Raw genomic sequence first — 144,179 nt, forward strand, 5'->3', positions numbered from 1 at the left:
ACAGCAGAAACTGGGGCCTCCTGAGCGATGGGCTCCACCTCTTCACTGGAGTTGGAGCTGGTGCGTTGGAGACGATATCCACCTGCCATCTTTTCTGCAGAAAATAAAGCGGATTCAGGGATGTAACCCCCCTACCTGGCGCGCCAGCTGTCGAAGGATGAACTCCACAAGCGGGGATCCGGAGGGACCCCCTTTGAGATTCGGCCAGGGGGATGATTCTGAATCTACCTCGTACGTGAATTAAATGAGAGTAAATGAGATGCAGGCGGGATGGATGATCGAATGCTAGAGGGAATAAATGCTCAGGGGATTTTAGACAGGTTCGAGCCGCACGGAGTGTAATACCCTACTCCTGTGTGTATGCTATAAATGCTCTAAGAATGCCTTTCTAAGGATCTCTTGTGTTACAAGGATTTTTGTCTAAGTCTAGAGCTTCATTAGTTTGTCTAGGTCTGTTGAGCTTCTTGAACTTATCTTGATCTTCTCTAGCTCATAAGACTTGATCCTGAAGAACTTGTTAGCCTTGGTCCTGTAAGTCTTCTCCTTGTCGTCGGGACGCACCCCCACCTTTTATACCGTCGGGGGGGGGGGGCTTGGCATGCCCAGAAAGCAGGGCACGAGTCCCAAGGTGCCATAAATGGAAAGCAACCATCATGGGCTACAGCTTGATGTTATGGGGGGTTGAAAATGCACCCCCGTTCGGTGCTGTCGTCATCATGCTGCTTTTCAACGGATGCAGCAGGGAGGGCCCACCGGGCAGCCACCGAGCAACCCTGCGTGCCCGCCCAGTCAAAGCGAGCCTGACACAGCAGAGCGGCAGGCGATATGCCTCGAGCCCTGCGACGATATCCCGAGGCGCGCCGGAAGACGTGCAATGGGACCCGCCGCATTAAATGTCCCCACGCCTCCCTGCTAGGCAGTGGCAGGGACTGATAGCAGGCGTGGGGGGAGTAGTTGGAAGTGACAGGCCACACTCCCTCTTAAATGCAGCATCGGGCCTCTCACCAATTGACACCTATTCATGGCCCCGGGCGCCCTCTCCCGGAATTGTGTCTGATCGGATCCTCGGGGAACTCGGGTACTCAGGGACCACTATTCATAGCTCGGAATGCCTTTTCTCGGAACTGTATCTGCTCGGGTCCTCGGGGAACTCGGGTACTCAGGGACCACTGTTCGTGGCCCCGAGCACCCTCTCCCGGAACTTGGTCTTCTCGGACCTCTGGGAGATAATCCCCGAGGGAGGGTGCCACGTGGCACTATGCTGTCTTGGCCTCGGGACTCGGGGACCCCCGGTTCTCATGTCACCGACGGTATCATTTCTATTACGTTTTACAACAACAGATAATTTGAATTACTAGCCAGCGCGCATGCATGAGAACGGAGATGCACATAATTCATGAAGCCAGCTTGAGCGCTCGTTGGTCATCGCAGTCATCCGTGGATTCCATGACATCGGCTTTGAGCCTCAGATATGTCACCCACCCACCAAAGTTGTTTCCATCTCACGCGTCCGTTGATGAGCTTGTGCGCCCAACCTACAACAGCAAACCTGCTCGGCAGATAACATATCTCTTCGGCTGGGTACAAATATGTATCTATCGATGATTAATGTGCAAAATTTTTGGTGCAAATAGATTTCACCGTGCAAACCTGCATGCACGCACTCTAGACCATGCGATCTGCAATCGACCATGCCCCGTGAGCCCACCATCCTACCATGACATTTTTGTAGAAAACCCCCTGTGGGAATTGAATTCATCGGGAATTGGTCCCATCCTTCCCTAACCGCAGCCGCAACCTTGTATCCATTCCTATAGGAAACGTGCCCTTAGGGAGACTGTAGCATTTACTTTAGGGTATGTATATGATTTTGGTGATTAATGATAACATAGTCAATGGGACTAACATTTTTGTCAAGTATATGCTTTAGTAGGTCTTATGGATGCAATATATGAAGAAGCCACATAAGCTGGGACAAAGTTTGATTGCATTAGAGAAGTCCCACAAAATTTGACTACACCGAAAGGTCCAGCACAGAGCCATTTGCACACGCCAGAATGTTTTAGCCAATGGAAACAGTACAGCAGGATGGTACGGCGTATGAAAGTGATGAACGCCGGAGTTTTCTAACAGAAGAAGGAGAAGAAGGTGTACACGCCGGATAGTTCGATGACCTGAGTTGTACACGCCAGATGATGCGCTGGAGGATTTCTTGCAGAGAAGGTTGCAGAGGCTGGAAGATTGAAGTTCTACTCGCCAGATAGTTCGGCGAATGAAGAGAGTGCACGCCGGAATGTTTTTGCTCAAAAGAGATGATCAAACAACACACCGGATAGTCCAGTGCTATGGATTGAATACAACGGACAATACACCAGAGTATTTTGTGCAGAGAAGATGTCAGTGGCTCGAATTGGCTCAAGTACACACGCCGGATGGTCTGACGATGGAGATGAAGATCACACCGGATAGTCTGGTGTTCATAGAAGCTTTGAGTGGAGTTCCAACGGCTAGTTTTGGAACATGTACACGCCGGATGGTCCGGTTAGTACTATGCTATCTACACCGGATCATCCAGCGTATACAGTGAATTTGAGCCATTGGGTTTATAAATATCCCTCCACTTGGTCATTTGAGTGTGTTGGAGTCCAGAGAAAGCTAATACACACTTAAGAAGACATTCAAGCCACCAAAGTGCTTAAAGTGATCATCCAAGGCGATTAAGTACAAGATTAGTGAGTGATTAGTGCTTTTAGGCCTAGAGAGAATAGTTGCTAGGTGTTCCTACCTAGAGAGTGGATCAAGGAGTGATTCTACCTTGTAACTAGTAGTACATCGGCACCTTGGAGTCTTATTGACTCGCCGGCACCTTGAGCCATGGTTGCTTAAGCTTGTTGACCCTTCGACTTGGTGTGGAGCGGTGGCAAGACGCTTGTACGGGGACGTGGAGGCCCTTACCTTGGTGGGTCAACCTCTGAAGTGAAGATGGCGACAAGTGACCAGGAGATATGCTAGTGGTGAGACCTTGCCTTTGTGGCTTGATGGCTCATCCTGGTCTATGTCTTGTCTTTGTGAGTTGGTGGCTCAAGAACCATGACTGGAAGAGTCTTGATGACCAGGAGCATATCCTTGGTGGAGCTCCAACATGGACCTGGGGTGGCATTCATGTCATCGATACCACGGAATAAAAATCCTTGTGCCGAGTTTGCTCTCTCTACCTTATTTATATTTCCGCATTTACATACTTGCAATTTAGCTTCCTGGATAGGTTGCGAGCTCTTTTGTTGGTTAGAGTAGATACACTAGATAAACTTAGAGCACATTTAGATAGAAATTGATATAGGTTTATCTTGTGAAGTTTTTGGAGCTAATTAGTTTTAAGTCTCCTAATTCATCTCCCTCTTAGGACGTCACTGATCCCTAGAGTTGGTATCAGAGCTAGGGCTCGCATCTAGCTCTACAATTGGTGTTAGAGCCTCATACCTTTCACAAGGTTTCGCCAATTCAAGTGGCATTTGAGCCTTAGTCTCATTGAGATCATTTTGGCTTCACCGCCTAGTGAGTTGTGACGTCTGGGGTTGGGATGGATACCCATAGTGCTCCACTTTTCAATGGATGATGATCAAGATGAAGAGAGCAATGAAGAGGATGATCAAAGCACATAAAGTGATTAAGAAATTGATCCCAAGATTGCCAAGCTCTTTTCAAAATTAGAGAAGAATATGAAGAGGATCAATGCCAAGATTGACCATCCAATCTCCATCGAAGGCTTGGTCAACACAATTGATTATATCAAGAAGGAAAAGAAGACCAACAACAAGAGGGAGACAAGGGGAAGAGCCAAAACATTCGCAAGCATAGGAAGATGAGTGAGTAAAAATGAAGAGTCAAGCTCAAGAGATGAAAGTCTCACCATCCACTCCAAAAAAAGCTCTTCCTCAAGGTCATCATCACACAAGTCATCATGCAAGTCATCTCACAAGTGCCTTATGGTCAAAGATATGGATAACGATGTAAGTGATGATGAATCTGGTGAGAATTCCCCCTCTCATAAAGAATTTTTTGAATTGATCTATGAGCAACGAAAGGCCTTAAAGAAACAATCAAAAGAGCTTAAGAAATTCAATGCACTTAATGACGTTAATGCTACATTTTTTTCTAATTATGAACAATTATTGAGCAAATTCAATTTACTAAACAAGGAGTATGAAGAGCTTAAGGCTAAATTTGAGCACATTGAATCTAAAACTAAGGTCCCTTTAAAGCAATCTACATCTCTATATAATTTCAATCCTAAGATAGATACTTCCACTTCTTATGATGATTTGATTGATTTATTTAGCTCACCCCTTTGTAATGAGATTTGTGTTGAGAATGTTGTTGTAGAACCACCTAACAACCTCATTGTACAAGAGAATGATGAGCACAAGCAAGAAGTGGATAAGCTCAAGAAGGACTTGGTATGATTAAAGGGAAAAGAATATGTCCAACCTCCTCAAGATAACCGTGCTATCTTGGCGAATAAGCTTGCGGAGGGATCAACCGTGACATGCTTCAAATGCCATCAAGATGGTCATAAGTCCTTCCAATACAAGCAAGTCAAGAAGGAGACCAAGAAGAATAAGAAGGTGATGAATCTCTCCAACAAGACCTCCGACCTCTACACCAAGTCCAACTACAAGATCAAGATCAAGAGCAACCACTACAAGCTCAAGAAGAAAGACAATGGCAAGGTGGTTGCACACATGGTTGGAAGAAAGGATTGGAGGTGAAACCAACCTATTTGGGTGCCCAAGGAAATCATCATCAGCATGAAGGGGCCCCAATCGGTTTGGGTTCTAAAGAAGACTTGAAGCCCGAGGCGGCTATGGGGATTTGGAGACTTGGCTCACAAGATGGAGTGAAAACTCAAGCAAAAAAACCAAGTGTACATGATTGGGCGTGTTGATGAAGATCATGATCATCATATACCCAAATCCCCATCCAAAGGTAAAAGAGGTAATGGTAGCTAGATTTTTTTTATGCATTTTGCTTTGCATCTAGCACCTTGCCTTGTTGTCACACCCGGTTTAAAGACCAAAACCAGATGTAAACTATATGTATGCCAGGATCAGTTATTCATACATATAGCGACTTCATTAGTGTAACAGACACAGTGTTTCTTATTACAACGCTAGAATATTACAAAATGACCACCCACGGGTCTAAAGAAAAGAACACCACAGCGGAAAAAGGGAACGACGCAGCTCCAAACCAACAGGCAGCCGACCGAGAGGTCCCACAAGCCTAGAACTCGGCATCAACCTCGGGGAAGTCATCCTCAGGAAAATCTTCAAATGCGTCACCTTCTGAAACAGCAAGCGTGAGTATTTCCAATACTCAACAAGTGGGGGAAAACAAATGAATCTAATATGGTGGCTTGAGACAAGGTTTTCCTAATCTAGGGTTTCATTTGCATAAAAGCTGGTTTTTAGCCCTGAACTACGGAAACAAATTTTTATTTTAACCGAGAAAAGATGTACCAAAGGTTTTCTTTAACCTCCGGGAATTCAACCCAATTCCCAGACCAAGAAAAACACCCACCCCGACTAATCATGCGAGGGTCCAGGCTGCTCATAACCGTGAGCACGGCTGAATATTCAGTTTGACACTCTGCAGAGTTTGTGCACTTTACCCACGAGTCGTGATCTTCTCTGTTGCCGGCACCTGATGGTACCTTACACACTTCCGGGGTGTGCGCCAAGAGATCACTACGAGGCTTTTCCAGAGAGTCTCCCAGAATGCACTTGCCCACTGAGGTTTCACCGCCGTACATAAGTGGAGTAACCCTCCACCCCAGAGGCCCCCTCTTGTGCCGGGTAGAATCGGGAAGTAACCCTTCCTTATCTACACATCCGATTGGCTCATACAACCCTGGGAGAACATCTAGTTACTAGGCCAAGCCGTACCATATTGGTCTCGTGGTTGCCTTGTTTGCCATGGGTGTTCGCTCCACGAACCGGTCCTTAAAATGGTCTGGGCAAGACCTCCAATAACCCCATAAGGGTATACTACCCAACAACCAAACAACCAACCATGTCGGGAAAAGTACCCCTTTCTTGCCTAGAACCCCAATTATCTCCATTGTTAACTCCCTTAACAACATTAATTTTCCATGATATTCTTCCTATATCAATTTTTAGTTCATAACTCAAGATTCATCATCCTACACGCTACATGTTCATCTAAAGCATGGCTAAGCAAAAACATGATGATCTTGTATGGATAAAGCATCTATATCCAACACTAGTATTTGCTATACTACCCATTTTTGTAAAGCATCATGCATATTTTGAGAAAGACTACTTGATGTAAAAGCTGGGTTTGCAACATGGTCAAGACACTTGCCTTCGTCAAAGTGTTGCACAGGTCCTTCAAAATCTTCTTCTTGAAAATTACCGAACTCCTGGACTGAATCGTCTACACGAGCGCACAATCTAACATGAGAACAGTACACCAAACATTCCTAAAACTAGAGAAAAACCCTATAAACAGATTCTACACGTCGCTACGAGAATATGAGCGCAAAGATCGCCTAAATCGGAGCTACGAGAAAAAAGTTATGAGCTTTTGAAGTTCCAGGGGTGTTTCCGCAAAATTTCCTTATTATCAGAGAAAAATCCGAATTATTTTTATACTGGAAAACAGGATTTATGACGTCATAAACAATATTGGTTTATTCTTCTATTAGAAAGGAAATGGAACAGGTTAATGAGACCATGGACCAGGGCCGGTCGGCCGGTCCATGAGTCCACGGTGGACCGAAGTTCAAAAGGCGAAGAGGTTTTAATCCTGGCCGTAGAAGGGAGATCGACGGCCGAGGATGGTCCGGGCTCGGTCCGAAGGCGCGAGCGGCGGCCGACGGCGGCGGGGTGATCGGAGCGCGACCGGAGTTGGCCGAAACGGGCTCCGGCTGCCGGGTTGCTCCGATGAGCGGCGGAAGGGAGAGAGGGGAGCCCGGTGAACTCACCTCGAGCTAAAGGGGTGGCTGGAGGGGCGGCGGGGTGACCGGGCGACGACGAGGGCGGCGACAGCGGTCGGTGCGGCGGCGGGGAGGGCTCTCCGGTGGCTAAACGGTGATGCAGACCCACGGGATCGGCTCCGGAGGCACCTGCGGAGCCCAAGGAGCGATTAGCTCGGCTGGAGACAGTGCGAACGAGAAGAACGACGGCGGCGGTGCATCTCACCGGAGCCGAAGAAGAAAAGGGCGGCAACGGCGTTCCGAGCGGAAAAGCGTGGTGTGAGCGAGTGTGTGGTGTGCGGATTCTTGCCGGGAAGGTAGAGGGTGGCTTAAATAGGGGAGATGGTGGCCGGAGTGGCCGGAATTTGAAGGGGAGAGGAGCGGCGGTCATGGCCTTGATGGTCGGCAGTTTCCACTCGGAGTTGAGCACTAAAACGGCTTCAAATGGAGGGGAAAGGAAGGGGGAGGGGCAAGTGCACGCGACGGAGGTGATTCGGGGCGGGGAGATGAACGGGGAGGCCGTAAATGAAACCGGTGGCGGCGGCGGCGTTTAAGCAGGGAGGCGGGCGGATGGAGGAAGAAGAAGGAGAGCCGTCAGCTGAGGTTCGGCGCGCGGCTCCGGCTCGGCTCAGCGGGTCCACACGGCAGAGGGGGGTCGGCGGAAGAAGGCCGGCTGGGGGGGCGGCTGCAGGCCGGCTCGGCCGATGGGCCGGCGCGGGGGAAGGGAAGACAGCCCACGAGAGGAGGAGAAGGGGAGGGAAAATGGGCCGAGGGAGAAAGAATCGGCCCGAGGGCATTTTTCCTTTTAGAATTTCTTTTTCCAAATGAATTTCATCAAATTTTCCAATGGGGTTTTAAAGCGGCGAAACCTAGCAAAATTTTGCAAACTTTTTTTTTTCCACCCAATAAAACCTTATTGCATCTACAATGGCATGAATGCAACAAACAATAAACCTAGGCCAAGTTAAATTTTAGAAATTAATTTCCTATTGAGCTAAGTTGCAACACCTGAGTTAATTCTAAGAAGGTTTTAAATTATTGCAAAAATTTGAATTTTGGGTGTTACAAACCTACCCCCCTTAGGATGAATCTCGCCCTCGAGATTCGGGTTGATCTTCAAATAACTGCGGGAATTCTGCCTTCAGATCGTCTTCTCGCTCCCAGGTTGCCTCATCTTCCGAGTGATGACTCCATTGAACTTTGCACATTCTAATAGCCTTTCTTCTCGTTGTTCGCTCTGGAGTATCCAGAATTCTGATAGGATATTCTGCATAGGTCAGGTCTTCCTTTGGGTCCACTTCTTCCAGGGACAACTGTTCTTCTGGCATCCTTAAACATTTCTTTAATTGAGACACATGAAATACATCATGCACGTCAGCCAGTGCAGATGGCAGTTCCAACTGATAGGCTACCTCTCCACGTCTAGCGATTATCCTGAATGGTCCAATGTACCTAGGTGCCAATTTTCCTTTGACCTTGAACCTGCGGAGACCTCTGATAGGCGAGACTTTCAAATACACCATATCCCCCACTTCAAAGGTCAATCCTCTCTGTCGATTATCCGCATAACTCTTTTGTCGGGACTGTGCGGCCTTCAAGTTTTCCCATATGGCCTGAACCTGTTCTTCTGCTCTTCTAAGAATTTCTGGCCCAAACACTTGGCTTTCTCCAGTTTTGTTCCAATACAGCGGAGTTCTGCACCTTCTACCATACAAAGCTTCATATGGAGACATTTTGAGGCTGGCTTGGTAGCTGTTATTGTAAGAAAACTCTGCATATGGTAAGCTTTTATCCCAACTCTGCTTGTACTTCAAGGCGCAGGCTCTTAACATATCTTCCAACACTTGGTTGGTCCTCTCTGTCTGTCCATCAGTTTGGGGGTGATATGCGGAACTGAAGTTCAGTTTAGTGTCCAAAGATTAGTGTAGTTTCTGCCAGAAGCGAGAGGTAAATTGGGTACCTCTGTCCGACACAATCTTTTTGGGTACCCCATGTAGACACACAATTCTTGACATATACAACTCGGCAAGTTTCGCACTTGAATATGTTGTCTTGACTGGGATAAAATGCGCAACCTTCGTTAAGCGATCCACCACTACCCAGATAGAATCGTAGCCTGCTTGAGTGCGGGGTAACCCGACGATGAAATCCATGCCAATTTCTTCCCACTTCCACTCTGGAACTTTCAAGGGTTGCAATAATCCTGGTGGCCTTTGATGTTCTGCCTTTACTCTCTGACAGGTGTCGCACAAAGCCACATATTCTGCAACATCTCTCTTCATACCATACCACCAATAATACTCTTTCAGATCCTGATACATCTTAGTGCTCCCGGGGTGAATGGAATGTGCAGAATCGTGTGCTTCTCGCAAAATTAAATCCTTCAAAACTCTCTGGTTGTGTACACAAATCCTTTTCCCAAACCATACTGTTCCTTGATTATCTTCCGAGAAACCCGGTGCCTTATCTGTTTTTATGAGTTCTTTGATCTCCTTTATTTTCTCATCTTCCCATTGTCCTTTTCGGATGTTTTGTTCCAATTGTGACTTCATTTCTATTACTGTTGCATCCATGTCGGCAATAAAACCTAAATTTAATCTCTCAAATTCCTTGCATAATTCCGGTTGACTTCCTCGCAACATAGTCATATTGCAATATCCCTTCCTACTCAGGGCATCTGCCACAACGTTTGCTTTCGCAGGGTGGTAATGTATTCCACATCATAATCCTTGATTAGTTCCAACCATCTACGTTGCCGCAAATTAAGATCCGGTTGCGTGAAAATATATTTTAGGCTTTTATGATCCGTATATATTTCACATCGGTTGCCAATGAGATAGTGCCTCCAAATCTTTAGGGCGTGAACCACTGCGGCTAATTCCAAATCGTGTGTTGGATAATTTTCCTCATGTTTTCTTAACTGCCTAGATGCATATGCTACCACATGACCTTCCTGCATAAGCACACATCCCAACCCTTGTCGAGATGCATCACAATACACCGAGAACGACGTCTGGGTGTCTGGCATGATAAGAACTGGCGCGGTGGTCAACTTTTTCTTCAATTCGTTGAAACTGGCTTCTCGAGCGGCTGTCCATTTGAATTCTGCTCCTTTTCCTAGTAGTTCTGTCATTGGTTTCGCTATCTTGGAAAAACCTTCTATAAATCGGCGGTAATACCCTGCTAAACCCAAGAAACTGCGGATTTCCGAAACATTCTGCGGGGTTTTCCAGTTTAGTACATCCCTTACTTTGGACGGATCTACGGACACACCTCCCGATGAAATAATATGACCAAGGAAGGGTACTTCCGTCAACCAGAACTCACACTTACTCAATTTGGCATAAAGTTGGTTCTCCCTGAGTTTCTGTAATACCATCCATAAGTGTTCCTTGTGTTCTTCCTTGTCCTTGGAGAAGACCAGGATATCATCAATAAACATTACGACGAACTTGTCCAGAAACTCCATGAAGACTTTATTCATTAGGTACATGAAGTATGCTGGCGCATTTGTCAAGCCAAAAGACATTACCGTGAACTCATAAAGGCCATATCGGGTGACGAACGCGGTCTTTGGAATATCCGAAGCGCGAATCTTCAACTGGTGGTATCCGGACCGAAGATCAATCTTGGAGAAAATACACGCCCCTTTCAACTGATCAAACAGACCATCAATGTGAGGCAGTGGGTATTTATTCTTGATAGTTACTTCATTGAGAGCCCGATAGTCAATACACATCCTTTGCGTTCCATCTTTCTTGGGTACAAAGATGACCGGAGCTCCCCAGGGTGAAGAACTAGGGCGGATAAACCCTTTGTCTAACAGCTCTTGGATTTGCTCCTTGAGCTCTGTCAACTGATTGGCATCCATTCTATATGGTCTCTTATATATAGGTGCAGTTCCTGGCACTAATTCAATCACAAATTCTATTTCACGATCTGGCGGCATACCTGGAAGATCATCGGGAAATACGTCCGGGAATTCGTTCACCACATTGATCTCTTCGATAGGAATACCCTTCATTTGATTTACTGAGCCTTCCTCTGTCGAGGGTATAGCTGCAACAAACTCGACCTGCGTGCCTTCTTGTTTAGTCAGTCGAACTGCTCTTCTGGCGCAATCTATGATTCCCTTATATTTCGCCAGCCAGTCCATTCCCAGTATGACATCAATCCCATTGGATTCCAGAACTATAAGGTTGGCTAAGAAATCTACCCCCTTATACAAAGGCTTAGCTTTGAGCATATATACTTTGCCCTCATCTCTCCTCCAGGAGAGCTAATAATCATTTGCTGCTTCATATTTACAATTGGCAAATTATACTTTGCAACATATCTTGCAGTGATGAATGAATGTGATGCTCCTGAATCAAATAAAACTGATGCTGGGTTTGAGTTGACAAGGAACATACCAAGCACCACATCTTGCGCCCCTTGGACTTCTTCAGTAGTGACATGGTTGATTCGCCCACGCGCGTAATTCTGTTGAGCCCGGTTGGTTGGAGCAGGTGCCGGGTTCCCATTTCGGCCCGGAGCTTGATGTTGTCCCTGCTTTGGAGCATTCCCATTGCCATACTGCACGGGAGAGTTGCTGGGTTTCTTCCTTGGGCATTTATTGGCATAGTGCCCTACTTCACCACAGACGAAACATGCCTTTCCGGTGGAAGGTGCCTGATCACCAAACTTCTGTTGAGGCGTCGGGGGTTGGGTCTGACGAGGGGCTTGGAAATTTGAGCGCTGAGCTTGCATTTGTAGCTTGTTCTGGTTCTGGTGCTGGTTCTGTTGGCGGAACATGGGTCCTTGTTGAGGTGGGTTATAGTGGGGTCGGAAGCGACTGCTTGAGCCTTGGCCTTGAGAAGACATCTTTCTCTTATGCTCCATCTGGCGGCGTTTGTGTTCCACCACCAGGGCTTTATTTACCATAGCCTGGAAGCTTGCGAAATCTTGGGGAAGCAATGCATATTGGATACCATCATTCAGGCCCTCTAGGAAGTGTTCCAGCTTTTTCTCATCTGTATCGACATCCTCGGGGGCATACCTTGATAGTTGTGTGAACTTTGCCACATACTCACTTACAGACATAGCTCCCTGCTTAAGCTCATGAAATTCCTTCTTTTTGAGTTTCATTTCCCCAGCTGGTATATGGTGAGTGCGGAAACTGGTCTGAAACTCCGCCCATGTGATGGTTTGTGCGTCTTCATGGGCATTGACGTATGCGTCCCACCAATTAGCCGCGGGCCCGGAAAGTTGGTGTGAAGCAAACAAGACCTTTTCCCTGTCGTTGCACTAAGCTATTAGGAGCTTCTTCTCCGTGGCGTTCAACCAGTCATCGGCATCCTTTGGTTCCATAGCCTGTGAGAATACTGGGGGCTTGGTTCTCATAAACTCTCCCAACTTATTCTGCGGCGGAGGAGGAGGGGCTTGCATGCGCATGGGGGCCTGCTGCATATTTGCCATAGTTTGAGCTAGTCCTTGAAGGATTTGCGTTTGCATGGCCATCATTTGCTCCATGTTGAATTGAGGTGGTGGAGGAGGAGGAGGCAGTTGCTGGTTGTTGTTGACTTCGTTGTTGACGGCGCGGGGGTTTCTCCTGGTGTTCACCATCTGCTGGTTGCCAAGGTATGAGCGGGGAATGGAGGAAAAAGCCAAGACAACAAGATATGACTGAGACAGGAAGAACAAGAGCAAAAAGACTCCCAACTATTTATTATATTATAAGATAACTGATGTAATGTGGAGAAAGAGCATCCACCTTACATCGACAATCACAAAAAGATCCAACTCATAACATGATCACAAAACAGACACGACGACACCAGGACTAGACAACACAAACGGTCTAGACGACTTATTAAATTGGCTTTAGGTACTCTCCTAAGCATGCGACCCGGCAGATGGTTTGGCAGTTGACTGGTCGTCGTCCTCCGAAGACTCCTCACTGGAAGGATCACTGCGGCGCGGCCTCTTGGGAGAGGGCGAGCGAACGGACTGGTCCTCTGAGTCGGAAGAGCTGGACATCCCATTGAGGCTCTTCTGCAGCTCCCTGATCTGTGCTTCGGCATCACGAAGGCGCTTGCGGGTGTCCTGAAGTTCGTCCAAGGCTTCATCCAAGTCCTCGTGCAATGTGGTGGCCAGCAGCACCTGCTCTCGAGCCACACCGCTGTGCTCGTGGGTGGTCGCCTTCACCTTGATGTCCCGGCTTCCACGCTCTCTACGAGGGAAGTAGTCGTAGGAGGTCCCCCTCAGAGCACTCCTGTGGCGCTCACAGACACGAGCCAGTGCCTGCCTTGCTGCGTCTCGGATCCCCGCCTCGAAGCTTGCATGGACGGCTATGGCTTTGTGGATGCCCACAATCTCATAATTGTCATCGCCTTCCGGAGAACCGTAGAGGCACACCTCCACTGTCCACTCCTCACGTCCTGGACAAATCTGGCGAAGACCATGGTAGACAGGCGCCTTGGTGTACCCTAGACGCTGCAGCATTTCCACCAATATCATTGGTGCCTTCCCTGCTTCGAATCCCTTGGAATGGTACAGCTTCTTGCTTCCGTTCTTAGGGATGGTGACTCCACGGCTAGGTCCAGCAGAGGCGTTGGGTGCAAAGGTGGCCGGGGCACGGGGAGGAACATAGCCGCTGGTGGTCTTGCGGGCAGTCTGCTTGACACGAGCCATCTACAGTTTGGAAACAAGAGAGAATCAGAAAACATTTTCAATAAAGCAGTAAAATGAAGCTCAAGGGTAAATGAAGATTTTGCAAATATAATTTTTTTTATAAATTAACCCTTATTACGCGACCATTTCTAGCTAGGCTTGCGACCTACGGTCAACACGGCTCTGATACCACTTCTGTCACACCCGGTTTAAAGACCAAAACCAGATGTAAACTATATGTATGCCAGGATCAGTTATTCATACATATAGCGACTTCATTAGTGTAACAGACACAGTGTTTCTTATTACAACGCTAGAACATTACAAAATGACCACCCACGGGTCTAAAGAAAAGAACACCACAGCGGAAAAAGGGAACGGCGCAGCTCCAAACCAACAGGCAGCCGACCGAGAGGTCCCACAAGCCTAGAACTCGCCATCAAGCTCGGGGAAGTCATCCTCAGGAAAATCTTCAAATGCGTCACCTTCTGAAACAGCAAGCGTGAGTATTTCCAATACTCAACAAGTGGGGGAAAACAAATGAATCTAATATGGTGGCTTGAGACAAGGTTTTCCTAATCTAGGGTTTCATTTGCATAAAAGCTGGTTTTTAGCCCTGAACTACGGAAACAAATTTTTATTTTAACCGAGAAAAGATGTACCAAAGGTTTTCTTTAACCTCCGGGAATTCAACCCAATTCCCAGACCAAGAAAAACACCCACCCCGACTAATCATGCGAGGGTCCAGGCTGCTCATAACCGTGAGCACGGCTGAATATTCAGTTTGACACTCTGCAGAGTTTGTGCACTTTACCCACGAGTCGTGATCTTCTCTGTTGCCGGCACCTGATGGTACCTTACACACTTCCGGGGTGTGCGCCAAGAGATCACTACGAGGCTTTTCCAAAGAGTCTCCCAGAATGCACTTGCCCACTGAGGTTTCACCGCCGTACATAAGTGGAGTAACCCTCCACCCCAGAGGCCCCCTCTTGTGCCGGGTAGAATCGGGAAGTAACCCTTCCTTATCTACACTTCCGATTGGCTCATACAACCCTGGGAGAACATCTAGTTACTAGGCCAAGCCGTACCATATTGGTCTCGTGGTTGCCTTGTTTGCCATGGGTGTTCGCTCCACGAACCGGTCCTTAAAATGGTCTGGGCAAGACCTCCAATAACCCCATAAGGGTATACTACCCAACAACCAAACAACCAACCATGTCGGGAAAAGTACCCCTTTCTTGCCGAGAACCCCAATTATCTCCGTTGTTAACTCCCTTAACAACATTAATTTTCCATGATATTCTTCCTATATCAATTTTTAGTTCATAACTCAAGATTCATCATCCTACACGCTACATGTTCATCTAAAGCATGGCTAAGCAAAAACATGATGATCTTGTATGGATAAAGCATCTATATCCAACACTAGTATTTGCTATACTACCCATTTTTGTAAAGCATCATGCATATTTTGAGAAAGACTACTTGATGTAAAAGCTGGGTTTGCAACATGGTCAAGACACTTGCCTTCGTCAAAGTGTTGCACAGGTCCTTCAAAATCTTCTTCTTGAAAATTGCCGAACTCCTAGACTGAATCGTCTACACAAGCACACAATCTAACATAAGAACAGTACACCAAACATTCCTAAAACTAGAGAAAAACCCTATAAACAGATTCTACACGTCGCTACGAGAATATGAGCGCAAAGATCGCCTAAATCAAAGCTACGAGCAAAAAGTTATGAGCTTTTGAAGTTCCAGGGGTGTTTCTACAAAATTTCCTTATTATCAGAGAAAAATCCGAATTATTTTTATACTGGAAAACAGGATTTATGACGTCATAAACAATATTGGTTTATTCTTCTATTAGAAAGGAAATGGAACAGGTTCATGAGACCATGGACCAGGGCCGGTCAGCCGGTCCATGAGTCCACGGTGGACCGAAGTTCAAAAGGCGAAGAGGTTTTAATCCTGGCCGTAGAAGGGAGATCGACGGCCGAGGATGGTCCGGGCTCGGTCCGAAGGCGCGAGCGGCGGCCGACGGCGGCGGGGTGATCGGAGCGCGACCGGAGTTGGCCGAAACGGGCTCCGGCGGCCGGGTTGCTCCGATGAGCGGTGGAAGGGAGAGAGGGGAGCCCGGTGAACTCACCTCAAGCTAAAGGGGTGGCCGGAGGGGCGGCGGGGTGACCGGGCGACGACGAGGGCGGCGACAGCGGTCGGTGCGGCGGCGGGGAGGGCTCTCCGGTGGCTAAACGGTGATGCAGACCCACGGGATCGGCTCCGGAGGCACCTGCGGAGCCCAAGGAGCGATTAGCTCGGCTGGAGACAGTGCGAACGAGAAGAACGACGGCGGCGGTGCATCTCACCGGAGCCGAAGAAGAAAAGGGCGGCGACGGCGTTCCGAGCGGAAAAGCGTGGTGTGAGCGAGTGTGTGGTGTGTGGATTCTTGCCGGGAAGGTAGAGGGTGGCTTAAATAGGGGAGATGGTGGCCGGAGTGGCCGGAATTTGAAGGGGAGAGGAGCGGCGGTCATGGCCTTGATGGCCGGCGGTTTCCACTCGGAGTTGAGCACTAAAACGGCTTTAAATGGAGGGGAAAGGAAGGGGGAGGGGCAAGTGCACGCGACGGAGGTGATTCGGGGCGGGGAGATGAACGGGGAGGCCGTAAATGAAACCGGTGGCGGCGGCGGCGTTTAAGCAGGGAGGCGGGCGGATGGAGGAAGAAGAAGGAGAGCCGTCGGCTGAGGTTTGGCGCGCGGCTCCGGCTCGGCTCAGCGGGTCCACACGGCAGAGGGGGGTCGGCGGAAGAAGGCCGGCTGGGGGGGCGGCTGCAGGCCGGCTCGGCCGATGGGCCGGCGCGGGGGAAGGGAAGACAGCCCACGAGAGGAGGAGAAGGGGAGGGAAAATGGGCCGAGGGAGAAAGAATCGGCCCGAGGGCATTTTTCCTTTTAGAATTTCTTTTTCCAAATGAATTTCATCAAATTTTTCAATGGGGTTTTAAAGCGGCGAAACCTAGCGAAATTTTGCAAACTTTTTTTTTCCACCCAATAAAACCTTATTGCATCTACAACGGCATGAATGCAACAAACAATAAACCTAGGCCAAGTTAAATTTTAGAAATTAATTTCCTATTGAGCTAAGTTGCAACACCTGAGTTAATTCTAAGAAGGTTTTAAATTATTGCAAAAATTTGAATTTTGGGTGTTACACTTGTCTAGGATTGCATGTGCATATTTCAATTTATTACAATACCTAGTGTAAGTTTTTATATGGTAGGTTACTTGTGTTTCTCTCTATCCCATGAGCAACCTACATGGTTTATTAGTTGTAGGTCATTTACATGGCATATTTCTTGAATTGATATATTTTATGTGCCATGAGTCCAATCTATAAGATAAATCCCTATTGTTATCAATAACAAGTGCCTATATCCCACAAGTATTCAACACTTGTATGCACACATTTAGGGAGAGTATATCCTATATGTTATGATTTTGAGACTAACATGTGTGTCAAGTGATATCTTTTGTAGTTCCATAGAGTAATCGACAAGTCCCCAGAGGTATGCAATACTTAAAGGCTTTAATTAGTACCTTTGTCAAATCTTTTGTTCATTTAAACTACTTCCATGCATAATATGGCTTAAACTTCCTATCTTGATATATTGTCTAGTTGTGCATATGTTTCTTTCTCATCATATGTATGCATACATATAGGGGAGTTTAGACTATATTATGTGAGTTTCATGAATTGTGATCCATGTGCTTTCATCTCAATTGATATCCACATATCTTTTAAATTGAATCTCTACAAGTGGTATCACTTTATTGGATCATAGTTTATGAAGCTCTCTCTCATGTGCTCTAATATTTTTTCGTAGAGTTTAACATGTGTTTATAGTCTTTTTGGGAGATTGTTGACAAAAGGAGAGAATTGTGATGACCAAAGCAAGTGCAAGATACATGAAGGTTGACAAAGGGGAGAAGTTCTTGCATAGGTCGATCAAGGGAGATAGTGGTGTTGAAGAAAGGGGGAGCCATAACAAAGGGGGATTAAGTGGTAAGAACATGCATCTAAGCAACGTGGTAAGATTTTGTGCTCTTTACAATTGGTATCATTTATTACTTGCCATTTGTTTTGGTTGTGTTGTCATCAATTACCAAAAAAGGGAAGATTGTAGGAAACATGCCCTTAGGGAGATTGTAGCATTTACGTTAGGGCATGGATGTGATTTTGGTGATTAATAACAACATATTCAATGAGACTAATATATCTGTCAAGTATATACTTTAGTAGGTCTCATGGATGCAATACACGAAAAAGCCACCGAAGTCGGGACAAGGTTTGATTGTATTGGAGAAGTCCCACAGAAGTTGACTACACCGGAAGGTCTAGCGCAGAGGCATTTGCACACACCGGAATGTTTCAGCCAATGGAAACAGTACATGTCGGATGGTCCGATGTATGAAAGTGATAAACGCCAGAGTGTTCTGACATAAGAAGGAGAAGAAGGTGTACACGTCGGAGAGCCCGGCGATCTGAGTTGTACACGTCGGATGATGCACCAGAGGATTTCTTGCAGAGAAGGTTGCAGAGGCCGGAAGATTGAAGTTATACTCGCAGGATAGTCCAGCGAATGAAGAGAGTGCACACCGGAGTATTTTTGCTCAGAAGAGAAGATCAAACAACACACTGGATAGTCTGGTGCTATGGATTGAATACACCGACAATACGCGGGAATATTTTGTGTAGAGAAGATGTCAATGGCTCGAATTGGCTCAAGTACACATGCTGGATGGTCCGACGATGGAGATGAAAATCACACCGGATAGTCCGGTGTTCACAGAAGCTTTGAGTGGAGTTCCAACAGCTAGTTTTGGAAGATGTATATGCTGGATGGTCTGGTAAGTACTATGTTGTCTACACCGGATCATCCGGTGTATACAGTGAATTTGAGCCGTTAGAGCAATGGCTGGTCCGTGGGGTTGAGGCTATAAATACCCCTCCACTTGGTCATTTGAGTGTGCTGGAGTCCAGAAGAAACTCATACGCACTTGAGAAGATATCCAAGCCACCAAAATGCTTAAAGTGATCATCTAAGGCGATTAAGCACAAGATTAGTGAGTGATTAGTGCTTATATGCCTAGAGAAAAGAGTTGCTAAGTGTTTCTGCCTAGAGAGTGGATCAATGTCACGGCCCAGAGTTTCTAAACATGTAATTAAGTGCTAATGGGCATCATTAGCATCATTTTTTTTGTTTTGAGCAGTATAGACATGCAATGTGGATTAAACCGAATTTGGTTAAACCAGGTTTAACTGGTGCGTTGTAAAGCATCTCCCAAAACTTCTATGGAACATAGGGCTGGTGATAATTTTAGAAATTAGTAGATGCCAGGAGAAGAATATAAATGAATTTTCCCAAATTTTTGGGAAATATTTAGAAGGCATAAAAATTATCACAAGTTGGAAAAGATAGCATCTTTGAACAATTTTTATTCAAAATTGGCTCAAGAATTCTGGGTCAAACAAGTTAAAATGGGTTCCTTATGAATTTTAGTTTCACACAAAATTTGTTTTACCAATTTTGGACCTTGGGAAGGCATTCAAATGGATGGCTAACGTAGTGGGGATATTTTTGCCGGCCGGTTACTGTTCATCGGGCCCGCTTGTCATCCCCCCATCCGGTTTCTCTGCTCTCTCTGCCGTCCCCTCTCACAGAGCAAGCGGCGGCCGCCCTTGTTGACTTCGGTGGCCAGGCCACGTCGCCGGAAAACCAGGACACGGCACCGTGTCCTTATCCTCCCCTCCCTGCCCTCTGCTTTCCTCTCTCTCTCTCTGCTCCTCCTCTCGCGCGGCCGGCAAGCAGAGCGTAGAGCACACACACACGCACTGGCCGCCGGCCAAATCACCGCGCCACCGACAGCCTCCACCGAGCCCAGGCCAGGAGAAGCCCAGAGGAGGGTCACCGAAGCTCTTCCCCACCGTTTCCCCTCCTTTCCCGGCGTTTACCGCGCGGATTGAGCTCGGCCGAGTCTTCTCCCTCAACGCCGGCAGCCTCCTCTCCGCCCCTCTTCATCGCCCCACTATTCTGCAGCCTCACCGGCCCAACCCGCTGCATGGTGAGCTTCCCCATGCTCCTGTACACCTTATGCGCGCGCCGTCTTCCCTCCGTCCTGTCGCCGGCGCGGTGGTCCGCGATGGTCGAACCGCCGCCGCCTCCCCACGCATGCTGCCAGCCGTGCCGCCGTCGAGCTCATCGGCCGGGAAGCACGCTGTTAGGTCCACGCGCTCACGTAGAACGTGTAGGTGTGCTCGGCCGGGCTTATTACGCCGCCGACGGTCTAAACCGAGCCGCCGCCATGCCCGTTCCGCTGTGCGCCGTCGCTCGCCGCGCTCCGGCCATCACCGGCATCAACGTGTGCCCCCACTAAGTCCACGTGCTTCCCCTGGTGGTGTTGCTGCCCTTCCCGGCTACCGGCATGGCGCCGCTCGCCGCCGGCGGGCACGACCTGAGCCGCCGACCATCTCAGCGCCTTTGGCGCCTAGCTGTTTTGACCCGGGGTTAAACAGCCAGCCCCACTGGTCAGTCCCTGGGTTAGCCGGCCCGGGGTAGAAAAAGGTTTTAGGAATTTTAATATTCGGTAAATGGAATTTTGAATTGTTTTCCAATGTATAAATTCGGCTGAAACATTGTAAATTGCGTAGAAAATTGTAGGTAGCTCCAAAAATTGTGAAACCAATTTTGTTGGCTTTGTTATGGCATGCTCTACCCATTAAAAATACCAGTGGGCATGAAATGTGTGCTGTAATTTATTGAGTAATTGAAACATGTTTAGGCTTTGATAATTCATAATTAAATCTTGGTAGCTCCAAAATTGATGAATCCAATTTTGCTAATCTTGCTAAATTGTGCCCTGTTCAGTAAAAATATGCACCCTTCTGTTAAGCATAATTAACTCTCCAGTTTGGTTTAAGCTTTGGTTTATGCTTTAAAGTATTTCGGGAGATGTTTAAATGGTTAACGCTAATTGCAATTAGGAAATATTTGATGTTTTAAGCGCAGGGCATGATGCATGTCACCTCCGTTGTTACATGGCTTTCATACTCATCATTGCACGCGATTATTCTTATAGAGAACGTCGATTCGACGACCGAGGCGAGCGAGGCTATTCCCGGAGGTTCTAACGGTGGTGATCGTGGTTCAGGTAGCTGTGAGCAGCAGCTAGGGCAGCAAGGCAAGCATCGTCCATATTGCACCGTGTCTACTTGAAAATCTAATATGTTATCTACGCTTATGTATACATTGCATGTGTCGGGTACCGAGTTGGGTAGAACCTATGCCGATGCATTCTCCCATTTCGGTCACGTGTCATGTGTTATTCCTTGGAGCCTAGTGGTGTCGTCACGGTCTAATTATAGTTCGCTATGCTTAGTGGTACTTAGGCTTTCCGGTAGAAGTCGACAACGGCGTCCACTGTTGTCGCGAGCCTAGAACTTATTACTTGTTCACACTTGTGGTTGTGTTGATAATGAGTCGGTTTGGTGAGTGGTGAGTTGAGACGAGGTGTGGGCGGTGTTAGGGGTGTCATCTGCTCACGAGGAGTCCTCAGGTAGTTCGGGGAGGGAACCCGGACACCATAGACCGCTTGCACCGGTTAAGCACCGACCGTCGTTGTAGTCGGCTTTAGCACTTACCTTACTCACCACATGCTGATATAATGGTAGGCGAGCTGATTACCTTCGCAGATGTGGTCATGTGGGCCTCGTCATAGACGGTGTGAGTCCGGTTTGAGTCCGGGCTTTTAGCGGTATTAGTTTGCTCGGGGAGTAGTTCTAATACCGCCGCGTCGAGCTATGGTTGATCCACATGGTTGGGCCTGGTTGGGAAAGGTTGTCACGGGTACCCCCTTGTGTGCATCTTAGCGGGTGGCACAAGCCGTATGGTCCCTGTGTCGTGTGGGTCCAGGAGTATCCCCCTGCAGGGTGTATAATCAGCTCAAACTGCCGCGCTCTCAGTCATGAGCATTGCTATCGCTTATCTCCACTGAGCGACCATGTTTTGGTCGTAGAGTTTCGATGTGGGTTGTGGCATGGTTGGTTTGGGTGGTTTGGTCGGTATGTGGTCGGTGGTTTGGTGGTAATGGTTTACTTTTATACACTTGTTGTTTATATATCTGTTCCGATCATTTGGTTGGCAGTGTTTAAGTGGGTGGTTGGTTAAGTAAGTTGCTTACATCTAGAGTCTAGGTTGCTTACCGCTTAATGAACTTAAACATGTCTTAAATCCTTGCTACAGCTTTAAATGCATGATCCTTGGAGTCAAGAATATATATACTCATACTGTGTAAGACTTGCTAGTACCTTCGTACTAAGGGTACTGCCCTTAAGTTTCAGGTTCACAGGTTGGCGAGGAAGAGGCAGTGTTCAGCTACTTTGTGCCTGCCGATCAGGGTGGCGGGCAGGAGTAGCACCTTCTACTCTGAACTCCGGCGCTTTTGGTATGGAGCCTAAGGGCATACGGCTCCATACTCTTTTGTTGTATAGGTTTATCTTCCGCTGCGTAGTTGTTATTGTTCCTCTTTTGTTGTAAATTGTAGAAGCAGTTGCATGTTTAAGTATTGTAATACAGCTTAATTACTTGCTCTCTATTAAACTGTGTTGTGATATTTGAGTTGGAAGGCATGTGTTCCGATCCTGGGCACAAAACACGTGCCGGGACTACCGGAATGGTATTCTGGTTAATCATCGAGGTTGTGATTATGAGCAATGATCCTCCTGATGATTAATTAGAATACTATTTGGACGGTTCCTCACAATCAAGGACTGATCCTAACTTGTACCTAGTGGTACGCCAGAACCTTGGAGTCTTAGTGACTCGCCGGCACTTTGAGCCGAAGTTGCTCAAGCTTGTTGACCCTTCGACTTGGTGTGGAGCGGCGGCAAGACACTTGTACGGCGATGCGGAGACCCTTGCCTTGGTGGCTCAAACTCTAAAGTGAAGGCGACGACAAGTGATCATGAGAGAGGCTAGCGGTGAGACCTTGCATTTGTGGCTTGGTGGCTCATCCGGGTTGAGGCTTTGTCTTTCTGATTTTGTGGCTCAAGAGTCGTAACTGGAAGAGTCTTGGCAACCGGGAGCATATCCTTGGTGGAACTCCAATGTGGACTAGGTGTGGCATTCATGCCATCGATACCACGGGATAAAATCCTTGTGCCGAGTTGCTCTCTCTAACTTACTTACGTTTCCACATTTACATACTTGCAATTTGCCTTCCTAGATAGGTTGTGAGCCCTTTTGATCGGTAGAGTAGACACACTAGATAAACCTAGAGCACATTTAGATAGAAATTGATATAGGTTTATCTTGTGAAGTTTTTAGGGCTAATTAATTTTAAGTATCCAAATTCACCCCCTCTCTTAGGACATCATCGATCCCTAAAATTCCCCATTTCGTGTGCCACCAATTAGGGTTTGAGCTTTGCCCCCGCCTCAGTGGCTCCTCCGTCCGCCACCTCCGTAGCTCCCCTGTCGGCCCCGGCGCCCTTCCTCCGTGGCTCCCTCATCAGGCCTGGCTCCCCCTCGGCCCCCTCCTCTACGGCTCCCTCGTCGGCCCTGTCTCCCCCCTCGTCCCCCTCCTCCGTGGTCCCCTATCGGCCCCAGTTCCCCCGTCGGCCCCAGCTTTTTCCCCCAATGGGACTGTTGTTTGTTTGCTGCATCCAAGTATGTTAAGTGGACAGGGAAAATGGTTGAGTATCTCTTTGAGGATATCTTCATCGTGACCAGGCTCGATCCTGATGGGAAGAAGTTTGACAAAGGTATTTTTCTCTTGCTGTTCCACGAAAAGAACTTTGAGCCCCACGCTGTGGTTTATTGCTTGAAAATGTCCATCTATTTTGCACATTGTTGTTAGCGAAGGGTTAGTGAAGTTTTGAACTTGAGCATTTTCCAGTTCACTCTACATTGCCTAGACCTTTTAGTGCAGATAACATAGTTTTTCAGAATTGTGCTTAATGTTACTGCAAATATGGATTGAGCTAACGTTGTTGTTTTTGTATCCACGTACAGTTGCTCGCATCGAAGCTAAAAGCGAGCAGTTTGATATGTACATGCAGCTAGATGTTGCTACTGAGGTCTATCCAGTGCGTACTGGTGAGCAGCACAGGGCTCAAACAGCAGAAAGAAGGCTACACTACTGAAGCATGTGAGGAACCGTCTAAATAGTATTCTAATTAATCATCAGGAGGATCATTATTCATAATCACAACCTCGACGATTAACCAGAATACCATTCCGGTAGTCCCGGCACGTGTTTTGTGCCCAGGATCGGAACACATGCCTTCCAACTCAAATATCACAACACAGTTTAATAGAGAGCAAATAATTAAACTGGATTACCATTATTAAACAAGCAACTGCTTCCACAATTTACAACAAAAGAGGAACAACAACAACTATGCAGCGGAAGAAAAACCTATACAACAAAAGAGTATGGAGCCGTATGCCCTTAGGCTCCATACCCAAAAGCGCCAGAGTTCGGAGTAGAAGGTGCTACTCCTGCCCGCCACCCTGATCGGCAGGCACAAAGTAGCCGAACACTGCCTCTTCTTCGCCAACCTGCGAACCTAAAAGCAACTTAAGGGCAGCACCCCTTAGTACGAAGGTACTAGCAAGTCTTACACAGTATGAGTATATATATTCTCGACTCCAAGGATCATGCATTTAAAGCTGTAGCAAGGATTAAGACATGTTTAAGTTCATTAAGCGGTAAGCAACCTAGACTCTAAGTGTAAGCAACTGACTTAACCAACCACCGACTCAAACCCTGCCAACCAACTGATCAAAACAGATATATATAACAACAAGTGTATAAAAGCAAACCATTCCCACCAAACCACCAACCACATACCGACCAAACCACCCCAATCCAACCATGCCACAACCCACATCGAAACTCTACAACCAAAATATGGTCGCTCGGTGGAGATAAGCGATAGCGATGCTCATAACCGAGAGCGCGGCAGTTCGAACTGATTATACACCCTGCAGGGGGATACTCCTGGACCCACACGACACAGGGACCATACGGCTTGTGCCACCCGCTAAGATGCGCACAAGGGGTACCCGTGACAACCTTTCCCAACCAGGCCCAACCATGTGGATCAACCATAGCTCGGCGAGGCAGTATTAGAACTACTCCCCGAGCAAACTAATACCGCTAAAAGCCCGGACTCAAACCGGACTCACACCGTCTATGACGAGGCCCACATGACCACGTCTGCGAAGGTAATCAGCTCGCCTACCATTATATCAGCATGTGGTGAGTAAGGTATGTGCTAAAGCCGACTACACCGATGATCGGTGCTTAATCGGTGCAAGCGGTCTACGGTGTCCGGGTTCCCTCCCCGAACTGCCTGAGGACTCCTCGTGAGCAGATAACACCCCTAACACCGCCCACACCTCGTCTCAACTCACCACTCACCAAACCGACTCATCATCAACACAACCATAAGTGTGAACAAGTAATAAGTCCTAGGCTCGCGACAACGGTGGACGCCGTCGTCGACTTCTACCGGAAAGCCTAAGTACCACTAAGCATAGCGAACTAAAATTAGACCTCGATGACACCACTAGGCTCCTAGGAACAACACATGACATGTGACCGAAATGGGATAATGCATCGGCATAGGTTCTACCCAATTCAGTACCCGACACATGCAATGTATACATAAGCGTAGATAACATATTAAATTTTCAAGTAGACACGGTGCAATATGAACGAGGCTTGCCTTGCTGCCCTGGATCAGAAAGGTGGGACGCCTCACGATCGCCCACGGCCTCCGGGATCGACGGATCGGCGTTCACTATAGAAAGCAACGCGTGCAATGTAATGAGCATGTATGAAATGCGACCATGTAAGAAAAATATGCTCCACAATACATGACAACATTATTCCAAGATCGTACTGTCCAAACCAGAATTTTCCAAGTGGTCTCAAAAAGTTTGGAGTCCCTACGAATTAACTACGAATTTTACAAGCTATCAGCTATCAGGAAAGCCTGATAAACCGTGCTCGGGGTGCCCGGGATGAACAGTACTCGCGGGTACCCGGGATAAACAGTACCCGGGGGGCGCTCGAGGTGAACAGTACCCGGGGGTGCTCGGGGGTGAACGGTACCCGGGGTGCTCGGGGTGAACAGTACAGTGGTACTCGGGGGTGCTCGGGAGTGCTCGGGGTGAACTGTGCCCGGGGTGCTCGGGAGTGCTCGGGGTGAACAGTGCTCGCGCTCGGGTGAACAGTATCCGGGGTGCTCGGGAGTGCTCGGGGTGAACTGTGCTCGTGCTCGGGTGAACAGTACCCCCGGTGCTCGGTGAACAGTACCAGGCGCTCGGGTGAACAGTGCTCGACGCTACAGTAAGATCAGCCTCACGCAGCTCCAGAACAGCAGCCATTACGAAGGGAAAAACTGGGCTAAACTAACCTGGGAGTCTCTCTAAATCAAAAGTAAAAATACCTAGAAGGGTGTACAGGGTCTAGACTTTGCTCAACCGCCTAGCAACATGATTCCTAACTCAAATCCACATAAATCCTCATTTGTTCCCAGACTGCAGAACTTTAAGAACTTTGCAACCCTAGTTCCAGATTCAAGATCTATCCAACCAAAAATAAGCATACTTGCCATGGGAGCCTAGCAGACTCACCCAAGGTCCTTTGCTGAGGTTGGTGACCGCCAGTTGAAGGAGGAAACGACGGAAAATGGCTTGGAGAAGAGAGAAAAAACTGCTGCTTCCTTGCTTCTCCCAAAGAACACCAAACAAGTTCAGAACCAGCTCGAATTCTTTCGGGGAAACTGAAAATGAATTGGATGGACGAGTAGTCCTTGAGCTGGTGGTCACGTGAGTACCACATACGTACCTTGATCTTGCTCCCAGAGGTAGGGATCTAAAAGGGGAAAAAGGGAGCCTAAGAGAGAGAGTGAGAGACAGCCAACTCCAACTTGCTTCTTCAAAAAGCCTTATCTGGTGGAGTGGGTGAGTAGTACGTATGGGCAAGCTTTTTAGGGGGAGAGAGAGTGTTGTTGCCCACCTATAGAGAGATATTTTCCACCCAAGTGGGCCCCATTTACCTAGAGGAAAGTCCAGACTTGCTTCTAGCTCTTTTATTTCTCTTAGTTTTTCCTTCTCCCACCTCATTCTTTATCTTATTCGAGTTGGGTCAATGCCACGCATGAAGAGCTTGAAAACTTTAAGAGAAACCAAGTCTGGGTCCTTGTGGAGCCACCCCCTAATGTTCACACTATAGGCACCAGCAAAATCCGCATAGCTACCCCTTAATGTTTAGACATGAATCCTTTTGTAAGATATGAATGTTCAAACATGAATCCTTTTGTAAGACATTTCTGTCTTACAAAAGGATTCATGTCTAAACATTCATGTTTGTCTGAACAAACATGCAAAAGGATCAACTTGTTTCATACTTTCTTGCAAAATTACCTAGCATATGTTCCCGTGGATAGGTTGGAACATCTCAACCCTATATCTATTCCAGTGCGCATGGTAATCCCTACAATAAGACACACTTATTGCAATCAACAACCTAATGCCAATTATACAAATGATACACTATGCTCATGATGGAATTATGCTCATGACGTTAACTGCACTTACACACGATGGAATTATGTGCTTTGGTTGAGTGCTGCACCCATAATCTTTGATTGGGAAACAATTTGGCGTCGGTGCAAACAATGTCAGTGCGGACAGCGTTAACATGGACATTGTGGGTTTTCAGGTTCATCGCCGGATTTTGTTGATGACGTAGTGCGTGCGCAGAACAAAGAGGCGTAGCCGGTCGATGCCGTCAATGAAGCGGCACAATCGAGGCTGTCTCTAGAATTCGTCGTTGACGTTGTGCCGGCGCAGAACAGAGTGGCGCAGCCGCGTCCTAGGTCACCCGATGAGGCCATTGCCATCGAGCCGGCCGCCGTCCAAACCATCGCTGTCAAGCCCGTTGATATCCAGTCCGTCATCGTTGAGCCCATTGCTGTAGAGCTGGTTGCCGTCCAGTCCGTCGTCGACCAATTTGTCGCTGTCCACTCCGTCTTCGTCAAGGCCATCGACGGACAGTCGCATTCGAGGCTGTCAATGGATGTCCACATTCGAGGATGTCGCCGGGGCTCCACCCCCACCATCGCACCGCGCCGCCTCCAAGTTTCATTGGCCGCACGAAATTATGCCCGCAAATGTCGATTTTGGGTCCGGGCTACAAGCGGGCAAACGGAGGACCAAATCGGGAAACACTGAAAAGGGACCAAATCGCGGATGAGTGAAAAGGTGCAACACTGAAAAGGGACCAAATGGCTAACGAATGAAAAGGTGCGGGGGGGTTTGCAAATCCGGCGAGCTGGGATGATGGAGTCACGGGGAGCCGTTGGATGCAGATCAAATGGCTGACAGCATGAGTTTGCACATTTGCACCGTGAGCTCGGTTTGTACCAAAAATTTCGCCTGATTAATGAATCAACAATAATATTTGTAGAAGCTAGGGTACCTTCGAGATCAGGGCACAATCAAGCACAGTAGAAGACACGCAATTTAGACAGGTTCGGGCCCTATGAAAGAGTAATACCCTACGTCCTATGTGGATTCCTTGAGTATCGAATATAAAGGTTGTTGTCTATACTTGCAATGATTAGGAGTTGACCTAAAGCTATGGTACTACTTTGGCGATACTTTGGTGATGATCAGGGCGTAGATTGGGTTTTGTCGAGTCATCTTCTGATCTCTTCTCTCTTCTCCTCTGGAGGTCACCGTACCCCTTCTTTTATAGTGGTTGGGTGACTGTCATTACCGCCTCGGATGCTGCCTACGTACTTGGCTTGGTCAAACTCAATTTGGACTCCGCGTGACAGGAAACCCGAGAGTAACTTGCCGAGATAACCTAACCGACCAAGATTCTCGAACATACCATGCCTACCGATTGGGGCCTGAAGTAGTCGGAATCGCATATGTAAGCATGGTATATACCCTAGATTTTGTATATTGATTTATCAGTAAATACCCAATATCTGGACATTCGATGGTATCGATCTTTGTTTCCTATCTGTGCTCCATTGCTCCAACAAAGATATCCTTTCGGTTGGATCAGAATGAGGCTAATAGAATCCAACTGTTGCAGATGGTAACTTTACTTAAGGATCCATCAAATTACATCATGCTTCTATTACAAGAAAATTATAAGTCATTAAAAAGCATACAATACTTGCTTGCCATAATCGATCATTAAAAACTGTGCATAAGAGAATGGGAAACCACATGCACCATACAACAATTTAGCAATTGCCAGAACGATGGTAAGTAACACCAACTATGAAGTATTTATGAATTGTTACGTTCAAGCCCCGTCAGAGCATTCCGTTATAGCTGCAAGTAGTCTTGGCATTGGGGGCATGCCAACCTCTTGTAGACCCTCAAGAATCTGAACTGCTTCACCCATTGTTGGCCTATTATGCTCATTATCTTGGATGCACCAACATGCAACTTTGCAAACCCTTTCAGCCTCTTCCAAATTGAAGTTACCATGTAATTGTGGATCCATCAAAGTCTGCACATCTCCCTCATGAAGCTTTCTGATGGCTCGCATAGGGAAGTATTCAACATGACAACTACTGCCACTGTTTATTTCAGGTGAATTCCTTCTTCCTGATATGATTTCTAACAGCACCATACCAAAGCTATAAACATCAACTTTTGGTGTAATAGCAACTCCGCTAAGCCACTCCGGGGCAAGATACCCAACAGTTCCTCTGAATGTAGTCAGAACCCGGCTAAATTCCCTTCCTACGACCGCTGCCATCCCAAAGTCTGCAATTTTAGGAACAAATGATGCATCGAGAAGTATGTTTTGTGGCTTAATATCACAGTGTATGATACATTTGTGACAACTCTGATGCAAGTAGGACAGTCCTCTAGCAACTCCTATGGCTATCTGACACCTGGTGTCCCAATTTAGGACGATAGCACTGCTCTCAAATAGATGGGCATCAAGAGACCCATTCAGCATGTGTTCATACACAAGTAGCCTCTTATCACCTTCGCAGCAGAAACCAATCAATTTGACTAGGTTGATATGTTGGATCAATCCAAGTGAGCTCACCTCAGCTCTAAATTGCTTCTCTCCCTGGCGGGCTCCTTCAAGCCTTTTCACTGCTATAGTAGTCAAGTCACTTAACAATCCCTTGAATACAGAACCAAAACCACCAGCTCCTAGGTGTTCTGAGAAATTTTTAGTAGCACGACCCAAATCAGTATATCTAAAGGCTATAATTCCACCGCTACCTTGAGTGTCGTGTAATGATGCACCATGCCACTTGAATTTGTTCCTCCAAATCATTAACAACAGAATGAGCATTAGCAATCCAAAACTAATAATGCTTGAAGCAGTAACAACTCCAATGGTTGGTTTTCTTTTGTCTTTTCTCAAACTTGGCGAATCTTTGGCGGCAAGGCGAAGGTAAAGTACATCTTCAGAATTGATTTCAATGCCATCATTCAGATTTACACTAAGCAACTCCCCATGCCAGACAGAGCACCCGCTACTATTATAGGTATAAGCAGTGCAGGAGCAGGAATTGAGACAAGCTTCTGCGCATTTGCTCTGAGTGGTAGCATCGTCTATGCTTTGGGGTTCATAGGGGAGTGTAACACGAGCTATGGGGTGGAACACGTCTGTTGAATTTATCGTGTTTTTCTTGCTAGTGCACTCTAATGGAGTATTTCTGACACACCCTCCTGTTCGATCATCAAGCTCCCAATCCTGAGGTGACTTCTGAGAGAAGCCCTCCATACAGTCACAAAATGGATGTGAATTGCCACTGCAGATCGTGAAAGGTCCACAGGTAGCATACGGAGTGCAGGGATCAAGCGGGTTGGCAAATATACTTTGCCAAGACTGTCCGGCTTGCGACCAAACATTTATCATGATCTGACCAGAGATGTCTAATGACATGAATGTGGAAGATGATTCATTCAACAAAGTATACGCATAGTACTCCTCTTCATTGTTATTAACATAAACGGGGTTAATCAAACCTGTGGTCCGTGGATCCATGTCTAGTATCATATTGATTAGCGGTATGATTTTCAGTACTGATTTTTGGGATGACCAAAACCAATACACTACCGAGGGGTTGCGGCGCTTGAGGACCAGCCCGCTGGCATCTAGTTCAATGCTATATGAGCCGAGACCCGGATTAATGAGGCTCTTCTTTGAGATGACCTGACGAATCAAGCCGGTGACCTTGTTCCGGCCAAACTTGGCGCCTGGAAGCACAATATCCGTTGGGTAGTCAAAGCTCTGCCATAACGTTGCATTAGACGGGCTCTCTACGAGGGCAAGGTTTCCGCTGTTCAAGAGAACGGCACTGGTGTTTAAACTGCTGGGATCTGTCCTATTGACAATGTGAGTGGATGACCATATGATGTATTCAGTGGCATTGTTTAGAGAGACAACAAGGTTGCCATCTCCTGATATTTTGAGCTGTGTTTGCTTGAGGTCGGGGGCAGTGATTGGATTCTCCCTGTTAGCAACCCATACAGGAGTACAGACCGGCATCCTGTTGAACCAGATGCCAAGGAACCAGCTGGGGGAGGTGGTGTTTATTTCAGACTTACTGATGCTTGGCTGGAAGAAACCGAGCGCGAACTTGCCGTTCCTCGAGACGAGCTTGTCGCCGGCAGCGAGCGCCTGGCCTGCCGTGAGAGTATCATCTGCGGCGGAAGATGATGGGGCGTGCAGGGACGAGAAGAGAATAAGAGGCCCCAGTAGTAATATGTAGAGAGGAGGCATGGCGTGGGGAAGAGACCAATGAGCATGCTAGCTGCTCTGCTATTCGGAGGAAGGAATATGAAGGCTTAACGTACGGGAATAGATAGGAGCAGAAACTCCAGCCATGGAATGCATGTGGTCGATGCAACTTGCGGTACTGCATGTTGACGGACGGGGAAGACCGGCAACTAGGGGTGGAAATGGATGGCAGGAAATCCGAATTATCCGATTCCGTATCCGTTAAAATGCGAATATGGATATCCGTATTCGTATTCGTTTCTGAAATGGATACTAAAATGGATATATCCGAATTCGTTTTCGAGATTCGGATTCAAATGTGGATATCCGAATTCGAGATATATCCGATTCGTATCCGTATCCGCCAACTAGGGAACTAAATTTTGCTAAAGTTTTAGAAATTTCAGATATGAACGAAATTCCAACCCAATCAAATTGGAACAATTTCAGTCAAATTTCATCAAATTTTAGTTAAATTTGATCAAAAATTTAAATTTTCAACATGAATTTTGAACAAAATTTGTAAAATTCCGGCCCAATCAAAGTAGAACAAATTTCATTCGAATTTTATCAAATTTCAGTCAAATTTTTTCAAAAAATTAAATTTCCAACCTGAATTTCGAAGATCGAGTAGATATCCGAATGCGGATTCGTATTCGAACTATCCGATTCGTATTCGTATTCGAAGATATCCGGATCCGTATTCGTATTCGGATTAAAATGTGGTAAATCGTACTATCCAAATTCGATTCCATGCGTATCCGATCCGTTTCCATCCCTACCGGCAACAACGCAGCGGGTCAAGTCAAACGATTCCTTCGTTGATTACGATGGCACTATAGCTAGTAGCCACCGGGTCTGCCCACTTGTATTAGTAGTGGCACGATCATGGGCCACGCACATGCTCTGCCGGAGCTGCGCTTCTGTAAGGTTACACGCAAAAATTCAAAAATAGGCAGCATACTCGATCGTATTTACCGAAATAGATAATATGTTGTCGTATTTATAAATTTAGCATGCGTATTCGGTACCTTATTTACCGAAAATAATGAACAGTGACATATTTGGCACATCAAATACCGAATATAACACTATTCACTATTTTCGGCATCCGAGATACCAAATATCAACTGTATTCGATACCTCATTTGCCGAATATGATAAACAGTGTCATGTTCGGGGACTGGACTTCCGAATACAAACAGCCCCGTCAAACCATGAACAGTACCACGTTTATTAAATTTCGTCTTCTCTCTGCTTCAAAACGGTGGTCTTCTGTTACTCCAAAAAATTTAAAACTTTTTGTACGTGTTCCATAATCCATGTGCAACCCATTTTAATTGGATTCACTCAAAAATCCTTTGTATATTTTAAACTAAAATTTTCCAAAAAAAAGCTACTTTTATAACTTCTAACAATTGTTAGTGCCTCAAATAAATTCTCAAAAATCTGAAAAAATTCACTAATATTATTCTTATATGATGGAATAATTTTTAAAATTATTTCTAGCCCTAGGTTATATGATGAAAAAGTGAGTTCCTTTCATGTGATATTCTTCTTTTAATTCAATTTGAATTTAAAAAAATTCAACTATCTCATTATTTTTATCCCGTTGACATGCTAACCTGTTAACTATATTTCTGAAGAATGGTAGGCGAGCTTGCACGTTTCTTGAACGGTGCAAGCAGTAGTTGCTTAAAGTATGATTATATTTAAGCAGTAGTTCTTCAGAAATGTAGTTAACAGGTTAGCATGTTAACGGGATAAAAATAATGAGATAGTTAGATTCTGTTTAAATTCAAATTGAATTAAAATAAGAATATCACATGAAATGATAAAAATGCATACAAATGGAGCATTACAAAGGAACTCACTTTTTCATCATATAACCTAGGGCCAAAAATAATTTTAGAAATTATTCCATCACATAAGAGGAATATTAGTGAATTTTTCCAGATTTTTGGGAATTTATTTGATGCACTAACAATGGTTAGAAGTTATAAAATTAGCTTTTTTGGAGAATTTTAGTTTAAAATATACAAAGTATTTTTGGGTGAATCCAATTAAAATGGGTTGCACATGGATTATAGAACACGTACAAAAAATTTTAAAATTTTTGGAGTAACAGAAGACCACCGTTTTGAAGCAGAGAGAAGATAAAATTTAATAAACGCGGTACTGTTCATGGAAGAAAGAGTTGACCGGGCTGTTTGTATTCGGAAGTCCAGTTGCCGAATATGACACTGGTATTCGGTAACTTAGGTGCCGAAAATGATGAATAGTATCATATTCGGTATTTAATGTGCCGAATATGTCACTGTTTACTATTTTCGGTAAATGAGGTACCGAATACGCATGTTAAATTTATAAATACGACAACATGTTGTCTATTTCGGTAAATACGGTCGAGTATATTGTCTATTTTTGAATTTTTGCCCAACCATGGTCCATGCCCCCCTGCCCATTTTTCATGTCCTTGTCAGCTAATTAGCCCTTCTGTAATGCATTATTTTCTTGATGTTTATTTGACCCCTTCTATATATATCGTGGCTCAAGCTCCACCACTGCTCTCTATAACAAGGCGGTATTATTATGAAAGCCTTTGGTATTTGCAGAAAGGTATAATTTAATCAAGTGGATGGCAAGGTAGAGAGAAATATCCATCCACCCATCCATTTCATAATAAAAGGAAATAACCCTCCTACCACGATTGCTAAAAAAATAGGCTACGAATTCTTAAAAAAAACAAAATATCTAACCCTTAACCCTTCTCCTCACATAATCTTGTAGTGGCATCTGGCCGGACGGATGCAACAGCCTACACCCGCTCATGTAGGCAGATCCACTTGTCAGTGTCACAAAATCATTTTCATATGAGCGATCAATCACAATCTCAGCTCTTGCATCTGCTCATGCGATATCAGATTCAATCAACCAAATATAAACTCAGTTCAACCTGTCCAAACAGATACAACCAATCAAACACTCTTCTCTTCAACACTCTTACATCGCTCAGCATGCTTCCCGTCAGCCTGCATATACTGTCCATACGAGCAATAGGATATGGGAGCAACCAATCACACCCTTAATCTCCCTCTTGTTGCAATCCTCACCAATAGCCCCTCCATACGTATTGCTTACCGATCCTAAGTCAGGTACCCCAACTGCTAAAAAAGTTAGATGCAAGAGATCGATCTGTTAACCTCACGATCCCCGCGTAGATGTATATACAACTAGGTTGCTCCTGGTTGCCGTCGCTCAGTAAGAGGGTGATTGGTTGCTCGCATCTAGGGATCCTGACTCCGCGGATGCGTATAATCTCAGATAGAAGCGTATTTGGTTGCCCGCATGCACTGTTCCAGCCTGGCCCGGTGGATGCAAATGTGCAGCAGCCTGACTAGACGGATGTAGGCTATTGCATCCGCTTATGCAAGCAGGCCCACTTGTCAGGGTCACAAAATCACCTTCATGCGAGCAACGAATTAGAATCTCAGCTCTTGCATTCACTCATGCGACCTCGGATTCAATCAACTAAACAGAAACTCAGCTCTACCTATCCAGACAGATACAACCAACCAATACTCTTCTCTTCAACACTCTTGCATATACTCAGTCTGCTTCCCCTCAGCCTGCGTATATGGTTCATACGAGCAACAGGACATGCAATCAACCAATCACACCCTAAGGTGCCGGAGACGGTGCTGGAGGATGTGCTAGGGAAGATGCATGAGGCACCCAACCACGAAGATCACCCGATAATAAGGGCAACGCAGTTGGTGGACGCGGACGCATCTGTCTGGTTTCACAACGCGACTTGGCATGGCTCTCCATGCAGAGGGCAGATTAAGGCATTCTTCGATGCCATGGGCAGGTTGTGGCATGAACATGCCCTCGCCAGCAAGGTTGTGGAGTCCTTTGGCGATGGTCACCCGGAACCGACTCCTCTGGGAAGGAAAGTTACAGCCCGGTGGCAAAGTCTCAGGGAGGGATCGAGCCGGTCGGGGGTTCGAGCCCCCGGCCTCGCACGACCTGCCTCTAATGCAGGCCTTGGAAATGGATTCCATTGTTAAAAAAAATAGAAGAAATAGTATTATGTGATGGGTGAACAGTAATCTGCAATAAACAACTGTTACCCGATTAATGTTCGTGAAATACTATGATGCATTACTGTACATTAGTATTGTAGCAGTACTGTATCAATAAATCTGACGTTCCATTCCCAATCCAATGATGGAAAAGCAAGCAAAATCATAGGCATTGTTCACCTATGACTTTGGTTCCTCAAGTCACTCATGGCGGTAGGCAAGAGAGCACGGCACAGCACATGGTCTTGACATCCGTTATGCGCGCAGCTGGTGAGCCATGGCATGGTGTTCGCTCCGGTGGGGCACACGCACGACTCCGTGATGTCTGACATGGACAAGGTCAGCAGCAGCAACCCGCACGAGCCGGCACGTTCACGAGCGCCGACAGTAGCAGGATACCTAGCGAGTCTGAGATCAAGATGGCAACACACAAGGGAAAGTGCTTCGTAGCACCCCTAAGAAGCTCAAGACGGACCTGGATGGGATTAGCGATTAGTCATATACTTCCTCCAATCATAAATACTTAATATTTAAGATAAAAATATGATCTCTAATACATAGCTTTGACAAAGATTTTCTATTAGAATACATTTACAAGATCCAAAAAAAATTTATGACACCATGAAAATATTTATCACGACTAATTTATACAAATGTTTTTTATATTTCCAAACTAAATATTTTAAAAACTATTGATAATCAAAATTTCAAGAGTTTGATCTTATATTGTTCTAAACTTCATATATTTATGACCGAAAGATGTACTAAAAGTGCAGCTATCGGTGGATTAACACCGCGAGCAGGGATCTTGAGGGACCCTCTTTGAGATTCGGCCGGGGGGCTAGTCCTGGAACTACCTCAAATGTGGGGTTAATGCGTGTGGGACTTTAGGTGGGAGGAATCATCGTTGGCTTATAGTGACGAATGCTTAAGGGTTTATACAGGTTCGGGCCGTACGGAGGCGTAATACCCTACTCGTGTGTGTCTGGTATATTATCAATGCTCTTCGAATATCTTTCTATCACTTGCCTTCTATTTTTTTCTCCTCTACGAAGTGCTCCCTCCTTTTATCCACCAGGGGGAGGCCCTTCAGGGAGTGCCCAGAACGAGGGCACAAGTTCCCGTAAACAATAAATGGAAAGCAACCATCATGGGTCTACAGATGATGTTACAGAGGGTTGAAAATGCATCTCTCGAATGGTCCCATTGGTCTTCATGTCCCAGCCTGAGCAGGCGCAGCGGCGCCCACCGGCCAGCCTCTGAGTACCCCCTCATGCCGGTCCGGTCAGAGTAGGTCTGACATGGTCTGATACAACAGGACGATGGACGATAAGCCTCAAGCCCATCGAAAATATCTTCAAGCCATCTTTCTTCATGGGCCCCGCGAGGGGACATACGATGGAACCCGCCGCATTAATTGTGCCCACACCCTCCTGCCAGGCGGCAGCAGGGACTGGCATAATTAGCACGGCAGACGTGGGGAAGAGTGGTCGGATGTGACCGGTCACGCTCCCCATTAAATGCGGCATCGGGCCTACCACTGAACAGCACCTCATCGTGGAGTCCCTACGGGGTCCACCGTCATGGGGCCTCTCTGGTCCTCGGGGAACTCTGGGTGCTCGGGGACTAACTGTTCTTGGCCCCGAGCACCCCCTCCCGGACCTGGTTCTTCTCGGGTCCTCAGGGCGCTCTGGGTACTCGGGAGCCAACTGCTCTTGGCCCCGAGCACCCCCTCCCGGACCTTGTTTACCTGGGGCCCTTGGGGAGATGACCCCCGAGGGGAGGTGCCACGTGGCACTGCGCTGTCCTGGCCTCAGAACTCGAGGACCCCCGGATCCCACAACACCGACAGCAGGTGGGACCTTATTTCTTCAAGGCCGATCACAGCATTGGTGCCACGTGGCTTTCTGATGCCCGGTGCTGAAATCTTTCCGGGCCTTGCAATTTTTAGGCCCAAGCTTTTGGTACAGCCCAAGGAGGAGCTGAAAGGGCGCGTGCCTTTTCGAATTTTGTGGAAGGCGCTGATGATGTGGGGGACACCCCCGGTTTCCGCGCGGATCATGGACGACGTGCCATGCTTATTGCGCCTAGGAATAAGGCGTTGGAACTCCCAACGATAAAAAAGGGGGAGAGGCAACGGGCTGTTACCCTCTTTAATTGCCATCCTTGCTGTTACCATTCTTGAGCACTGGGAGCCTCCTCATCAGCCTTAGCCTTCAGTGCACCCTGATCCAGCCACCTCCAGCGCACGCTCCACCTCTGAAAATGCCAAGGACAAGAGGTAGCCGCCAGGAAGCGTTGAACATCGGTGGCATTCTGCCGAAATCCCGCCTCATGAACGAGGAGGGCATGGAGAAGGTGCAGAAACTCATGGTCCCGCTGGCTAGCGGGGAGCATCAGTGGTGACGCCGACCACCCATCCGCCCACCCCTCGTAGGCCCGGGCAGATCGCCATCTTTGCCTCCTTCATCATCGCCGGCCTGGTGCCACCGTTTTTCGCGTTCTTCATGCACGTGCTGGACACTTACGACGTCCAGCTGGCCCACCTGAGCCCGAATTCGGTGGTGATCCTAGCGATCTTTGCCCACCTCTGCGAGATGTTCGTATGGGTGCCGCTGTCTGTGGCGCTCTTCCCGCATTTTCTTCAGCCTCCGAGCAGCCGGGAAGAAGAAGGGGTCGGACGACGTGGAGGTCGTGAGATGCTACAATTTTCGCCTGCGGGAGGGATTCGACGATGCCTACATCCCACAGGTGTTGCGCAGCAAGTGGGACGACTAGCACCGGGACTGGGTCTACATCGACGTCAGCCCCCATGACCGCCTTTTGCTACCCCGATCACCGGCGGAGCCCAACAAACGGATCTGGGAGTCCACCCCCGCGGAGGATGCTCGCCTGCACCCGGTTCTGAACCGCATCGAAGACCAACGCCAGGCGGGGCTTACCTCACTAATGGTGGTCACTGACTCCCTGCGCCACAGGCTGGCCCCCCTGAGGGAACGCGTCCGACCCGCCTGGATGTACACCGAGCCTCGTGATGTGACGAGGACGTGCGTAGGTGAGGGCAGGAATCTCGACGAGGGGGCTCTGACGGTGCAGCTAAAGGTGGTGACCGGCGTCGACGACCTTGCCCGGGCGGTCCTGCCACGCGAAGACCTGGCGCTTTGCTCAGACCCGTGCCGGATGGCTCTGCAAGAGTCGATGCCGGCTTTTGACACCCAGGGGCTGACTGACCGCATGGGGTGCCGAGACCCCGGGACTCTGCACATTCCAGAGGCGGATGACAATGGAGGGCGGGGCGCTGCCGTAGTCGACGGCAGACCGCCAAGCCGGGGCCACAAGGGGAAGCGTCCCCGGTCATATATCCCCCAACCGTCCTCGTCCTCTTCACCACCATCACCTCCTCCATCCCCGGGTTGAGAACTCCGGCCGATGGCTGGCGGCGCGACAGCCGACGGCCGAACTGGCCAGTCCTCGGGAGCGGGTTCTGGGGCAGATGCTGAGACCATCCCACAACGGCTCGGGGGCCAGAGCCCACCCCCGAAGAGAAGAAGGCCGGAGCCCAGGCCGCGGGCCTCAGAATTCCAGATCCCGCAGTCCCGATGGCGGTACCATGGGTCAAAAACCACGTAAGCCCCTTTTTCTTCCTCGAGCTTGTTTTGCCCGTATCTTGGCTGGGGGTTAACCTGCTTTCGTTCCAGGCTGCCCAGGGACTCTCCAGGAGGCCAGACGTCTCCAGAGCAATCGAGGCCTCCCCCTGTCCCTGAGTCGAGAGCCCAGGCTGGTCCCGCCTTGAGCCCTCTGACTGGGGAGGAGCAACCGGCTTCAGGGGAGGCCTTTGCGACATGGGTGGCATTGGCACGGCCGCCGTCGGGGTCCCTGAACGCCTTTGCTGAAAGGGCTCGCAGGGGACATAGCTCTCGGCCATCCCCTGGCCAGGCCCCGAAATCTCTCCCCGAGGTGCTGGGGAGTGCCCGGGAGGTCATCGGGCGGCTCGAGGTGGCCATCGCAGTGGAGAGGGTCGAGCTCGAAGAGGAGCGTGCTGCCCTCATCGACGAAAGGAGCTGGCAGGAGGAGGCCTGCAAACTCCTGGAGACCCGCGTGGCCACGGCTCGCACGGCCTACGATAGGTCTATGCAGGAGCTAGCAGTGGAGCGGGAGGTCCATGAGGAGGCCATCGCCGCACAGGAGGAGGCCGACCGCTTGGGGTGGCTCGCGATGGAGCGCGACTAGGAGTCGAAGAGGCGCACCAGCAAGCTGGCCGCTCGCGAGGGGCAGCTTGCCCTGTGTGAGCAGGAAGTTGCCTTGCGGGAGGAGGTGATCGATGAGAGGGAGGAAACCGTGCGGTTCGCTCAGGCGGACATCTGTCGCCAAGCCAATGATCTCGAGCGCGGTCGCACCGACATTCTCCATCGAGAGGAGCAGGTTGCATTGCGTGAGATGGACATCGATCTGGCGTCGTTAGCGCTTGCCGCCTGGGAGGAGAACGTCGCCAACCAAGAGGCAAGTTTAACTGCCCGAGAGTAGGCCATCGAGGCCCAGACCAAGCAACTAGAGCGGGCCCACACTGAGGTGGCTGCCCAACTCCAGGAGGCACAGGCTAGGAAGGATGTCCTTGCCAATACTGCCAGCGGCCAAGGTCTTGAAGCTCGGCTGAAGAAAGCCGAGGAGGATCTTTATGCCGCCTACGAAGAGTGGATGAACGTTAAGGCGATGATGCAGGATATCCTTCGGGAGGCGTGGGACTCCGTGGAGGTGGCCGGGCTCGGGTCTGTGCCTGTGGGTTCCTAAGGGTTGGATACGCTAGGCCATCTCGCCCTTGGGTTCTCGGAGATCGCCCGGCGCCTCGAGGCTCTCCCGGCCGCTGTCCAAGAGCTGGCAACCCGGGAGGGGCGTGCGCTGGCCCAGGGTGTGGCTGAGCATGTTCTCGCCTGCTATCGCAGCCGAGACCCCTCCTTCCCGTTGGAGCCAGCCCAACAGGGGGTGATCGAAGCGGAGTTTTTTGTGCGGGAGCCGGGCTTGGGTAGCGATGGCGGCGACGACGCATGACCTCCTCTGCAGCCTGTAATAAGTTAGGGGTTTTCTTTTCTTTTTCAAAGTTGTAATTATGGAAGTGATTCCCTGCTGAATGGCTCCTTTCAGTATAATAGAAACCATCCTTGGAATCGTAATCTGCTTTGCACTTCTTCTTCCTTGATTTTGTTTGTACTAACGTCCTGGGAGGTGCTGACCAGGCTGAGCACTGGCAGTTCAGCCCCGAGAGCAAGGTTGCCCCGGCCACCCATGCTCGAGCAGCAGGACCACCCGATGCCACGGAGACTATTGAATGTTTCAGCCAAGTCTTAAAGTAGGGTGGCCAGTTCTCGAGATTTGACCATGATGTCTTCAACGTAGGCTTCGACGTTCCGACTAACCTACGTGTTAAGGGTAATGCAAACGGCCCGCTGGAATGAAGATCCAGCGTTGCGCAGGCCAAAAGGCATCGACATATAGCAATAAGTCCCCACCGGGGAAGTAAAAGATGTTTTTTCTTCATCTTGCCTGGCCATGCGAATTTGGTGATAGCCCGAATTTGCATCAAGAAAGCTCAAAAGATCGCACCCCGCAGTGGAATCGACAATTTGGTCTATGCGAGATAAAGGAAAATGATCTTTTGGGCAAGCCTTATTAAGGTCAATGTAGTCGACGCACATCCTCAGCCTACCATTGGCCTTGGGGATGATAACGGGGTTTGCTAGACACTCCGGGTGGAGGACTTCTCGGATGAAGCCGCGTCAAGGATCTTGTTGACTTGTTCCCGAATGAACTCCTGGTGCTCAGGTACCTGTCGGCGCGCCTTCTGCCTCACCGGCCGTGCGTCTGGGCGCACAGCAAGGTGGTGCTCGATCACCTCCCTAGCTACCATATAAACACGTCAGCGTTAGCTCGGAGGAAGGAGACAAGCGCGCTTTCCTATTTAGCGTCCAGGTCACCACTGATTCTAGTGACCTTGGACGAGTCTTCGCCCACCGTGACCTCCTTCGCAGGGATGGAGGCGTCGGCGACGAGTCTTGATTTGGAGGAGGGTCCTGGACACCCCGGGTGTCCTTCGACCTCGACCCGAGCGGAGACCAAGGCCGAGTACAGCTGCTCGGCGTAGGAGACGGCGCTGCCAGTGTCGGCGGGCACGAAGATGGGGCTGGCCGGGCCAGCATCTTCACGGTGCGGTAGGCGTAGTGTGTCACCACCATAAACCTGGCGAGCATCGAGTGCCCGAGGATCGTATTGTAGGGGAGGGGGACCTCCACAACGTCGAAGATGATGTTCTCCGTCCAGAAGTTGTCCTGACTCCCAAAGGTGATGGGTAGCTCAACCTGCCCGAGGGGGAGGGTGTGCCCCGGCGTCACCCCATAAAAAGGGAGGGACAGGTTTAGATGCTTCGGAGGCACTTACAGCTTCTTGAACGCCTCTTAGGACAGGAGGTTCAGGCCTGCACCCCCGTTGATCAGCACCCGACTGACCTTCACATTGCAGAAGGTGGGGGACACCACCAGAGGTAGTCGCCCCACCCCCGCAGTACTCACGGGATGGTCCGCTCGACTGAAGGTGATCGGGGTCTCCGACCACTTGAGGGGCCTAGTGGCCACCGCGCTCAGGGTTGCCAAGCACACCTCACGCCGCATTGTTTTGACACAGCGGTGAGAGGAGGGTGTGTACGCGTCCCCATCAATGAAGGCGACGGTGTGCTCGGGCTCTTGAAACCCGAGCTCTTAAGTTTCGGGACACCTTTGTCGTCGCCACCCTTGCGGCGCTCATCGCGCTCCTTCTGGCGTCGCTCTGCGAGACCTTTTACCGACCGGCACTCGGTTAGGTCGTGCCAGTCGGTTTGGTGGATTTTGCACCACTTTCCTGCCTCTGGCCTCGTGGGAACGGGCTTTTTCTTGACAGCCGCTCGGTGTGCTGGCCTGCGTGCGGCTTCTTCCGCCGGCAGGACAGGGGCAACGTCGCGCTTCTTCCTCTTTTTCTTTTCCCACTTATTGGAGCGGGAAGTACCTGCTCTGTCAACTGCGTGTTGCTCGGGGTGCGGAACACGCCACGCCCGAGCCTCCACCGCCTTGACGCACTTGTCGGCCAGCGCGAAAAGCTCTGCGGTGGTCTCGTCCTCGTGCGTGCCTAGCTTCTCGAGTATCCACTCGTCACGGATGCCCTGCCAGAAGGCGACGATGATAGCGTGGGGGTGATCCGCGGGATGGTGTTGCGGACCTGGCTGAAGCGTCATATGAACCGCCTCAGCATCTCTCCCTCCTGCTGCTTGACGGCGTGGAGGTCGCACTCCAGGCCGGGGCCCACGAAAGTGCCCTGAAAGTTCGCCACAAACTGGTGGCACAGATCATCCCAGGAGCAAATAGAGCCTGGGGGTAAGTTCATAAGCCAAGAGCGGGCAGAGCCCCTCAGGGCCACGTGAAAGTAGTTTGCCATCACCTTTTTGTTCCCGCCCGCCACTTGGACAGCGGTAGTGTAGATCTGGAGGAACTCGACAGGGTCGACGGAACCGTCGTACTTCTCCGGTAGTTCGGGCCGGAACTTTGTGGGCCAGTTGACCCAGCAGAACTCGCCGGTGAACGCTCGGCAGCCCGTGCCGCACACCTCGGTGCCAGTTGTGCCCCTAGGGGGTGAACGCCGACGCGCCGGGGAACCCCGGCGGTTGTAGGTCGGCATAGAGGAAGCTTGGTCCTCCGCCACCTCAGCCTCGCGACGGGACTCCCGACGGCGCTCGAGGGTGACACGCGCATCCTCAATGGCCCTCCGCTCGTCGAGGTGCAAACAGAGGTCTTGAGCTCCCGTCGTGATCATGGGGGCGGCACTTCGTTTGGAGCCCCCCCGGCCGGTTCTGCCGCCACCCGAAGATGCTCCGGCTCTTGTTGTGCCGCAGAGGGAGGTGGTAGGGGAACTCTGGGCAAGTACTTGTCGGTGAGCCGTGCCCACCAAGTCTGCTACCTCCTGTAGCCAACGGCCTTCTGGTGTCTCTCCTGCTGCCTGAACAGGCGGGTGCCTAAGGAGTGCTTGCGCCGCAAGCAAGGCACTCCCAGGGCTGGCGTCACCAAAGTTGATCTTACGCCGTAACGGCGCTCGGCGTTGTCTGGATGCCGATAGCGCGGCAGGGGCGATTATTGGTTGCTGCTAGTTTGGCGGCCCGCCCGCGGTGGTCGGGGCCATACTGGGCCCAGCGCTGTTGTCCCCGATGTAGGGAGGCGCCGTACGAGCTGGGTGCTGACGCTGCTGAGGACCAGCAGGAGTTGGGGCTCTCTGGGCCATGTTCTCCATTTCCTCGTTCGAGTCTGAGTCAACACGCTAAAGACAATGTCCGCCTGCCATCTTTCCTGCAAAAAACGAGGTGGATTCAGGGATGCAACTCCCCTACCTGACGCGCCAGCTGTCGGTGGATTAACACCGCGAGCAGGGATCCTGAGGGACCCCCTTTGAGATTCTATCGAGGGGCTAGTCCTGGAACTACCTCGTACGTGGGGTTAATGTGTGTGGGACTTAAGGCGGGAGGAATCGTCGTTGGCTAATAGTGACGAATGCTCAAGGGTTTATACAGGTTTGGACCGCACGGAGGCATAATACCGTACTCCTGTGTGTCTGATATATTATCAATGCTCTTCGAATGCCTTTCTATCACTTGCCTTCTATCTCTTTTTTTCTCCTCTACGAAGTGCTCCCCCCTTTTATCCACTAGGGGGGAGGCCCTTCAGGGAGTGCCCAAAACGAGGGCACAAGTTCCCGTAAACAATAAATGGAAAGGAACCATCATGGGCCTACAGTTGATGTTACAAAGGGTTGAAAATGCATCCTTCGGACGGTCCCATCGGTCTTCATGTCCCAGCCTGAGCAGGCGCAACGGCGCCCACCAGCCAGCCTCTAAGTACCCTCTCATGCCTGTCCAGTCAGAGTAGGTCTGACACGGTCTAATGCAATAGAATGATGGGCGATAAGCCTCAAGCCCATCGAAGATATCTTCAAGCCGTCTTTCTTCATGGCCCCGCGAGGGGACATGCGATAGAACCCGCCGCATTAATTGTGCACACGCCCTCCTGCCAGGCGGCAGCAGGGACTGGCGTAATCAGCACGGTAGGCGTGGGGGAGAGTGGTCGGATGTGACCGGCCACGCTCCTCATTAAATACGGCATCGGGCCTCCCACCGAACGACACCACATCGTGGAGTCCCTGCGGGGTCTACCGTCATAGGGCTTCTCGGGTCCTCGGGGAACTCTGGGTGCTCGGGGACCAACTGTTCTTGGCCCCGAGCACCCACTCCTGGACCTGGTTCTTCTCGGGTCCTCAAGGCGCTCTGGGTACTCAGGAGCCAACTGCTCTTGGCCCCGAGCACCTCCTCCCGGACCTTGTTTCCCTGAGGCCCTCGGGGAGATGACCCCCGAGGAGAGGTGCCTCGTGTCACTGCGCTGTCCTGGTCTCGGAACTCGGGGACCCCTGGATCTCACAACACCGACAGCAGCCCTCGGGCCCATCGGCAGGCAATGGTCCAGAGACTGCGGGTCGGGCCCTATTTCTTCGAGGCCGATCACTTTGTGAGCCACAGCTGGCCGACGCGTGTGTCGAGAAACGTGATGCGGTGCATCCATGATGGATTGATGGGCATGGGGTTTTTGGAATTTAGATGAATCGGTTTGTACTCGTGGAAGGACTTGGGTTGGATTGCTACGTGGTTGTTCGAACTTTGTACTAGTTCAGTGCAAGATTAATGGAGGAAGAAGAAAGAACAAAGGCAGGGACTGGAGGAGAAAGAAGACAGGAATATAAAGGACTATGCACGCCTCCGTAACGGCTTGACTGGTCAACAATGGCAAATAAGGATAAGATTTAGGATAAGATTTGCAAAGACGATGGTATATATGGGATTAGTCATTTTGCGATGTTAAATCCGGGATTAGAGCTATCTGTAATGGCGTAGAAATAATTGTTCCTTAAATCAAAGTAACTATGTATCATATATATATGATGCAAAATAAAAAAGAACATGACCGGATAAGGGAATCCCACTGCAATGGAATAGCTGTGAGCACAACTTTAATAGAGGTCCACCAAAAACAACAATGAACTCCCTCTCACACATAAACAACAATAAATGAATAAATAATCAGTCAGCTAATTAGTCAGCTGACACGGCCCTTTTTCACTACACTGTTTTACAGAATCCAACGTTTGTGTGTGAGAGACGATGAGTGAGGAGGTGTGGTCGCCGACGTCCCCACCTAGCAGCGACCTGCAGCCCACACTTTTAAAAAACTCTTATATAGTCCGCTATATCACTGTAGGTTTCTTACGAGCAAATAGCGATAGAGTATTACTATCAATTTGTATTAAAGACCGGCATAAAATTTAATTAAAAAAAAACTGACAGTAATAATTGATTATTACTGTCGATTTTAGCCTTAAACCGACAGGGATAGTATCACTGCTGGTCTTTTTTGAACCGCAGTGAAACTTGACTAATTATTGTCGGTTATAGCTACAAATCGATAGTGATAGTACGTTAAGTATCACTGTTAGTTTGTGTTATGAATTGGTAGTGAAAATAGATGGTAATTATCTTAAAAAATTTATAATTTTTTCATACGAAGTTAGATAGTAATAAATTTTATATAAAAATTATAACTCTCGACAAAATCTATAATTTTATAATTAATTATTTTTTTTATTTAAAGTCATGTAGATACACAAACCAGCGTGAACTTCTGATCTTTGTGTGTACGCGCACGAACGAGCACGAGTACGGCTGACCACGAGCACGAACACAGCTGAACGAGCACGAGCTGAGTACGAGCACGAGCTGAACGTACACACGACTGGCGTGGTCAGCTGTGCTTGTGTGTACTGCTCATGTGTTACAAGAGTGGTAAAAAAGTCCCAAAAAATTTATCTGGGAGCACAATAATAAATCTAAAATTTTTAAATATTTTTATGAGTAAATTAAAATTTACTATAACAACTCATTTTAATTAATTTGATCAGAAAACCTAAACCAATATTTAATTAAAATTCTCAAAAAACGCATTTTTATAACTTCTAGCAATTTTTAATACCTCAAATAAATTCTCCAAAATCAAGGAAAATATACTAATATTCTTCTTATGTGATGTACTAATTTATAAATAAGTATTGATGGATTTGTAAAATTTACTCACAAATAAACATCTAAAGACTGTTGAAGGAAACTACACATTCGATCACAAACTAAATTGTTGGATCTACTGTAAAACTAGTAGGAATAACTAAAAAAAGCCACACAGAATGCCACAAAGTTGAAAACTGCAAATTCAAAGATTTTTATCGTGAGTTTGGTTACTCGGATTGACAAAACGTCTACGCAGCACTAACTTTCAAATGTAGCACTATGTCTCCAAAAATTTTCAGACAAATTGGAGAAGGTTAATTTTCGACCAAAAACTTCAAAGGTCCTATCGAGAGTCTTTCGAGCCTTTTTTTGAGCCAAAAAAGGTACAAGTCTAAATACATGTATTTTTTTCGGATGCGCCTCTTCATTAGCTTCGAAAGTAGAGATCGAATGTCGAAATCGGACTCTGTATGTAAAAGTTATGACTGTTTTACTGAACACTGCACAGATTGGATACAAACTTTTTTATACAGAGTCGGGTGGAGACAAATTTTATATGAACATTGTAGAACTCGACGAGATCTATAACTTTATAGTTGACAACTTTTTCATGTAAGATCATTTAGATGTCTAAATAGCTGTTCAAATGTTCGATGAGAAGAGATCAAAAGGATTGATTTTGCTATTATACTCAAGAAAGAATGAGATGTGAGATGGTTAAAGGGGTTACGGGCGCGGAGCTTCTGAGGTCGTGAGTTCGAGTCCTGGAACCGCACACGTGTGAAAATCGCTTAACTTGTGAATGGTCGGGTCCGGTCAAGTGAGCAGTGACTGGTTGGTGGTCGTGAATTTTTTTTTTTTTTTGCTTTTTTGCCCCAAAAATGTTGAATCGGGGACCGACTATCACTACCGGCTGAAATCTTTAGCCAGTAGTTATAACCCCTTTCACTGCCGGTCCCCGAGCGAGCAATGATGGTCGGGGACTATCACTACTCATTGTCCACTACCGACTCCAAAACCGGTAGTGAAGGCCACTTTAGAGCCGACAGTGAAACCACTTTCTATAGTAGTGGTAGCAGCACCTGAAGCGAACGGACCGGATCGAATCCAACGTTCCACAAGCCACGACCCCACTCCCTGGTCATCCTACTCACTCGATGACCAACGACGCAGGGTCAGGAGGCCCGTGTTAAGCAAGCGACCCAGCCAGCCCCGCGTCAATGGTGTTGTTAAAAATACGGGCGTAGCCAGCAAACAACGCCTCCAACTGACTCGCCAACAACATCGCCATCGCTGTTCACTCGCCATATCACGCGAGAGGCTCGCTAAAGGTAGCGGGCACTCTTGCCTCGCCATCCTGACCTCCAAGTCGGACGCAGGCCGAGGAGCTCGGCCGCGTGTCGCTTGGCTCCTATGCACCTTGGTGAGAGGAGAGAGACGAGACGAGACGAGATGAGAGAGGACAGAACAAATGCTTCAAAACTTCACTCCTCCATTCTTTTATAAATTCAATAGATGAACTTTTAGGCTCCTAAAATCACACTGATTTTTGTGCTCATAGCATAAATAACAGAGAACCCATTTTAACTAGTTCCAACTAAAAATCTCTTACAAATTTTAAACTAAAATTCCCCAAATTTGACTACTTTTGTACTTTGCTTGAATTTTTGGGCATAATTTTTAATTCCCAAAAATCAGAGACAATTCATTAATATTCATCTAAACTAATGTATTTATTTCTAAAATTATTGACAACTCTAAGTTACATAGGGAATTTTAGTGTTTAGTGTGTACTGCTACTGCTTGCACTTTAGTCGTTCAATGAAATGCCAGGTAGGGTTGATGCGGCTTAGAATTGTTTCAGTTACTTGTTTAATCTCAATTTTAAGATTTTAAGTTATATATTCTTGAATTTTCTAGGAACTATGGATCATTATGTTAGCATATTGATTAATGGAAACAATGGCAATGCTTGGAATGGAATATAGCCGTTGCAATATAGCCGTTGGAATTTTAACCATTGTAATTATAGTTGTTGCAAAAAAAAAATAGCCGTGGCAAATAATAGTTGTTACAAATAAATTGGATATGAATTTTTATATGCTTGTAATGCTCCATTTATATGCATTTTTATCATTTCATGTGATATTCTTCTTTCACTACGACAAAAAATTCTATCATTGTCGGCTCTAAAGTGTCTTCACTACTGGTTTTAGAAGCGGCAGTGGGCAACGGGCAGTGATAGTCAAAGACTATCGCTGCCGGCCCAGACACTGGGAGTGAAGGGGTTATCACTACCGGCTGAAGACTTCAGCCGACAGTGATAGTCGGTTATCACTATCGGCTAAAGACTTCAGCCGACAGTGATACAGTCTGCCCCCGATTGATTTTTTGGGCCAGAAAAACTAAAAATAAATAAATAAATTTTGCACCCGAGGAACCCCACGCCCGTGCAAGTCACAAGTCATGAGATTTTTTGCGTGAAATACGCGCGCGTACGGTTTGTGATACACGAACCTGAGACCTCTCAACTCACGCGATACGTCCTAACCATCCCACCACAGAAGTACTTGTGATAACAATAGTATATGCAATCCTTGTGATCTCTTCTGTTTGAAACTTCAAATGATTATTTGGATGTCTTAATAACTTCAAATGAAAAAAAAAATTCACTACAAAGTTGTAGATCTCGTCGAGGGCTACAATTTTTATATAAATTTTGTCCCCATCCGACTTCGTATGGAAAAATTATGAATTTTTGAAGATAAGCTATCATCCATTATCACTACCGGCTCGTGTTCCGCACCGATAGTGATACCCCCTTCACTGCTGGTTTATAACATGAGCCGGCAGTGATACCTGACCAGACACTATTCACCCGACCAGTCACTGCTCACCCATTATCACTGTCGGTGCTTCTTATGAGCCAACAGTGATACCCATTATCACTGCCGACTCATAATACGAGCTGGCAGTGATACTTGACGAACTATCACTGCCGGTTCATAGCTAGAGCCGACAGTGATACCTGAGGTATCACTGCCGGCTAGTGCCTTCACTCAGCAGTAAAGCATCACTGTCGGCTTAAGTCCGGTTTATAAGCCACATTCGTTGACTCTTCACACACGGCTTTTGAACTGGCAGTGATGCCTCATCACTGTTGGCCCATTAACAACCGGCAGTGATGGGCCAGTATATAAGCCTGGTTTTGTAGTAGTGTTTTAATTCAATTTGAATTCAAACAAAAATTCAAACATATACAAAATTCATCCAAATGCCCATGAATAAAATATAGGTGAGTTGAATTTAGTTACAAATTCAAACATATACAATATTTTGTTAGTTATAGGATATTAATAAAATATAGGTGAGTGAAATTTTGGGAGCGAGATTTAGAGAGTCGGTTGTAGCGCGTAGAGAAATTGAGATTCTTTTGGAGAGGCTCTTTGTATGAAAATATAGGGAGCGAAATTTAAAGAGTCGATTGAAGATGCTCTAAATCTATGTTTTGAAAAGGTTTTATTGCTGTTATGGAGCAGTTTCAATATCAAGTTTTAGTGATTATGTTTCCGTGGACATTCTCAAATAAACAGGAAGACTGAATAGACTATGCTGTATATAATTGAAATCCTACAGTAAAATGATGTCAAAAGTAGTCATCATGTCAATACTACAAGCTATCACTGTTTAGGAGCGGTTTCAATATCAAGTTTTAATGATTATGTTTCCGCGGACATTCTCAAATAAACTGGAAGATTGAGTAGACTATGCTTCATACGATTGAAATTCTATAGTAAAGATGTTAAAAGTAGTCATCATGTGAATACTAAAGGGCTATAAAGTCTCAAATATTATTAACTGAAAAAGGAAAAAAAAACATTCACAATACATACTTTTTGTTGATCTAGGTTAATGAGATTGGAATTTCATAATTCAACATACACTAGCGGGAAACATTAGTGCACCAGAACAGGTGACTAAGTATGAGCAGAGAACTATTGTCGAATATCCAAATATTGGGTATTCTTGGTAAATACATATACCAAATACAGGGTATATATACGGAGTATCCAGGTACTATTTCGACTACTTCAAACCCCTAACAAAGGGTATGGTACGTTCGAGAATCCCTGAAGGTTAGGAAATTCTGGGCAGGTACGACCAAGCCGAGCATGACCAGGGTTTTCCATCCTCGGAGTCCAATTTCTACACGATCAAGAATATTTCAAGGAGTCCAAAGTCAAAGACATAGGCGGCAATGACAGCTGTCCTACTACTACTCCCTCTGATTATAAATACATATCGTTTTGGAAAAGATTCAGTCAAACTTTTAAAACTTTGACTAACAATAACTTTCAAAATATTTAGTTTGAAAACCTTAAAATCGTATGTGTAGATTTATCTTGAAAAAATCTTTCATAATATTACAAATTCGATGGATTTATAAATATATTATAATAGAAAATAGTGATCATAACTATGTATTAGAGACCGTATCTTATCCAAAATAATATGTATTTATAACCGGAGGGAGTATAAAAGAAGGGGTATGGACCCCAGGGATGACAAAAGGAGAACCCAACTGTCCCGAGATCCAAACCAATCCAATCAAGGAATAGCTTGACAAACCCCCAGTACCATCCTGACCATCGCCAAGATCTCGCCGAGTAGCACTCTAGCTTTAGGTCAACCCCCAATCCTTGTAATTAGGATAGACACCAGCAATTGTACTCAATACTACCAAAATATATCCATACCATACAGGACATAGGGTATTACTCCTCCAGGAGACCCGAACCTGTCTAAATCGTGTTTCCATCGTTGTGCATGATTGTGCCCTGATCCTGAAGGTACCACCGGATTTTACAAGTATTATTGTCGATTTACTAATCATCAACAATTGGCACGCTAGGTAGGGGACTTCAGCTATTTTTTCAGGAAAAAACATGTCTCCCATGCGCGGAAGTTGCGTTTTCTCAGACAAGTGCTTCTACAACAACTTTGGACCTAGGATAACCAGATCTAAATCTTCGTCAGTCGGACTTCCCACAATGATCACCTTTGGTAGCCCGGTTTTCAAGCTAGGCGACCAAGGTAATTTGGTCTATGCGGGCATCTCCGAGTCCAAATCCATGGACCTTTGCCATGAGGTCGGAGTACTCGAATTCAACCCCGACAATCCTATGGTTGTGACCTGCTACACCACCTTAGAATTGAGCAGCGAGATGGACCGCAAAGTTCACATGGCATCTCACGACGACAATGGAGCGGAGAAAAGCACTGGCTCATTCGAAGACCCAGACGGTCAAAATCCTCTCGCTCATCAATTGCCACCTAGTCTAGCTGCACTTCCACGGGCCGATCTAAATGTGGTGGTGGGTCAGGGTGTCGACAATGGTCAAGTCAGAAATCAGAACGAGCAACATGACATTCAAGCAGCTTCTCCCATACTATCTCCCCGATCAACTTGACCAAGGACCCCAATCCAGCTGAGATGACTCGATCTCGATGGGGTGCTGTTGCCAACCCCTGATCAGAATGTCCAAGGCACCAGTTTGCTACTAGACCATTCTCCGGCTGATTTATCGGCAAACTCCCCACTTGTGCATTGGATCCAAAGTGTCACAAGGCTAGTAGTTACTGCACAATAGCAACAAGCCACCTTAGGTTCTCCTTCTGCTCGGTCACCTCAGCAGAGGTTTAGAAGACAAAGCCGATAGCGGTCCCCACGTAGACACCATTGGCTTGAGTCCAAAAATGGATCGTCGATCGATCAACGCCGTGATTCTTGAAATCCATCTGGTCGACCGACATACTCGATGGTAGAGAGCTCCTCCCATCAAAACCGAAGGCCTCGTTATTCTCCAAGTCAACACGAGGACCTAAGGGAGTCCCTTAGAGAGCATGATCTCCGAGAGGTCATCAACGGCCAAAGACAAGACCATGAAAGGGAAGAACACCGACCCCGCTCACCTTACGAAAATAGGTCACCCGTACGCGGTCGCCATTACAGGTCCCCAAGGAACAATTCACCAAATTGTGATCATCGACATAGAACTCCGACTCCAAGAGATAGGTCACTAAGTCCTCATCACTATTCTCATGACAACACTGGAGTCATCGCTGGATGCCACGCCTTTACGTCCAACCTCCGAGTAGTTCAGTGGCCTAAGAGGTTTTGACCCAGCACAATAGAGAAGTAAAGGTAGCAGTACAAATCCATCTGAGATCCTGCAGATCTATACAACAGTCATCCAGGTAGCTGGAGGAGGGAAAAAGGTGATGGCCAATTACTTGCCAACCGGCTTGCAGGGGTTAGCCAGGTCTTGGTTAATGAATCGGCCTTCGAACTCCATACGATCGTGGCCACATCTGTGCTCCATGTTCATTGCCAACTTCTTGGGCATTTAAAAGTGACCTAGGAAAGAAGACAATTTGCATCAGCTGGAACAAGGAGAACACAACACCAGAGGTATCCGATACATCTGTGATCCTCGCTTTCTTCCCTGGTGTGCAAGACCAGAGGATCATTGAAGAGATGGCAATTTGACCACCAAGGACAACCAAGGAATTGTTCACCATGGCCGACAGGTTTATGGCTGCTGCTGAAGCTCGCAATTGGAGGGAAAAGCACAAACGAGGCACCAAACCACCCACCAGGATGCACAAATCACCTAGGCAAGCTAGCAAGAAGAAGAAAGACCGTGGAAACAAAAAGAAGACCACCGACTTAGAAATCCTAGCGGTCGATCAGACTAAGACCCGTGACGACCAGGATGACAAGGGTCGAACTCGGGGTGACAAGACATGGTGTCCAATCCACAAGTCCAGTTAGCAAGATTTTGAAGATTGCAAAGTGCTGAAGAAGCAAGTCAAAAAACAACTCAAGAAGTCTAAATCTACCGATAAGGGTTCAATGTTGAAATCCATGCAGGATGATGACATGGATTTTCAGGGATCCGACTAGGCTTTGGCTCACATTGTTGGGCGCTTTGCCTCGTATGACTCTAGAAGACAGTACAAGGTGATCAAGTGAGAAGTCCCAAGTCGGTATCACATTCTGGTAGGTATCCGTTAGTAATCGAGCCCACCATCTGAAACATAAAGGTCAGCGTGAACCTGCTCTTCACAAAGACCTTGGATGCTATACACATACTAAGGAGTGAGCTCTGACTAGGAGCCCAACCTTTCAACGATATAACTCCAGGATCATCATCTCGACCACTGGGATAGATTGAGTTGTTTGTTACATTTGGTGCATCAAACAACTTCCGTATTGAAAAGATCCTCTTCGATGTGGCGGATTTCAAAACCACGTACAATGTGATCCTAAGCCACCCTACTTTGGCTAAATTCATGGCTGCAACACATTATGCTTACCATACCATCAAGACCAAGCCCCAAGGGAGTCTTGACTACTCAGGGAGACTAGCGAGTAGCTATTTAAGTGCGACAAGAAGAGCTTTGACATGGTCCAGCAATTTTAGAGACTGCTCGCTTGTGATCCAGAGCCGAGTCAAAAGCACTCGAGGCCGAAAGGAGTCACAAAGCCTAATAATAATGTCAAGGTTGTCCCCCTTGATCCAGCGGACCCATCCAATACAGTCAGGGTAGGTTCTACCCTCGACCTCAAATAGGAACTTGAGCTCATCACTTCCCTCCAAGAAAGCAATATGTTTTCACATGGCAGCTGTTCGACATGCCTGGAGTCCCCAGGGAGGTGATCTATAGTCAAATATGTGCCCACGAACTCATTACCAAACCTATGCCCGCACCCATTACCCGCAACAGGTAATAAATGACACTCATGCCGGCCACCCACGAGCATCTTTTACCCGCAGGTGTGCCCATATTCCCGCCAGCTTGTAAACATGCAGTGCACATGTGCACATAATCTCATCAATTTAATCTTGCATCTTAACATTCAAAGATAACCAAAAAGCATCTCACCATTTAAGCATCTCAACGTTCAAAGATACTCGCATAGTTCACTTTACACATACATGATGTGTCCAAAATGCATAGAAAATTTCTCTAGGTTTCATTAGAAATCCACATATCTTTTGTGCTATTTTTACCTTAATTATTATCTTTTTATTGTGCAAATGGTATTCGTTGAGCAAAACACAGGAAATGTGCATAAATATGGGAAAAGTGGATATGGGCGCGCAAGATACGAGATTTGAAACAATTTCACAATTGACGCAATGCGTGGATCGACTCTAGGAAGTTTCGACCATACTGGTTCCGGCGGCAACCATACCAAGTGGCGGCACCAACCCTAGCGCTACCACAACATCTTCTATAAAAGGGGAAGTCGCCATTTTGTGAAGGGAGGCGACCGAGGGAGTTGAGATGACAACTAGGGCAAAGATCCACGCATTTCCACATCCACATCTGGATCTACCAACCCTAGCGAGTCTCCGAGGGATCATTAGTGTAATCGAGTCGAGGTTGAGAGATCGAGATACATTGTAACCTAATCTCTTGATCCATTTGCATCTTGTACCACAATTCATCTTTGTTGTTCAAGAGCAGTCTTTTGTAACTTAATCTCTTGATACATTGTAACCTAATCTCTTCCCTCTTCCTCCCTTCCTCTCCCTGTGTCACGATCATTGCTTTCATCGCACCATGTATCCCTGACAGGCTATGGTCACACTACCATGGCATGACGAAGTCCTTCATCACGGCTTTGTTGTGCAAACTAGCTTCATTGAAACACCGTAGACGCGACTAAAGCATGGATTAAAAGATAATACCGTGTAACAGTTCTGTAAAAGGTAAAAATGATTATTTGAGAATCTGAGACAACGATATATTTTGATTCATTTCAAAAATCTGCAGTACTATTGCAATTGAAGATCACAACAACAGTAACAACTTTGTTCTTGACGTAGTAATACAAACAACATTAACTAATAAAATCTCAACTTGGAAACTTACTCGAGGGCCTGATCTTCCACTAAATTCCCATATGAAGATTGAAAGCCGAAGGAGGATAGAGACACAAGCTCAAGCAACAAATATACTACAGGCTACAACATACAATAGTAGAATTAAAAAGGTCAGACCTAGGCTTTCTATGTAAGGAAATACTCACTCCAAGTCATAAAAAAGTGTTGTTTTAGGTTACATGTAGTCAACACGTTTAATGTTTTGATTGAACTTTTGAAAATGGTATAGCAAAATGTGTTTTGAAAAGTAGCGTCAAAATATTATGACTTGCTGTATTGGTGATGTGTCTATATCCAAAACAACACTTCTTTTGTGACCATATCAATATCAATGTAGTATAATTGTCCGGAAAAAAATTGATACCAAGTCCAAGCTTGCAAGAAAGCAAAAGATTCTCTATGCTATGCTGTGGCCGATAAGTTTTGTTCATCGTACAAGAGAGGAGCAAGAGGATGGTAACCTCAAAAACAATTATGTAAACTAGCATGTTTCACAGTTCCACTTCACCTACTCGACTGGAAATTCAATGTCACTTAAATCCTTTTGGGTTACAACTGTATGTACCCTGCCAATTAACTGCGCCCCTGGAGAGAGTACGATAGTAAGGTAGAGGCCAGTGTAGGGATGGAAACGGATCGGATACGCATGGAATCGAATTCGGATAGTACGATTTACCACATTTTAATCCGAATACGAATACGGATTCGGATATCTTCGAATACGAATACGAATCCGCATTCGGATATCTACTCGATCTTCGAAATTCAGGTTGGAAATTTAAATTTTTGAAAACATTTGACTGAAATTTGATAAAATTCGAATGAAATTTGTTCTACTTTGATTGGGCCGGAATTTTACAAATTTTGTTCAAAATTCATGTTGGAAATTTAAATTTTTGATCAAATTTAACTGAAATTTGATGAAATTTGACTGAAATTGTTCCAATTTGATTGAGTTGGAATTTCGTTTATATCTGAAATTTCTAAAACTTTAGCAAAATTTGGTTCCCTGGTTGGCGGATACGGATACGAATCGGATATCTCGAATTCGGATATCCACATTTGAATCCGAATCTCGAAAACGAATTCGGATATATCCATTTTAGTATCCATTTCAGAAACGAATACGGATACGGATATCCATATTCGCATTTTAACGGATACGGAATCGGATAATTCGGATTTACTGCCATCCATTTTCACCCCTAGGCCAGTGGAACCCCCTGGCCGCCGCCGGCAAAGCTCCCTTGGGAACCTCCAGCTCGCCATCGCCGTCCTCTCTGTCCAAATCTAGACCAGGTACTCCACTTCTCTTCTCCCTTGATCTACTCCGATACTCTCTGCTCCTCTGTATTCTCTCTCCTATGCTGCCTGGTCTTTCTGCTCAGCTTTTCACTGATCTGATCTGCCAGCGCATTATTAGTCCCTTCTGTCTTTCTACTCTGTTCTTCTTAGTTCTCTTAAGTCTACCTGCTCTGCTCCGTTCTTTTTTTATACTATCTGAGTTTTGTTCAAATGCCAATGCAGCTCTCTCTCGAGATTTTTTTTTTCTTATTGCCAAAGTAATAACTTGTTAGAGCATGTCTAATTTGCTATTTTGTGTTCATATCCAATTGTATCTCTATCAGATCAAATGAACCATCGCCTGGTCCACTGTTAAACCAGTTGAAGCATCGACTGAAGGTAAGAAGCAATTTGCCCAAGTAAATCTCATCTTGTACAACACACATATGCTTGTCTGAATAAAATAGTTTTTTTCTTAGAAAGAGTAAAGCATACTCTTCTTAAACCTTGTAACACTGGTGTGTTTCCTTCTTAGAACCACAAGAGTGGAAGAACCAGTTAGCATCCCCAAAAATCATCAAAAAGCAATGGCGAGCTTAATGCAACTATGGAATGACTGGCAAATTCAGCTGCTGGTTGTCCTCAGCTTCATGTTGCAAATCTTCCTCTTCTTCTCCGGTAGCCTCAGACGATGTAGCAATAGTGGATTTCTTAGGGTTATCATTTGGTTGGCTTATCTGGGAGCAGATATGTAATACCGAATTTTTGAGAGAGAAAAAAAAAGAGTTTTGACCAAAAAGTTGATTTTTGATCCGTTACTCGTATGGACGATCGGAGACCGTGGTTGCGTTCATCTCGTCGAGACGAACCCATTTTGCTATTCATATGTCCGTTCCGGGCACTTTGTGACCCGTAGCAAGCCTAATAAATTTAGACCGTTCATTGTTTAAAAATAAAAAAAAATAAAAGGATAAGTACCGGATGGATCGGCCCTCAACCCGATCCATCCAGACTCTTCTCGCGTACGCCGCTCGCGTTCTCTCTCTCTCTCCCCCCGTCGCAACGTCGTGCTGTCTCTGCCGGCTCACCGCGCCTCTGCGCCGCGTGCCTGCGCCGTCGCGCGCCTGCGAGCCGGGCATCGCTGCCGTTCGCCACGCCGGCCGCTCGCCGCTCGCTGGTGCCGTGCGACGCCGTCGCCGCTGTTGTGTGCGCCGCTACCGCTCGCCGCTGTGCGCCGCTGCGCTGCTGCTGCTCGCCGGCGCCACCGCCTGCCGTGCAAGCCGGCGCCGTGCCTCTGTGCTAGCCGCGGTGCGAGGAAGCAAGCAGCCGGCCGGGAGAGAAGCCAGGAAGAAGAAGCCAGGAAAGAGAAAAGAAGAAAGGAGAAAAGAAAAGAGAAGAAAAAGGGAAAAGTTGGAAATTTCGTAATTTTGTCGGATTCGTCGTCAATCCTTCGAAGGTGATTCCTCAGTAATTCTTAGATGTTTGTGGTTGGATTGAATCAAATCAATCAATTCCTGTCGTATCATTTCATGAGATCAATAGTCTGATTCGTTCGATAATCATTATTGATTCAAAGATACGACATCTGAGTCGAAGTATTCTTTTCGTTCATCGGAGCGAAGTCTAATTAGTGAGAACTTTGGTTCGACTATGAATTAGAAATAGTATATCATTTCTTGTGATACAGTTTTCTGTTTAGTTTTCCGAAATATAGGCGTACCGATGGCGTGGACGTTATTCTTTTTCGATAATTGGTTTAGGTGCTTTTGGCTATTTGGAGTCGGGTCCGGCGAGGTTTAGCCGTAAGTTGTGGCTTATTCTTCGCTCTTTGTCTGAGCTAGAGGGGGGGTCTTACTCGGCGTCTAGCAATCTAGTTGGTAAATATCTTTGAAACCTTCGCTTGTCGAACGCTGGGTTTTGGCATATTAGCGTGTGTCCTCTTCTACTTCGTCGTTGTGGCATTGTTGTACTAATGGTGTGTTTGTTCAGGTGGTGCGATCTCACGTCACGACTAGTGCTCGGCTTCATCGTCGGTAAAGGCAAGTGATTGTAGCGAATGGCTACGCTTTAACCTCTTATTTGGTTACCTACATTCTTTAATTGCAAGGCATTCATCTAATCTGAATAACTGATTATGAGCTGGTTACTATGTTGTTTACGTTTCCTGAAGTTTACTCGATGATTGATTTATGAAGTGCAGTAAGCACGATATGCCATTCTGCAGTTGTTTATTATTGTTTTATGCAATGTTTTTTTTGAAGTCTCAAGCATATTCCGGGAGTTATGTTAGTTATGCTTGAAGCACGTCATACATATACATCTCATGCATTGGAAGTTTATCGTCGTCTTCTGGCCGCGACCGTACCGATACAGCACCGTATGTCACCCTAGGAGGGGTACGGTGCACACCCTTACGTTACCCGAGGAGGGGTAAGGGTGAGGGAGCATGTCATGTGCATGGTTATGTCTTCTTATGAAATTCAATGGGTTATTCGCATCAAATCTTATTTCCTTTAGTTAGCTTGTATATAGATATATATGCGGCTCTGAAGGCTTATACCAACCGAATGTTAAAATGATTAATGTTATCGTTGGACTTGCTTAGTCATAATTGTTTCTCCTAGTGTTGGCGGTCTGTTTCATTACTAGTTTCTATTTAGAATTGTTAGCACATTCATCTGTGGCTAAATAGCTTTTTGTTAAAGTACCTTTCTCTTGCTGAGATTTTCGAATCTCACCCGTGCTTTCTTTCCAGGTTCCTTTTGAGGTGTCAATCGCTTGCGGGATGGGTAGCTACACGTCGCCTACATGTTCACCTTCTCTCTTGGGCTAAACTTGATATCCTGTTAGATATTGTCTTTTGCCCTGTAATGTATATAGTGAGTTTGATGGTGGTTCAGTTGTTTGGTCGAGGCTTGTACCTCGTTTGCTAGGATCTTTATTTTGCTACTGTGATATTCTATATCTGTTTTGTCTGATTTGTTGTTGCCTGTTATACCTCCACTTTCAGGGGAGGTGCTGCTGAAATTTTCCCTCAGCTCTCGGCAGATTTTGTAGGTTGGCCTAAGTGACCTTCCGGGCTTGTTTTGGTCCCCGGGGTGTTACAAGATATGGATGCAGTCTATGTCCTCGGCCAACTCTCCCGGCATGAAGATTTTGCTACTCAATGCAATGGAAATGACATGTTTGGAGGAGCCCATCCGCTCGCGTTCTTTTGGACGCCTTTCCTCCTCGTCCATCTTGGCGGGCAAGACACTGTCACCGCCTTCTCTATCGATGATAACAGATTGTGGCTGTGGCATTTGCTGAACCTTGTGATCCAAGTTGTTCTAGCTCTATATGTCTTCTGGAAGTCAAAAGAAAGGAACCATCTTTTAGTACCAGCCGTCTTTATGTTCATTGCTGGGATTATCAAGTATGGGGAGAGGACATTGGCACTGAAGTCTGCAAGTCCAAAGGGTCTCAGAAGCTCCACAAACAACGAAACTAGCAAATTGCCTGAGCTGAACTTTGGAGATGTTAGCTATTCTGGCATTTCAGTTGTGCTCTTCATACAGCGCCAGGTGTTCGAGATGTCTTTGCTGGACGAACAGTCTCCCAGATGAAACGCAATAGTCGACAGCCATTTACGCTGGTAGGTTATGGATGGTATATACAGGATGTAGGGAAAATGAAGATGTTAGAGATTGAGCTTGGCATGATGTACGATGACGTTTACACAAAGGTAATGTTGCTTCGGACATGGACGAGGAACATACTTCGGCTCTTAGCACAAATCTCCATGGTGGTTGCATTCGTGTTCTTCATTGTAAGCGATCATAGAAGATATGGTAGAGCTGACATTGTGATGACCTATGCATTATTCATTGGAGGGTTTTGTCTAGAAGTATGTTCAATTTTGATGATGATGATCTCACCATGGACATGGGCATTCTTGAAAGCTCCAAGGTGCCATAGGCTCACCAGCGTGTCCTGGCAAATTCTCTCGTTTGTCAGGCCAAATGTCATGGGTCAGACCCATATGGGCTAGTTCGGCCGGCCCAGCAGAGAGACGGCGACAGCCAGGGCTAAGGTTGCTGCCGACCTGCACCGTGCGTGGAAGGCGCGGGCGCCCTAGGGCTCACCGCCACTGGCACGTCATCGTCAAGATCGAGTCATCATCAAGTCATTTTCAAATTAGAAAATAAATATCTTTTAAATAGGAATAGTTTATCTATAGATAAGGAATAGTTTAGATTTAAATTAGGAAAGAGATGTAGTTTGCTTGTGAGTCAAGTTGAGTCATTTCTATATAATGAGAGGTATTGTATCCTTTGGAATTACTAGTATTGTACTCGTGCGTTACAACGGTTTCAAAATATTTGTCCAACTACCATGATATGGTATGTTTGTTGCAACACGTTTGATACTGTTGCAACAATATGAAGCAAGAAGGAAAATATGACCTCATCTACATGCTCTATTTTCGTTGGATAACAATAACATGAAACAAAGAGGAAAATTATGATGTGGACAACAGTACAATGCACCACTGACCATCGAGAACGCCCAAGGTGCAGATAAAAAATACAGACTTTATCAAGTAACTAAAAGAATATAAACTATATCAAGTAACCTAAATATGACTGTTGTACTTGTGCAAGACACAGAAAAGTTCAAGTGGCTATACAAAGACAGTATACCATAGTGCTAGTAACTACAAAATAAAGACATGTACCATTGGCAGTTCTTTTGTATCTCGCTTCTTAGTTGTTCCATAAGATGATTACCAAAATCTTTGTAAAGAGACTCCAACTAAAACTATCCAAGTTATAGACACGATTTAAGCAATATAATACATACAAAAAATTACACCACACATCCTTTATAACTTGTCCACGTGTACTTAGATAAAACAAAATCAACGATACTGCAATAGATCAAGACATCATAACTCTTTCTTCATGTACAAGATGAAGGTATTCCTTGACACCCTGCTGCTTGTCCACGCTCCATTCCTATAACACCTCAAGAGAGTTTCCTGAATCGCAGCTGTTAATATCAGGTGCTACCTCCACAATATCTTCCATCTCATTCTCTTTAGACTTGCAATTCATCTGAAATAACAAGTATTAGTGGCAATGGACAAATCTAGATTCTACTACGTTTACAATGACTAAATAATGTGTTTTGAATATATGTTGGAAGATTTACCGCTTCTTCCATTTCGGACAGTATCGGCAAGAGAATGCCATCAGACATCTTGTTGCTTTCCATATCTGCATGAGAATGAAATGCTATATCCGCATTTCTTTTCTGCCTCTCACTTCCAATGGGGGCCTACGCAGCAATTTCAAACGTTTGAGCTGATATTTGAATGTTACTATTTGTCAAAACAAGGTCACATGTTAGTGTTCCAAATTTGGAGTTGTAAACTGAAAGAAAATTGTTAGAGCACCGATGTGCAAAAGGTCGGAAAAAAAGGACAAAATTCATAGCATTTTGAAATTCTGCATATGCCCATTCAAGACTCACACAATATAAGAGCAGTCAGCACAAAATAGAAGATCCAATGAATAAATCAGAACGTGACATGCTATTAGTAAAATCTGGATTTAACATATGTAGTTTCTATGTGCAAATTTAAAGTTATAGGTGTCCTCTCACATGACACAGATTGAATATTTGAATTGCCATAAGAAGTATCTACCATAAGAAGCAGCAGCATCTACCATAAGAAGCAGCAGCATCTATCAAAGATGGGTGGTGAGTGATCTCTAGTTGGAAGCAAGGAGGTTGAGGTTGCTGAGGAAGGCAGGAAGCCTTGGTCAGCAGGAGGTCATCTCCTCTTGTTCGTCCAACTGTGATTTTGACCACAGGTGAAGCCACCTTCCTCTGCTGCTAAAGAGGAGCCATCACCTTATTCGAATCTGTAATACTGAATTTTGAAAACAAAAAGAGAGAAGATGTTGACCAAAATTTGACTTTTCAATCCGTTGCTCGAATGGCCGATCGGAGACCGTGGTTGCGTTCCTCTCGTCGAGACGAACCCATTTTGCTATCCATATGTCCGTTCCGGGCACTTTGAGACCCGCAGTGAGCCCAATAAATCTAGACCGTTCGTTGTTTTGAAAAAAAAATAAAAAAAAAGATAAGTACTGGATGGATCGGTCTGAGGACCGATCCATCCAGACTCTTCATGCCGTGTGTGCCGTCTCTCTCTCTCGCGCTCTTCTCTCTCTCGCGACTCCCTCTCTCTCTCTCCTGCTGCACGCCGCCTCAGCTGCCGCCGAGCCCCTGCGCACGTCGAGCGCCGGCCGCCGCACCCCTGCTGCGCCGCACAGCGCTGCTGCGCGTCGCCGTGCTGCTGCTGCCACTGCATCGCGCCGTGCACGCCGCCGCCGGTCGCCGCTGCGCCGCGCCCGCCGGCCGCCGCCGCTGCAGGCTGCCGCTCTCCACTCCCCCTCTGTGTTTTGCCGTGGTAGCCCAGCCGGCCGAAGCAAGCGACGCGGAAGAAGAAAGCCAGGAAGAAAAAGAAAAGAAAAAAAAAAAGAAAAGAAGAAAAAGGGAAAAAAGTTGGAAATTTTCGAAATTTCGTCGGATTCATCGTGACTCTTTCGAAGGCGAATTCTCTGTAATTTTCTGGACGTTTGTGGTTGGATTAAATCAAATCAATTAATTCGTGTCGTATCATTTCATGTGATCAATAGTCTGATTCGCTTCGATAATCGTTGTTAATTCGAAGATACGACATCCGAGTCGAAGTATTCAATTCATCGAAGTGAAGTCTAAGTAATGAGAATTTTAGTTCGACTCTGAATTGGAAATAGGGTATCATTTCATGTGATACAGTTCTCTGTTCAGTTGTCTAGAATATCGGCGTAGACGCGACGTTTTCCGACGTAGGGTTGACGCTTCATATTTTATGTGCTTTAAATGTGTTTTAGTGCTAATAGCATACCTGTATAGGTGGTACCACTTCTGGGCGTCCGTGATCGATTTTGCTTCGTCGCTTTTGGTAAAAGGCAAGTAACGTGGGGGTGTGATTTCATGCTATGTTTATATTCATGTCTTACTTCTTTTGCAAATAAAATTGAAGTATATAGTTTTCTTTTCTGATCCATTTAAATCATGGATGTCGTTGCATTCTATTATTTAAATCAATACTTTTCTTATTGATTTGGATTGTACCTTTATCTTCGTGAATCTGTTTGTCATCATAAATCAGTTGTGGTTTTATCATGAGCCATTCAAAAAGGAATAAAGAATTGACGTCAATTCACATGCATACATATGCATTTATGCACTTCATATGGTGATAAAGACCGATCACTGCCATCGTGCGTGATTCGTACCGGTACATGGAGTTGCATGAGATGTTGGCATCGTCCAGCTCTCAAATGGAGTTGCATCATGGCATTCATACATTTCTTTTTATGAAATCTGGAGAATACAGTATTCTGGGGGTTGAATGCCATATTTTGTGGGAGAACGGGTTGGAGTTTGTCGTTGTTTCCTCGACAAATATTCTGAAATGATAATCTCTTTAAAACCATGTGTTTTGCTTGTTGATGTGAGAAGAATGTTTGTTCCCAAATACTTTTAAACTGAGTGAGATGTTCTTTTACAGGTATGTTTAGCTGCTGACGTGCATGATGGGGATGATTTTGGGTAGCTGCACACACTACCTCATCACCATGTTGATAGCTCAGCCGGTGTTTAGAAGTTGTGCTTGTGATGGTATGTCGTTTGTTTTGTTTTTGTTGTGGTAGACGCTGGTAGCGTCTTGACGATTTTTATATATATGCTGGTTATATCTCTTTTTGGCTGCCTGTGATCTTTTCTTTGATCAGTTATACCTCTCTATAGAAGAAATGCTGCCAAAATTTCCTATTCTCATATCATTAGGCTTAGTTGTAAAGTAGGGTGTTACAGAATCACTCGCCGATCCATCGGAATTACTGTTCATGACTATAGCCCAAATGATTGCGCACATAAAGAATCACAGCATAGTGCAGAAATAAGAATTAAGTACAAGTTTCTTGCACCATAGGTACTTTGTTAGAACGACCAGGATGGAGCCCATAAGATTAGTTTCATGCAATGTTGTGCCCACCCGATAAGTAAAACACTTTGCGAGAAAATCTTTTTGTGTATCTTAACCAGTTCAATTATTCTTTTTTTTTATTTTCAAAGAGTTCAAAGATGGGTTTGAGTAAATAGATCAAGTGGATGTCCAACACCTTTATGATGGAGTCTGTAGAGGTATAAATATATCTCTTTTTGGAGAATTGAGTTGTTGCGATAAGAAGGGGTGACAATTCCTTGAGGAACGACCAAAGGAAGTTTCCTTCTTGAGTGGCAACATTTAGCTTATTCTTGATTTGCTTCTTACCACAGAGGATACAAGTATGATTTTGGACACGATGGCAAGAAGACAAGGGGCATGCTAGTTTTTTTGCTCACCTAGTAATAGTGAGATTTGAATCAGGTAGTACTACTTTTAGCTTGTGGTAGGGCAATTCACCGTTGCCTCATTCGGGTATGAAGAAATGGAAAGATATATTATGTGGATCACTGCCAAATGAAGGAAAAGGTATGTTGGTGACACATGATTCAGTCATCAGTTTAGTTGGTGCGACAAACATAGGAGTAAAACTATCCAGCAGCACACAGAAATTTGAAATAAACATGCAGAAAAGACTTGTCATACCGGGTAAATTTCTTCTATTTTAACTAGTAAGATTTCATATAGTTAAAGCTGATCGTAATCAGAACAAATTTCTCATAGTTTAATTACTGAAATATACATGAAACAGAAATTTGAGCTGGACAGAGTGGAATTTGTTAGCACAGCAAGAGTACGAAGATCCAGACACCCACAACTCAGCATCGGCATACGCCACATCCCTGGCTGCGAGCTTCCCAGACCCGGGCTGTGCTTTGGCAGACCCGAGCAGGTGGCCGCGGTAGGAGATGACGGTGGAGACCGCGCGGTAGCGGAGCGGGAGGACAAGGCTGGGGTTCCGAATGTGGAGGCAAAGCGCGAGGCCAAGGTCGAGCGCGGGGAGCGGCGACGGGTTGACACGGAAGTGTGCGACGCGGAGGTCGACGACGCAGGTGGCAGGGGCAGACGAGTAGAGAAGGAAGGCGAGGCCCCGAGAAGAGCGAGGAGGAGGAGCGGGAGGGTCCGGGTGGAGCAACGGCGGAAGCAGGGGCGCGGCGCAGGCGCAGGCGGAGGCAAAGGAGCACGAGGTTGGGACGAGGACGAGCGTGGGGGGAGACGGTGGCGGCGGGGCATAGGAGGCGGCGGGGTAGGCGTAGTAGGGCTGCTGTGCAGGCTGGGGCGGCGTGAGGAGCGGGTGGGCAAGGTGCACGTGAGCCAAGAGCAAGGGCAGAACGTTAACGACTAGCGAAACATGGGGGTGGTCCCACATGTTGGCGTCGGAAGAAGGGCAGAACGCAGGGGGTGCAGGAAGGCTTTAGGAACCACTATATATTTTTTAAGTAGTAGAGATAAAACAAAAAGGAACTTAGAAACATCAAAGTCCAAGAGAAATATAGAACACATAATTCAGATAAAAATTCATGTTACTTAAGCAATGTAGTTCAGTTATTTCATGAAGTTCTAGAGTCCTTTTTGAAAAGCACGTATTCCAGAATTTGAGGGAAGGCTGCAACATTCATATTCTTGTCAAGAGGAACTTATATCAACTAGATATAAATTAATGTACCTACTCTTCTTTTCACCAAAATAACCATCTTTACACAAGCAAAGGCATAATTTCCTCTTGAGTTGTACTAATTTTGAGGTGGTAGAAACTAATCTTGTGAATCTGAAACAAATTTTCTAGAACAATGGGAATAATGCTAAAGGAAGTAACGTGCTGTAGCACATACCTGAGATCTGCACAAAATAGCACGTAAGAACCAATGCAGAGACCCATCGTGCACTTTATGGTATAACCTAAGTTAATTATCTATGAGCCTAACCTCCACCCTGCTGCAATTTGTGTCTCGCAATACCTTACAGATCATCTCCAGTATTCCCTGCAGCGAGAGGAAGAGTATATAAACTCAGCACCTTCCTTCTGTGAAACACTACAGAACTTCTTTTGAACAAACTACAGAACAGGGGAGGATAAAATTGCAAAGACCAAAACAAAAGGTTAGAAATGTAGGATATGAAATGAAACGGTCATGAATTTAAAATGTACCTGACAGAGAGAACAGTAGTGTTGTCAAAAAGTTCATAGGACATCATCACGAGGATTACCTCTAGCATGAACATCGTCAAGTTGGTTTGCAATATGCAGCCATACTGCAGCAGTCCATCAGATAGGAATTTAACATTTAGAATGAAAATTTCCACTGTACGGTCCTGTGCTAATCAAATTCAGAAATAAGACCTTGGCACCTTGCAGCAGTTTAACAGAAATAATCTGGTTCAAAGAATATACAAATTCACCATCACCATGAATCTATTTGTTTTGCTTCACTAAAATAATATTCATTTTTAAACATTATCCTATTGGACCAACGCATAATTTAGCTACTTACATGGTTATAGCCAATATAAGTTGGATCATTAGTATACATAATTGCTTCATTGTGTTTCCAAAATTAGATCCCTTCGAAATTTGGCTTCCGCTACTTACTCATGATTAATTAACTAAAAGGACACAAAAAATATTTAGTGACTAAATGCCAAATCCCCTAACAGAGTAACAGGGATGCTCAAACACTTAACAAACGCCGAAGTGGTATCAGAGGAAGTGTGCAAGATACCTGTGAGGCTGCAATAGCTAGTCACACAGGCATGCCTGAACATCTAATTTGATCTTGATTACTGCATCTTGGATACATGGTAGCAGGGACTTTGCGTGACCCATCTGAAAAAAAATAATATATTCTTCACAAATCAGACCTGCACAAATCCTTCTCGCACGAGAGAGATCGAGTGGCAAACGGCTGAACACCTAACCTGCATGTTGGTGCCGATGCCTGGCCGCAAGCCGCCACCGCCGTCGCCAAGACCTTTGAGATTCACTTGTCACCACTGGCAAGACCTTCAAAGATCCATCACCACCGCCAAGCCACGAGCCGCCGCCGTGGCCACCAAACCCTTCTGCGAGTTTTCGCCGCTGGCGCCTAACCCTTATGCAAGCAGCTGCTGCCAGAGCTCGCAAGGAGGTCTCTCCAATCTGTAGCCTTGCCCGTGGTGGGCCTGCTCAGCGCCCCTGATGCAGCTATCAGGTATCCGCGGACAAATCAAATCCCACCACTCTCCCTGCCGTGGACCGGTGGCGGAAGCGGTGGCGCCTGCGGCTATCGGAGCCCACCAAGTCCCTGAGCTGGAACCCTAAAGGAAACAGCGAAAGGTCAGACCTCTGCCTTCGCCTCCACTGGGGCGCGGCGGATGTGTCCAAGAGGATAAGGGTGGGGAGGGGAGACTTTCCTGGCGTGGTTTGGAGGAGCGCGCGGACTGGTTGAGGGCATGGGCGAGGGAGGTGAGCGTCATGTCGGCGGCAGCGGCGCCATGAACATGGGAGGCAGGGAGGGGCTGGGCCGGGCCAGGCTGTCGCGATCACGAGGCTCGAGCCAAGATGCGTTTTGAGATATATATGAGCCATCCAATGGTGTAAGGATATGTAGGCGTGAGATTCATGGGACTCAGGGTGGATGCAAAACTCATTAGAAACTTTTTAAGTGGTAGAGATAGAGAAGAAAGAAAAGAGATTCCATCTCTTATTTCTCTCCCTCTCCACCCGTGGGTACAACCTCACACCACCAACACCACCACACATCACCTCCTCTCCCTCCTCCTTGCAGCCAGCCACCCTGGGACGCAAGAAGGCCATCCAATCTTGCCCTACAACCTCCTTCGACTACGATCTCTGCTGCCCTCCCTCTACAAATAAGTGTCCACTACATCTGGTATCAGAGATCATGAGTTCTGGTGGTGCTGGTGACCAGGACTTCGCCAAGCTCATGAAGGAGTTGCATGTGGAGACACGGAACGACATCCGAGCATTGACCGACTTGATCAAGGACCTACAAATTCGCATGGAGCACCAGGAGGAGCGCATGAAGGACGTTGACCACGGCAAGGCCAAGGCTGACAACACGTTAGTGAACCACGAGGCAACCGCTCGACAGGAGACCGAGACCGCACACAAGGAGACAGCCAGGCACGTTGCCTGTGTGGCTGTGGCGGCCTCCCTAGGGGTGCCCGACGACATCTCCTCCGTTGGCGTGATTGACACCGTCCTAACAGGTTCCCACATGCCCATCACTATGCCTCCGCACGGGATGCTTATCCCAACTTCTTCCTCTACACCAGCGCACGGCGGGCAACAACTGCGTTACGACAGCTTCATGGTCCATAAGTACCATAAGTTGTCGTTCCCCACCTTCGACGACAAGGAAGATCCGCTTCCATGGCTCAATAGGTGTGAGCACTTCTTCGTCAGGTAACACACGCCAGACGTGGAAACGGTTTGGCTGGCTTCCTTTCACATGACAGGCATTGCACATCAACATCCATGTCCCTCTCACCTGGGAGTCCTTCTCTCACCTCGTCAACATCCACTTTGGCCCTCCAACATGCCATAATCCGTTGGGAAAACTTGCTGCCCTATGGATCCGTGGATGAGTACACGGAGAAGTTCCTTGCTCTTATTGCTCGAGCAGGAAAACTTGATGAGATTCAACAGGTAAACTTCTATATTGCAGGATTGACAGAGCCCCTCAAGACAGACGTGGAACTCCAGGAGCCTAAGGACATAGAGGAGGCCATGAGTTTGGCGCGCGCCTATGAGAGGTGTGCCAATGTTGTGGCTGAGGTCGGACAGCATGTGGCTACATCAAAGCTTGCTGCCCGTCCGTCTGCTTCACGCTCTACAACCTCGAGAGCCAAGGCCGGGGGAACAATGATGACTGTAGGTGCCCTTGGCGCTTGATGCACCTCAAGTTAGAGGCGCCAACCCTAGGGTCTTCAAGAAGCTCACGTCCAAGGAGATGGTAGAATGCCGCCGTCTCAACCCGTGCTTCAACTGCGATGAGTAGTTCTCCAAGGGGCACAAGTGCAAGCACTTGTTCCTCCTAGAACTCATTGATAGCGACACAGACGCAGAGGACGATGGTGAGGTGTCCCTCATGACGATGAGGGGCGATCAGGAGGATCGTCTCCCCTATGGCTGCACCATGCGGCTCTTGGCAGCCTTGCACAAGGGTGGACTCCGCGTTCTTGATAGGGTACACCAGGCGCCTGACGTCTCGGCGTTTCACTCTTCGTGGCTACATCGGCAATGTATCCTATGAGTTCACCCTGTGCATCAACCACACAATCTGCAACCTCACTAATGCTCTGGTGTTGGGCGAGTTGCGCTCCATGGTGTGGCTTCGGGACAACTCTTTCTCACCACGTCAGGAGGATAGGACTAGCTGGAGCATGGATGCCCAGCGCAAGGACACGCTGGAATTCGAAGGTGGAGGAGATGTCATTGGTCAGGCCCATATGGGCCAGTTTGGCCAGCCCAATAGAGAGGCGGCGATAGCCCTAGGGCTGCCGCTGACCTCCATCGTGTGTGAAAGGCACAGGCACCCTAGGGCTGGTCGCCGCCGGCACGTCATCGTCGAGATCAAGTTGTCATCAAGTCATTTTCATATTAGAAAATAAATATCTCTAAAATATGAATAGTTTATCTATAGATAATAAATAGTTTGGATTTAAATTAAGAAAGAGATCGTAGTTTGCTTGTGAGTCAAGTTGAGTCATCTCTATATAATGAGAGGTATTGTATACTTTGGAATTAAGAAAGAAAAAAGATTGCATCTCTTATCTTTCTCCCTCTCTACCCACAGGTACTGTTCACTGACGTAAACAGTACCTCACACCACCAGCACCGTCGCACGCCACCTCCTCTCCCTCCTCCTTGCAGCCAGCTACCCTGGGACTCAAGAAGGCTATCTAACCTTGCAGATCTTCTTCGACTACGATCTCCGCTGCCCTCCTCCTACAATAAGCGCCCACTGCACCAAAGAAGAGGTCATTCTAGTCGAACTCTATGGGGGCAATACAACCTTTTGAACTCACGCATGGATGACTGATCAAGGCCCAAAGCAATTGCGAAGGCGATGAATGCAATCGGGATCGAAAGGCTCTGGAGCAACTTCCGACACAGCAAGCATATCAAGGCCGACATGGAGATGATCATGGCATTTGTCGAACAGCACCATTACCCAATCGAGTTATTCGTGACCATCAGAGGGGTGACAGAGCATCTGCGCAGGCCGAATCTCAGTCCAGCATTGCAATCTATACTGACCATGCCCTTTGAGTATGCCATTATTCAGTTACATGTATTCACAGACTTGTTCTTTAGCTTACATTCATATGATCTAGACTCTGGCCCTCCAATCAGCGCAGATGAGGTGTCATCACTTAGGATTGCATGTGAAAAGTTGTCTAACTACATACTCTACCTCCTCGTCGCAAATCCATCCATGTTGCCCATCGCCGGTGATGCTGAAGATGCACTATCAGAATTCTCCAGGGAGATCAAGGTCAGCCCCTGCAACAGCAAGAAAGATATCCTGGATGAACTAGGTAAGCCAGGAAATGATCCACTCGTGATACATCTGCTGAATTACGCAGAATCCAATCTGTCATTCCAGGAAACTTTGGTCTCGATCAGGAATGTGTGGATGAGGCTGCTCTTCTACGCCGCTGGCAAATCACGAGCCGAAGTGCACGCAGACCAGCTGGGAAAAGGAGGCGACCTCTATGCACCATCAGGTCGCCAGAAGGAGCAGATGATCGAGGGATCTCGTTATTTAGCCTTTGATTTTCGGAAAATATGAGTCATTGATCGACATATTCAGGGGTTGTTGCATGTATTTGCGAGTGCAATTCTGAATGTTCTTGAAGACGATGTCTGATACTCTTGCCTAATCTGGTGTATGCTTTTGAAATATCTTTGGTTTTTTTTGCATATGTAAAATCTGTAAGAGGTTCGCTTTGTCTTTCTTTTATCCGTCGGAGTAAAACTCATTCAACTGAGCTCGTTCTGTGATGATCAATAGTAGTATTAATTAGAACCATATATGGTTTCTTCAGAGCAATTATACCCGTAATAATTGTATCTTAGGTTACAAAAATAATGATGAAATCATTAAAAACTTGGGCTGCAATGATATACCACCGATGATTTCATAACAATTCCCCCCACAGATCAATAGTGATGAACTCAATTTATATAACAATAAACGATTGATTTCATCTCTCAGTATATTACCCTGTCTTTGCTAGATTACACTGCAGCCCAATTGAACGAACAATAGCCAGCCAGCTTATCATAACCTAGAGCTTCACAGCGATTTATTATAGTACATTTGCTTTATCATCTAGGAGAGCTGACATGTACTAATACTAGATTTATTGGCCATGCCACTGCCAGTGTGGGCAATTGAGCATCCAGACTTCAGTCAGATTTACAATCTAGACTGTGTCCCTCCAGCGACAACAATCGTTTCAGCTGTAATAAATGACGCATCGTCAGATGCCAGGAATGCGGCTGCCGCAGCCATGTCCTCCACAGAACCCAATCTCTTAAGCGTAGTCCTCTCAATAAGCTCTTTCCTCTGCAGAATAATTCAGGTTAGGTACATGCATTTGCATGGAAGGTACACTATTTTGGACTAAGTCGTGGGAAATGAATAAATGTGAGCGCTTTTTGGCGGCAATATAATTATGAAATAGGCTTACTTAGACAAGAATCAATAATGAGAACCATGCCCAGTTGCCCACAAGGAGGGTAACAGTAAAAGGCATTGAGCAAACAATGCATGAATTAAGAAGCCACCCTTATTCTCTTAAAACAAAACAACATGATAGCTACCTACCACACAAAAGATTATTAAAGGAATGTAACAGTTGGCTTTTCGAAGTTATACAAGATGAATTAGCTAAATGAATAAGGTATGTAACAGAATTTGTCTCGAGCAAGACACCAATCTATCTAACAGAATTTATGTCAAGCATGACACCAATCTATCTGTGACGTTAACATATAAATATGCTGAATGGTTAACAGCTAAATCAATTATCACAGTAAACATTTGGTTCCCAAGTTATTTCTTAGACGAGAAATAAACAACTAACCATCCCAAAAGTAATCTGGCACTTGCAGGCCTTTCAATGCCAGTTAAGATGATATTCTAGGTAAACTCAGAGCATGGATAGGTGAATTGCTAACCTTTTACCAATCTAAATCAATGTTCCAACTGCAAAAGGTTCCTGTGAATTCAAGTACCATGTTTCTATGGGAACCTCAGCAAGAATCTTCAGGTTGATAACGCAATAATCAGACTAACAACAGCTATATGGATAATTGGCATCCAATTCAAATATTCCCTTGTAAACCATCCTTTTTAGCATGTCATTTCTAACTTTAGAGACATTGAAATGAAACAGCATGGTTAATTTTACAGATTGCATCCAAAGGTTAGCAATCGGTTAATATTTATTAACTCCTCTGTTACTACCAAGAGTACTACGGAAATTAGAAAAAGGAAAGTGCAATAACAAATTTTGAAATCAGATAAGACTCTGCAGCCTTCACGCGGAACATTAAAACATCCAAAAGTTGGTTTCATGAATTTTAAATCGAGATTGTATCTATTTTTCCCATCCGTCTGAAAAACAATGATCCACATACACATTCAAAATACGTCGTGGAAAATTCTATCTATTCCTACCTGGAGGGTGCTCAAATAGTAAGTCTCATGCACACTACTTGTGCAAAAGCATGAGGCCATACTGGTCATATCACAAAGTAGAAAATATGTAAGAAGATGGTAAGCAGTCAGATTCGTTTATCACAAAGCAGCTTTAAAAGGTTCGGATAATGACAAAATCTTGATACACTGCCAAGTGTTTCCCTTTCATTAATGATGCACGATCAAAATGTTTCCTTTTCAAAATATATAGACAAACTATACAGAAAAAAGATACAGAAATCAAATCACTTACAATGGTTTCATTAGTTGTGAGGAAACTAGCAAACCGTGTAGGAACAAAACCAGGGGCTATACAGTTAACACGAGTATTTGGTCCCATCTCAGCAGCAAGAGCCTACAAAAGGTGAACATCAATAGCTTAGTAATACAGTATGAGGATAAACTAGTCTGTCAGGTTAAAAGGAATATACATACATATATATCAATGGCAGTCTTAAGAGAATATAAACAGATATTTGTTTACTTCTTGTCCAATTACTGCATTTCCGTTTAAAGGAAGTTGCAGCATCAAACCGAACTTCACTCCTGATAACAACTAGCATCCAGTTTCCAACATAACTACACAACACCAGGGGACACTTCTGTGCACAAACTGAATGAAATTTCTGGTCCTTTTAAGATGAAGTTTTAGACTTTTCCACACTTGCTAAGGAAAAGTGCAAGATGACCACAGAACGTTATTATTTTGTTCCTATTGATACTTCATTAATTCAATTTTTTTCCCAAATCACCCATCTTTAATACTAGTAACCAACGAACGCAGAGAGCGAGTTTTGTTGCTAATGCCATACAAGTGAAAAATGACAAAGGACAAACATATACCTTTGTGAGACCAAAAAGGGCAGTCTTTGTAACACCATACATCGACAATGCTTGTTCCGGATTGTAACCAGCGATTGAAGAAATAATTATCACAGATGACCCCTTCCATAGGTGGGGAGCAGCATCCTGAAAAGAAATTGATATAACAGGTGAATAATGTCAAAGTTTATTTGTAGGATATGTAAATGAGGAAGAATTTGCTCACCTGAAGAAGAAGAATAGAAGCCTTGACGTTAATATCCCACAGTTTATCAAGAACAGACTCTTTCATTTCAAGTATGCCATCTACAGAAGGATTTGCAGCGGCATTCGAGACAAGTATATCAATGTGTCCAAAGTTCTGCAATAATACAATCAATTATTTAATATTACAAGAATTATCACAATACTACCTGATCCTCACATGTAGTATAGTAAGTAAGACACAAATAGAAACTAACAGTGTGCAACTTGCTGAATGAAATAAGAAAATTGAGACATGAAAAGTTATACATTAGATGCACCCAAATATGACTGATGTCTCCTGCACGTGGAAGTATTGACGTAATTTCAGGGAGTCTTTCAACCTCAATGTTACAAGACAAACATAAATCAGATGATGGAACGCGGAGATCTAGGACGTAGAAGATGCATCTATCTTTTGGCTTGAAAATTTCACCAGATAAATATATGGTATAAAAACTATACTACACTACTGGTCATTGCCTTGGAAAGTCATTGCCTCACCAACTAGCTAATAAATAGTGCTACCCTTATCATAGCACCTCTAGTAGATATTGGTATTCCTAAACCTGTTACTACGTGCTAATTGTTTTACTGAAGGTTGACTGGTTGAGTCACCATCATGTAAAGATTTTGCTGCAAGAACCTTTTCTACCAACTAACCATTTCATGACTATACTATCCTGCACTGCATGCCAGGAAAATGACAAGACTACCCAACGTCCCAACAAGTTTTTGTACAATCAGATGAAGATCCAACATCAACCACTCAACTCCTGGAAATCAAACAGTAACTTAACTGATGAATCGACACTACTCTATGTTCATAGCCGAGTTCCTTGTGTTCACATTTTATAAAAAAAGGACAAAATTGACGCATAGGGTGGGGGGTTGAACCCTCTACTGACAATCAGACATCGTCATTTCAGTTAGATCAGTATATAACAGCCTGCTGGCATGACTGCAAAACATCATTTTGTGATTGGACAGATGCAAACAGGCCAGGCCTTTGGTCAAAAGAATGTCATTGATCTGATACAAAAAAAGGTTCGATGATGTACTACTAGCCAATCATTACAGCTTTTCTTTGCTAAAACAATTAGCACGTAGTATGTACAGAAGTCATAGTTGAAACCAAGACGCCAGGCAGTTAAGCTCGGTTGAGCAAACAACAACTAATTGATACTGTAAAACAACTAAACCAGTGTTCACAACAGTTCCTGATGCCAGCTTAATTGTAGGCTCCAATTAAAAATGATCCACAAGGTTCCATAGAACGTTGACAGCAAAGAGGAGAGACCAGATGAGATCCCTCTGCAACAAGACGAATCTGACAATGTAACCCATCCGAACCCCCCTAATTGTCACCTTGACGGCCGTGTCGATGAGGTGCTTGCGCTGCTGGGCGTCGGAGACGTGGCAGATGGCCCCGACCGCGGTGATCCCCTTGGCCCTGAGCCTCTCCACCGCCTCGTCCACGTTCTTCTGCAGCACCCCCGGCCCAAGAAAACCCCAATCAGAAGCAGTCAAGGGGCATACCAACAAGGGACGGCCAGCAAGGAGGGGCAAACGAAACGAGACCTGCTTGCGGGAGGAGATGACGACGGCGGCGCCCTCCAGGCCGAGGCGCTCGGCGATGGCGAGGCCGATCCCCTGCGTGGACGCCGTCACGACGGCCACCTTCCCCTCCAGCCGCCGGCACTTCACCTCCATCGCCGGCCGAGCTTCGAGATCTCCTTTGCTGGTAGTTGTCCGGCGGAAGCGTGCGTTGTTTAGGTGGAATTTTGTTTGGGATTTGGATTTGTAGAGAAGGGAGGCCCCGTCGATGGAAGCGAGGCAGATGCGACGAGCGTAGCGCATTGGACTACCGGAGCATGGGCCTCGCTGATAATTAAAGAGCTTTTTAAAAAATAAATAATATTATTTTATTGAAAACTTATAAAAATAATACTTAAAATCCGATATATTTGCTGTTCCAAAAAATTCATAATTAAGTTGTAGGTGACTATTCTGTCCCAAAATTGCGGGTACACTTCCGCCAATTGCAAATTTAAATTGTTTTAGCCCTCTCAACGCTTTTCTAAACCTAAGTAATCTTAGGACTTCCAAGCATTTTTTCTCAATTCTACTTTCGTTACCCTCGCTATATAAATGCTACCACTTACAGATAAATAATGCATCCTTTTACAAATAAAGAGTAATAAGTTCATTCAATCTGCTTTTTTTATCACTATGCTTAAGTCTAAAATATTCTAGATTTGCAATAAGAAGAGTACACATCTTAAAACTCCATGAATTTACATATAGCCACCCTTAACACCAACAATTAATATGACTTGATACTTTAGAACTAATTTAAAAAAAATATTAGCTCTACAACATTCATCTAAGTCTTATCTACTTTACTAATACCTAGACATTTCAAAAATATCTAGCTCTAAATATTTCCATAATTCACCATGGATCATGGCTACATAACTCGTTCCGAAACAACCATACGAAATACCTTCACTCATGCATGCTCACCAATTTTCAAGATTTGCAATTGTCGATAGTATTAAACCCCGAACTCTACAACAATTCGATCTGCATGCTCTATCTATACATACGTGTGTTTTATCCTCATAAACCCGAACTAGGGTGTTCTTTTTTTTGACAATGCAGTTTTGGGTTAACTTCGATGCCATGTGTCATAAAAATGCAATTGTAATTTACTATGAGGGCTGTGTTTTAAATGATTTTGAGGGCTTCTTGTTGTAAAGTGGACTCTTTCTTAGTTCAAGTTGATAGCAGAGTGCAAACAGTACTACATAAATGATTTAATTAGACATTCTATTACTTATGGTTAAGAAAACAGTTTTGTAATAACTTACTACTAACGGATCAACTTCCGAACCATTCCTTTTTATAGCCAAAGATGAACCAAAAGACTAGTTCCAACGGATTCCCTTCAGGGTCATATTGTGAAGGAATTTTCGTTCCCTTCAGCGCTCCAACAGTTGCCCTTCACGATTCTTGTCACGACGGGATTCCTAGGTCATTCTCTTCAGGACGGGATTCTCTCTCGTTTCCCTTCGCAATTCCCCTCGAAGGGAAGCTGTTGGAGATGAGAAAAAATAAAGAGAATCGGAAAGGGAACGAAATGAAGGGAATATGGTTGGAGATAGTATTAGGAGCAAGACTTGCAAAGAAGTGAAAGATGCCATTAAGATGACATCGATGGCTACTCAGGCACTTAGCATCTGTCAACCTGAGTAGAGGATTTGATCTGATCTTCTGACATATAATGATAAGTCAATTTGTAAAGATTTGATGTTGACGATCCAAGACTTTTAATAAAAATTATTGTGATGTTTTGAAGGTTTTGCTTGATGAATTTGGATATGGGACTAGATCTATTGAAAAGTTAAAGAAATAAGCTTTAGTCAGATGCCTCTATCGGACTTTGGATGAAATAATTATGGCTTTCGAAAGGTGGTGCTGTCAGCTTGTCCTAAACTGGCTATAGTCGTGTTGATGTATGGAAGTAAAGATAAGGTCGGTCATGTAGTGGAAGTAGTTATACATATTGAAGTAGTCATAGTCGTGGTAATACAACACCATATCATGATCACCATAAAATAAGAGAAGTACTTGTATGCTGATGTTCATCATCACAATAAGCCTGTCGTCATGTAAACCTGAAAAAATCATACACACAAAAATATACCTGTTGCATGGATTATTTGAATTGCCTAGTTGTGGTTGCATCTACGATGAACATGGTCTCATCCTCCTCTTCTTGGCAACAAATTGCCCTCGGTTTGAAATGATGTTTATAAAATGACAAGTTGATCTTCTTTTTTAGGTATGTGGAGCGATTTTAGTGTACTTCGATAACCAACAATGTTTAGATAGGAAGAAATATATACTCGATACACCATATACTCTTCTTTATCATTATATTTACCTATAACATATAAAGTATTTCTAGTTAACCATGGCAATATAGAATGGGCAAAAATTGTCTCCTCTAAATTAGTGAGGTCACACATAACATCAAATTCAATATAACCCAAAGTATTTAAAGAAGTCAAAAAATTTAGCTCATTTTTTCACTAGAAATGTGAAGAACATGTCTATTTACAAGTATGTGGTTTCTAAAATAAAAGTAATATGATCATGTTCATTTTGTGGTATAGATATAAGCCAAGCATTATAACACAACTCTTCTTTATCACAAAGAATAGCAACTAAATCATCTTGTGACAAAGGTAAATCATCAATATGTTCCACTAATTGTTGATCTATGGTAGCATTCCTAGCGGACAATTTCAGCACATCAAAATAATTCTCACCTTGTGTGAATGTAGCATATTTTTTATTACCTTTATTCTTTTTCTCAGCTGATATTAGTGTGTTATAATCTGTATGTTCTTAGAGCATGCATGGGGCAACAACTTTCTTCTCTTCCTCCCTGCTCTTCTTGTCATCTTTGTTCGCATTTTCCTACAAAACCATCTATACACATAGATGCATGAGAGTAAGGAACAAATCTTTCTCTCATAAGTATTTCATGTCTTTTCTAGTTCGAGGTAGCGCATCAGTTGCACATAAATTCTTTGACCAAATTTATGCACAATTAGTTAAGACACTAACGGCATTCCTAATTTTCTGGTTTTCACACATATGGCATTATGCAAAAATGTTATCTATCACTATTTCCCAATCGATGTACTCATCAACACCAAATCCAGCATAAGGTGGGGATGAAAGGATATTTTGACCAATGGGAGAAGATGCAATAATGGTGGTGTGGTTCTCATGCAACTCCTTCATCCCATGACTATGAGTGGAGTAACAAGTCCTTGTTAGTAGCAAACAAGAAAATACACAAGTGCATATTCCCCTATCATCTAATAGGATGTTGTCGGAGGGTGAACTCCTCAAGCGGGGATCCGGAGGGACCCCTTTGAGATTCGGCCGGGGGATAATTCTGAGTCCTCCTCGTACATGAAATAAATGGGAGTAAATGAGATGCAGGTGGAATGGATGATCGGATGCAGGAGGAAATAAATGCTTCGGGGATTTTAGACAGGTTCGGGCCGCACGGAGCATAATACCCTACTCCTGTGTGTATGCTATAAATGCTCTGAGAATATCTCTCTGAGGATCTGCTGAGTTACAAGAATGTTTGTCTAAGTCTATAGCTTCGTGCTCCTTGCTCTTCGTCGGCTGATCTTCTGAGCTCGTTCGGTGTGTTCCGTTCGATCCCCGTCCTTCTTCTCTGGGGAGCCCGCCCCTCTTTTATATCCTGTCAGGTAGCGTGCCCAGAAAGGATAGCGTGAGTTCCAAGGTGCCATAAATGGAAAGCAACCATCATGGACTGCTGCGTGAGGTGACGGGGAGGGTTGAAAACGCGCCCCCATCCGATTTTCATTGTCATCATTCCGCTTTTCAGCGGGTGCAGGGGGGAGGGCCCGTCGGGCAGCCACCGAGCAGCCCTGCGTGCCTGCCTGGTCAAAGCGAGCCTGACACAGCAGGGCGGCAGGCGTTGCGTCTCGAGCCCTGCGATGTTATCCCGAGGCGCGCCGGATGACGCGTGATGGGACCCACGCATTAAATGTCTCCACGCCTCCCTGCCAGACCGTGGCAGGGACTGACAGCAGGTCTGGGGGGAGTGGTTCGAAGTGACAGGCCACACGCCCTCTTAAATGCAGCATCGGGCCTCTCACCAATTGACACCTCACCACCGGGCCCTTGTGGGGACCACCGGTGAAGGACTTCTCAGGCCCTCGGGGAACTATGAGTGCTCGGGGACTATTGTTCACAGCCCCGAGCACTCTCTCCCGGATATGCCCTCTCTTGGTCCTCGGGGAACTCGGGTGCTCGGGGACCATTGTTCACGACCCCGAGCACCCTCTTCCGGAACCTGACTGTTCGGGTCCTCGGGGAACTCGGGTGCTCGGGGACCACTGTTCATGGCCCCGAGCACCCTCTCCTGGAACTGACTTCTCTTGTCATCGGGGAACTCAGGTGCTCGGGGACCACAGCTCATGGCCCCGAGCACCCTCTCCCGGAACTTAGCCTTCTCGGGTCATCGGGGAACTCGGGTACTCGGGAATAGCTGTTCATAGCTCCGAGCACCCTCTCCCGGGACTGACTTCTCTTGTCATCGGGGAACTCGGGTGCTCGGGGACCACGGCTCATGGCCCCGAGCACCCTCACTCGGAACTTGATCTTCTCGGACCTCGTTGAGATAATCCCCGAGGGGAGGGCACCATGTGGCACTCTGCTGTCCTGGCCTCAGGACTCGGGGACCTCTGGTTCCCATGTCACCGACAGCAGCCCCCGGGCCCATTGGTAGGCGATGGCCCAGAGACTGCGGATGGGGCCCTCATTTTCATCGAGGCCGATCCCAGCACCGATGCCACGTGGCCTGTTCTCGGGTGCTGGTCTTTCTGGCCTAGGCTTTTGGTACGGCCCAGGCGGGGAACCGAAAGGACGCGTGTCCTTCCGACTTCCGAGGCGCGTGACAACAAGGTGGGAGGCGCGTGTGGCAACCGCGCGGATCGAGGATAGTGCGCCTAGCAACCGCACGGATCGAGGGAAATCTGCCTGGCACTCGCGCCGATCGAGGGAATGCGCCTCGCCGAATGCGCTGTGGAAAGCGCCGTTTGAAATCCCCAGGACATAAAAAGGAGAGAGGAGCGAACCGTTGCCCCTTACGCCATTCTTGCGATCATCGCCTCTGTCTTCTTCTTCCTTGCGCTCAGGAGCTCTCGCCCTTCTTTCGGCCTGCAGCGCACTCTCTCCCTCATCCCTTCCAGCGCACTCCCCACCCCCAAAAGATGCCGAGGGCAGGAAGCAGCCGTCGAGACAAGTCGGGCTCCGACAGTGTGCTGCCAGAGTCGCACATCGTGAATGAGGAGGGGGCGGAGAAAGTCTGCACGCTAATGGTGCCCGTTGGCCAGCGGGAGGTGTCGGTGGTGATGCCGGCGAGCTTTCTGCCCCCCACGCGCCGGCCGAAGTGGATTGTCATCTTTGTCTCCTTCATCGCCGCCGGGGCTGGTGCTGCCCTTCTCCACCTTCTTCCTTCAAGTGCTCGACACCTTCGGCATCCAGCTCGTCCACCTGAGTCCAAACTCGGTGGTAATTCTGGCCATCTTCGCGCACTTCTGCGAGATGTTCGTGGGAGTGCAGCCATCGGTGGCCCTGTTCTGACACTTCTTCATCCTGCGAGCGGCCGGGAAGAAGAAGGGGTCCTCCGACGCGGACGTCGCCGGCTGCTGCAATTTCCGGCTGCGGGATGGGCTCGGCGAACTCTACATTCCGCAAGTGCTGTGGAGCAAATGGGATGACTGGCATCGAGACTGGGTCTACGTCGACGTCAGCACCCATGACCACCTCACGCTGCCCGAGACGCTGGCGGAACCCCACAGGCCGACCTGGGAGTCGGCCCTCGCGGAGGATGAGCGCATGCGTCCAGTGCTGAACCGCATCGACGATCTGCGTTGGGCGGGGCTGACTTCAGTGATAGTGGTGGGCGACTACCTGCGCCGCCGACTGGCACCCTTGCTGGAGCGGGCCCGCTTCACCTGGATGTACACAGACTTGGGCGACATCACGAGGACCCACATCGGCGCGGAAGGGGACCTGGAGGAGGGGGCACTGGTGACCTTGCTGAAGGTGGTGACCAGCGTCGAGGACCTCACCCAGGCGATCTTGTCCCGAGAGGAGCTGGCGCTCTGGGCGAACCCGGGGCGGGTGGCACTGCAAGCGACCTTGCCGGAGTTTGATGCCCAGGGCCTAGTGGAGCGTCTAGGGTGCCGAATCCCTGGGACTATACAAATTCCCGGGGTGGATGAAGAGACGGGCAGCGGGCAGCAAACCGGCAGCAGGCAGCAGATCGGCCGCAGTGACGCCACGGGCGGCAGCCAACAGGCCGGCGGCAGGGACGCCGCAGGCAGCAGCCAGCAGGCCGACGGCAGGGACACCGCAGGCAGCGGGCTAGCGGCCCAAGGGGACAAAGGGAAGCATCCCCGGGCATACGTGCCTCAGCCTTCTTCCTCGTCATCACCGTCACCTCCACGACAACGGTCGGCGACGGGCGGCCAGTCTTCAGGAGCGGAGTCCGGGACGGAGGCCAGGTCGAGGGTGCGGGAGCCCGAAGAGTAGGAATGCGGAGCTCGGACCGAAGCCGCAGGGCCCCAGCTTCAAAATCCCCGAGTCCCGGTGGCAGTACCGCGGGCCGAAGTCCACGTAAGCTCCTTCTCTGTCTCGAGCATGTCTACCCGGAAGTTGGTTTAGGCACTAACCTTTTTTATTTTTAGGCCGCCCAAGGACCCAGCAGGAGGCCAAAAGCAACCATAGGAGCCAAGGCCAGCTCCCGCTCGTGGGCCGAGCGCGCCCGCTCCAGAGCCGAGCGCGCTAGCAGGCCCGGAGCCGAGGGTGCAGACCGGCCCTGAGCTGAGGGCAGCGGCCGCTCTTGAGCAGCCAGTGTCGACCAAGCCCGCCCCAAGCACTACGAGGGCGGAGCTAGTGGCCACGGTGGAGGTGGTCACCGTGAAGCCAGCGACAGCATGGTAGCCGTTAGGGACCCCAAGCGCCTCTGCAGAGAGGGCTCGCAGGGGACCCAGCCCACGGCCACCGTTTAGCCAGGCCCCGGAGCCCCTCCCGGAGGTGCTCGGAAGCGCCCGGGAGGTTATCGAGCGGCTTGAAGTGGCCGTGGCGGCGGAGCAGGCTGAGCTTGACAAGGAGCGTGCCGCCCTCGTTGAAGAGAGGGGGCGGCTGTAAGAGGTCGCATGCTTTTGGAGGCCCATATCGCCTCGGCCCGTACAACCCACGAGAAGTCAATGCGCTCGGTGGCCGAGGAGCAGGAGGCGTTGGAGGAGACGCGCAACGAGGCTGTCGCCGCGCAGGAGAAGGCTAGCCGCATGGAGCGATAGGCGACCGAGCGCGACCAGGCATCCCGAAGGCGGCCGCGGAGCTGCTCGCTCGGGAGCAGCTGCTTCTGTCTCGGGAGGAGGCGGTCGGTAAGCGCGAGAAGGCTGTGCAGTCTGCCCAGGCAGACTTAGCCCGCCAGAAAGATGAGCTCGAGCGTGGCCGGCGCTGAAGTCCTTCCTCGGGAGGAGGAGGTCGCGATACGTGAGACCGACGTCGAGATAACGGCGACGGCTCTGGATGCTCGAGAGGAGCAGATTGCGCGACACGAGACGGAGGCTGCCTTGGCATCGTCGGCCCTCACTGCCCGGGAGGAGCTGGCCGCCCGAGAGCAGGCCGTCGTGGCCTGGGCCAAGCAGCTGAAGCGGGCTCAAGCCGAGGCCCCGGTCACCAGGGGCGTCCCTGCCAGCGCAGCCGACGGTACCAGCCTCGAGGACCGGTTGTAGATCGCAAAGGACAAGCTCGAGACCGTCATTGCTGAGTGGACCAACGTGAAGCTGATGATGCGAGACATCCTTCATCAGGCGCAGAAGTCCGTGATGGCAGCCGGGCTCGGGCACGTGAATGTGGGCGAGCAGGGGCTGGACAAGGAGATGATCGGCCACATCGCCCTCGGCTTTGAAGAGATCGTCCGGTGCCTCAAGGCTCTTCCGAAGGTTGTGCAGGAGCTGGCGTCCCAGGAGGGGCGTGCTCTGGCCCAAGTAGTGGCCGAGCACGTTCTCGCCTGCTACCGCAGCCGAGACCCTGCCTTCTCGCTGGAGCCGGTCCGGCAGGGAGTGGTCGAGGCTGAGGAAGCTGCCGCCCGGGAAGCCGTTCAGGACGTTGCCGCTGAGGTGGCGGCGTGCTTTGTGCGGGAGCCAGCACCGGAACCGAGCAACAGCGGCAGTAGCGACGCGTCCTCGCCCCCGTCGGAGCCTGCAGATTAACTTAGATTTTTTTGTTTTTCGAATGTTGTAAATATGGGAGTGATCCCCTCCAGAATGGTTCCTTTGGAATATAATAGAAGCCTTTCTTTGGGATTGAAACTTCATCGTGTTTGTCTTGATATTGTTTGCTTCTTGCTTGATGTCCCGAGAGGTACTAGCCAGACTGAGCCCGGCCTTCTTCCCCCGAGAGTGAAGTTGCCCTGACCACTCATCGTACGAGTAGTGGGACCACCCGAGCGTCCTGCCCCTGAGCCCTCATGAGTCCGCAGCTGCTAAGTCAAGAGACACAGACACGAACTTCCTTGCTCGGGAGATAAGTCCATCCAGCACGGAGCACGCCATGACCAGTGAACACTTTTCCACTCTGCGACCTCTCAAACAAGCAGATCGACACGTGCGGGAGGAAATGCGACCAAGAGTCCCCACGGTTTGGTGGTGTCCAGGGTAGGACTGACTAGACCGAGCACCGACAGCTCATCCCTGGGGTCTAGGCGGTCCCGACCACTCTTTGCTCAAGCAGTAGGATTACCCGAGAACCCCAGAGACTCGGTAGTGCCCAGGGTACTACCAAGTCGGCCGAACACCACGGCCACCATAAAATATCTCGGTCAGCCATTGCCGCCTGTACGGTACATCGACTACTGTCTGTTTCTGTCATTTCGGAAAAAGCGAGGACCATCTCGCCGAACAGATTAGAATGCGAGGGTCCCGAGGATAACTCGGGAACAATAGTTTATTGCGTATGTACAAAAGGAAAATCATATAACTCTAGTTACTCACCGGACAGCTGTCAGCCTTCCGGCCGACCGATCCAGGAGGCGGGTAGATGCCTCGAGCTCGGGGCACCTGGGAACGTTGGTTCCCTCGTATGGAGTGCCCGAGCACTAGAAAGCAGATGATATGACCAGGGGCTAGGCGGTCCCGACCACTCATGCCTGAGTGGTAGGATTACCCGAGGATCTTGGAGGTTCGAGCAGCGCCCTGGGCACTGAGGCCCTTGCGGTCAGGCTGCTTTGTTCTTGATCATTGATTTGTAAGATTAAGAAAATAGGAAAAGACTCTTTGTTTGGTGCACTCTGTTAGTGCGGTACTTTTCATAGACTGCTCTCGTTTTTGACCTGAGATCTCTCGAATACCCGGACCGGTGACGTGTAAGAGACATAACCAAGAAGTCCAATGGTTAGGTGGCGCCCGGGGTAGGTGTCACACCCGGTTTTAACGGCCAAAACCAGATGCGGCTTATGTGTGCCCAGGATGTTCAACACACATAAGGATGTCACAGGTGAAGTAACAAAAGCAATACTTTTATTAAATAACGTTAAACTCTTACAGCAATTGACATATATTGTCTTCTATGAAGATATCTGTAGCGGAACAGAAGCACTGGTGCCCAACAACACCACAGGCAACCGACCGGGAGACACGCGCCTAGAATGTTGCAACCTCATCTTGATAGTCTTGAACATCTTCATTCACTGAGCAGCAGCATACATGTCGCATGGTGTAGGGAAAATAGCAAGTGTGAGCACATGACGCGCTCAGCAAGTGTGAGCACATGATATGCAGGCTTATATCAAGAATAGGCTAACACATGGTATATTTGCGTAAATGCGGGTAATGAAAACATATTTGGACTCAAAAGCATTAATCAATTATTAAGTGAAAATAACCCATACAATCCAACACGCAGCATACAAGGCTCCTCACCTTGCATACCATAACCGTCTAGTACTCCCTGTACTATAACCAAAACCACAATCATCTAGTACTCCATGTACCAGAATCATAACCACAACCATCTAGTACTCCATGTACCAGAACCATAACCACACCACAACCAAACTCATAACCACAATCCACTAATCATTTGAGGATCCAAGTCTCTCAAAACCGTGAGCACGGCTGTTATAACAGTTTTTACACTCTACAAAGGTTGTCCAGCTTTTCCCACAAGTCGTGATTTCCATGTTGCCGTGTTAGCTAGACACTTAACACATGCTAGTGGTGTGTCACCCGGAAAGTCACTTCAAAGCCGTTACAAAGTTTTATCCAGCATGTGCATGCCCGCTAGGTTTCACTGCCGTCAAAGTGGCATTCACACCACCCAGAAGCCCCTTTTTGCGCCTTGTAGCTCCAGGAAGTTTTCACCCTTCCCTTCCACTACACATCTCATACCACTAACCAAATGGTTATGGCCTTTGCCGTCCCCACACATCCACTCTTCCGTTTGGCACGCACAAAAACTAGAATCCACTAATTAATAGGCTAGGCCTGTCCCATACCAGGTCTCGTGGTTGGTACGATATTTCTTGGGTTGTCGCTCCATGAATAGGTCCTTACTTAGGTCACTTGAGCAAACACTAAACCAACATCATAACTTCATCATCATCGACACAACTTTGCTCAAGGCCTAAGGTTCCATGTTGCTAGACCATTAACAAATTAACCACCAATATTGCATATGTTCATTAGTCAAGATTATGACACTTCCCAATATCCCAAAAGCATGGCTAAGCAATCTACCCAACAAAAATACCTAACCATAAACCATCTAGGTTCCAAGGGATGATAAGGGAAAATCTAGGGAAAATCCTAACATAGGTGACTACCCATCATGTTGACACTGCATGCAATTTTGTAAAACAAAACATTTAGAAACATAGGTTCAAAATGATCAAGAACACTTGCCTTTTACCCAATGCTGCTCAGTGTTGTCGAAATCTTGGTCTTGAAGTCCCTCGAACTGCTCCGGAACGTTATCGACTAATCGCGAGAACTACCGACAAACAACACAAAGGAAAACACTAAAAATAACATACCAAACATCATTAAAAACACTTTAAAAACACTATGGTTGGATAGGGATGATTTTAGAAACATTTAGACACAAGAATCGCCTAAATCGGAGTTAAGATGAAAAGAGAACGGGCTTTCAGAAGATGGATTAGACTAAAAGAAAATACTGATTTTTCAGAACTATCTTCCTATGGGAAAGGTTTTATCGCATAATCACTGTGTCAGACTTGACAACATCATTGCGCAAGATTCAAGAAGTGTAGGGCAGACTAGACTTCACTGACTAGGCTAAGGAGAATGATGTGGCGCTGACTTGGCATGCTATGCAAATACCATCTTGGATTAAAGAAGAGATATGCTAAGGTATAGTATCTACCACCTATGATGGATCAAAAAGGCTGAAGGTTGCACTTCTAGGTTTAGGATACTATTGGTCACTCTATGTAGCGGTGGTGGTTCGGGTTTCATCGAAGATGGCAATCGAGCATGTGGCCACAAACATCAATGTCGGCTTCAGTGGTGTTTCAACGAAATAAGGGAAGCATAGCGTAGGACGCGGAAAGACTAACTCAGCGGTATGATTGATTTTGGAAGGGGTCATCCAAGGTAGCGGCAAAACAGCGATAACTGCTTCTAGGTTTGGTGGTGACCGCGAACAAATGCAGGAACAAAGACGCTCGTGTTTCCAGAGATTGGCTATGAATTTTGAGGAACCGTTTGAACAAGGATGTTCATATAACCCAGGAACACAATGCTATGGCATGAGTTTTGGTAGATCATCAACTGAGAGGAAGAACAATCAGCATAGATGAAACGGGTGATGGCTGCGATATGCTGTGGTTGGCAATGGTGTCTTGGTCGTGTCGCTGCACAAACGGGGATGGGCTCCTAGGGTAACGTAGAAGACTCCATGGGACACACCGTTACGTGGTTGGTGCATCCATACGGCTTTCGGATTGATGGGGAACGCGAATGCAAATCCGGTGCGCGCGCAGAACGCGTCCAGAAACCGGACAGCAAGTATGTCAACATTGATTGCGGTAGTTTGGCTAATCTGCTGGCCAAACCGGTTGGTGAGGGTGTGGGGAACATCATGGGACATGCACCGGTGAAAGGGCTTAGTGATTTGACCTCTGGTCGGTCGGGAACATCGATGCCAATCGGCTACAGCGCGGCTGTCTCACGGCTATCCGCGACGGTGATGATCGTGGCGGCGTAGATCGGGCTTTGGCCGGGGCTAGGGCTTGGCTAGGGACTTAGTATGATGATAAAATAATAGTAAGGGAGGATAAGAAGAGGTCCTCACATTGCTTTGATGGTCGAGGAAGGAGGATTCGCGGAGAAGACGACGTAGCGCATCACGAGCGGCGGCGGCTCCGGCGACATACGGACAGGGCAGCAGTGACTTCTAGGGTTTGGTGGTGTGGAATAGGAGTAGGCGAGGGCGTGCAACTCATATTTATAGGGCTAGGGCCGGCTGGTTGAGGTGGAGTCCAAACCGAACACGAATCGGATTCGAGTTCGAGTCGGTTACGATTTCCTTTTTCGTAGCTCTGTATTCCGAGGATGATATCTCCATCGTCCGGATACTAAATTGGACGTTTCTTGATTCTAAATTGTAGTACTCGAAAATATCTACAACTTTGGTAGTCATTGGAACTTCTGAAAACGTCATCCTGATTTCCAAAAATGCACCACAAGATAAACTGTTTGAACTCGGACTTCTCTGCACAGCACTGATTTCGGGGGCCATAACTTCTAGCTCCATTATCCAAAAGGTGACTTCCATAGGTTCAAATCGAAGCTCTCTACGATACCTACAACTTTGGTGTTGTCAAGATTTGCATTTGAGGCCATTTTGGAACTCCAAAACGTTATAAGAAGATGAGGTTGTCTAGGACTCCGCGAAAATTTACAGATTTCGTGGATCCTTTGTTGGGCCATTTAGAAGACTTGGCTAAGGGTTTGGATTCGAGCAATATTGAGCCCATAGACACTTTAGGTATATTTAGGATTTAGAAAAGAAAACTTTTGCAGAGAAATTGAATAGGGTTTGAATTTGAATTGAGCTTGGAGTGAATTTAGAGGAACGAAAAAGATGAGGTTGAACAAGAATAGGAGTAGATAAGGAATTTGAATTTGGATTTGGGTAGAATTTGAGAAAGAAGTGAGATTGAATTTAAACAAGGATTTGGATAAGATTTGAATTGAGCTGGAGAAGGATCAGGTATGATCGAGGATTGAATAGATGATGAATTCAAAGATTTTGAATTCCAACCATTAAGATCCTTAACTTATTCACTACTGAGTTTTGTAACAACCTTTTCAAAATCTTTTTCACTCAAAACACCAAAGAGAATGAAAAGAAAAAGAACTCTAATGCATTTACCTGGCTCCTAACAAAACTCAGCATGCAATGCACACAAAATAATAACCTATATTGATTGATTGATTAAGAAAATTGGTTTTAAACCTATACTACTGTTGAAGCTATTAAATAATCTTGGAAAATTTTAGAAATTTTAGAAATCTAAAAATTAGGGTGTCACAGTAGGACTGGCCAGACTGAGCACCGACAGCCTGCCCCTGGGGTCTAGGCGTTCCCGACCACTCTTTGCTCAAGCGGTAGGATTACCCGAGAACCCCAGAGGCTTAGTGGTGCTCGAGGCACTGCCATGCAGCCAGACACCACAGCCTACCACAACAGACTTAAGTCAGCAGCTACTGCCTGCGCGCATACTGACCGAGATTCGTTTTTATCAACGGGAAAAATGAGAGAGCGTGTTTTCTCGTACAATTGAGCATCTCACCAAATAGATTAAACATATGGATTCCAGAGAGAAAACTTGAAATAAGAGTGTATATTGACAATTTTGTATAGAAGTGGTAACTTACATGGTTGGTGGCAGCCCCCGGCCAACTTGGGCGGGGGGACCCCTGGCCTGGTTAGCCCGAGCACAAACATGTCCACCTAGGGGTAAAATTTACGCAGATGCTCGATGTTCCACGCGTTCGGGAGTGGCTGCCCGTCTTCTGCGGCCAGCCGAAACGAGCCTTGTCGCGGGACACCGATCACGATGAAGGGGCCTTCCCACATAGGGGACAGTTTATTCCTTCCTTTGCGCGTTTGAGCGCATCGGAGAACTAGATCCCGAACCTCGAGTGACCGGGCCCGGATGTGACGCTGATGATAACATCGTAGGCTCTGCTGGTATCTGGCTGCTCGGACGGTGCCTCGTCGCCGACGCTCCTCCAAGTGGTCGACGTTGTCGCGTCTTCGCTGTTCCTGTTTGCCTTCGGAGTAGGCATTCACCTGAGGGGACCCAAGAGTGAGCTCGGAGGGGAGGACCGCCTCAGCGCCGTACATGAGGAAGAAAGGAGTCTCCCCGGTGGTACGGCTTGGCATGGTCCGGTTGGCCCATAACACAGCAAGCAGCTCATCAATCCACCCTTTCCCGTGCTTTGCGAGCACGTTGTAGGTTCGAGTTTTGAGCCCCTTCAATATCTCAGCATTTGCACGCTCGACCTGCCCATTGCTCTGAGGATGAGCAACAGAGGCGAAGCAGAGCTTGATGCCGAGGTCCTCGCAGTAGTCCCTGAACAGGGCACTTGTGATCTGGGTGCCATTGTCGGTGATGATTCTGTTTGGGACGCCGAAGCGACTTGTGATACCGCGGATGAATTGAAGCGCCGTATTCTTGGTAACCTTGATAACTGGGACTGCCACCGGCCACTTGGTGAACTTGTCGATGGCGACGTAGAGGTACTCATAGCCCCTGATTACTCGGGGGAATGGACCCAGGATGTCCAGCCCCCAGACCGCGAAGGGCCATGACAGGGGGATGGTATGGAGAGCCTGAGCTAGCTGGTGAATCTACTTTGCGTTGAACTAGCACGCCCTGCAGCACCGAACCAACTCGGAAGCATCCTGGAGAGCTGTAGGCCAGTAGAAGCCTTGCCGGAAGGCCTTCCCGACCAGCGTGCGAAACGATGCATGGCCACCGCACTTGCCCTCGTGGATCTCAGTGAGGAGCTCACGGCCTTCTGCCCGGGTGATGCATTTCAGGAGGACACCATCCGTGCCGCGCCGGTAGAGATCCCCATCTACTATGGCATAGCATTTGGACTGCCGTGCAATCCTCTCCGCAGAGGCATCATCCCCGGGAAGGATATTTTCTTTCAAGTAGCCTTGGTTCTCGTCGATCCACAAGGCATCTTGAGAACCACCGACAAGCGCGCACTCACCGGACGGCGGTACCCTGATGGGACTTCCCACTGAGTGCCTCTCCAGCCTCCTGACTTCCGCCACGTATGCCACCATCTGAGGATCCGTGCACTGGTATTCTTTGGATAACTGGTTGACCACCAGTTGGGAGTCTCCCTTGACCTGCAGGCGATGAATCCCGAGGCCCACTGCTACTCGGAGACCTGCGATGAGGCCCTCATACTCCGCCATGTTGTTGGTTGCTCAGAAGTGCAGCTGCACGATGTACTGGAGTACTTCACCCGTCGGGGAGGTAAGAACCACTCCAGCCCCCACGCCTTTCAGTGTGGGGGAGCCGTCAAAGTGCATGACCCAGTACCCGGGCCCATCTTGCTCGGGGTAGGCAGAAATCTCTTCATGGTCGATCTCGCGGACCGGCGTCCACTCCGTCACAAAGTCAGGTAGGGCCTACCTTTTGATCGCCTGGCGGCTGACGAAGTGCAGATCGAACTCCGCCAGCTCCACTGGCCACTTGACGATACGCCCACTGCCTTCTCGGTTCTGGAGGATTGGCCCCAGTGGATATGTAGTTACCACCGAGACCTTGTGCGCCTGGAAGTAGTGGCGCAGCTTCCGGGAAGCGACGAGCACGGCATAAAGCATCTTCTGGGCTTAGGGATACCTTGTCTTGGTGTCTCGGAGGACTTCATTGATGAAGTACACCGGTCGCTGTACACGGCGGGCCCGGACTGAGGCCTCGCCTGAGGGCTTATCACATCCCCCGAGCTCAGCGCAGTGGTTGGGGCCTGCCAGGCTCTCGGGCTCAACTCCCTGGTCAGGAGGAGCCGTGGTCTCGGTCTCGACTCCCTGCTCGGGAGGAGCCCTGAGAACTGAAGGCTGCTCGGGGGCGGCCGGGAGCTGGGACCCGGCACCTCGACTCCCTGCTCGGGGGCGGCCGGATGAAGCCGGCATCAAGGAGCTTGCTGACTTGCTCCCGGATGAATTCCTAGCGCTCGAACGCCTGCCGCTGGACCTTCTGCCTCACCGACCGTGCGTTGGGGCACACAACAAGGTGGTGCTCGATCACCTCCTTAGGGATCTCGGGCATATCGGACGGTTGCCAAGCAAACACATCGACGTTAGCCCAGAGGAAGGTGATGAGTGCACTTTCCTATTTGCCGCCCAGGTCACCACCGATCCGGACGACCTGGGAGGAGTTTTCGCCCACCATGACCTCCTTCGTGGGAACGGAGGCGTCGGTGGCAAGTCAGGGTTTGGATGAAGAGGCTCCCGGGCCCCCTGGGTGACCTTCAACTTTGGCCCGAGTAGAGACCAAGGCCGAGTAGAGCTACTCGGCGCAGGAGACGACGCTGCCGGTCTCGGCGGGCATGGAGATGGGGCCTGCAAGGCCTGACATCTTAACCGTGAGGTAGGGATAGTGCGTGACCACCATGAACCGAGCGTCGGGCACCCGAGTATGGCGTTGTAGGGGAGAGGGACTTCTGCGACATCGAAGATGACGTTCTCCATCCGGAAATTGTCCCAGCTCTCGAATGTCACGGGCAGCTCGACCTGCCCGAGGGGCAAAGTGTGCCCCGGTGTCACCCCGTAGAAGGGGAGTGACGGCTTTAGGCGCCTGGAAGGCACCTGCAGCTTCTGGAAGGCCTCTTGGGAGAGGAGGTTTAGGCCTGCACCCATCGATCAGCACCCTGCTAACCTTTACATTGCAGATGATAGGGGACATTACCAAAGGTAGTTGCCCCACGCCTGCAGTACTCGCGGGGTGGTCCGCCAGACTGAACGTGATCCGGGTGTCCGACCACTTCAGGGGCCTTGCGGCCGCTGTGCTCGGGGTGGCCGAGCATACCTCGCGCTGCATGATTTTAACACAGTGATGGGAGGAGGGCATGTATGCGCCTCCGTCGATGAATTCGATGGCGTGCTCGGGCTCCAGGAACCCGAGCTCTTGGTTCTCAGGGGTGGCTCTATCGTCGCCGCCCCTGCGGTGCTCTTCGCGCTCCTTCTGGCGCCGCTCGATGAGGCCTATGACCGACCAGCACTCTGTGAGATCGTGCTAGTCAGTCTGGTGGATCTTGCACCACTTTCCCAGCTCGGGCTTTGCGGGAGCGGGAGCCCTTGGAGGAGCAGGAGCCCTTGTGGGAGCCGGAGCCCTCGCGGGAGTAGGACTTCTGTCGGCGGCCGTCCGGCGTGCCAGCCTGCGGTTAGGGTCCTCTATCGGCCTACGGGCAGGGCCCTCTGCCGGTACAATCGGGGCAGCATCGCGCCTTCTTCTCTTTTTTTTTCCTGCCTATCGAAGTGGGAAGAACCTGGTTGGTCGGCAGCGGGTTGCTCAGGGCCCAGGACATGCCACGCCCGAGCCTACGCCGCCTTCGCGCACTTGTCGGCCAACGCAAAGACCTCCGCGGTGGTTTCGACCTCATGCGTACCTAGATTTTCGAGCATCCGCTCATCGCGGACGCCCTGCCAGAATGCGACGATGATGGCATGGGGGGTTATCCGCGGGATGGTGTTGCAGACCTGGCTAAAGCGCTGTATGAAGCGCCGCAGCGTCTCCCCCTCCTGTTGCTTCATGGCGTGGAGGTTGCACTCCAAGCTGGGGCGCGTGAAGGTGCCCTGGAAGTTGGCCACGAACTGGTGGCAGAGATCATCCCAGGAATTAATGGACCCTGGGGGTAAGTTCATAAGCCATGAACGGGTAGAGCCCCTCAAGGCTACATGGAAGTAATTGGCCATCACTTTTTCACTGCCGCCCACCGCTTGGACAGCGGTGGTGTAGATCTGGAGGAACTCGATGGGGTCGATGGACCCGTCGTACTTCTCCGGTAGTTATGGCCTGAACTTCGTGGGCAAGTTGACCCGACGGAGCTCGTTGGTGAATGCGCGGCAGCCTGTGCCGTATCCCGCGGTGCGAGCAGCGCCCTTGGGGGGCGAACGCCGGCGGGCCGGGGAACCCCGACGGTCATGGGCCTGCTCAAGGGTGACACGCGCATCTTCGACGGCCCTCCGTTCATTGAGGTGTAAGCGAAGGTCCTAAAATCCGGTTGTGGCCAGGGGAGCGGCACTCCGCCTGAAGATGGACCACCTGAAGATGGACCGGCCTTGGTTGCGCCGTGGTGGGAGGTGGCACGGGAGCTTTCGGCCAGCACCTGCCGGTGAGCTGTGCCCACGAGGGCGGCCACCTCCTGAAGCCAACGGCCTTCTGGGGTTTCCCCTGCTGCCTGGACAGGCGGGTGCCTAAGGAGTGCTTGTGCCGCAAGCAACGCACTCCCAGGACTGGCGTCGCCGAAGGTGAGCCTGCGCCGAAACGGCACCCGGAGCTGTCCGGACGTAGATCTCGCGGCAGGAGTGTCTGCCGCTTGCTGAGGGTTAGGCGGCCCACCTGCGACGACGGCGGCGGCAGCCCTGCTGGGCCCAGCGCCATTTTCCCCATGGGAGGGGAGCGCCGTACGGGCGGACCATGGCTGCTGCTACTGAGGAGCAGCAGAAACTGGGGCCTCCTAACCGATGGGCTCCACTTCTTCGCTGGAGCTGGAGCTGGAGCCGGAGCTGGAGCCGGTGCATTGGAGACGATGTCCACCTGCCATCTTTTCTGCAGAAAACAAAGCGGATTCAGGGATGCAACCCCCTACCTGGCGCGAACTCCTCAAGCAGGGATCCGGAGGGACCCCCTCTGAGATTCGGCCGGGGGGTGATTCTGAGTCCGCCTCGTACGTGAAATAAATGGGAGTAAATGAGATGCAGGTGGAATGGATGATCGGATGCAGGAGGAAATAAATGCTCCGGGGATTTTAGACAGGTTCGGGCCGCACGGAGCGTAATACCCTACTCCTGTGTGTATGCTATAAATGCTATGAGAATATCTCTCTAAGGATCTGCTGAGTTACAAGAATGTTTGTCTAAGTCTAGAGCTTCGTGCTCCTTGCTCTTCGTCGGCTTGTCTTCTGAGCTCGTTTGGTGTGTTCCGTCCGATCCCCGTCCTTCTTCTCCGGGGAGCCCGCCCCTCTTTTATATCCCGTCAGGGCGGGTAGTGTGCCCAGAAAGGATGGCGGGAGTTCCAAGGTGCCATAAATGGAAAGCAACCATCATGGGATGCTACGTGAGGTGACGGGGAGGGTTGCAAACGCGCCCCCGTCCAGTCTTCATCGTCATCATTCCGCTTTTCAGCGGGTGCAGCGGGGAGGGCCCGTCGGGTAGCCACCGAGCAACCCCGCAAGCCCGCCCGGTCAGAGCGAGCCTGACACAACAGGGCGGTAGGCATTGCACCTCGAGCCTTGCGACGTTATCCCGAGCCGCGCCAGATGATGCGCGATGGGACCCGCGCATTAAATGTCCCCACACCTCCCTGCCAGACCGTGGCAGGGACTGACAGTAGGCGTGGGGGGAGTGGTTCGAAGTGACATGCCATACGCCCTCTTAAATGCAGCATCAGGCCTCTCACCAATTGACACCTCACCGCCGAGCCCTTGTGGGGACCACCAGTGAAGGACTTCTCAGGCCCTCGGGGAACTATGAATGCTCGGGGACTACTGTTCACAGCCCCGAGCACTCTCTCCCGGATATGCCCTCTCTTGGTCCTTGGGGAACTCGGGTGCTCGGGGACCACTGTTCATGGCCCCGAGCACCCTCTCCCGGAACCTGACTGCTCGGGTCCTCGGGGAACTCGGGTGCTTGGGGACCACTGTATGGCTCCGAGCACCCTCTCCCGGAACTGACTTCTCTTGTCATCGGGGAACTCGAGTGCTCAGGGACCACGACTTCGTGGCCCCGAGCACCCTCTCTCGGAACTTGTCCTTCTCGGGTCATCGGGGAACTCGGGTGCTCGGGGACCGCTGTTCATGGCCTCGAGCACCCTCTTCCGGGACTGACTTCTCTTGTCATCGGGGAACTCGCGTGCTCGGGGACCACGGCTCATGGCCCCGAGCACCCTCTCTTGGAACTTGATCTTCTCGGACCTCGGGGAGATAATCCCCGAGGGAGGGCGCCACGTGGCGCTCTGCTGTCCTGGCCTCAGGACTCGGGGACCCCTGGTTCCCATGTCACCGATAGATGTGATCAAGAAATAAAGTCACACACTCTTAAGTGTCTTAACACGCTTTTGCAAAGTGTTCTTACAAAGCAACGGATGGTACAACTGGTGGCTAGTTTATGATACATCATCACTAAATGATTTGCAGATAGTTAAACTAAAGGTTTGGGTTGATGATCTCGAGTAAGAAAATGAGGTTAATTCAAGTTACAAACATCAAGATCTTGTGCAACAGTTATAACACTACTACAGAAAGGATCATCCCTGCTCCCCCTTCATTGCCGGTTCGGAAATAACTAGCAGTGATAAGGTATCTCTGAAGGTTCATAAGTTGAATCGGCAGATCTAACTATAAACACTTAAGAACCGACAATGATAATTATTATCACTATCGGTTCATAGTAAGAACCAGCAGTGATACATCACTACAGGTTCGTTTTATAAACTGGTAGTGATAATAACTATCATTGTCGGTTCAAAGCTCATCGATAGAGCAATAATTGAACCAATATGAATCGACAGTGATAATCCATATCCCTCCAAACCAGCAGGAATAGGGATTATCACTACCGGTTTATATTCTTACCAATAGAATAATAATTGAGCGAAGAAGAACTGGCAGTGTTAATTATTATCACTGTCGAGTCATATTTCAAACCGGCAGTGATAATTCTTCTATAAATCGAGCTCATCTCCCTCAGTCATGCCCCTTCTCACTTCACTCCCAATCTCTAGAAACCGCTCCTGAGGGGTAGTGTTGGTCAAAGTAGTGTGATGGTCATCGTCACCACCGCGGTCGCCTCTACCCCTTGTGTCCAGCTTCTACATCCTTCGACCTCGTCGCCGTCTCTCGAGACTGAGCCACCTCATGACCACCCGAAGCCGATCCCCAAGGGTAGTGGCAGTCAAAGTGGTGCGATAGTCATCATTGCCACTATGGCTACCTCTACCCCTTGGGCCCAGCTTCCATGTCCTCCGTGCTCGTCGCCATCTCGTCGATCTCACGGACTCACCCGCCTCCCTGTCTCTTGAGCTCACCATCTCCCATCTCCCAAGCTTGTCTCCCCAACTAAATGAGTGGCTAGTTGAGTAGTTAGATTGTGGCAATAGGTAGATCTAAATGAGTGGCAGAAAATACATTTGCTTCAAGATGATTGTGTTTTCACCATTCATTTAGATGTACTATTATCACTTGGATAGCGCAAGATATAAAATAGATGGCGCAAGGTGGCTATACCAAGAGCTCTTCGATGTCCCCAAGTCGAAGAGCTCCTGGTACAACAGCTTTGCAATATATGTTCCTAATTGTCTAAGTTTGAGATATAAAATACTCTACAGTAAATATTTTGGTATGAGGTCTCTCTCTAAGTTTGAGAACAAACTTAGGTAGATCCCCATATCGAAGAATTTGTGGTAGAGTCTTTTTGCTTATGTGAATAGATTATTGTCACATCCCAATTTCTTAATCATGTCTTTAAGCATAATTATGCATCATAAGCAACATAAGCATCATATTATTTGTTAAGCTTTTTGGATTTACTTGTTATTTCTAATGGCGATTTGTAATTGTTATGTGTTATGAAAATAACTGACATTAGAGTTTTCGCTTAGTTTAAGTCTCGCCTAGACTTTTGGGTAAATCGGATTTAAATTGGGTTCATCTCATTTTGTTATCAAGGCGTAAAAACTCCTAGAAATTTTTGGGCGCTAGAGCAAACCTTATGGGGTTGTTAAAAGAGTGAAAGAATAGGGAAGAGAAGAAATAGATTTCAGCTGCACTTTCCTATCCCTCTAACATGTGGGATCCACTTGGCCAGCCTCACACTTCACCTCTTTCTCTTAGACAGCAGCAGCCCCACCCCTCTACCTCTCTCTCACAATCTCACACTCCCTCTCACCCTCTCCAACCGGCCAGCAAAGCAGCAGAGCTGCTGCTCCCTTTCCCTCTCTCAAACTTTTTCACTTTCTCCTCAAATCTTCCCCTCAAGAACTTGGATTCAAGGTATGCATGTTATATCACTGCTTTCCCCTCCTCCTTAGCTTCAAATCCATCTAAGAGTTTCTCACATACACGAAGATTTGAAGGTTTTACAAATTGATTCTGTCGCCTCTCTTTTCTGCAATTTCAGCAGCTTGTCTCTCTTCTCTAAGCACTTGTCCCATCGATTTCTTCTTCAACCGGCGGTCACCACCCTCCAACAAGACCTTGGGTAAGTTCCTAGGTTGCCAATGATAGCAATGCACGTTTTTAGCTTGGTCTTAGATGGATTTATGAGTTCCAAACGAAGTATGGCGAAGTATGTTCCGTTCTTGAGGCATTAGAGCTAATAGAGAGTTTAGATGGAGTTGAGCTAATGATTTGAGTGTGTAGAGTGAGTAAATGAGGTCTAGAACTAATGTTTTAGTACCAATACATGTTTATAGGGGTTATGATTCAACATGCAAATCGAAACAACCTAAGTTATTTGCAAAACTTTGTATTCTGGAAAGTATCGAAAGTTCCGATTTTCATATCAAAAGTTCCGGTTTTAACTTGAGGTAACCCAACCCAAAAGCCTTGTTTGAGCTAGAGTTTTTGACCCAATCGGAAGTTCTGACCTCGGGACCGAAACTTCCGATTGAATATAGTTGCAACTCAAGAGTCCATTTTTTGAGAGTGCTGGATATTCTGGCAAACATCGGCAGTTCCGACCTTAGTACCTTGGAACTTCCGATTAAACCTTTTTCTAGCCGAGAACCCCGTTTTCGTAAAGTGCCAGATGTTCCGACCTGATCAGAAGTTTTGACCCTAGTACCAGAACTTCCGATTAAACATTTGTCTAATCGAGCATCTGTGTTTTTAAGTATCGGAAGGTCCGATCGATCAGAAGTTCTGACTTCCAAGTAGGATCTCAGGATAGAAGGTTGTTTATGGTTAAATATAGATGCTTACACTTGAGTCAAAATTGCTCTTGCATATGAAATTCACTTAACTTTGTGGTCAAGTCCTTGCTAATTATCCAAATTGCATTCTCTTTGGAGTCATGCTATTTATAAGTAGCAACTATGGATTAAATCTTGTGAGTACCTTTGTACTCACGTGCTTTGTTTGCTTTTCAGGTGAGAAAGAATTAGTTGTTGGCTACTTTACGCCCGTCGATGTTGGCGAAGGTCAGGAGTAGTGCCTACTACTCGTGTGTGGATATTTTGGGGTAGCGCCTTAGGGCAAATGACGCTACCCACCTTTTGTAGTATGTATTTTTCGCTGCGTAGATACTCTATTGGTGTTTGGTCATGTATTTTATTGTAAAGTTTAATTTGCTTAAAGGCTTGTAACTTATTTTTAATTACTCGTTCTTTATTATATCTTGTGATGATGTGCTTGTTGTAAAGGCATGTATTCCGATTCTGGAAGAAAAAAACATACTAGAACTACCGAGGTGATATTCCGATTAGTCATGAGAGTTGTGATTACACAAATGATCGACTTAATGACTAATTAGAATATTATCTGGATGATTTCTCACAATTATCACTACCGGTTCTTGGTTTGAACTGGCAGTGATACTTGGATTATCATTATTGGTTCTCAGTTTGAACCGGCAGTGATACTTACTATCACCTCCGCTATCACTGTTGGTTCATAAGCCGAACGTGATAATGATAATCTATCACGTTCGGCTTATGAACCAACAGTAATAATAGTTTTAGACCAGCAGTGATAGTCTATTCTGGAGTAGTGTAAGATTAAATAATTCCTAGTGAGTGCAATGAATAGTGCTAAACTTTTTGTAAAAGCTATGCTTCTAAAAAAGTTATGCTACAAACGATAATTGAGTGTGCTATACTTTCTGATATCTTGAAGATAATTGATTGCGCTACAAAGGACAACCTCATGATGGCGGTAGAAACTCAAGCGATTGAGGTGCATGCGGGATCGTTCACTGGCTTGGACGCCTTTGAGACGGTGTCATGCTAGGGACAACGGCTATCTAAAATCTCAAACATGACATTGATCGGATTCCCTCTTCGGTTGAACCAATTAATTGTACGGTGAAAAAAGAGGAAAATGGGATTCTGACTTATGGATTTGAATTGTTAGGATTAATATTTGGTTATGGGTTGTATTAGACATGGAACTTAGTGCATCTCTTCGGGTCGATTTGGGGGTTTGATGTCGTGTACCTTTGATTTTGTACCAGCTACAGAATATGTGACATTTTTCTTTAAAATTTCTTATTGTTCTAGTGTGCTTATGAGAAGTTTTTGACTGAAATATTTTCTTCTGTTTAATCTGGCAGTAAAACTTTCATGTTTTGAAGAAGTTTGAAATCGTTCAGTGGAAATAGTGTGCATCATGGCTGGCAACATAGCTTGTTGATTTTTTAGTGGCAGTTGCAAATCTTTAGTGAAATTGTTGACGCAATTTTTCAGTGCATATTTTTTCAGTTGAAACATGGCAGTAGCAGGATATTATTGTCAGTTCAGTTTGCTCCATGTTGGTCACTTGGGTAGTTGGGTTGCTTCAGATGCAGTGGCAGCAGCACATGGTTTTAGTTCTGTGTATTCTAGCACAGTTCAGGTTGCATATTTCTTGTTGAAAATCCTTATGCAATCAAGAATCATTGTCAATGTATAACAATCCTTATGACGTATCAATGTAACTATATGTATAAGAAAACTTTTCAGGAAGACCCCATATTCAAATTAGACTTCAGTTATTCCTCGGGTACACAATATTACGAATTGTGCTGTACTGCATGCACTTCATCAATACAAAGTTGTCAATGGTAGCCTACCACCATCAGATTTGACCATGCAAACCTTTAATTACGATACAATAATATCTAAGTACAAGAAAATGGTCAGCAATAGAAGCAAGTATGCTACTACTGCACCATCAATAACCAGTTGTTAATGGGAGCACACGACAAGCAGATATGAAAACGGTGCCATCTGCAAATTAATCCGCACATACCTTCACGTACTTTTGTATTTCAGAAGGTTCTCTTCAACATTAATATATTATGGGCAAAGAGCAAAAAGGACATGATAATAAAATCAGTGACAAAGAAGAAACACTTGTTGCGGATCAGCAACCGAGATGAAACACACTATATGGAAAATGAATGATCTATTCTCAGGACAGTAATACTTGAAATGAAAACTGATGTACTAAACTGTGGTTGTGTGTACCACAGTAGTAGCTTTCACATTCCATCCACATGGTACAAAAATCTTGAAAACGATAGAGATATGGAATGCTTTGTACTGCAAAACAATCTGAGGCGGATCCAAGGGGCTGGGGGGGGGGGGCTCCAACCCCCTACCACTTCCCAACCAATGCAGTCCCCCTTGAGCCCCCTCAATATTTTTTTTTTATTATGGATGAGGAAGAGTGGAAATAAAAGAAAGAGAGAGAAAAAGAGAAAGAGAAGGAAGATGAAGAAGAAGGATAGAGAGGTGGATGAGCACGCCTATCTGACTTCTCTTCATCCACCGATGAAAATAATTGTATGCCCGTACATTTAGAATACTATCCCAGACTAATTTTTCTAACAAAAGAGACCTGAAGTTCATGAAATTCAGAAGAAAAAATCTGTACAGTTCATTGTTCTACCAAAGAATAAATAATCCAAGTGACAATCGTATTTCAAAAGAGTTTATAATTAAGTCTTTTATTAAAAGGACTGGAAAAATGATTGTATGGCTCTACATTCAGAATACAGTCCTGAACAATTTTTTCCAACAAAATACGACTCAAATTTAAAACAAAGATTATGTACAGTTCATCGTTCTATCAAACAAATAAATAGTCAAAGTGCCAGCCTAATTTGAAAAGAGTTGATATTTAAGTCTCAGATTAAAAAGGTAAAGTCTTTCACTGCAAAAACAATATGGAATGCTTTATACTTTAAACAATTCTATGCATGTAACAGTCCAGAGGTTTGATGTTTATCTTTCATGAAAATTGTCATAGTCAAGCAAATGCATCCATGTAACCTCTAACATAAAGTGTGAGAATTCTCGAGAAAAAATATGCTGAATATCAGAGAGCCATAATTACTCAGGCAATTCATCATCAAAAGATAAGAAAAAAATATGGTTCAAACAGTAAACTTTCTCGCCAATTTTTTCGTCCCAAAACCTAGACCAATATAACATTCTCGCCAAATTTCCTTTTATCGTGGCCGAGAATTTGAAGTACGCAAAACTGCAGAAAAATTATGCATGCAGTATTTGTATCTTAGGATACAAGTATAATCATGCAACCAGTAAAAACATGAACCACAATATTATACCACCGATGATTCACAACAATTACCAAACATGACCAACAGTTATCACCTCAAATTATATACCAGTAAATGGTTGATTCTGTTGGAAAAATAACACTTTTAGATTTAATTTAAGTCAATTCATGATATAACATGAATAAGAATAGATGCAGATAACCAATATCAAGTAGGTTTCGACTAGTTCCGACGAGTCTCAACTAGATTCGACTATCACTGGAGTAGGACTCGACTAGCTCCAACGAGCCTTGATTAGATACTCGAGCAGGATTTCAACTTGCCCCAAAGAGGCTCGACAAGATACTCAAGTAGAATTTCGACTAGGTATCTAATACAAATTGCAATGTACATACCTGATGGCGACGTGAGATGCACAGGCCCCCGTGATGTCGAAGTAGTAGATGATGACAAAGATGATGAAGTAGTCGAAGTAGATCACGATGATGTAGAGGAAGTAGATCGTGAGCAGTCGTGATGAGCGCTTCACAAAAATCTTATTCGCCCTCTCCCGGTGCAGGATCCCAAGAGCGACGATGTAGCAAAAATGACCATATTAGGCTATGATTGTAATTTTGGTGATTAGTGACAATATAATTATTGGAACTAATATATTTATCAAGAATATATATTAATAGGTCTCATGGATGCAATACATCAAGAAGCCATTGTAGCCAGGAAAAAGTTTGATTGAATTTGATAAGTCCTAAGAGATTTGACCTCACCAGATAATCCGGTGCAGAGAAGTTTGCACTCACTAGAGCTTTGTGTTCATACACTGTTAGCCTCAACAGAAAGTCCGGTGCTCTGTGTGTTGAACTCACCGGAGCATTTTTGACAAAGGGGAGAAGGCTGAGGAGCACACTGGATAGTCCAGTGATCTGCACTGGATAGCACCAGAGAATTTCTTGCAGAGAATAATGCAAGTGCAAAGGCTAACGATCAATCTACCGTAAGATCCGGTGTTTGGTTTATTGGATTATAGCTCCAGAGCATTTCTTGTAGAGGCGACTGCAAATGTTGAAGAATGAAGAACAACTCACCAAAAAGTCTGGTGCTCTGAAGATCAATGCACTAGAGTATTTTACACAGAAAAGAAGTGACGCGATCTGGCTCAAGATAACTCACCTAAAGGTCCAATGATGGATATAAAGGCACATCAGAATGTCCAGTGTCCATAGAGGCTTTGAGTGGAGTTCCAACGGCTAGTTTCTGAGTTTGTATTCATCGGATGATTCAATGTTAGTACTACTGTTCTCATTGGATCATCCGGTGTGACTTTACTGAGCCGCTAGGAAAACGGCTAGTTGGTGGGTTTGAGGCTATAAATACCCCTCCACTCAGTCATTTGATGTGTAGCATGCTGCTGGAGTCTGGAGGAAGTTCATATACACTGGAGAAGATATCTAAGCCACCAAAGTGCTTAAAGTGATCATCCAAGGCAATTAAGCACAAGAATAGAGAGTGTTTAGTGCTTATAGGTTTAGAGTGAGTTGTAGCTAGGTGTTACAGCTTGAAGAAGGGGTCAAGGAGTGATCCTAACTTATACCGAGTGGTACATCAGCGCCTTGGAGTCTTGGTGACTCGTTAGTATCTTTGGCCTTAGTGACTCAAGCTTGTTGATACTCCGACTTGGTGTGGAGTGGCGGCAAGACACAAACACGGAGACCCTTGCCTTGGTGGCTCAAGCTCTGAAGTGATCACGGTAGCAAGAGACCGGAAGAGAGGCTTATGGTGAAGCCTTGCCTTGGTGCCTTGGTGGCTCATTCGGGTTAAGACCTTGTCTTTGTGACTTGGTGGCTCAATAGCCGTGACCAGGTGCCGACCAGGAGCATATCATTTGTGGAGCTCCAACATGGACTAGGGGTGATATTCATGCCATCGATACCACAGGATAAAAATCTCTTGTTCCAAGTTTGTATCTCTACCTTATTTACATTTCCGCATTTATATACTTGTAATTTACCTTGCTAGAGTAGGTTGCAATCCTCTTAAATGGTAGAGTAGACAAACTAGATAAACCTAGAATACATTTAGATAAAAATTGAGATAGGTTTATCTTGTGAAGTTTTTGAAGCCATTAGTTTCTAAGTGTCTTAATTCACCCCCCTCTTAGGACGTCACCGTTCTTCACAGACAGGTTCCAAAGACCTGCTCTCCCGTTCGTCGGTGCATGCGGTGCATGCCGGTGCAATTGGATGGAGTAGACTATGTGTGATGGTACAACAAAGAGAAATTGGCAAAGTCCTAATTGCATATATTTGTTATCGCAACGGCTGGTAGATATATATAGAGGGAGGATTGTGCGGTTGAGGCATGCCATGACCAGACTCTGTTACACGCCACGATTAGACTCTTAACCGACACAATTTCCATATATTTATCTGTTTGCCCACACAGCAAAAAGAATCAAACTGCAAAAGGAAGCCGCACCTGCGCAAGCAACTAGACCTGATTTCGACGAACCATTCACGCAGGTGCTGCGCACCCTCCTCCCTCACCACGGCCACAGCTTGACGAGGAAAGCGAGCGAGCATGCACGTGTGTTGTCCTAGTCCTCTCATCTACACATGCTAAGTGGGGGGGGGGGGAGGGGGAGGAGAGAAATCCTTTTAAGTTGGTATCCCTCCATCTCTACTAGCAAGGTGGGACTAAATGATACACACCCACTTCCACATGGTTGGGCTTTTGAGATTTATTTCAAATTACACAAATATAATGGGTCAAGCCTTTATGTTCTAACAATCCCCAACTAGATCTCAAAGTCTCAAAGTCCTATAGAGATTTGCCTTTTTCTCAATATTGTTTGATATACCAGTGTTTCTATGGAGACCTGTTAGGGTTGAACATTCACCTAGAACATTAAGTTACACTCATTCACAACTTGGACAATGTACTAAGCCTTGAATTACAAGTTTTATGGAAACAAGTTTCACATAAAGACATAACTGATACTTGGCTGCCAATAGGCTACCCCTCGAGAGGAGCATATAAGTCATACTTCATGGTCTATTCATGAGTTTATTAGAGATCACCTAAGTCTCGTAGATTGCGACCAACAGTCAGGCTTATATAGGTGTGTTCTTTCAATAATTCCCTGTAGGATAGCATCTTCGCTAATTAAAGCCAACAAAACACATTAATGCAATAGCCAACCTACCTTATAGATTTCAAGAGTGTTGCATCTTCACTCGAGTGGGTTGTGTGGCACTCTCATTCAGTTAACCAATAGCTTGTTCTTCTATGTCCTAATTCACGGGATCTCTGATTACATAGGTTGGGTTACCACTATGGTATAACTCACATGGGTCTCATACCCATCTCCTTCGATGCATTATCTATCACATTCCGTGATAGTCCCTTTGTAAATTGATCTGCCAAGTTTCTAGCTGTTTGGATATAATCCAACACTATCACTCCGGAGTTTCTTAGTTTTCTGATAGATTTCAATCTTCTCTTTACATGTCTTGAGGATTTTATGTTGTCCTTAAAACTGTTCACTTTGATAATAACCATTTAATTATCACAGTTCATAAGGATAGCCGGTATCTGTTTTTCAACCATTGGAAAATCCATCAAGAGTTCAACCATTCTGCCTCAACTGTAGCTATGCCAAACGCTGTAAGTTCTACTTCCATGGTTGACCTCATCAATATGGTTTGTTAGCAAGACCTCCATGAAATAGCAGAATCGTCAAGAGTGAATACATATCCACTTATGGCCTTGATCTCGTCAATATTGAATATCTAATTTGAATCACTATAACCCTCCAGTACTGATGGATACCCAGTATAGTGAAGTCCATAATTCATAGTACCTAGCAAGTAGCGCATGCCAATGATCATCACCTGAGTTAGAAGTAAATTGGCTCAATTTGCTCATAGCAAATGAGATATCATGCCTTGTAGCACTAGCTACGTACATGAGTGATCTAATTATCTGGAAGTATCTCAGTTGATTCCTAGCATTCATTTTATTCTTTTGAAGTATTAAGCTAGGATCATAAGGTGTTAGAGTGATCTTACTGTCCACGTAGCCAAAGTTACTCAAGATCTTTTTCATATAATGGGATTGCGAAAGTGTAATCCCATTCTCACCTTTGATCAACTTAATGTTTAAAATCACATCAGCCTCTCCCAGATCTTTCATATCAAAATTTCGAGACAAAAATGACTTAATCTCATTAATCACATCAAGATTTGTCCCACAAATTAGTATGTCATCAACATACAAGCACAAAATAACTCCCTCACCTCCAGCATGGCGATAATACACACATCTATCAACTTCATTAATTGCAAAGCTCACAGATGTTAAATTTCTATCAAACTTCTCATGCTATTGCTTAGGAGCTTGTTTGAGACCATACGAAGATTTCAGTAACTTACATACCTTGTCCTCCTGACCTTCTAATACAAACCCATCAGGCTGATCTATGTAGATTTCCTCATCTAACTCTTCATTAACGAAAGCTGTCTTAGTGTCCATCTGATGAACGAGAAAACTATGTGAGGTAGCCAAGGAAAGTAATACTCTTATTGTGGTTAGTCTAGCGACATGTGAATAAGTATCAAAGAAATCTTCGCCATCTTTTTTGGGTATAACCCTTGGGCACAAGCTAGGCCTTATGCTTTTTGATAGTACCATCATGCTTAAGCTTCTTTTTGAACACCCTCTTGCAACCCATAGGTTTATAACCATAAGGTCTATCTGTGACTTCCTAAGTCCATTGGTGAGAATGGAATCCATCTCGCTACGAACTACTTCCTTCCAGTAGCCTGCATCTAGGGATGCATATGCTTCTGAAATAGACTTGGGAGTATCATCCACAAGCTACACAGTGAAATTATCACCAAAGGATTTTATTGTCCTTTTGTCTCTTACTCTCTCTTGGACCTTCATTGTCATCCTTCTCAGGAACTAGCTCATGTGATTGTTCAGAATACTCAATTGGTATGGTAAGTTCAGAATTATCTCAGAAGTTTGACTAGAAGTGATATGTATATCCTTCATGGGAAAAATATTCTCAAAGAAAGTAGCATATCTAGACTCCATAATTGTATCGACAAGTATGTCAGATACCTTATATTTGACTGCTAAAAACCTAAGGCAATGCTGCGATGAGCATATCCTAGAAAGACACAATCTACTATTTTAGGTCCCAGCTTGCGCTTTTTAGTTATTGGTACATTGACTTTCATCAAGCATCCTCAAGTGCGCAAATAAGAAAGTGATGGTTTTCTCTCTTCCCATTCTTGATATGAGGTTTTCTCCTTATTCTTAGTAGGAACTCTATTTAGAACATGACATGAAGTCAACAAGGCCTCTCCTCACCATGCTTTAGATAATCCCGCAGTGTCTAACATGGTGTTAACCAAGTCAGTTAGGGTGTGGTTCTTCCTTTTGGCTATCCTATTTGATTGGGGCAAATAGGGAGGCATTCTCTTATGAATAATTCCATGTTCCTTGTAGAATAAGTTAAAGTCAATAGAGAAATACTCTCTACCATGATCTAAGCTAAGTGTTTTGATTTTTCTTTCCAATTGATTTTCAACTTCTATCTTATAGATTTTAAAGTAGTCTAGAGCCTCATCTTTAGATTTCAATAAATGCACATAACAAAATCTAGATGCATCATCGATTAAAGTCATGAAATATCTTTTTCTACCATTCGTCAACACACCATTCATTTCACATAGGTCTAAATGTATGAGTTCTAATGGTGCCAAGTTTCTCTTCTTAGCTGCATAGTGAGGCTTACGAAGTTGCTTAGATTACCCACAACTTTGGCACTTAAAACCTTTGACAATGGAAAAGCTGAGTCATAGAACCAAAGTTTATGTGATATAACTGTGAGTGCCAAACACTAGCATCATCTCCATTAATATTGCCACAAATATGGTTCACGGCTTTATTGCATAAATCAGAATGGGAAAAGCGGAACAAGCCTCCGCACTCATAGCCTTTACAAATAAAAAATATATACTTCAACACAACTACTTTATTCGACTCTAATACCACCTTAGACCCATTCCCTATTAAGACAGAAGAATTCTTAGCATCCTAATAAGAAAAGAACATTGAAATGTCAGCACACACGTGTACATTAGCCCTAGTATCAATCCACCAACTGGTAGATTGATTCACTGAAAGAACAATAGGTAAATTACCATACCCATTAGCTCCATGTTCAGTGTTACCCATAGTTACATTGACAGACTTGGTGTTCTTTCCTTGACCAACCTTTTTCCCTTTGCGGTGTTGGCAATTTCTGGCCCAATGGCGAACCTCGCCGCACATGAAACAAGGTTTATCATCTTTGTTCCTCGTTTTCTATTTGTTGGTGGTTTTTTTGGCCTTGTTATTTTTTCCTTTGAACTTGCCGTAAGAGGATTGTTGCACCATATTTACGCTAGACTGTCCATCACCTCCTTTGTTATGCACATCCTTAACCCGAGCTTTCTCCTCAACATTAAGAGACACGATCAGACTCTCAATAGAGATTTCTTGTCTCTTTTGTTTTAGAGTAGTGACAAAATTCCTCCACGAGCGAGGCAATTTGGCAATGATACCACCAGCCACAAACTTGTCGAGTAAGGCACACTTTAGGAGTTCAAGTTCCTTTACAATGCACTGTATCTCATGAGCCTACTCGACTATCGATCAATTATCAACCATCTTGTAGTCACGATACTACTTCATGACATACATTTCATTGCCTACATATGACGCACGAAATTTTGCATTTAGTGCATCCCATAACTCCTTTGCATCCTTTATGTGCATGTACACATCACAAAGACGATCTGCAAGAGCACTAAGAACACATCCTAGAAAGAGTGTGTTGGCTTCCTTGAACTTCTTCTCCTCATCAGAGGAAAGAGTTCCTTCAGCCCTGCAACAGTTTATAGTCGTAAGCCACAGAGTGGCTTTGACCTACCATCTCTTAAAGTATACACCAATAAACTTGTCCGGCCTTAGTTCATTGGTAAAACCAGCCATCGTTAAAATAAATGTGCATACAATAAGATTTTTTGATTATTGAAAAATATCACTTTTAGGTTTAATTAAATTCAATTCCTAATATAACATGAACAAGAACAGATCTAGATAATCAATATCGACTAGATTTCGACTAGCTCCGACGAGTCTCGACTAGATTCAACTATCACTCGAGTAGGACTCGACTAGCTCCGATGATCCATGACTAGATACTCGAGCAGGATTTTGACTAGCCCCAAAGAGGCTCGACTAGATACTCGAGTAGAATTTCAACTAGGTATCTAATACATATTGCAATGTACATACATGATGGCGACATGAGATGCAGAGACTCATGTGATGTCGAAGCAATAGATGAGACGAAGATGATGAAGTAGTCAAAGTAGATCACGATGATGTAGAGGAAGCAGATCATGAGCAGTCACGACGAGCACTTCGCAAAAACCTTATTTGCCCTCTCCCAGTGCAGGATCCCAAGAGCGACGGGTTCCGAAGACCTGCTCTCCTATTTGTCGGTGCATGTTGGAGTAGTGAGATGGAGTAGACTATGTGCGAGGGCACATCAGAGAGAAATTAGCAAAACCCTAATTGCATATATTCATTATGGTAGCAGCTGGCAAATATATATAGAGGGCAGATTGCATGGTTGAGGCGCGCCACAATCAGACTTTGTTACACACCACGATCAGACTCTTAACCGACACAATTTCCATATATTATCTATTTGCCCATGCAACAAAAAGAATAAAACTACAAAAGAAAGCCGCACCTACATAAGCAATTGGACCTAATTTCGGTGGACCATTCACGCAGGTGCCGTGCACATGCAACCTCCGCCCCTACCCCTAATTTCGGTGGACCATTCACGCAGGTGCCGTGCACATGCAACCTCCACCCCTACCCCCACCATGGCCCGGCGAGGTGAACGAGTGAGCGAGCATGCACGTGTGTTCTTCTATTCCTCTCATCTACACATGCTAAGTGGGGGGAGGAGAGAGACCCTTTTAAGTTGGTATCCCTTCATCTCCACTAGCAAGGTGGGACTAAAAGATACACACCCAACTCCACATGGTTGGGCCTTTGAGATTTATTTGGAATTGCACAAATATAATAGGCCAAGCCCATATATTTTAATAATCCCTCACCAGATCTCAAAGTCCTATTGAGATGTCTTGAAGATTTCAATCTTCTCTTTACATGTCTTGAAGATTTCATATTGTCCTTAAACCGTTCACTTTGACAATAACCATTTGATTATCACAGTTCATAAGGATAACCGATATCGGTTTTTCAACTACTAGCAAATCCATTAAGAGTTCACGCAGCCATTCTGGCTCAACAGTAGCTGTGTCTAACGCCATGAGTTCTGCTTCCATGGTTGACCTTGTCAATATGATCTGTTTGCAAGACCTCCATGAAACAGCAGCACCGCCAAGAGCAAATACATATCCACTTGTGGCCTTGATCTTATCAATATCGGATATCCAATTGAAATCACTGTAACCCTCCAGTATTGATCAATACCTAGTCTAGTAAAGTCCATAATTCATAGTACCTAGCAATTAGCGCATGACAATGATTATCGTTCGGGTTATAAGTAAACCGACTCAATTTGCTCATAGCAAATGAGATATCAGGCCTTGTAGCACCAGCTAGGTATACGAGTGATACAATTATCTAGGAGTATCTCAATTGATCCCTAGCATTCCTTTTATTCTTTCGAAGTATTAAGCTAGGATCATAAGGTGTTGGAGCGATCTTGCTGTCCATGTAGCCAAAGTAGCACAAGATCTTTTCCACAAAATGGGATTGCAAAAGTGTAATCCCATTCTCACCTTTGATCAATTTTGATGTTTAAAATCACATTAACCTCTCCCAGATCTTTCATATCAAAATTTCGAGACAAAAATGACTTAATCTCATTAATCACATCAAGATTTGTCCCACAAATTAGTATGTCATCAACATACAAGGACAGAATAACTCCCTCACCTCCACTATGGCGATAATACACACATCTATCAACTTCATTAATTGCAAAGCCCACAAATGTTAAATTTCTATCAAACTTCTCATGCTATTGCTTAGGAGCTTGTTTGAGACCATACAAAGATTTTGGCAACTTACATACCTTGTCCTTCTGACCTTCTAATACAAACCTGTCAAGCTGATCCATATAGATTTTCTCATCCAACTCTGAATTAAGGAAAGCTATCTTAACATTCATCTTATGAATGAGAAGACCATGTGAGGCAGTGTAACACCCTGGTTTTCAATTTCTTAATTTTATAAAAATTTCTAGAAATAAATTAGGGTCTGAATAAATAGAATAGGATAAAACCTATTTTCTAAATTAAATTCAAATTGACATAGGAAATATTTTTCTTGAGATGCATTCATGATGAAATAGACATTTAGGGTTTTAATTGAGTTGTTGGATTTTATTTGGTCTCTTTGCTTTTGTTTGAAATTGTTTTGCTTTAGTTTGAAAATCAGAAGAATAAGAGAAAAAGGAAAAACCTAATTCTACCCAGCGCAAACCCCCTCTCCCTTCCTCTAACCGCCTCCTACCTGGGCCGTGTCTGGCCCCTTCCCGCACCGCAGCCACTCTGGCATAGCGCGCCCACCAGTAGGCCGCCATCGCCCATGCCTCATGCCTTCATCTCTGAGTCTGAGTCGAGCACGTGTCTACCACCGACCTGGAGTCCTAACCCACCCCGAGAGCCTCTTCGCCCACCTATATATCTAGCCACCGCCCCTTGGTGTTTTCCCTTCGAGCCAAACTCACACTGTTTCAAGCCATCTCGCTGAAACCTAGCCACCGTTGATGCCATAGCCATCACCTCGGTCTAGCTTGCTGCCGCACCGCCCTAGTGCTGCACCGATCCATCCGAGCTGTCCAATAGCTCCGCTACCAGTCGCCGAAGCTTGTGCCGCCATCGTTCTCGCTTCTTGGCCGACGGAGCTGCCCTTCCATCAAGCACCTGAGTGCCTCTATCACCTGTGTCATCACCGAGCCCCTTCCTAAGTCGTGAATCCAAGGTAAGGCATCAATCAGATTCCTCATGCCCTCCCATAGCTTTTCTTCCACTCACCATCACCGCTGGCGAGCTGGAATGCCATTTCAGCGAGTCTCCAACAAAGTCGTTGCCGCGCCATGCCCACCGCCGCCTCTCTATGCCATCAATCAGCCGCCCTAAGCTTGGAGCTGTTCGATCTAGATCATGTGCTCCGGATTAGAATTAGATCCATACCCCTTTGGTGTCCAATCCGAGCCGACACTTGTCACCCCATAAACCTAGTCAGCACATTGCCACGTCATCGAGCCACCAAAGCCATGTCAGCCGAAGTGTTGATGTGTCAAGCCCAGTCATGCCTATTCAGCGCTTGCGTAATAAAATATGTTTATAGTACAAAAATAAATTTGATAATTCTGAACTAATGTAATTTTGCACTGAAGCCCTTGAATTTTTCTATTTTACCTAAAAGCTCTTATCTTTTTGCATCTTAGTCCCTAAACTAGTTTTTAACGTAACTTTGTCGTTCTAGCTCCTTTTTCAGTGATTCTTGTGTCGTTGGATTTGTTTTTTAGAGCTCTATCTTTCCAGATAGGTTTTATTCTATTGTTCTTTCATTTTGTGTACTATTATCAATGTGTTTGTACGTATCCTTTGCTGGTAATTACGCGATTAGACATTAAAACTTCGGATCCGTTCGAGGGATTTCAAGACCAGATTTCAACAATACTGAGCAGCATTGGATAAAAGGCAAGTGTACTTCTTGATCATATTGAACCGATGTTCTAAACTATTTTGTTTTACAAAATTGCATGTTGTGTCAACTTAATATATAGTCACCTATATTAGGGTTTACATAGATATTCCCTTGTTATTCCTTGAATCCTAAGTAGTTTATGGTTAGGTGTCTTTTATGGGTAGAAATGCTTAGCCATGCTGTCAGGAATATCGAGAAGTGTCTTATACTTGACTAATGATCACATGTAACAATGATGGCAAATATGATGATGAATTTGATATAGCAACATGGAACCTTAGGCCTTGAGCAAAGGGGTGTTTATGGTTTATCATGGTTATGTTGTTGGTTTAGTATTTGCCCAAGTAACCTAAGTAAGGACTGGTTCATGGAGCGATAGCCCAAGAACTTTCGTACAAACACGAGACCGATATGGGTAGGCTTAGCTGATTAATTAGAGTTTTACCAATACTGTGTGGGCCAGTTGGAGATGCTATATACTGAAGGCTGCATACCTTAGGAACATCAAGGCACAAGAGGGGGCTTCTGGGTTGGAAGGGAATTCCGTAAACCCTAGCGGTGAAACCTGGAGTGATGGTGACACATACTAGGAGGATTCTGTGTAAAGGCTTCATAGTGATCTCCTGACAACACACCCTGGGTAGGGTGTATAGTGCTTGGCCGGCACTGCAATATGGATGACTCATGGGTAAGTTTTACAACCTCTGCAGAGTGTAAAATCTAATATATCAGTCGTGCTCATGGTCATGAAAGACTTGGATCCTCACATAATTAGTTAGTTTTGGATATGGTGGTGGAATGGTTATGGTTTACAACGTGGGTAGCCTTGGATGTTGGATAAAGGTTGGATTAATTGGGTTACATTCACTAAATTATTGCTAAATGCTTTCAAGTTCAATTGTTTTCTTTACTCACATTTATCCAAATAAACTCTTGAGTCAGCCTATCATTGATATAAGCATGCATATCATTTTCTCATGTATACTTGCTGAGCGTATCATGTGCTCACACTTCCTATTTCCCTATGCCATGTGACATGTGTGGTGTTGCTCAGTGAGTGAAGATTTTAAAGATTGATCAAGATGAGGTTGTGACGTTCTAGACGTGTGTCTCCCGGTCGGTTACCTGAGGTGTTGTTGGGCACTAATGCTTCTATTATGCTGTAGATATCTACATATAAAATATTATATATCAATTGCTGTAAGAGTTAATATTTATTCTATAAAAGTATTACTTTTGTTACTTCACCTTTGACGTCCTTATGTATGTTGAATATCCTGGGTATATATAAGCCGTATCTAGTTTTATTAGTTAAAACCGAGTATGACAGGCAGCCAAGGAAAGTAATACTCTTATCGTGGTCAGTCTAGCGACATGTGAATAAGTATCGAAGCATTTACTAGCCATCCTTTCCAATGCATGGAAGCTCACGTACACATATGTTCCTACTAGCAACTGCGCACGTATTTCGTACACGTAGAATCAATCCAATAAATATTGGATATCTAGGTATGAAAGAAAAATAATAGGAGATTGCCTGGGGCAAAGGCAGCTACTACTATTGTTGTATGGAATGTAAAAATTAGGTGTCTATATATGGAAGGAAAATAGTGAGAGGTTAAATATATTTTTGGAAGAAGAAACGGGTCTAACTTTATATGGTGATCGTTTGATCAATTTGGATGGACGGTGAAAATAGATCGGATATAGCACAACTTGTGTATTTTATAGGATTATAAATATAGATGCATACATACACATGATTCTTTAGTGCATATACTTGTCATTTGATCTTTGGATCAATTTGTGATGCACATGCACATTTCTTTTGAAGGGATGGGAGACGGTATTCAACCTATATGAGTCTTAATCTTTTTAATCTAGCAACCATGACACATAGACCTTTTAGTATAAGAATTATTTCTGTAATTTACATGCGCCACCTTAGATTATGAAATAATGTTAAACGATAAGCTATTTCCTCTGCAGCGTGATTCAGATTAGGTACATGCATGTGCATGGAAAGGAACACTATATTGGATGAAATCGTGAAAATGAATAAATGTGAGTGTTTTTTGGCGGCAATGTAGGTTTTCTTTAGCGAGAATCAATAATGAGAGCAATGACCAATTCCCCACAAAAAGCCAGCAATATCGAAGCATTGAGCTGACAATGCATAAATTATAAACCCACTCTTTTTTTAAATAAAGGAAATAGTTTCCAGTCTCTGCATTGTTTAATGCACATGATCCGGTTCATTATTACATCATTGCTGCAAAAAAAAAACTTTCAAAATGGGAAAATAAAAATAAACTGTCATCACGTAGTCTATTACTAAAAAGGCACTCATTCTCGGCGAAGATATCCATCACAACCACTTTCAACCTTTGGCACGATATGCGTACAACGACCATGTACTCCTTCTGCAATAGACTCTAGTACCTTAGCCAATAGGTTCCTCTAAAAATACCTTGTAAAAAGTCAATAGGTTCCTCTGAAAATAGTTGTGATTGGTTTTTTTTGTTAAAAGTGATATCATTTCGGCATAGCCATATTTCCCAACATAGGACAGCTACCCGACAAAAATGGCATACTTCTAGTTTTGCTCAACGCCCCTAAGTTATCTACCCATCATATGACTAATATTGCACGTTCCCAACATAGGACAGCTACCCGACAAAAATGGCATACTTCTATTTTTGCTCAACGCCCCTAAGTTATCTACCCATTATATGACTAATATTGCATGGTGTGTCAATATTAAGAGCAATTTTGATAACACACCAAATAAATTTAGCAAAATGACAATCAAAGAACAAGTGTTGTATGCTTTCACATTGATTACAAAAGCTACAATTCAAATTCCCATTCCAATTACATTTTGCTAAAATATCTTCAGTCAAGATCACTCCTTGTTGTATGTTCTAAACAAAAATCTTGATCTTTAAAGGGAGTTTCAGATGCTAAAAAAGCTATTGGGAAAGGAAATGCCATTATTAGTCATTTGCCGATACATAGATCGGACGAAAAATTGTCCACTAGTATGTAAGTCCCATTTAAAAACATCACTTTCATCAGTGAGCTGTATATTGACTAACTTAGACACTAAATCATGCTAAGCTACCAATTTTTCTCCTATAATTGGTCCGCGAAAGGATATGTGGGGCAGTATGATGCTCATTACTTCCGCTATTGTGGTATTTTTGTTCCTCACAATCTGATACAGAGAAGGATATTGTTCGCTTATAGGTCTGGAGCCTAACCATTTATCTTCCCAGAACCTTATTTTGGATCCATCCCCTATTGGGAATGTGCCCCGCTGTATAAACTCATGTTTGACTTTCATTAGTACACTCCATAAATGAGAATCTCCCTATTTACCATCCACCTATGTGAGGCTTTTGCTCCCTAAGTATTTGTTCCTAAGTAGTTGTTGCCAAACTCCATCTTCATTGAGGAGTTTGAATAACCATTTACTTAAGAGATATTTATTTTGGGTTGACAGATCAACTATTCCTAACCCTCCTTGGTCTTTAGGTTGACACAAGATATTCCACTTGACGAGTCTATATTTCTTTTTTGTGATTGCCGTATTGCCAAAAGAATCTAGACCTTAAATAATACAGTCTTTTGAGGATACCGCGTGGAATTTCAAAGAAAGACATCGTGAACATTAGCAAACTAGAAAGGACAAAGTTAATCAATACTAATCTGCCCCCTGCTAACAAGTGTTTGCCTTTCCAAATACTCAGATGTTGTTCAAAATGTTCTTCAACCTTCCTCCAATCGCAATTACATAATATGCGATAATGCATGAGGATGCCCAGATTCTAAAAGGATAAGACCCAGTATTGCACCCAAAAAGATATCTATATTGGTCTTCCATTTCCTTTGTCTCCCCATAACATAGGATTTCGCTCTTGTGAAAGTTGGTCTTAAACCCAGAGAGCTGTTCAAAGACACATAGTAGGAGCTTCATATTTTTAGCTTGGTATAGGTTATGGTCCATGAATATGATGGTGTCATCTGCATATTGCAAGATTGACAATCCCTCATCCACTAAATGTGGCACAATTCCCGTAATCTGACCATTATCTTTAGCTCTAGCAATCATTATTGTCAGCATGTCAGCCATAATATTGAAGAGAATGGGGGACATAGGATCACCTTGCCTTAGGCCTTTGTGGGTTTGAATGTAAGGTCCAATATCATCATTGATTTTGATACCTACACTCCCTCTAGATACAAAATTATGTATCCATTAGCACCACTTATCTGAGAACCCCTTCATTCTTAGAGTCTGTTGTAGAAAAGGCCATTTTACTTGATCATAAGCCTTTTTAAAGTCAATCTTTAAAATAACATCATTAAAATGTTTCTTATGTAGTTCATGAATGGTCTCATGTAGGATTATAACTCCTTCCATAATATTTCAACCCAGCATGAATGTCATCTGTGTAGATCGAACCACTTTGTCAGCCACCTCCCCAATTCTATTAGTGCCAACTTTAGTAAATATTTTGAAGCTGACATTAAGCAAGCATATGGATTTGTATTTTTGTACTCTTGAAGTGTTCTCAACTTTTAGTAATAGCGTGATCACTCCAAAGTTGAGATTGAAGAGGGTAGAGAACCCTGATCGAACTCCAGAAACAAGGCCATTAAATCAACCTTGATGATTTCCCAAAACACTTGATAGAATTCCACTAGGAACCCATTTGGTGCAAGTGCTTTGTTATGTTCCATCTGAAAAATCGCACACCAGACCTCATCTTCTGTAAAAGGAGCAATCAGGAGATCATTTTCTTGGTCACTCACTTGTGGGATATCATCTCGAATTGTCTCGTCCATTGAGAAATATTTTTTGTCCGATGGCCCAAAGAGACATTTATAATATTTGGTGATGTACTTTTTTAGTTCTTGGTCTCGGATAATGGTACATTCCTCCTGCTCTAGCTTATATATATATTTTTTGTTTTCTATGTTTCCCATTTGCCACTAATTGGAAATATTTGGTATTATTATCTCCCGCTAATAGATCTTTCACTTTGGCCCTTTGGTACCATTTAATTTCTTCTTCTCTCAATAGGTGAGATAACTGCTCATTGAGATAATGCTTGAATCCCATTTCATAGGCTGATAAAGGAGTATGTTCCGCCTTCTTATCAAGGATATCAATTTTTGAGATTAGCAGCTTCTTTTCTTTTTTGTTCATGCCACTAACATGTTTGGCCCAGCCCCTTAAATATTATCGGAGGGCTCAAATTTTGTTCTGCCATCTTTAAATGACATTTTTTCCTTGTTGCTCTTGATGCCATATATTTGCAACCATGTCATAGAACACATCTCTAATAAGCCAACCTAATTTGAATTTGAATAAAGGTGGCCTACCATGATTGGATGATGTACTGATACTTAAGAGAAGAGGGGTGTTGTCTGATCTTGACCTATACAGAGCTTCAGTAGATGCTTTAGGATATTGTAATTCCCACTCTATACTTATCAGTACCCGATCATGCTTTTCAAAGGTGGGTGGATCCCTTTCATTTGCCCGCGTGTATTGGTGACCAGATAGCTCAATTTCTTGAAGGTCCAATGATTCTTTAACAACATTGAACAAATGAGGCCATCTATAATCAAAGGGTCCATTGCTCTTGTCCTCCAGTTTTCTCATGATATTGAAGTCTCCCCCATCAATATCGGGTTCTCTTCACTATTGCAGACATTGGCCATTTCGGTCAGGTATGCAGCTTTGTGTTCAATTTGAGCTGGCCCATAAACCGCATATAATGCTCAAACAAAGCCATCATCCTTGTTTTTAAGAAGGGATTTTGTATAAAAATCACCTTCTATGATTGACCCAATATGAAATACAACCATGTTCACACTGAGGATTATCCCACATGATCTCCCATGAGGAGGCATAATGTGCCACAGGAAATTTAAGCCACCACAAAGGTGTCTTAGAAGCGAATCAGAGCATGTGCTTCTTCCTATTTCTATGAGAGCTACAAAATCCAACTATCTTTCCTTCACCAAGTCCAAAATATAGTTATATTTAGCCAAGTCCCCCAGACCTCTGCTATTCCAAAGGATCCCTTTCATTAGAGATTAATTTTGGATGGCGTATTTGGTTTCTTAGGTGGGCGATTATCCCTACCTATGGAACTAGACTTTTTCCATCATGGGACAACATTAAGATAAGAACATATTTGATCAGAATCGTCTTCATCGAGGATCTCAGTTAAATCACGGCATATGTGACTGGGGTGTTTATTAATCCCATCTATAGCTTCCTCATCTTCGTGCATATTTGACTTAGAAGATCTATTACTAAGTTTTTTGCTAATCTTATTATTAAGATGCTTAGGGGTAACAGTTAACCTATCAATCTCAATATTCTTAATAGAAATAATAGAAATGTTTATATCTCCATTATCTCTACCCATAATAACACCTAAGCTCTTAATATTATAAAAAACCTTCTTGTTGGAAAAAGAAATAAATGATGCATTATTCGTACCTTGTTCCAAGCTATTCTTTGCTGCCATATGCTTTGCCTTTGTCATCGTATCCTTTAGTGCATGCAGAAGGCAAGTTGCTTGTGCGCCGAACTCCCACCACACCCCCAGGGACAGTGAAAATGTCATCTGCGGCTATCTCCTGCTATACTTCATCCAGGACATAAATTGTTTCAAAGAGCGAGAGCAATTCCAACATGGCCGAATTTGATATATTTGCTTTAATGCCATTCCTTTTGCACAGCATCTGTAGCTCACGCCTGTGTAGTGTGCAGCCATTGGGCCTAAGATTGGCCACAACATCTAGTATCTCCACCACGTGCACCATAATCAGAGTTGCCATGGGCAGATCCACGAAGGACGAGGCATCTATTCCCAACCCATAGGTCATGCCATCGTCAAGCGGTAGCACAACATTGGTCCTAGCCCCCTCCGCCAACATGCCCTCAGCTCCAGTCATCCCCTCGCGCATCCCCAAATGCCGTATCAGTAGCACCACACATGGCTGCGAGCTTGGTCCCCACATCCATCCTAGCATCCAGTCCCTCCCCTGTCTCAGCATCATTGGTGAGGTCATGCATGGCGTCTCCAACAGCAAGTATAACAGCCAGAGTGTCGGTGCCATGCCCAGCCATCGGCCAAGTGTTCACTGAATTTGCCATGGTAGCTAGGTAGCATGGCCTACATAGCAGTGTCGCAAGGAGGAAACGTGCCAAAACCACTTGCAAGAGACTTGTTAGAAGCGCACTTGTCGCACCCACAGCATCGGCCCAAACCTGTCCAGCTCCTTTTGAAGAGGCATGCCTCCCTGAAAAGGAAGGGCATCGCAAAGCCGATGTCAAGACCACTGGAGTGCCTGCTGCCATCTCACACGTGGTGTCTAGCACCAGCCCATCGACCTCCCGAGCGAGCAAGTCCAGAAGCAAAGCAACACCTTCATTCTCGTCCATCTGGACATCATCGTTTCTTCCATCATCATCCTCCCTTGGTACCTTATTAGCCATTTCAAACAGCAACCGCTCAACTTCCATATCGATGGCCTGATCCACCACTTCACGTTGGTGCTCCTTGCCCAAAGTTTGACATGTAGGTCCCTTGTTCACAGCAACAACGTCCCCATTCATTTGAGGCTACTCAACCTCTTCTTGCATCTCATCTGCACCACCTACATTCTCTTTAGACATGTCCGACTATGGTTTGGAAGGTTTTCCTTTGTCTCTCCTAGCCTCATGATCATTCATATCTTCATCACCCTCCCTCTTGTGCTAGTCTGCATCTTGATCAGTCTCCATATTAGTGGCTTTACTCAAAGAAGCGGGGTCGACAAGAACTTTGAAAAATATTTAAAAGATCCCATCCCCCACTACTATATCCGTAGTTTCCAGAATTCCATTGACATCCGCGACACCAACCTAGAGTCGAACTACACCCGAGTTCCTATTGTAACCATACCTACCTTTTGTGTAGCACCGAGGATGGAACCGACAGCCCACAAAGGTAAGAAAGATTGAATTTCATAAGGAACACCATACACATGGACCCATACCTTATGAAGGTATTCCTTTGGTTTAATCTATTGATGCTACTCTTCAAACACCATCACTCCCTCTACCTTATCGGTCTTGATCTCCTTTATTGCGATCATCCGTTGGAGCTCCACCTTGCATGGAAACAGATCTATGAATTTATTGGCTTTGTGATCCTAAACTTGTCACTGCCACTCGACTGAGATGAGCCTCGCGGGCTCCAATTTAATTAGCTCGGCTAGTACATGACCCTTCGTGATACGAATCAAAGCTATAGCTATCTCATGCTTTGGAGCTTTGGCAACACGAGAGAAAGGAATCTGAAAAACCCTTAGCCTTTCACCAGTAAAACCGCAAAATGTAGCAGTTGGCTTGGGCTCTCTCAAAAGTGTACATGTAGGAGTAAGATGATCCTCCTCGTAGATCTCGCAACACAAACCCATTTTCTTCTGCTTCTTTCCTTTGGCATATCCCTCAACATCCTTGTTTTTTATCAACAGAAACTCTAGATGGCTCATCTTTCTCCTGCGAGGCATGTAGGTACTGTCGGCCTTTAGCTTGATTGGCTACCGTGGGTGCGCTTCCCTAGGATGTGCCGATTAGCTTGACTGATGCCATGCATGTTGCTATCGTTGCGGATGTGATCCTCACGCCCCCTCCCACGACTGCAGCCACCATTGCCACCGATGTGAGAAGACCTATAATCCTATCTCAGAGGGATGTATCGATCCCCACCTCCACCGTGACCTCCTTCACAGTGATGGCGGTACCAATGATGGCTGTTGAATCGTGGATGCTGGCGACTTGTGACGTTCTGATCCAAGCCCCTACCAACACCACCGCCTCCGTCACTACCAGTTCCCCCGCCACCATCACCAATCCTAACACCGCCGTCCCCAAAGGTCCCGCCGCTCGCCATCGCTTGTTACTGAAGGACAGAAACGAAAGATCGCCAATCTCCAGAGATAGTTCAACACCAGCTAGGGTTCTAGCAACATGAGAGAAGCCAGCCGATCGCCGTATTATGCCTTTGCCACTCGGAGATTTGGTTCAACTTCGTGGGTCCAGGGCCCATCGAGCCCGGCCCAGGAGAGTATTTTGAATTTTGAACGAGCGAGAATTTTGGATTGGCCTTCACTGATCCAGCCCGAAATGCCCTCACCGAAATCTTGAGGCCAGTGCGGCAAACCTTGGTGTTGGAGCTTGTCACTCAGGACATGCGCGAGGGTGATCCTCAGTGAAGTGCAGGGCTTCAGGAGAGGACCCCGCCACAGTTTGTCTGTCGAATGTGAAGGGCTTCTGAGCTGAGTTGCTACCTCCTCGATTATGCAAGTTGTTGTCGACGAGCCATTACCTGCAGGCAGAAAACATACCATTCTGTGGGTAGGATCAGTCGTAGGGACAAGATCATCAACTGCAATGGCCAGATCGGCCGGTGAGTAGCCAGCCTCCAAAGCATCCCCAACCAATCACTACTACAAAAACTATTTTTAGAGGCGGTTGATAACTCGTTTTTACAAACGTTTAGCGCATCCGCCTGTAATCAAAGGCCTGTGAAAATGGACGATTTCCATAGGCGTAAAAGAGCCGCCTGTGAAAATGTATTACCACAGACGGTTCACTTAAGGAACCACCTGTGAAAATAGGATTCCACAGGCGGTTCCTTAAGCGGGCCACCTGTAGAAATTGATTTTCATAACCGGTTCCTTAAACGAACTACATATAATAATTGGTCCCCGAATCGACATTTTTGTATTCGAAAAAAGAAAATTATTTTTAACCGACCATGCACCCGCCACGATCGCGAAGTCACAAGTCACAAGTCACACGATTTTTCATGTGAAATACACGTGCGTGCGGTTCTCAGCACTCAAACACGGGACCTCTCAGCTCACGCGAATCTTCCTTACCATCCCACTAGAGAACTACTAGTGATACTAACACCATATACAATCCTTTTGATATCTTCTATCCAAAACTTCAAACCATTATTTGAGCATCTAAATGACTTCAAATGAAAAAAAAATTCAACTACAAAGTTGTAGATCTTGTCGAGGGCTACAATTTTCATATAAAGTTTGTGCTCATCTGACTTAGTGTGAAAAAGTAATAAATTTTCTAAGATACATTGTCACTTATTTGCACGTGTGGTGGTTATTTTTACAGGCGGTTCATATGCAAATAAATGATTGGTTATCTTAAAGAAATTATAAATTTTTCATATGAATTCAGATAAGGATAACGTTTATATGAAAATTGTAGCTCTCGACGAGATCTACAATTTTGTAGTTGAAACATTTTTAATTTGAAGTCATTTACATATCCAATTAATCATTTAAAACTTTAAACGATTATTTGGACATATAAATAACTTTAAATGAAAAATGTTTAAACTACAAAGTTGTAGACCTCGTCGAATGGTATAATTTTAATATAAACTTTGTCCTTATTCGAATTCATATGAAAAATTTATAATTATTTTAAGATAACCGGTTACTCATTTCCACAGACAATTCATAAGGAACCGTCTGTAAAAATAATTATCATTTTTACAGCGGTTCATATAAGGAATCACATGTAAAAATAAGTGATAATATATTTTAAAAAATTTATAACTTTTTTATACTAAATTGGATGTGCAAAAACTCTATATGAAAATTGTAATCCTCGACGAAATCTATAACTTTGTAGTTGAAAGGTTTTTCATTTGAAGTCATTTACATGTCCAAATGACTGTTTAAACAGTCATTTAGTCTAAATGACTGTTTAAACAGTCATTTGGACATGTAAATGACTTCAAATGAAAAACTTTTTAACTACAAAGATCTCGTCGAGTGGTACAATTTCATATAAACTTTATCCTCATCTGAATTCATATGAAAAAGTTATAATCCTTTTAAGAGAACTGATCATTTATTTCCATAGGCTATTCCTTATGTGAACCGTCTGTGGAAATAACCCATTTTCACATGCGGTTCACATAAGAAATCACCTGTAAAAATGACCTTTTACACATACGATTTCTTATATTAACTACCTGTAATAATCATCACTTTTTAGAGGTGGTTCATATTAGTAACCGTCTGTGAAAATATATTTTCACATACGGTCCATAACTGCAACGGATCTTCACTAACTGTGTAAACGGTTTTTTAAATGAGCTACCCGTGAAAATACACTCTAGGTGTCTTTAAAAAATAGTTTTTTTATGTGAATGTCGACGCCGAAGGACTAACATCTTCAGTGTCACTATCGCCAGTGGCGTCATTAGCCCAGAAATGACCATGGGGAACCAAAGATGCTGACGCTAGCAGATGTTCATCCTGCTCCACTAATGGAATGCTCGGCGCTGTTATTTGCACCACCGTAGGTCCCGAGAGTATGGATTGCCATCGCGCTAGATCCTCCATGCATCGATCCAGATGCTCCAGGGATTGCCTCTGTTTTTCCTCCCCAATAGCCTTCCTACCCTTGACAATCTCAGCGGAAACTAGCGAGAATCGCCGGCGTGCTGCCCGAATCGCTGGAGCCCAAACAAAACTCCTCATCGCATAAAACCACTCTTATTTTCTTATAACGAACCAATATGATAGTGACCTACCACACAAAAAAATATTAAAGCAATGTAACAGTTGAGTTTTTTAAGTTACAAAAGATGAATTAGCTAAATGAATAAGGTATGTAACAGAATCTGTTTCGACCATGACACCGATCTAACCGTGATGTTAACATATAAATATGTTGCATTGTTAACAGCTAAATCAATTATAACTACGCGATTCTCCTAGTCATTTCTTAGATGAGAAATAAACCACTAAACATCCCAAAAGTAACCTGGCACTTGTAGGCCTTCAATGACAGTTACCATGATATTTTAGGTAAACTCAGAGCATGGATAGGTGAATGACTAACCTTTTGTCCAAACTTGTTGCAAAGCGAAGGATTTCCATACATTCAAATACCAAGTTTCCATAGGAACCTAAGCAAGAATATTCAGGTTCCTATACTTAGGTATCATAATGAAATAATCATACTAACACCAACTATATGGATAATTGGTGTCTAATTCAAATACTCCCTCATAAACCATCCTTTTTTTTAGCAAGCCATTTCTAACTTAAGAAACATTGAAATGTAATAGATAGTAGAAAAGGAATAACATGTCGGCAGTGTGTGTCATCGCAAAGATTGGAATAACCTTATTCCATTATATAAAAGTAAAAAGGAACAGCACACACTACTAAAGAAGTAGTAATAAACGACTGGTTATCAGTGCCGGTTTGGCTTGAACCGGCATGTTGACGATAAGTAAACCATCGGTCTACCGAATACATGATTGGAGTAGGGGATACTTCCTCTTTCCAAATTATGCATCGAAAGATAGAGATTTATACAGGTTTAGGTCTCTCGAAGGATAATAGTCTTACATCATGTGTTCTAGTATTGATCTTCGAGATATATTAAGGGGGTCTTGGCTAGCCTAGATGGGATCTAAACCTATTTGAAGGCTCCTCATGCATAGTCTAAGCAAGATGTTGATGTAGATCGTGATTTCGGAAGGCTTGATGCTCATTAAGCATCTGTTGCTTCAGTTAGGCTTGTGACCTTCTCCTCCGCAGGGTCCCCTGGCTCCATATATGTACAAGAGTTGCCGTGTAGCATTCGAACTCCTTTCTGAGTAGGATTCTATTATCCTGAAACTTGGGAATAGACTTTCTCATTTAAAGGATACCCTGGAACACGCAGGCAGTTTCCACACATCTAAAGACTCCTTTCCCAAATATAATCGAATGCTCCGAGAACCCAGGAAACCCTATTAGATCCGTACACATATAGGACAATTGTATATGGTAGTTTTATATTACTTATTGTTAATCCCCCTATCAGTACATGAAGTGAGGCTACGACAGATCAAAAACTTAACCTAGTCAAGGGAGACATCCTGACATGTTGTTTATTCGAGCGATAACTCGGGTCCCCGGATAGGATGTACATCTAGCCAGGTATCTGGAAGTCCTCGAGTCATCTAGTCAGGATTTTAAACATCTCCGGGTGGCTACATAAGCCTTTGAGTTGATATTTCATCTGAGTAGGGATTCTGGGTCAACCAAGAAATATCGTCCCAACCTTTCAGAAGGACTGGGAGAAGCGACTCCTTGCCTGGCGGTTTTTGAAATTTGAACCATCGCGACAGAAATTTCATGTAGTGATGAAGAGAGTCTTTCCTGGCAAAAGATCATGATGACGTTTCGAAACTGTGCATGCCTGTCAAAGATGTGCACCGGGTTCTCTGGGATTTTGTTCCAACTGCTCCCACATGTATTGAAAGAGATTCCGAGCATTAAATGCAACGAGATGCTAGCACAAAAAATTGTGGCCTCAAGTTGTAATCGGAACCATTAGTGGGCTAGTTGGAGAATCGCCAAGCATCTCTTCATCCTTGTATAAAAAGGAATTGAGGTAGCTCAGATGACACTTTCGCTTTCTTCGTCACCGTCTTCCTTGAGATCTTGCCCTTTCACCTCCTGTCTTGCACCTGCGATCATAACCAAAGACCTAGCTGCCTTCAGCTCCACTGATGACAAGTCCGCAATCCCACCATGGACGGTGTCGGAGGTCTCGGAGGAGATGTTGGTACGGATGGAGCATGATGAGATTATTCCCTCGCGCACTCTAGTCGCCTGTGCACTGACAGAAGGCAAGGAGATACCCATCCCAAACACAAACTAGGATGTGGTCTTTGTTGCTTTCTTCCGCTATGGTTTCTATTTCCCCCTTCTAGTTTCCTCCTCCTCGTGCTCAATTTCTATGGCATCAAGTTCATCCACCTCAATCCCAACTCCACCATGATGTTCAACATCTTCACACACCTGTGTGAGGCATACCTAGGCACATGAACCCTCGCTGACCTATTCTAGTACTTCTATGTTTTGATGAAGTTGCCAAATAGGGTCGTTGGTGGCGTCGAATTCCACCTCCATGAGGGGAAGTCGGCGGAGCACATCAGCTTTGCCGCCAAGAGCTCCTGGTTGGGGTGGCACAAGAAATGGTTCTATTGCCAACCACCCCCACCTAGAGTCAGCTACTAGGGGCTTGCATCGCTCTTGACATTGGTGTGATGGATCCACCATACTTCAACGCCATAATCTGAACCCTCATCACTCAGATCCAGGATCTAAAGAAGCATGGGCTGACAGCATGGGGCGTTGCTGAGGACTTCATTAGGCAGCGATTGAGTCCTCTGCGGTCATAGATTTCATACACCCGGGAGTTCATGGCTAAGAAGGACCCAACCCAAGAAGGTGAGACAGTTACTCGCCTGCCCCTAGTAGTAGTCAGGGTGTAGGAAAATCTAATTTCTTATGAGTTTTTTCTTACTACAGATCTCTCCCTAACAGAGGTGATATAGAGGATGAAATTCCTCTTTGAGGCTGCCCCCGAAGGGTCCCGCTTGAAAAACCTAATCAACATCTTGGAGATGGAGGCCGAGTCTAGGGCCGAGATCTTATTGGTAAGCCTCATGAACTTTTTGTTTTCTTCTTTCTGAGTAGTCTTGACTTAACGTAGTGGTCTACACGTATGATGAAGCGTTTGGGCTATGGAAGGTCTGACTTAAAGTAGTGGTGACTTCTTGGATGACCCGGACAACATCACGATCACCGGCACCATAGGTCTGGGCAGAAGTAGAGGTACGCTGGCCATGCCACTGGCCTCAACCCCTGTTGACAAAGGCATGCCAAAGGAGGTCACAAGAACAACGGGCGGTGATAGTTGGGAAGCAACATTATGGCACTACGTCCAGCTCCGCCTCTGGCTCTCATACTTCCACCTCTGCAACTTGCACCTTAGGTATGTTCACACAACCACAACCGGTCGAGTTACCACCATAGCTATATGGCTTAGGCTGAAGCATGGGTATGTGCAGGACCAGGACCGTGGAAAGGTAGTCGTCAGCATGGGGACTTTGGCCTTTATGGCCTTAACCATTCCGAAAGTCATGTTCGAGGAAGTCACCCCTCAGGGTGGGACACCCAAGACGATGGCAAGCCTAGTCACACTGAAGATGCATCAAGAACTCAAGAAGCCTAGGTACGGGTGTATGCATTTGCAACTTTCTTGCACTAAGGAACACATACTTAACTTCATTTTTATAGACTATCAGAGGGAGGTTCATCGCTTGCCGCGTCAGCACCCATCCCCGAGTCCTTAGAGCCTCGAGCTTCAGAGGAATGTCTCTAAGCTCAAAGAAGATCACTCGGGTGGAGGATAGATGACCGAGACCGTTGAGCCCCCAGCTCCTGCAAGAGGAAGGTAGTGGATGCCAAGCGTAGAAGCTACTTGAAGACCGACGAGCAGATCTTCATACTCGATAATTATAGTAGGGGATACTTCCTCTTGTCGAATTGAGCATCGAAAGACATAGATTTGTATAGGTTCAGGTCTCTCGAAGGATAATAGCCCTATGTCTTGCGTTCTTGTATTGATCTTCGAGACAGATTACAAAGGGGGTTTTGGCTGGCCTAGAAGGGATCCAAACCTAGTCGAAGGCTCTTCGTGTGTAATCTCGGTGAGATGTTGATAAAGATCGCGATTGTAGAAGGCTTAAGGCTCGTTGAGATCTTGTTGCTTCTATTGGGCTTGTGGCTTTCTCATCCGCAGGGTCCCCTGGCTCCATATTCCTTTCTGAGTAGGATTTTGTTATCCTTAAACTTAGGGATACACTTCCTTATTTAAGAGATACCCTGAGTCCTGTGAGGAGTTTTCATATGTCTAGAGACTCCTTTTTCGGATATCATCATATGCTCCGAGAATCCAGAAAACCCTAGAGGATATGTACACATATAGTACAATCGTATATAGTAGTTTTATACTACTCTTCGTCCGACAGTAATAAGGTATCATTATCGGTTCCTAACCTCCAACAACCAATCAATCATTGAGGTCGTTGGAACTACCTGTGATACCCCTTATCATTATTAGTTCATGCCACGAAACAACAATGATAAGTGTACAATATATATTGCTCATCTCCCCTGCTTGAAGCCAGAGTAGAATAGAGAGGAGCTTAATTTTTTCTCAGTGTCAACCATTCATGGCCACTTGGTGCTTAGAGGCTTCAAATTTTAGAGGAATCAACATGCTCTTGGTGCTCCAAGGTTAGTAACCTGATCTAGGTTTCATTGTAGTTAGCTTTACTTGCTAGATTGCTCTAGAATTTGAAAATAATTTATTGTTCCATGGTGATGAATTTTAAATAGCTAGAGCTCTAGTTTAGGAATTGGTTAGCAATTACCTCATTGTAGATGTATGGAGATTGCTTAGATCAAGATCTATCTCCAATTTAAGGTTTGGATCTAGTCATACTGTAGTTTACAGTGGATGATCTCATAAGGGGGATATTTGTTTTAGATTGTTCATGTAGTCAACAATATAGCTAGGTTAATAGCTATCTAAATAGTCAAGTTACCTAGATCGTTTATATGAATTTACATTAGCTAGATATGAGGAATTTTAATTCTAATTAAGTATCATTACACAATTAAGTATTGTTAATCAATATAGGAATAAGATAACTTAAAAAATATTGTGTGATCAAGTATTAATTATTAAAATTAGTTTTGTAAATTGTGATTGTTCTTGTGAAATATAGATTTACTAAAAATTAGTTTGTTATAATTAATTGTAGATGGACCAAGATGGATGTACAATGCAGATCATCGCTCCCTAAAGTTCATTAATGGCGTGACTACTTTTATGAGAACGGATGTGGAGTACAAGTCAAACTACATATGGTGTCCATGTGTTGATTACAAAATGAGAAACAATTTTCTATCATAGAGCAAATTCATTCACATTTGATTTGAAGGGGCTTTAAGCCTGGCTATACCTGTTGGACTAAGCATAATAAAAATGAGATTATACCGGAAGGGCAAACATTATCGAAGAAGATGAAGACAATAATATGTGGATTGATGCTAGATATGGTTCTAGTGCAAATAGGATGGTCGACGACGATGAAGATAATCTAGATCAGATATTGCTTGATGGAGAGGTGAACTTAAACAGTGAAAGACAATATCAAATATTCCAATGCATGGTGCAGGACTATAAAACACCATTCTTCACGGCTGCAAGAAAATGAAAAGTAAAGTCAGTTAGCACAAAATGAAAAGTTACTAAAATTTTGAATTAAACAATATATTCAAATTGTTGAATATTTTTTGAAAATACATTAAAATATGAAATTTTGTTTAGTACTCCCTCCGTTCTTTTTTAGACGTGGTTTTAGCCCCCAACATACATAAAAATGTGACAATCAATTCTTTCACATTTGACATGCATACTCAATTCACTGGGACTTTCTCCTCAAAATAAAATATTTTATGTTGAAAGTTTTCAGCCTTCAATATTACTTCCATTAAAGTGAGACTCGATTAGCCTTCAATTCAGCCTTCAATGCATCAGCTATGTTCTTAAATTTTGATTGAAGCATACATATATTTCACGTTTACAAAATCCACTAGCTAGAAGAAAATTTTGAATTCCACTTCAAAAGGAAGAATCGAATAAGAATCATCTTTACAATATAGAACTAACGACTTGAGCTGTATTGCAGCACAAACCCTAAAGTTTAGTACTAACACATTTCATCAAAGTAAATTTGTGGTCTGAATCATATCAATAATCCAATATGATCAATGACAAGATAGTTATGATAAAAAAAAAAATTTGGTTCTCTATGAGTGCTACCCAGACATAACTTAACAATCCTAGCGACTCGATTAGCCCACGGAACTCCCTTTCTAAATTCAGGCATATTACAAGAGAGAAATATCTCTACGCCTTGAAACGCTAATTAAGTAGTAGACAAGCACGAATGTAGGGACAACTTGAGCACCATACTTCTTTTTCTTTCGAAGTCCTCTCTCAAATTGAAGACCTTTTATCGATGGTGACTCTCGTTATCGTCCCCGAAAGAAATGATAAACCATTTGAGTAATAAATCAATAGCCCAACTAAAACTTTGTTGACACAAGTGTGATAACACATATGCTACTATACAAAATAAACTAGGCAAGGTCCTGGTATACGGATTAAAACATCACACCATAACTCTTTGGTGTTTCCTTAATTTTCGATATCGTCACAATTTAAAGGGTTGCGATCAGACATCAGTGTCCACTTCTATGTATACAAAAGGCTGCTAAGAAACAGGAGATCAAGATCAAGATTAAGAAGAGCTTCAGCGCGCACAGAACGCAGTGTGCAGTACCAGAAAGCTCTCGAGCTTGCTGCATGCACTCACTCCCATGCCCCCCCATCAGGAATCCATGGCGATGCAGTGTAACAGCAGATGAAACTGTGCAAGTGACAGCAGCAGAGTTACCGCACTGTGGCCGGTCCCTATGGTTGTACTCGAACTTGCTGCAGACGACGGCCATAAAGCTGGCCAAACGACAGGAGTGCTGGTTATGGACTCTCAAATTCCCAGTCCATGAGGATCCGCATGAGAGACAGATAGAGAGAAATCGGAGTAGCAAGTAAGTGAGAGGGATGTGTGTAGGATAAAGGTAAGAGGAGACGGTGAACTTTCTTAAGCGCGCGGATATTAGAAGTATTAGTTCGCGCTGATTCGTGGTTTTTTTTATCATGTCTCTTATTTTTCAAGCCGTCTAATGTAATATATGCGGTACAGCTGATTTCGCGGCCTCAATAATTTTTTATCTTTCACGAGTTGATAACATAGCATTTGACAAGGCAGCGTTGGTTCACCTCACATTAATTTCAGTCTGTTCATAATTTGTAGCGTTCTTCCTAACATGTTGTTGACAAGACAGCGTTGGTTCAAATCATATTAATTTCAGTCTGTTCATAATTTGTAGCGTTCTTCCTAATATGTTGTTGATGACATAGCGTTTGACGTATCTTTAGTAGTACTTCTAGTACTTTCTTGTTGCATTCCGCAGCTTTAGTTCTGAAAATGCTATAGATTGACATGAATGCTCACTTTTACAATTTACAAGCTACGTGAAAAATCCCATCCCACATTCAATTTACACATCACCCATTTTGGCTGTAAATTGAATGTGTGTCCCATCAATTTACAAGCCGCGTGAGAGACGTGCATACAGTAAATTGACTTAGTAAATTGAGTCGTTCATCAATTTACTGCGTGAGATGCGTCCAAATAATTTACACTGGATGCACCTCATCTCTCCCAAAAGATGCCATTTTTTTACTACCTTGCAACTCGTGAAAGCTAAAGGTGAGTTTTTTTTTCCTCCTAGATGTTTGTTAGTCGTTACAGACAATTGCGGATCTCGATGTAATTTGCGTTAATACTAATTCCTTTTCTTGTATGAAAACACACATAAGAAATCTAGGACAGATGCAAATATTAGTAGACGGTAATTATGGCTTTGATTTTGACAAGCAGCAATTTTAGAATAGTGTAATTTAGCCTGACACTATGGCAATTTGGATTAGTTTGTGTTCCATACATGTGTTTGTTCTATTTTTTCCTCTAAATATCCTATAATATTCATCGCAGTCCTTCAAGATATAAGAGGAAATCACGAACTAATAGTACATACTACTACTGGTTAATCAGTTCTATTAGTAATAATTAATGGCCCTATGACAGATTCAGTTTATAGCTTTGTCCATTCAACCAATCATTTTAGTGTTATCGGTATTAAAGATTCGTTCAATTTACAAGCAGCGTGAAACATCCCATCCCATATTTGCTATCAATTGAATAGCTACATGTATCCAGTACTGCTTCATATCACGTCACTTACTGACTATTCATCTTTTATAATATTGTTCCTGGCTGTACATGCATAGCATGGTGCTTCTCTTGGCTATATAAGCATGATGCTACCTTCATTCCATCGCACCTTTCATCTAGTTCGTGCCTTGTATGCTTAATATAGTGCATACTTAAGGTACCAGAGTTACCTAGTTGTGAGGTTCACACAGTCCTGCTAGACGATGCGCTTCTCGCCGTACCATGATATACAATTATTATTTACACTAGCAAAATTTTCACTGTTCAATAAAATTTACTAAGACCAACTAATGATATGATAAGAAGTTACTCCTCATATCGATAGGATAAGCCTCTGTTGTGGTTTTGTAGGAATGATTGATTTTAATATAAGAATAAGTACCATGAGACTATGGACTTAATAAATGGTTATGGGCTAAAAAGACATATTTTGTGGACATGATTTGTAGTGATCTGCAGGCAGAAGCCACTTACATGCATGGCTTACTATGACCACTATATTAATTTAAAGTCTTGTTTGCTATTTTTGTTTTTTTATTTTCCTTGGAGTCCTTCTGGCGTTTTCTTTTGCCACATTTTTCTTTCATCGTCTCCCCTTGAGGTTACTTTTTAGAGGTAATTTTTGTAGTCTGATATCCACAGGTACAGAAATGTCGCATGGAGGGGGCACCTTCCTCTAGTTGGACAAGGAAGAGGCAGCGTGGCAAAGGAGCAGCTGCAGAGCTAGGTGTCCTTACCTACCTTCCTGCTCTTTTCATTTTATTATTTATTTATTTTTAAGTCATAGTATTTTCTGTGGAATACCCATGGATACTCTATACTTATGCCGCGCTATGCTCATGCAGCATATTAATTATGTTAAATACCTGAAAATAAAGTGTATGCATATATAGAAAAAATATTTTATTTCGCATTTTTATTCTCGTTTCCTAAGAGTATCGTTTTCAGTTGCTTCGTCTAGTTATACTGGCTTTATTTGTTTTGGTTTTCATCTCTAGCTGTAGGTGGGGGAATGACACGTGAGAGGCAGGAACTTCGGAGATCCATAAGACAGGCAAAGAAAAAAGGTGAATTATGTACCTCTTTGTGCTCAATTTATAATTATGGATGCCCAAATATTACAATATTTATTCATTAACATGTGAGTGTTGATTCCTTATGTAGGAAATTGTGTTGTCCAGCCAAAAAATCCAGGTAACAGCAGATGTGTTAAGATTAGTAGATAGATGCATGCCAATGTTCTGACTAGATAAATTTGTAAGTTATCTAGTGGTTTGTTTCCTTTGCAGTATATCTTTCACCCGAGACTTCATACTACGGCCCTCCTGCACATGAATGCCAGTACTGTGGTGCACAATTTTGGTACCAAGAACATGTGAAAAGATCATATTCAGGTGAAGGCAGTTGTATCCGTTTTCATCTTTGTTGTAGGGGAGGTAAGGTTAGGTTGCCATTTCAAAAAGATCCTCCTCCATTTCTGGCTGGGTTGTTGAATCCAAACGGTGATATTTTATCTAAATACTTCATTAAGTCTATTCGATCATATAATTCGATGTTTGCTTTTACATCACTCGGTGCTAAAATTGACACCGGTATAAACAAGGGTCCTGAGCCATATGTATTTAAAATTAATGGCCAGGTCTATCATCGAATTGGATCTTTGCTACCAGATGAGGGTAAGCCCCCAGTGTATGCACAACTCTATATTTTTTATACTGAAAATGAGGTCCAGAATCGAATATCAATTTTTGAGAGAGACAGGGATTGTGATAATGATAACGGAGTTGATAAAAAAATTGTTGAGGGCTTGGTAAGGATGTTTGACAAATCAAATGAGTTGGTAAAATTATTTAGGGCGTCTAGGGACCTATTGGGACAGAGCCAATGCCAAACTTTGCGCCTTAGGCTATTGCACGATAGGTCCAAGTCTGCACCTCAGTATAGTGCACCGACAGGATCGGAGATAGCTGCTTTAATAGTAGGGGATTTCTCGGAGGAGAAGAAGAGTCCTGACATAATTATTCAAGAATTAGCAACCTTCATGCGAACTATATGGCCTTACAATACCCAATTTTGTTCCCTTATGGGGAGCAAGGATTCAAGTTAGGGATTAAATACAATCGGTCAGGGACCTTACAGGTTGGAGTTAGAGATGAGGTTACCATGCTCGAATACTATGCTTTCCAGTTACAACAACGTAGATGCGAGGCAACAATACTAATACGTGGCAACCAACTATTCCAGCAATATGTTGTTGACGCTTTTGCATCAGTAGAGGAGAACAGGCTTAGATTCATAACGAAAAACAATAAAAACTTAAGGTCCGAGGTGTACAAGGGCATTGCAGATGCACTGCACAAGGGTGATGTTGATGGGATTAACATTGGGAAAAAAGTTATTTTACCTGCTAGCTTTACAGGAAGTAAAAGGTACATGGTACAAAACAATCAAGATGCAATGGCGATTTGTCGATTCTATGGACCTCCGGACCTATTTATTACTTTTACCTGTAATCCAAAGTGGCAAGAAATAGCTGATGCTCTTACATTTGTTCCCGGGCAATGACCTGATGCTAGACCTGACCTAGTTAGTCGAGTCTTCAAATTAAAGGTCGAGGAGCTTGTTTATGAGTTGAAGAAAGGTGCTTATTTTGGGAAGGCACAAGCAGGTACAATTATCAAGTTTTTGCCATATGTCGTTCTTATTTGGAAAAATAGTCATTACGAAGCATTTAGTACTTGTCCACTCTGCAAAAAACATGCATCAATACAAGAAAGTAGGGTATTAGGTTTATGTGGGTGTTGCCCAATTAATTGCCCCTTGTGCATGCAACTAGCAGCATGGACTTATGTGATTTCTTAATATTGTTATTGCTATTTTGTTTCAGTACTCTATACTGTCGAATTTCAAAAGCGCGGTCTGCCTCACATTCATATTTTGGTTTGGCTTGAAGGTAATACTAAAGACCCCCGCCCCTGCTTTATTGACTCAATAATATGTGCGAAGGTACCAGATAAATCATCTGATCCTTTGGGTTATAACCTTGTTGATGAATTTATGGTGCATGGCCCTTGTGGAGAGCTGAACCAAAAATGCCCATGCATGAAAAATAGTAAGTGCTCAAAATTCTTCCCTAAGGGTTATGAACCAAACACAATTGTCGGTGAGGATGCCTTTGTGCAGTATAGGCGTCGTACTGAAGCTGGGCATTTTATCGAGCGATATGGGGTTAAACTTGACAATGGATGGGTTGTCCCATACAATTTAGCATTGTTAAAACGGTTTAGAGCCCATATAAATGTGGAGTTGTGCAATAAAACACACCTCATCAAGTACCTATTTAAGTATATTACGAAAGGCCCAGATCGCGCTAGAGCCATCATTGAATCCTTTGGAGCCGACGTTCCTCATAGAGATTCACATGGTGAGGTTATCAATAGCAGTCTTGGTACCCATCCATTAGATGCACAGATACAACATGAAGATGCCGATGAGGTTCGGGAGTACATTGATTGTCGTTATTTATCTTCACATGAGGCTATCTGGTGTATGTTCGAATTTGATATCCACTATAGGACGCCAGCGGTGGAGAGGTTAGCTGTGTATCTCCCTTTGATAAATAGCGTTGTGTACCTAGCTAAAAGGCCATTGGTTGATATCATAGATGAGCCTTTTTACACGCAGACAACATTGACTGAGTGGTTTTCTACTAAAAGGATGTTCCCAACTTCTCGAGAGTTAACATACATAGAATTCCCAACAAAGTGGGTTTGGAATAAAAAGGATAAGGTATGGCATTCGTGTAAGGGACCTAAAAAAATTGGGAGGGCTATATATATCAATTCTAGTTGTGGTGAGCTTTACTACCTTCGTATGCTTCTGAATGTTGCCAAGGGTGCTACATCTTATGAGGACCTTCGAACAATTAGTGGTGTTCTGTACCCAACATTTAAGGATGCATGTCAGGCTATTGGTCTTCTTGGTGACGATAATGAGTGGCGTGAGGCTCTTAAGGAAACATCGGTGTGGGGATCAGCTGCTCAAATGCGACAGTTACTTGTTACTATAATTCTTTTTTGCTCTGTTTGTGATACAGCTTCTTTGTTCTCTGAGTTCTATACTTATTTCACCGATGATATACAACACATAATTAAAAAGATGGTACAATTGCCTTGCTATAAAGTGCCTGCAGAACATCTTAAAAATTAATGTTTTGGTAGAGCTCGATAATTTGTTTGTTAGGAATGGTGCTTCAATGACTGATTATGGTTTACCAAAGCCTGATCTAAATCTTTGTAACAAGGTGAAAAATAAATTGTTAGCTGAGGAGCTGGCTTACGACTCTGCAAAGCTTTTACATATGCATGATACCCTCATCAACCAACTAAACTTTGAACAGCGACATATATATGATGCTATCATACACTTAGTTTACGAAAAAACAGGTCAATGTTTTTTTGTATACGGGTACGGTGGTACTGGGAAAATATTTCTTTGGAATACAATTATTTCACGCTTGCGATCAGAAAAGCTTATCGTCCTTACTGTAGCGTCATCAGGGGTTGCTTCCCTCTTGCTCCCTGGAGGTCATACTGCACATTCTCAATTTAAAATTCCTATAGTTATTGATGAGTCATCAGTGTGCGATATTAAAAGGGGGACTTTTCTTGCTGATTTAATAGTACAGAGTTCTTTGATTATATGGGATGAGGCCCCAATGACTCACCGGCATTGTTTTGAATCATTAGATCTTAGTATGCGTGACATCCTTGGTCAAATGGACTGTTCAAGGTATCACCAGGTGTTTGGTGGGAAGACAGTGTTACTTGGTGGAGATTTCCGCCAAGTACTACCTGTGGTTGAGGGTGGCACTAGAGTTGACACAGTGGATGCATGTATAACTAACTCTTACCTATGGAGTCATGTTAAGATTCTAAAGCTTACAATCAACATGCGCTTACTTGGGATGGTAGATAGTGGTTTACCAACTGAACAGGTGAAAGACTTTAGTGACTGGGTGTTGAGTATTGGGGATGGGACTGCAAAAGGGACTGCTCACATAGATGATGGGGACTCTGAGTTGATTGTGATACCACCCGACATCTTAGTTCTGAAATTAGACTCTGCTGTTGATAATATTATAAGATTTACTTACCCCAACTTAGAGACATCATATGACGACCCAACCTATCTAAGGGAAAGGGCTATCATTGCTCCAAAAAATGATACCATTGATGAAATTAATAGCCGCATTCTTTCTTTAATCCCAGGACATGAAAAGGTATACCTCAGTTCAGATACTTTGGTTGAATCCTCAAAGGAACATGGTAATTTGGACTTACTTCACCCAGTTGAGTTCCTAAACTCTCTACAGTTCAAAGGTATCCCTCCTCATAAGTTTATGCTCAAGGTTGGTTCGCCTGTAGTGCTACTACGCAATTTAAATCAGAGTGCTGGCCTTTGCAATGGTACACGTCTTATAATAACACAGTTAGGAGATCGGGTATTGGAGGCTCAAATAATAACTGGATCGCATGTTGGTGACAAAGTACTTCTTCCTCGAATTGCCTTGCATGTGTCAAGCACTAAATGGCATTTTGTGCTTAGTAGACGACAATTTCCAGTTCGATTGTGTTATGCAATGACCATAAATAAGAGCCAAAGATAAACTTTGCAGAATGTTGGCCTCTACTTGCCACGTCCAGTTTTTTCTCATGGACAACTCTATGTTGCTATATCACGTGTGACATCTAGAAATGGGCTCAGGGTTCTAATTGATGATGATGCATACCCTAACTCCAATGTGACCCAAAACATTGTTTTTAAAGAAATTCTTCAGTCCCTTTGGTACTTTTTTGGTCAAATGTCAATACTACATGTTGTATACACGCTTTCAACCAATACTTTGTTATCTACTGCAAAATATAATGCTCCATTTGACATCCTTTTATTTTCTTCCCTCCCTGGTTGAACCGACAACAGATGAAGTACAGCTTACTATCACAAATTAATCCAACAAGGCACAAGTGGTGCATCAAGGTTAGAGTTGCTAGGATGTGGCAGCTATCTGAGACTTCTAAGGGGAAAGGTTTTACTGCTATGGAACTTGCTTTGGTTGATGAAGAGGTATACCATTTGACACATGCGTTATTTTTTTCTTAATAGTTGCAAACTTTGAATTTCTGTACATCAGGGTGTAGGCATTACAGCTTGCATTGGGCAGAAGGACCTTAACAATTTGCTAAAACTTTGGTGGAAGGACGATCTTATATGATTAAAAAAAAATCCAAGTTAGTAGGCAAGCATAGAAGTTCAATATTGTGCCCAACACACACACAATCTTTTTTACACCATGGACTATTGTGGAGGAGGTACCTACTGAGTTATCCAACAATCTTCCACTCTATATTTTTAATTTTGTGGACTTTGAGGACTTAGATCGTAGAGCAAGGAACGACCATGGTTTAGTAGGTACGCACCATCCATAATTTTCATTTCATGCTTTGACTGTCTATTTATCGAAGTCGTATAGTATAACATGATGACGCGGTTATGGAATATTGAACAGATGTTATTGGATAGCTTACAGTTATGCATCCAGTGGTGCAATTTAGCGGTCTAAATGGCCCTTCTGTTAGGCGATCAGTAGAACTACGTGATTTAAGGTTTGCTTCCTACTAATTTATAACATTTTTGAAATGATTGTATACTAAGGGTACATAATATTGCAGCGATCGGCTTTTATCAATAACTTTGTGGGGTGAACATGCAATATCTTTTGAGGATGAGTTCCTTATTGAAACCATCGGTAAAGATGAACCAATTGTAATCATTTTTGCTGGGATGAAAGTGAGGCAATACTTAGGTGAGTGTTAGTTTATCCCATGCTGGCCATCAATAATAAATCCTATGTCCAGCTATTGTTGTAATGCGCTTACTTGAATGCCAAAATAGGTGCTAGAACCTGTGGGAGTGGTGCTGCAACAAAAAGGTATATGAACATTGATATTCCTGAAGTTAATGCTTTCCGTGCTAGGTAACCTGTTGTATATATCATTTATTTTCCTTGGTTAAATTCTGCATGCAAGTGTGGTTGAAGGTGTACTTTATTTTGTCCTTAGCCTACAGAGAAGAGGTTCCGAAGTTCTGTTCCTACCAGGGGTTAGTGATGCAGCGGCAGGTGATATTGACAAGGCAATTTCTAATAGGAAGACTGTATCAGAGCTCCTCTCCTTGGATCCTCATGACACTGATGTATTTTCTATTTCTCAGATATGTTCTATGTGCAACTGTTATGTCATAGTACTGAAATTTAGTCTCCATTGTGTACTAGGATGTATGTTTTACTTGTGATGCAAAGATAAAGGAAATCGATGTTTCAAATGGTTGGTGGTACAAAGGATGCAGTACTTGCAAAAGCGGACTGAAAGCAACTCTCGAAGGCTTTGAATGTACCAACTGTGATGAAACAAAGTCAATGATGATTCCCAGGTACCTCCTATTTGACATGGCATCCCCTTCAAATTTCCCAACTTGTAAATTATTCCTAACGTGCCTTATATTCACAACACAGCTACAAGCTAAATGTGGTGATTGAGGATAGCACTGGTCGCGCAGAAATATTTCTGTTCGGGGGTGTAGCTGAGCAGGTTGTGCGGCGAACTACCACTGAACTTGTGGAAGAAAGCTCATCCAATCAGATCTTACTGCCTGCGCCCCTCCGTAGTCTTGTTGGCAGGAGGTATGTGTTTCAAGTGGTTATCAGTGAGCAAACCTTTAGAACTGGGCAGCTATGTTTTCATGCTAGGAAGGTGTTTGTGGCTCCAACGGTTGCTGGGGACCAACACAGTGGGGCTGATGCCACTGGTCGTGAACCTCCAAAGGACCCTAGCGTTAAGTCTGCAATTGGGACATCAAGCACTACCTATGGTAAAGAAACTGAAAATAGTGCTTTTAGCTTAACTGAAGCCCCCATAGATCCAGAAGGGGGCTCCACACCACCTCATGAAACTCACACAGTTACCACTGGAAAAAACTCATCAACCAAGGGAAAGGAGGTTCCTTCTAGTGCTCATGACGAGCCTGGGTATGTACCTTTGTCCTCTATGTTATGTTTGTCATGGCTACATGCTATGCTCCTCTAATTACATAAGTAACAATGTACAAATCATTAGAATAAATTCTTGTAATATAGCTCCCCATATTTGAAGAGGCGTGGAGACTAATAATGTATTTTTATAATGAAGTAGACTATTGTGTGGGCAGTTATTGATTTATTTTTATAATACAGAAGTCTTCTGGGTAAAAGATCAAGGGCTGCTCGCAAGGAATTGTTCTCTGCAGAAAAAGAGAAGGCAAGGTAGCTTCTTGTTTATCATACTGTGTTATTGATTAAGCTTGTACAGCTAAATGACTTATAATATTCCCAATTTACAGTGACGAGTAAGCCTTCCTTTGTGGTCTGCAGCATCAGCTATCTGCTACATCTCCGCTTTCAATAAAACGGTGATTGTTGTATGTGCCTGTGTTGGTGTCCTAATCTTCATGGAGTAATAAGTGGTGCACCGTTGTGCTTTATGCTTAGGTTATGTATTGTTACTTGTGTTGGCCTTTGAAGGTCCTTGGTACTATTTGTAATTACGAGGCCACTTTGTTAGTGTAGTAGATAAGATCTTTAAGCCTGTAATTGTTGTAGTGTTTAGTGTAATATTCGTATTAGGGCCCTTAATTATGGTACCTTGCTATCAGTAACGCAAGGCTCTGAACTTAGAAGATATAGTTTGTAGGCCCTTGTTCGTTGGTTTGAATGGATATTTGATGTTTGGTTGTCGTCAACTATGTAAGTGTAGAGCTTGGATAATGGTGTTTCCATATGGCAGAATTGCATGATCCAGGTCTATCACAATTGTTCACATCAATCAATTCACTTATTTCGCATTCATCACAACAACACATGTACAGGCTTGGCTGAGCATGATCAATAGTAATGGAGGAAAATGACATATAAGTATAGTTAATAAAAAATTATGGCACCAATAAAGTGCAATTTGATAGGTGACCTAGAGTGCCTTCGGTAAAACGGGCATAACTTTTGCATACGGACTCCGATTTTGACTTTTTTTTTTGTAGATGTCCGTAGAAAAAAAAATGTCAAAATCACAGTCCGTATGCAAAAGTTATGCTCGTTTTACCGAAGGCACTCCGGATCAACAAGGGAGGGATCAAAATGGTCAACAAGGAATCCATGGATCAGTGAGTTTGAGCCACCTACCAGAACAGGTACATGACCACGCCTTACAATAGACTTTGTAGTAATGGTTGCAATAGATCGGAAGAAAGATACAGAAAATCGTCAGTAATTGCTGAAATAGCCCCAATAAGGTGATGAGGAATACCACATCCATCCTTCAGATGGACCTTGTTGGTTGCGATGTCAAGCCCAGGATAGATTTGCATCTTGTCGGCACTCACCACTTCGCCACTAATCACATTGCATACATCAATTGATAGCTTTGTCTTACCCGTGCCCGTAGCACTCATGATCACCACTGGTTTCATCGTTAACATCTAGGGGATGTAGTCAGGGGAAAGAGAGTGTAGGGTAAACTGGGAAGAGGAAGGGGAAAGTTGTCACGTCCCAAATTCCATAATCACATAATTAAGCATAATTATGCTTCTTAAGCATTATGTTTAATTTTGTGTAATTCATTTTGTGACACTAATGCAATTCGTTTGAAATCATTTGGATGAGAGAAAGAAATTTGGGAGAGAAAAGGATTGATTTCGCAGCAAAAATGAACCCTTTTCACTTACCTGTGGGCCTCACATGTGGACCCACTCCTCACCCACCCTCTCTCTCATGTGGGCAGCAGCCCACCTGCTCCCTCCTCACTCTCCCCCACGTTCCACTCGTGCTCCCCTCCCTCTCACTCTCCCTCTCACTTCCTCTCTCTTTTCTTCCAAAATCCGAGCTCAAGAGAGGGATTTGAGGTGAGTATGTGGTACCATTGCGATCACAAGCTCATGAGCTATCCATTCCCCTAATTTATTTTGGTTTCCCGGAGGATTTGAGCCGGATTTGATGTCTTTTGGTGTTAGGGTTGAAATGTGAAGAACACCGGATTTCTTCGTCTCCCGAGCTTTTCCCTCCGTTTCCTGCTTCAATCGACGGTCCACAACCTTGGTAAAGGAATTTGGGTGAGTCCCCTAAACTCCCATGGCAAGAATCCGCCTTTTGGATGGTTGGATTTCGCATTTTGAGCTAGGGTTGTGAAGTTCATGAGTTCTTGATGAATTAGAAGCAATAGCTGAGTTTTTGTAGATTTCGGCGTATGCATGTTGTCCTATGCGGTAGAGGGAGTTAATGTGATGCTCTAGGTCCAAGTCCCCACTCTAAATGTCGCCGGAATCATCGCCGGTGAGCTCCCCAAGTGCCCCCGGCGACTCCCAGCGGTCTGACCGCCACCCCAGGCCGGTCAGACTGCCAAGGGCCAAAACCCTCTGTACTGGGGCGGTCTGACCGCGTTTCCGGCGGTCTAACCGTGAGTCTTGGCGGTCTTACCGCCAGTGACCCTCGGTCTGACCGCTGTACACCCAGACAGCACATTTACTGCTTACTGAAACTTGTAAAATTCATAATAAATTCT

General features: G+C 45.3%; 3 protein-coding genes and 2 pseudogenes across 4 annotated transcripts; 1 reads left to right on the forward strand and 4 right to left on the reverse strand.

The window, feature by feature from the left end:
* Window positions 1-28,798: 28,798 nt before the first annotated feature.
* LOC133897551 (G-type lectin S-receptor-like serine/threonine-protein kinase At2g19130) lies at window positions 28,799-31,551 on the reverse strand. Of its 2 annotated transcripts, XM_062338316.1 has the most exons (2): window positions 31,316-31,551; window positions 28,799-29,506 (listed from the first exon to the last, which is right to left on the reverse strand). In XM_062338316.1, the coding sequence occupies exons 1-2, from the start codon at window positions 31,488-31,490 to the stop codon at window positions 29,037-29,039; spliced, it is 645 nt and encodes a 214-aa protein (XP_062194300.1). In that variant the 5' UTR covers window positions 31,491-31,551; the 3' UTR covers window positions 28,799-29,036. The 2 variants fall into 2 exon arrangements, with proteins under 2 accessions (XP_062194300.1, XP_062194298.1); XM_062338314.1 differs by having other exon boundaries at window positions 28,799-31,551.
* A 29,977-nt stretch (window positions 31,552-61,528) lies between these two features.
* LOC133896624 (cyclin-B2-2-like) lies at window positions 61,529-62,830 on the reverse strand. The gene is made up of 3 exons (XM_062337222.1): window positions 62,638-62,830; window positions 62,120-62,245; window positions 61,529-62,022 (listed from the first exon to the last, which is right to left on the reverse strand). Exons 1-3 carry the CDS (start codon window positions 62,653-62,655, stop codon window positions 61,924-61,926), a joined length of 243 nt encoding a protein of 80 aa, XP_062193206.1. The 5' UTR covers window positions 62,656-62,830; the 3' UTR covers window positions 61,529-61,923.
* A 2,015-nt stretch (window positions 62,831-64,845) lies between these two features.
* On the reverse strand, window positions 64,846-68,488 carry LOC133896623 (uncharacterized; annotated as a pseudogene).
* Window positions 68,489-72,145: 3,657 nt separating this feature from the next.
* LOC133897454 (tropinone reductase-like 3) lies at window positions 72,146-76,622 on the reverse strand. The gene is made up of 6 exons (XM_062338188.1): window positions 76,334-76,622; window positions 76,121-76,237; window positions 74,736-74,870; window positions 74,531-74,656; window positions 73,941-74,042; window positions 72,146-72,550 (listed from the first exon to the last, which is right to left on the reverse strand). Exons 1-6 carry the CDS (start codon window positions 76,610-76,612, stop codon window positions 72,401-72,403), a joined length of 909 nt encoding a protein of 302 aa, XP_062194172.1. The 5' UTR covers window positions 76,613-76,622; the 3' UTR covers window positions 72,146-72,400.
* A 62,893-nt stretch (window positions 76,623-139,515) lies between these two features.
* Window positions 139,516-141,979, forward strand: LOC133897858 (replication protein A 70 kDa DNA-binding subunit C-like; annotated as a pseudogene).
* Window positions 141,980-144,179: the final 2,200 nt, after the last annotated feature.

This window comes from Phragmites australis, chromosome 17 (assembly GCF_958298935.1).
Source record: "Phragmites australis chromosome 17, lpPhrAust1.1, whole genome shotgun sequence".
Lineage (NCBI taxonomy): Eukaryota > Viridiplantae > Streptophyta > Magnoliopsida > Poales > Poaceae > Phragmites > Phragmites australis.

What these genes read in the sequence shown, in the direction of transcription:
- LOC133897454 (XM_062338188.1), bottom strand. Translation starts at nt 76,612, where the DNA reads ATGCGCTACGCTCGTCGCATCTGCCTCGCTTCCATCGACGGGGCCTCC. An exon ending in TCATCGACACGGCCGTCAAG is followed by an intron (nt 74,871 to 76,120) that starts GTGACAATTAGG and finishes GTATTATTGCAG; the next exon opens with AACTTTGGACACATTGATAT. An exon ending in CCCTTTTTGGTCTCACAAAG is followed by an intron (nt 74,043 to 74,530) that starts GTATATGTTTGT and finishes CACCTTTTGTAG; the next exon opens with GCTCTTGCTGCTGAGATGGG.
- LOC133897551 (XM_062338314.1), bottom strand. Translation starts at nt 31,490, where the DNA reads ATGCCTCCTCTCTACATATTACTACTGGGGCCTCTTATTCTCTTCTCG.
- LOC133896624 (XM_062337222.1), bottom strand. An exon ending in TGTCCGAAATGGAAGAAGCG is followed by an intron (nt 62,023 to 62,119) that starts GTAAATCTTCCA and finishes TTGTTATTTCAG; the next exon opens with ATGAATTGCAAGTCTAAAGA.